Source organism: Wyeomyia smithii, chromosome 2 (assembly GCF_029784165.1).
Source record: "Wyeomyia smithii strain HCP4-BCI-WySm-NY-G18 chromosome 2, ASM2978416v1, whole genome shotgun sequence".
Taxonomy (NCBI): Eukaryota; Metazoa; Arthropoda; class Insecta; order Diptera; family Culicidae; genus Wyeomyia; species Wyeomyia smithii.
Window position 1 is genome coordinate 11,173,772 of NC_073695.1, and position 119,035 is coordinate 11,292,806.

General features: G+C 37.9%; 4 protein-coding genes across 6 annotated transcripts; 1 reads left to right on the plus strand and 3 right to left on the minus strand.

The window, feature by feature from the left end:
* Positions 1 to 2,964: 2,964 nt before the first annotated feature.
* LOC129725290 (protein rogdi) lies at positions 2,965 to 93,675 on the minus strand. Of its 3 annotated transcripts, none has more exons than XM_055680910.1 (6): positions 93,650 to 93,675; positions 8,159 to 8,522; positions 5,997 to 6,200; positions 5,449 to 5,937; positions 4,832 to 5,387; positions 2,965 to 4,766 (listed from the first exon to the last, which is right to left on the minus strand). In XM_055680910.1, exons 1-5 carry the CDS (start codon positions 93,658 to 93,660, stop codon positions 5,319 to 5,321), a joined length of 1,137 nt encoding a protein of 378 aa, XP_055536885.1. In that variant the 5' UTR covers positions 93,661 to 93,675; the 3' UTR covers positions 2,965 to 4,766; positions 4,832 to 5,318. The 3 variants fall into 3 exon arrangements, with proteins under 3 accessions (XP_055536885.1, XP_055536884.1, XP_055536883.1); XM_055680909.1 differs by lacking the exon at positions 93,650 to 93,675 and adding an exon at positions 16,306 to 16,577; XM_055680908.1 differs by lacking the exon at positions 93,650 to 93,675 and adding an exon at positions 16,306 to 16,577 and having other exon boundaries at positions 8,159 to 8,525.
* LOC129725291 (troponin C) lies at positions 72,461 to 101,220 on the plus strand. Its single transcript, XM_055680911.1, has 5 exons — positions 72,461 to 73,157; positions 73,628 to 73,655; positions 92,002 to 92,145; positions 92,208 to 92,459; positions 100,600 to 101,220. Exons 1-5 carry the CDS (start codon positions 73,155 to 73,157, stop codon positions 100,623 to 100,625), a joined length of 453 nt encoding a protein of 150 aa, XP_055536886.1. The 5' UTR covers positions 72,461 to 73,154; the 3' UTR covers positions 100,626 to 101,220.
* On the minus strand, positions 100,850 to 111,010 carry LOC129725289 (probable peroxisomal acyl-coenzyme A oxidase 1). Its single transcript, XM_055680907.1, has 8 exons — positions 110,500 to 111,010; positions 103,347 to 103,509; positions 102,999 to 103,291; positions 102,532 to 102,937; positions 102,118 to 102,471; positions 101,641 to 102,055; positions 101,381 to 101,581; positions 100,850 to 101,318 (listed from the first exon to the last, which is right to left on the minus strand). Exons 1-8 carry the CDS (start codon positions 110,621 to 110,623, stop codon positions 101,259 to 101,261), a joined length of 2,016 nt encoding a protein of 671 aa, XP_055536882.1. The 5' UTR covers positions 110,624 to 111,010; the 3' UTR covers positions 100,850 to 101,258.
* A 91-nt stretch (positions 111,011 to 111,101) lies between these two features.
* Positions 111,102 to 118,799, minus strand: LOC129725288 (probable peroxisomal acyl-coenzyme A oxidase 1). The gene is made up of 8 exons (XM_055680905.1): positions 118,473 to 118,799; positions 113,430 to 113,592; positions 112,915 to 113,207; positions 112,450 to 112,855; positions 112,041 to 112,394; positions 111,570 to 111,984; positions 111,309 to 111,509; positions 111,102 to 111,247 (listed from the first exon to the last, which is right to left on the minus strand). Exons 1-8 carry the CDS (start codon positions 118,594 to 118,596, stop codon positions 111,188 to 111,190), a joined length of 2,016 nt encoding a protein of 671 aa, XP_055536880.1. The 5' UTR covers positions 118,597 to 118,799; the 3' UTR covers positions 111,102 to 111,187.
* Positions 118,800 to 119,035: the final 236 nt, after the last annotated feature.

Here is a 119,035-nt window from a genome sequence, read left to right on the forward strand (position 1 = left end):
AGTTTTCAGCTTTCAATTTTTAGCTTTTACCCTTTAGCTTTTAGTATCTAGCTTTCGGTTCCTAGCTTTAAGCTTTTTGTTTTAAGCTTTTAACTTTTAACTTCTAATTTTTAGCTTTTAGTTTTCAACCTTCAGTTTTTAGCTTTAAGCTTTTAGCATTTATCTTTTAGCTTTTGACCTTTAGTTATAAGCTTTTAGCTTTTAAGTTTTGGCTTTTAGCTGTTAGCTTTATGCTCTTAACTTTTAGCTTATAGCTTAAGGCTCTTAACTTTTAGCTTCTAGCATTAAGCTTTTAGCTTTCAGCTTTTAGCTTTTAGCTTTTGACTTTTAGTTCTTAGCCTTCAATTTTTAGCTATTAGCTTTGAGCTTTAGTTTTTACCTCTTTGCTTATAGTTTTTGGGTTTCGGCTTTAAGCTTCTACCTTTTTGCGTTTGGTTTTAAAATTTTAGCTTTTAGCCTTTAATTTTTAGCTTTAGGATCTCAGATTTTAGCTTTTGGATTTTCAATTTCGGTTTTTAACTTATATCTTTGAGCTTTAAGCTTTTGGTTTTAAACTTTAAGCTTGAAGCTTTTAGCTCTTCGCTTTTGGCTTTTCGTTTTTAGTGTTTAACTTCTATTTTACAACTTTTAGCTTTACCTTTTAGCTTTTAGCTTGCAGCTTAAAAATTTTAGCTATTAAACCTTTAGCTTTCAGCTTTTAGCTAAAAGATTTTAGTTTTTAGCTTTCTATCTGTAGCTTTTAACTTTAAGCTTTTGTTTTTAGCTTTTAGGTTTTAACTTATAATTTTTAACTTTTGTCTTCTAGCTTTTAGTTTTTAGCTTACAACTTTTAGCTTTTACCTTTCAGCGTTTATTTTCTAGCTTTCAGCTTTAGGCGTTTAGCTTTTAGCTTTTTATCTATTAGCTTTTGGCTTTTAGCTTTAAGTTTAAAGTTTCAGTTTGTAGCTTTTTGCTTTTAGCTTTAGCTTTTAGTTCTTAGTTTTAGGCTTTATCTTCAATATTTTGGCTTATAGCTCTTAGCTTTTAGCTTAAGGCTCTTAGCTTTTAGCTTTTAGCATTAAGCTTTTAGCTTCTATTTTTTAACTTTTAGCTCACAAATTTTAGCTTTAACCTTTTAGCTTTCAAATTTTTGATTATAGATTTGAGAACTTTACGTTCATCGTTCAGAGTTTAGAGTTTAGAGTTTGGAGTTTAGAGTTTAGAGTTTAGAGTTTAGAATTTAGAATTTAGAGTTTAGAGTTTAGAGTTTAGAGTTTAGAGTTAAGAATTTAGAGTTTAGAGTTTAGAGTTTAGAGTTTAGAGTTTAGAGTTTAGAGTTCAGAGTTTAGAGTTTAGAGTTTAGAGTTTAGAGTTTAGAGTTTAGAGTTTAGAGTTTAGAGTTTAGAGTTTAGAGTTTAGAGTTTAAAGTTTAGAGTTTAGAGTTTAGAAATTAGAGTTTAGAGTTTAGAGTTTCGATTAGAGTTCAGAATTTAAAGCCTAATGTTTAGATTTTAGAGTTTAAAAATTAGATAAGATAAGAGTTTAGGGATTAGAGTTTGGAGTTCAGATATTATATTTTACATTTTGAATTTCACATTTTACATTTTAGATTTTGGATTTTATATTTTAGATTTAAGCTTCGTATTTAAGACTTTTTTACCCGTCGTTCTTATTAATAGTACGTTGAGGCGCCCTAATTCCGTACACTTCGTTTCGAGCGTTTTAAAGTGTTTTTCTGTTTACAGAAAATCATCTTCAAACATATTTTTTGAAAAATCTTCTTATATATTTTTTCACATTTTGATACGAAGTGCACGGAATAAGAGCGCCTCACGGCAATGTGTAACACATTATAGGGGTCTTCACATCAAGCTCGTATACGAATGCCCAACCGTAAACTGTGTATCTTCCATTACTCGTCAATGGAGGTGAGTATTTTTACGGCTGGGTAATTGCTTACGAGCTCGACATGAATACCCATTATGTGTTTCCGGAGCCTATCAATTCAAGGTTCGAGCACTACAGCAAAGACTTTCCAGCCTTCATTAAAACATTCGTATTACCTTTGTTGTGGTTCGCGTTTGAGAAATGTGAATATTTGCATTTTATCACGAAATAAAAACAGATACTTTGTACCTCGCTAATAGAAACAATAAAAATTCGCTGCCTCCAATTTTACACCATTAAATCAAGCTTTACCGGACAAGACGTGTCAATACGCCGGCATATGTAATCGGAAACCAATTTGAGAACATGAAAATTTCGATCAACATAATCCAGGACCGAATTAAAAATGCATGAATGTGTCTGTAAACTGAACGAGTGCCAACTACACCCAATTAAATTGATTTTTCCGCTTTCATGCGTTTCCAAAGCCACCAGCCGACTGCTCATTTTGTCCACTCGAAATGTTACCATTAATCCCACTCATTAACTGTGCCCACGAAATAGACTTTCGGGGGGCTTTATTTTTGCGCCAGGGTAAAAAAAATACTATCCCACTACACTGTGCCTCGAAGTTTATAATTGTCGTGGTTACAAATACAAGGGTTCCAGTTTTGATACCTAAGATCAAAGTGTCAAAGATATTTCATATTGTAATAGTTAGTCAATTTAAAAACGGCTTTTTCGGATTTTTTGTTGGACGGTGTAATACACAAAAACTTCACTTCTTTTTATATTGCATTTCCTGATTCTGGATTATCGTGATCCGATTTACAGCGGCCAAACGAATTAACGGGTTATGTTCTCCAAACTACTGCCGCTGTTTCCGGACGCACGAGGCATCGAATTGAAACCCTCGTCTCGTTTTATACCAAATATAATTATAACCATGGATGCGGCAATTGTTCACTAAAAATATAATTTATTTTTTATCCCACAACAAGACACCTACACGCAATCAGCAAGCAGTGGACCGTATGCCACGCTTTGGAAGAACGTAAGCCAATCGCGGACTCTCCAAGGATTATAAAACGGCAACAATTTGTCTGTGGTTGAACGGATTTTATTTGCTCACTTTCATTAACTCATATCGGTTCAAATGTCAGTTTATAACTTGAATATCTGTATAGGTTTTTCGAACGTTTAATTTTGTTCCAGTTTAGGAACCTGGTTAGGATAGTTTTAGTTAGTACAGTAAACTTGCTTGTTTTTTGGCTATTTTACATACTATCTACGACACATTCGGTTTGTTCTGCGGTGTATCTCGACATTGTACTGGTATTAGAGATGATGTGATTTCATTTTTTATAGTTTGAGGTTATGAGTACATTTCGAAATTCATTTCCACTGTAATTTGTTAAAAGTTTCTCAGTTTGCGTTTAAAGGTAGTTATTGTCGTTACTTTCATCAAGCGCGAAACAAAGAGTTTGAATAGAATATGTTCAATTGATGGAATGTAATGTCGGACCATAATTTCTAATTGGTCAAAAGACCCAATTTTTGCGTGAACTATTTGTACAAGCGTTAATGCAACTTTTCAATCAAGATAATTTGAAGGAATAACGATTCGTTACTACGTTACTTTGAGAGAATCAATATCAATATTATACTTCGCGTAGATTAAAACTTCACTTTTCATTCTAGTAACCTGGCTAGCAATAATAGATAGTGTAGATGGCCGCAAACTGTCACACATTAAAATAGGTTCATAGTAATCCGAACAACGGGTTGAACGCCTAATGTAAAAAGTTATCAATTTCTTATCAACTAGCTAAAACCAAATTGACACACATGCGATACACGTTTATTTGATTTTGTTTTTTTTTTACAACACTCTACGGCCGAATGTTTTGCTTGTCTACATAAGAATGGTGCGTTCACATCACATTTTCATTGTTACGTTCGTCAATAGTTTGATGGGTTTTGGCAGATTAGTGGGAAATGGAACGAGTAGTAGAAAAAAAACAATAACCTTGAAATACAAGTCATAAAAGAAATTCTTTGAAAATATGTTTAATAAATTCGATTGTTTTGGTCACCCAATCTACTGTATTCTATATCAAACGTTTAACTAAGTCGTACACCGCCTTGAAATCTTCAACCGAATGAGTCTACAAGTTATACTCTCGATGCTTTTAAACATTCTGTTAATTACGAAAATAAAATGAAATACCAAGAGCTGGAAGGACACTTCTTCATTATACAAAAAACCCCTCCATCATGCCAGAAATAGCATTAAATTCTGTTAATGTTTCGTTACTAACAATGCAACGAATATTAAAATATTCAAAAGAGATCGTATAAACGTCATAAATTCATCTGCGTCAAATTAGTACAGCGACTTTTGATACACATGAATCAGAATAATCAACTGTAAAATCACAAAGACAAAAAACTAACAACTTAAATAAGAAAATAAAACATAAAAGTTAGCCTGACTGGCCTTCTATATTACCCACATAGTTTAAAACTTATTCGACAAACACTTTTCAACAAACTTAAGCTAACCTGCCTAACCCTATCATCTTGGAGGAGGATTTACAATATACACACAAACACTCCTGACGCTAACGCGAGATTCCTGCACTGATCCGTACTGCTTATTCCTAGCAAAATTTACCAAATGCAAATCGCTGAGCTGCTTCGTTCTCTCACTCTCTCCAACCCAGTCGCAAACGCAACACGTCGAAGGGGGATGGGTGGGGAACTTATCTTCTAGCGCGCAGAGCCAATATATGTGTCGAATTTGTTTACTTACGTTTCGTTAAGTACTTTTTACGCTTATCTAAATGAGTTTGCTACTTGCATGCTGTCTGCCGATTTCCGAATTGCACAGTCTTCAACTGAAAAAAATTTAAAAAAAAAAAGCTTGATCACTTGATAAGAACTAGCTAGTAAGTTAACTCACAATCAGCTGTTAGGGAGACTTCTGCAGTAGTTTTGGCTTTCGACGGTGGCGACTGCTGGAGAGGTTAGCGACCCCATCAAAATCGGCTTTCTATAACCTTATCGCTCTAACCATTATAGTGATAACAACACAAGTAATTACTAGTAACAAACATTAATATTTTCAACAACGGGCGGTCGCGTCCAGTTTGCCCATCTGGAACTAGTCCCCGGCGGCTAAATCCGTTGCGAGTAACGTACGCTTGGAACTATGCACGCATAATGTGGATAGGTCAGGTATTGATTACTAGTTTTCTAGGTTTTTGGGGGGAAAACGGGGGGTCACAGCTTCACAATACACTACTTTTACTATAGAGGGGCAACTACGCTAGGGTTCATTTAGTAGTGGTGAAGGAGTACGACACGACGAAGGAAAATTCACCACTGTTGGGTGTACTCTCCTATGCCAGACACGGCAGAAGTGCTTCTGGTGCCGGCGAACGATCCAATCAGTATGACAATGCAGAAGCCGATCGAGAGCCAACGGTGAAATCCTTATACTGAGAGAATACTGAAATCTAAAATGCAAAAAAAATCGTTAAAAATAATAAACTTTAAAACCATGCCGAAAACACTAACCTTATCCTTCAATTGCTGGCACAGCTGAAGCGCCACCGTAAACAGTACCAATACTTCGTTCAACCACGGTACCGAACACTCGGCCTGGCAGGAGTCGAACTTCATCGTGCCCTGAAAATTCGTCAACTGGTAGGCTACAAAAATTAGCTTATGACTTTGAATGTAGAAACTAATGGCCAAATCTTCCGGCAGATTTGGCGACAAGGCTTTCATGTTTCGGCTCTTCATCAGCTCGTCTATCGGTTTTTTACGAGGTAGCACCAGCGAGGTTCGTCCTCGCTGCAAAGCTCCCAGGATGTTCCCCAAGACATGCAGCACCTCGTCAGAGGTCTTAAAATTGTACGAACTATCCACATTGTCGATGTGGTTTATTGCTTGCTGAAGATGATTGGCGGCGTCCTGCACCTGCTGGATCTTCCAGGGATAATCCTGGGTAATAGTGGTCCGCTGCGTTTGCTGCTGTTGCCTCTGGACCTTGAATTTGATGTCCTGAAAAGACGGGTACATTAAAAAGTAACTATTTTATGGATCAGACCTTCTATATCTACCGCATGTGTGATGCTATCGCCAGTTAGCGTTACGACACACTTGAGCTGCTCTGGCGCAGCGGTTAACACAAACTTGTCCTGTTTTTTCCCTTCGTTCCCGTAGAGGGGCACCGGAAAACGATGTGCGCACTCCACCAAGATGGCATGGAGCTGCTTAAGCACCGAGTGGACCTCTTCGTGCAGCACCCATTCGAACTCAACTTGCTGTAAAGGATTTAAAATCTTTATCAATAAGTTATAAGCAACAATATGTAACATTATGTATTTTTGCAGTTCCTCTTAATTACACATTAGGCACACATCAGCGGCTTCCCCCACACCAGAAGGATCTTTGGTCTCACTGAAGTGGCACTGATTCGAGTAATCGGTGAGTAAATAATAAATAATTCATATCTTGCGTCCCGCTGGCAAACAAGCACAAGGCTCCCACAGTGATAACAAGAACGCTTATAGCTAAACAATAATAAAAAAATAACAGGAGGGTTGTGTGCAAAGCCACGACCGCAAGGATGAAGTAGAATACTTTTACAAGAAAGATAACTCGGCTGCTTGCGTATCAGTCATTTTTTCATTTGGTGTTCAATATCGAATAAGATACCGATCATATCTTGGCGTTATCACTGACAGTGCGAATAAAATATTCTTTGTGATAAAATAAACAGTGAAAAGCATGGTGTGTTGTCAAAATGAGTCAACTTTTCATTGACGGTATTTACGCCCGCTGGACTGCTGTTGTCACTGTCTAGAACTATTATAAGCGGCTTCGACTGAAACAGGCTCTTATATATGGATGAAAAAGCTATCGATAGCGGTAGGAAATCATTGATAACTATCGATAGCCATTTTAATCGATATTTCCTATCCTTACTCCTATACAGACAAACAGCACATTCAAATTGCAAGGTCTATGTTTCTGTCGACTGTGCTTGGGAAGCAATCATATTAACGGCCAATCAGATCAATCGAATTTTGCGCTTCAACAAGGATTGATTATTTTCAATATAGTAAGTTGCTTGTCATGATTTGGACTTGATAATTTTTAAATTTTGGTTATGTGAAAAATTAATTTTTATGCTGATAATAAAAGCTTTCCGGATGTCGTGCTCATGACTGAAGGAAAAGATAATTCAGTACGTTCTGATACACGGAGATGAAGCCAAATATATATCTGCTCCAAATTTCACCAGGTATCCAGAACGTTCTGCTCAAAATTTCGCTAGGTTTCCAGAACGTTCTTTTCATTGGATGCATTACTAGTGTGCCCGCTATCACTCAGAGACAGCATTTCATTAAAATGCCTCACTGCATCAGCTGGCCCTGGTGCTATCGATGGTGATATCCGTTGCCGCAGCTGTGGTCGCTATTCGCTGCCATTTGTATCTACTGCCCTGCATCAGCTGGCCCTACTAAGATTGATGCTGAGACCAACTGCAACCGCTGCGCTATCCCCGTTGCCATTGGTATCCGCTGCCCTGCATCAGCTGGCCCTGCTATCGATGCCGAGACGCGCTGCACTATTGGTTGCCATACCAGAGCTGTGACCGCTATCCGCTGCTAGCGATGCTGGTACTGCTGCTGTATCCACTGCACTGCTACTGCTGCTGCTAAGGGAGGACTGGTTGCAGTCTAGAATTATAATGAGCGGCTTCGGGTGAAGCAGGCTCTTTTATAAGCCAAATTGTTCATTTCAAATGGCAAGGTCTATGATTCTGTCGACCGTGCTTGGGAAGCAATCATATAACGATCAATCAGAGGCCGAATTTTTCGTTTTGACAAGGCTTGACTATTTTCAATAGTACAATAGTTTGAATAATAAAATTACAATTATCTGCATTTGGGAAGAATCTTAGAAGATTTTCCAATCTATTGCTGCCAGAACGAAGGAAATCCATCGAATACTAATCTATTTATTAGCATTTGAAATTGGACATATTTTTCACTTTTTTCGGTTTTGGATTTTCATTTCACATCCCTATGTATCCGAACTTACTGAGAGAAGTATTCTACTTCAAAAAAGTGACAAGGCCATATCAACCAAAACTTCATGCCTTAAAAACGATCCAACTAGTAACGATAAGGTGACCATACCAAAATAAATCCTATAACTAGTCCTATTGGTCACCCTTTAACCCTACCACGTAACAGTTGCACAGGGAACTCACCAAGTTAAGCGCTTCGTCCTTCTCGGTTTCGGTCATGACTCTCCTAGCTGGTCGTCTTGGTGGCGGTGGCCTCCTGCTGGCACTGCTACCGTAACTACTAGCACTTTGCCGGATGCTGTTTTGTCTGGAAAAAATGCTTTCCTCACCACTGCTGCTGGGTTGACTGCTGTCGCCACTCGACCACGAGACCTGCTGCTGCAAAACTTGTTCGACCGGACGGAGACAGCTTTTCTTTTTTCTTGACGTTTTTTGCGGAGCTGGCGGCTGCTGCCCCTGTGGCTGCTGATCCCAGAATGTCACCGACGGCCGATGGTGAGGCTTCGATTTTTTCCGCGACTGCGGCCGGGAGAACCAGTTGGGACCGCTACTGGGTTGAAGTAAAATACGGAAAAGTTGGAAAATGGAATTAATCAAAGTGATTGTACAACACAAGAAAACTATTTCCGATTCTATTTAACTCGATCTACACGCACAGCACAGCACGAAGGAGAACTGCAAAGGCAAACTGCAAGAGAAGGAATGTTTTGATGTTTCACACCAGTTTTGCGTTCGCCTTGCACTGAGTTGACACTTGACGGTGCGCAAGCGTTCGCGAGCAAACGCTTCACGGTGCAAAGTGAACGGAGGAACACGTTCACAGTTGGGTTATATTTGATCTCGCCGTTGCAAACAGAGAATTGACGGTGCGTTAAGCAGAATTAAATACCCATCATCGGGTATGTTTTATCAAATGTTTCAGCGCTTTATTCTTGGCTAATTATACTATAGTTCAGCTTCTATTAAACTGGATCCAGCGCACTGAATTATTCAGAAACCTTACTTAGATTCCTGTATGAAGAAAACTGTTTCCCGTTGTATTTCTCGTTTATAAATCTAGTTAAAAGATTACTTGTGTATTTTTCATGAATTGCTCTGATAAATTTACATAAAATTCGCAACCTTTCAATTCAACAAATGTGGTATTCGGTATCATGCAAAATAACTGAAAAAGTCTAAAACCGTTCGAATTCAATAGACGTAGGAATTTCCAAGCGATTGCCAAAAAACAGTTTACAAACAAAAAATACAAAAGCCTAATAAAGTTGAAAAAGCACTTCAACAACGAAAATAGTAACTAAGCGCTTTAAAGCGAATTTTTGTTCTTCATTTAAGAATCAAACGATAATGATAAAAAGCTTTAAAAAATCACGTTTTGCCCAGAAAATTATACTCTTTCAGATAATATATTAAAATCTCTATTCAGCTGTACCTGTACTAGCAAAACCAGGAGAAGCCGTCAATATTCCACGTGGATAGAAAAATTATCATTTTAAAAACAACATGTCAGCAAAAGAATAACAATGATAATTATAGATTCAGCCCAAAACCACCTAGATCAAAAAAGCCACGAATGAAAATTCAACCTGAGGGCTGAGAACAGATGACAACATTATAGAAGGAAAAAGAAAAAAAATTGATTCTAAATTTTGCCGAAAATAGGGGTGACTCGTTCATATGTGCAACCTGTATATATAAAAAATATATTTCACTTTCGAATAGTAACAAATAGAATGACTTGACTTTTACTTCACAAACTGCGATTTTCAGAATTTGTAGTTGAACAGGCAAGATCTGAGGAACCAAAAACAAAATTAGTTGCGTTAAGCAGAATTTCTTTTAATATTAAGAACCCATAATCTGCTTTATCAAATATATCAAAGCTCTATTCTTGGCTATTCATGCTATAAATCAGTTTCTAATAACTTGGCTTTAATAATCTTGAACCCTTAAATAAATTCCTGGATTACCTTGTGTTTATACATCCAATTAGAAAACTACTTATCTATTTTTTTTTTTTTTCAATTTAATCAATTCAACTTTTCAGTGAGAAGTATTTTCTACGGATTTATTTTTGAATGATACTGAAACAAACGTGGTATTCAGTATCTTCGTACATGCATGCAGTTGGCAAAAAATAGAGAAATCATTCGAATTCAATAGACTTAAGAATTGCTAAACCAACTAGAATTCCCTTCATTCTTACAGCAATCGATTGGAAAATTAGCTGTCCAGTTATTGTACTATTATTGCCTTGCCGAACGCATGATTCGACCAATTAGAGCAAACAAGGCATCGTTCTCCAGCACAGCCGACGCTAAAGTTTACAAACGACTCGACTTTATAATCGATTTGTTGTTGTTGTTGTTGTTGTTGTGGTTTTACTCGCTCTAGATCACAAAGACACGCCTACCGGAGTTCAACTCTCAGTAGTCACGTATAAAATATAATAGCGTAGCTCTGTGGTTAGCAACGTCCGTCGACTAGCTCTCCCACACGGTTGTGATATCGGGTTCGATTCCCAATCGAGTCGAGGATCTTTTCGAGCAGGAAATTTTCTCGACTCAGCACTGGGGCACGGTGTATCGTTGTACTTATCCTGTACATGCAAAATGTGCCAAAAAAACAATATCGATAACGAATTCTCTCAACTAATCTAGTTGGTCGAGACCGCTATTAGCCCCCAGGCTAAGCGTGCGGTATTGTTGTTGTATAAAAGATGCAGAAATTCAGTCTTTATTGTATAACCGAACGCAGCAACAAGACGGTTGACTTTTACTGGAAACTGGCTCGACCCGCAGCTAGCAGGGCAGCAGCTGATTTTAACACAGCACAGCTGAAGGGCGACTAATTAGATCACAGCGTTCCAGTGGACTGCTCAGCATTGCTGAAAATGTCCGGACATGTTAGTAATTTTGTCCGGATCTATCCGTCTTGTTTGTTTTCAACCATTTGGCCACTGCTAATAGATGTCAGTGTTCCGGTAGCATGTATTCCCAAAGCTATTGCAAGAAATACATCGACTAAAGACAAGGATGGAAATACATTGATCTTGATTATCAAAAACTTTATTCTTCTGGCTCAGTAATTTCAATTGAATTCTGGAATTGAGAGTTTGGAAATAAAAGTTCAATAATAGCTCAAAGTTTTACTTGCCACGGCTGCCTTAACGTTTGCATTAAAAAAATGGACAAAAATCGTCGATTTTTCATTGGTTTACCTTCACACGCACTGACGAAACTACCCATGTAGCATCAATCATAGTAACCCATGAATCAGCAGATAACATTTGACAGCTCTATCAATCGAACTCTAACCGTGAGAGCGAAAACGGTGAACCTACTCCGTTCAGAAGTGTGCGCGACATCGTGCGGCTCTTTGTGAACGCTGGACACGCCCGTTCCAGCACCGCAATCAGAACATCGAGAGAAAGAACGGTTCCAGAGGGCCAATGACCCTGAGCAACAAGAAACTCCAAAGGATGTTGAAGAGAGTGCCCGAGAGAAAAGTGACTGCATCGTTGCGTTCACTTAGTCGGGAAGTTGTTATAACCGACCAAATAGTGAAAAAGTACCTGATGAACCAGAACATAAATGTCAGCGAGCGACAATCACATCCATTGATCTCAGAGCTACAGGAAATGGCGCATCGGCAGCAGCTAAATAAGATGGTCAAGTCGATTTCCCATCGATGGCGGTGGATGTTAACGACTGGCAGGGCACTTCGTGTTTTACTTCCTCCTTGATGGAAGTGAGCTCCGAGACGATACATATATTGGTGAGGTATAAATGGGGACATAGAAAAATTTGTCGCTAGTTGTGATGCATGCAACGGTATGGCGATAGTTCCCAAATCAAAAGTACAGTCCCAATGGATCCCTACTACAAGACCCTTTAGTCGAATACATATAGATTTCTTTTATTTCCAACACCACACTTTTTTAATTATCGTCGATAGTTTCTCAAAGTTGGTAGAAATAGAATGAATGAAGAAGGGAACAGACACAGGTAACACTTTGAGAAAACTAGTAGCATATTTTGCTCGATATGGTTTGCCTGATGTTCTGGTTTCAGACGGTGGACCTCCGTTCAACTCGCAGGCTTTTACAAATTTTCTTGAAAGACAAGGCATTCATGTTTTCAAGAGTCCTCCATATAATCCTGCCAGCAATGGTCAGACGGAGCGACTTGTAAGGACGGTTAAAGAGGTATTAAAGAAGTTTTTGCTTGAGCCGGAAGTTGCCGAGTTGAATTAAGAGGACCAGATTAATTTATTCTTATTTAACTATCGTAATTGTTCGACGGTTGATGGACAATTTCCATCAGAAAGGATTTTTTCTTTCACACCTAAAACACTAATAGATCTAATCAATCCAAAAAAAAACTACAAACAATACTTAACACAACTAACAAAGCATGAACCACTTGAACCACCAGATGATGAATTTAGCACTAAGAATAATAATGCTATAGATGTAGCGGATTCTTTAAATAATCTGATGGCTGGTGATGTGGTGTGGTATAAAAACCATAGCCCATAAAACCATGCCAGATGGATAAAAGCAACTTTTCTAAGACAACTTTCTAAAAACGTCTTCCAGGTGGAAATTGGAAGCGTTCCAATAAGCGCCCACAGGAATCAGCTTAGGATGGTGGAGTCGGACCGGTTAGTTCGTCCAAATGTAGCTTTTCCAGCCAGAATGACTGGGATCACGAAACAACCTGGAGAGAGCAGTCGAAAGAGAAAGCTCATCGATATATTATCTCCCGTCAGGAGATCAGAAAGAAGAAAAATTCCGAAGCGAGATCAAAACTTTGTATATGATATTGAGTAATGATTTGTACATTTTCGAATTTTGTTATCTAGTTTGTAAAATTATAAATATCATTTGTACAATCAAATATTGTTATATCTTAAGGAGGAAGAGCTGTAATATCCCTATTACGTAATTTAAATCTACCTTTCAGGGTTGATTAAGAGAATATAAAAACATGAGTATTGTTTACTCATTATCACGTAGACTGAATAAGCGTGCACTTTCTGAAGTGTCACTCTAATAAATAGGCTGTCGATCTGATAGAGTTTGTCAGTATTGATACGCCAAGTGAACGAGCACCAACTTAACATCTTTACATTTATCTATTGAAGACATCCCGTTTGGCTCTGCCTTTACTTTGTCCGCTGCCAGTTTCTCCGGTCTGGAAGTTATAATAGAGAGGAGAAAAAATTCACCGCGCACTTCCCTTCTAGTATGTGCCTGCGTGTAGCAAATACTTTCACCACACTGCTTCTTTCTCCACTTCAAAGTGTCTCAACCAGCTTACAGAGAGACAAACACACTTCCAGCTCGCTCCACATCTAATAGAAACAAGAGGGGTGAATCACTCTACAGAGAAAACGCAGAAGTACACAACAGTGTCCACTGGCGAGTAGTCCGGAAGGTGAAAAAAAATCTACCGGGCAAAACTGTAGTCCTCGTGTAGCTACACTGCGAAAACGAATTCCACCAGAGTAAATTCGACCGGCACGAGCGGCACGAGTAACGCAGACTATTTTTTTCTCCCAATCTCTTTCCTCTTCTGCCATGCTCAAGAAACCAACTGTGAAACACACCGCAGATAGCTCTGCAGTGTAATTATTGTGTGTGATGTCCACACGTGTGAGAAAGTACACCATAGTTCATTGTCTCGCAGGAGAGAGATTGCAGATTTCACCGCAGTGCTTTCAGGAAGCTCAGCAGATAGAAATCGTTTTTCGCTCTCTTCTAGCATGAGTGTTGATTTGCTCTTTAGTGTGAGAGCAGTTGTTTTCACAGAGCAAGATGTTCTCCTGCACTCTAGAGGTATTCTGAGGAGAAAAGACAAGTATGCAGCGCACTACTTCCGACGTTAAGTATAATGTACGGTATGAGAGCAATGCATCAACTTAATGCATAATATCATAAGGGGACAGACGTGGTGTTCTGGCCGGATCAAAAACGTGCCTACACGCATGTTTTCGTCCGACATGGCGAATGTCACGGTTAACTCCCGGAAGGTCGCTCGCAAGGGCGTAAAACTTTTTTGCAAGTAAGCTAATATAATTACGGCAACTGTTTGCTAACTGGGAGAATTTTCACTTAAGAAGACAACAAACATCAAATATCAAAGCGAACGCATGTGGGTTGAGAACTATAATAAAACCACAGGGGCTTTTTAATCCAACATATTTAAAATGCAAAGAAAAAACTATAATGTACCTTTTAAATGTACTCGCTGTATAAAAACAAATTTTAAAATCTTTTTCTAAGAGATAAATTTGTGATCAACTTGAAAACCGAAAATCTTTAATGAAATTGTCGTGTTATTCATCGAAATACCCCAATAACTGGAAAGTACTAGTCGCCCAGTTAGCGAACAATTACTGTACCTTACATGGTAAATTCGTGTTCTAGTTTTTTATCACTATCTGAAAAAAAATCGAATTTAATAATAATAAATAAGGAAAAATATATTACCCTGAGGTTTGTATCCGCAATAATCCAGACACCCCCAAATCAGCGTAACTCTCGCAACGTTGAACAGGTTTCTTAAAACGTTTGAGTGTCGAAAGAAAACCAAGAAGTGACAAAAATATTGGTCGTGCGGAATTCTACGGACAGAAAGGTGGAGAAAATGTTGGAGAGGAATCCGAACCCCTCTATCTGAACTGAAGCTCGAACAGTAGGAATGTCACCAAGATTCGTTCAGAAATCATAAAAGGGTTCAAGTTTGAAGTCATACAAAGTCAAACAAACGCGCTCGAAAATTGTATGTATTGCGATTTGTTTTTTTTTTGCAACATTTTCATGCGTTGTAATGAACAATGAAAAATACGTCATGGAAGATTTCAAAAAAACTTACAGGACTGGCTTGTTTCTCTGCAATGGCCAGAACATATGCTGAAGAGTATTTCAGGACACAAAAAATGGCGGAATTCCCTAAAAAAATCTTGTTTTGTAAGCAGTTTTGGTTTGCGGCGGAAAGAGCTCATCTTTTATCAGGCACAATATACAACAAAATTCACCAGAAGTAGTGTCTACAAGAACGATTGCCGCCTTTCTTGAAGAACCATGATGTTAACCCCTTGTTTTGGCCGAATTTGGCATCATGTCACTATGCTTATACCGTGATGGAGTGGTACAAACCCAAGAATGTCAACATTCTATCAAAAATCAACATTCTATCAAGCTGCCAACAAAATCACCGAGGAGACTGCACAGAACCTAATGGATGGAGTGAGGCGCAAAGTACGAAAATTTGCATCAATGGAGAATAATGATGCTTTGAACCCGTTAATTTGTGAACCATATCCCATAGTCACGAAATAAACAGTCATGTAAGAAGAATGCTTTGTGAGTGTTTTATTGCATTTTTTGGGTGTCCGAATTATTGCGGATACAAGCTCTGAGTACACAGAGCAAGTGCTTTAATAAATGCATATTGCGCCAAAATATTTGTCTGGTGTTCCTTTCTGTCTTTTGGTGAGTGTTCGATAGCTTTTCACGAACTCACATCACTTCTCTCGTGAGAACACATAATAACGATTTGATGTTTTATGATAGTTTTCTGGAACAACCACAAAACTATCTCTTTTCCAATTGACCCATTGTGATTTACTGAAAATCCCACCGTTCTTATATTGTTAAACGGGTAAATCACAAAACGTTGAAGAATGTAGATAAAAACTCACTCGAAAATGTGAACTGCGTGATTGTGTTGAAAGGTATAACAAGTTGCAATGAAATCATTTCTCCAGAGACGCGATCTATCAATTGCGTGACAGCTAACTACCCAATTTAAGCAATCAATCATATACCATTCTAGATATGTATAAACGAATTACCTTGGAATGATTGAAAATTTGGTCGAATTAAAAATTCACATTTCTCACGATTGAATTACTACAAAAGTGTTGTCGAAACTTCAAGAAAAAACAAACAAAGGCCTTTATACTCCGTTGGTAGTAGTAAATCCATTGTATAGCAATAGCAGATAAGGTGACACGAGATAGCCTAACAAACGATGTACGTCTATAAGTGTTATTCCCGCTCATATACAAACTAAGCAATTCTTTCGACTCCGTTGACCTGCGCTAACAAACCGGCGGCGACGCGCTGCGATGACGGCATATCAGTAAATCACGTGCTGCCCCTTCAATCAAGTTGAAAGTCATACCAGCAGCGCGCTCTGATTGCAGCGGAGAGAACATTGCAAACATCAGCTTAAGGCCTCGGCTTTTCCTGTGCTGATTTCACGCACTGTAACACTTGTATTTCGGTTATTACCTAATCAAACCGGTCTTTCACTTACAATTTCAGCATATTGACCGATCTTCCAAATCGAACCGTTCCACTCGAGTCGTTAATTCAAACCTCTTGAAGCTAGTCGATGGGTGTTTACTTAGCTGTTCCTCGGCAACTCACTCCAGCTCTCTAGGCTTCACCGCAGATAATAAGAACTTATGAAATGGATCAACATTAGCGCAACAGTTAGATCGCCTGACAATAAAGGTTGTCAACCGCGCAATGAACTGACAATGCAACACACATCTATTTAAACCGACGACAAGCACTGGACTGACAACCGAAAAATAACTTAGACTATTGAGACTGTCAATTTCTTTCCATGTATTCGACTAATAGGAAAAAATATGGCGCTTATCGGTATAAGCGCCGGAATCGTCGACACCTTCTCACACGCTTGCAAAGAAGCTCCTCCGTCTGACGAACATGCATCTGGAGTTTTTTTTTTATTCGTTCTTACCGGTACATGCAAGGTTGTTTTAATTGTTTTGCCCTGTTATCGGTCGTCTTTTATTTATTTGTGCTTTTTTTCTTTTAATTCTATTCAAATGATTACCGGATGTTAGCAAATTTATATATCATACATTGTAGAGAGAAGTGGGGTAAAATTCGCAAAATGGGTCATATAGTGTACTTCATCGTTAGGATATTTGAAACATTTTCCATTGTATCCTCTCGAGTCGAAATTTGATCAACAGCTTATTCATTCAATTATGTCGATTTGCTTAGTACCGCTCTGACCCCATTCCACGAATGGTCAGCGTGCAAGCAGATGTACAGAATACCTTTACACACAGGTGGTATTATGTCGATTCAAAAAATTAGCGACCAAGCACATGGTTTGTTGGGTAACCCTAAGTTCGTTGGCTCAAATTTTACGATAGTCAAATATCTTATCGACGACGTCACGTCGAACAAAGATTTTTTTATTTAATTTTTTCGTTCAATATTTGTTGATTACTAAATAACGAATAGAAAAGCAGTTTCATGACGAAATTTGACGAGGGGGAAGGTGGGGGGTCAAGCCAAGCTACGTAGCAAATATGGAACTTAGAATTCTTGCTGATACTGCATTAGAATTATTCTAGTTGTTTTTTTATTATTGTTTTGTCTGTTTTGGGTCATTTTGATTACTTTCTTGGCTTTTCTAGTTATATGACATGTTTTTGACAGCCAAAAAATTGTTCTGGGAGGTTGTTATAAAGCTACGTTAGTATCTGAAGGAGGATGGGGCTGGAGGGGGTCAACAATACTTCAAAAAAGCTACGTCATTTATGCATGCTACCTCAATCTGTAGACTGTCCCAGAGAGAAGGGCACACTTTTCCAACGCTGTCATTTGAACAGACATTTTTGTTCGGATAGTCTGTCTGCTCCATCTTAATATTAATACTAACCGAACACAACTCACAGCAAAGATTCATACGCATACCGAAAGATGGGAAAGATTCCCGTAGAAAAACGACGTGCCATCGTGCAAGGATGATTTAAGGAAGTTGACGAGACTGTAGAACGTTAGGGGCCATCCACATTCCACGTGGACAAATTTTTAACATTTTTTTCTAGTGCTTCAGTTCGCGTTGACGTCAAAAAGCTGAACATCTCTAAGTACAACGTTCAACGAGCCAAAGGAAGATTGGAGCTAAAGAAGTACAAGAAACAGAAGCAGCCAGTAAGAAGACCTATGCAGGTAGCCAGCGTGAAACCGAGGGCGCGAAAGCTCTACGACACAATTTTCGGCAATAGCGAGTACTGCATTACGATGGACGACGATGTTGACAAGGCGAATATCTAATTTCCCACTGAAAAATAAAAAAAGGTGATGGTGTGGCAGGCAATTTGCTTTTGCGATAAGTTTACAAAGCCTTTCATCTTAAATGGATTTATGAATGCAGACATTTATGTCAATCATTGCTTGAAAAAATATTTGTTGCCACTGATTCGCCGAAATAACACTTCTATAATATTTTTCCCCGACCTTGCTTAGTGTAATTATGCTAACTTGGCTATGGACTGGTACAAATTGGAAAAAGGAATAATTATTCCCAAAAACCTGAGTCCCCAAATTGTCCTTAATTTCATCCCATTGAATGATTTTGAGTTCTGGTCAAGAGGTATCTTCTCCAATATGTTCAGCCAGCCGATACCGTGGGAAAATTCAAACGAGATTGGACATGAGCGTCTAAAATCATTGCCAATCAGTATAGAACCTTATGAGGGACGTTAGAGGACAGATTCGAGAACTTGCTTATATCAAAAATCAAAAATCTTTCACGAACTGTTAAGGAACTATATGTAAGAGGAAAAATTGATATAGAAAAATACTCATTTTTGACGTTGACTAACGTCTATATCGAAGTTAGGCCCCTGAATTTGAAAATCTAGTAATTCAACCAGGGAAAACCAGAGAAAAGTGGTCAGGTTTTGAGCGCTTATTTTGCAGTCATCTATAATCAGGTTTTCGAGGTTTTGGCATCTATCGATCAGAAATTATTTTACGGTTAAATTTATGCAACAAAAACAAACTATTGTTTGAGATACACTATTGAAAAATTGGTAATTAATATCGATTGTCTAAATCATACCGCGCAGCCAATCACTACCTCTCTTCCCAAGCACAGTCGACACTAACGGATACAATCGATCTGACTTTGTTGTTATTGTTGTTGTCACTTTCTGTTTCCGATGTTTATGCTGCTGCTAGCGGAAAAAACCTTGCAAATATGCATCTTTTTGTTGGTGTTAATTTTACGACAGCGGCCGGTGCCCCATCATTCTGATTCCAAAACCGCACCAGTGACATGCGGACGCTAGGTGATAGCAGCTGAAAGGAGGAAATACAAAATAGTACCGGTCATCTCGTGCCGGTTTCACCCGTTATGCTGGTGGCTTTTAGTAGTAAATCGCTACTGAAAAACACTTGAATGGCTGGAATTCTGGACGGACTAACCAAAAAACAACAATATAATCGGCAACTGGCACTATTTGGTGCCTCGAAATTTTGGTACAGAAGCGGCTAATTGAATTTTCTGTTTTACCAAATGCTGCTGCTAGCGGAAAAAACCTTGTAAAAATGCATGTTTGTGTTGATGTTAATATTACGACAGCGGCCGGCGCAGCTTTCAAGAAACATTTGTCTCTACCATTCCATTATCTATGTAGCCCCTCCTTCTTTCTAATTATCTGACGAAGCCTTGGTATAAAACGTATTGTTCGAACATTTCACCCCATCAGTTTCATTATTAAACCGTACCGGATACATACGGACGCTCGGTGTTAGCAGCTAAAAGAAGGAAAAACAAAATAGTACCGGTCATCTCGTGCCGGTTTCACCCGTGATGCTGGTGGCTGTTAGTAATAAATAGCTACTGCAAAATACTAAAATGGCTGGAATTCTGGACGGACTACCAGTAAACGAGAATAATCGGCAACTGGTACCTTTTGGTGCCTCGCAGTTTTATAATAGAAGCGGTTAGGTGAATTTTCTATTTTACAAAATGCTGCTGCTAGCGGAAAAAACCTTGCAAAAATGCATGTTTGTGTTGATGTTAATTTCACGACAGCGCTAGGTGTTAGCAGCTGAAAGGAGGAAAGACAAAATAGTACCGGTCATCTCGTGCCGGTTTCACCCGTTATGCTGGTGGCTCTTAGTAATAAATGGCTACTGCAAAATACTAAAATGGCTGGAATTCTGGACGGACTAACCAGTAAACGAGAATAATCGGCAACTGGTACCTTTTGGTGCCTCGAAATTTTGTTACAGAAGTTTTGTAAAAGAAGCGTTGCAATTCCCTCTACTATTTGCTTCAATGGAATATTTTTTTTATAGAATACGGTAGTCAACGTCATGCGGTCGTGTCTTGAATACCAACCTCCTACTTTTTAACGAACTGATGGTGTGCTCTTTCGTTCTGGTACGGTCTATATAAACAAAACTATGCCAAATGATCTGAAGTACGTAAATATTAAATGAAAATTTATCTGACTCAGTAAACTGAATATTTTCCGCGGGTGGAAATTTTTACTAGACTCAAAAATAAATTTTCAAAAGAACAGAGATTTCATGCTCTTAATCAATAGCGTCTCACATTTGATTTTGGTGATATATTTTATTTGGAAAAGTTTATGTGCCGTCAATTCGAAAAGTGCCGGTAGGTTCACGAAAATATTTGAAGCACACAATGAAGAAGACAACGAAGGATAAAAATAACTAACCAATTGTTGACTCAATTTAGATGACGTCATGTGTTAACCTTCGACCAAGAATCTACATATTTCATTATATATTTTCCTATGATTTTTTACTTTAATCTATCCTTCTACAAAATTTTGCGATTTTCATGGGCTCATATTTTCGCTGAAGTTTGTTAAACGCTATCTTCAGAAATTGCAAAGTTATTTAACTTATATTTTTGGTTTGAGTTATTTACAAATTCTCATACAAAAAAAAATTTCATTAGAATACGCTGGGGTCTTTTTTTACGCGGGTTATTTTTATGAATTTTATTTAACGCGATTTTTTTACAATAAATCGGATTATTTTCACGCGACTCGCAAGATTATTTGTACGCGGTTTCAAATAAGTTTAGTATAAGTGAATCTAATCTAATCTTTTGAACGCGGTACAACCAACCGCGTAAAAAATTAATGATCTCATTTTCTTTTGCAAGTAGAAGAGATCTGTTCGTGTTGTTGCACCCTTTTGAGTAATTGAAATTCCTTTTAACCCTTGAAAAACCGATTATGGGTAAATAACTTTTTCAATTTGACCTATAACGGGGTAAAATGTTCGTCAAAAGTATATATTTCGGTATGGCTAATAACTTCGTAGCAGATATAAAATATGCAGGAAATCTTAGAAAAAAGGAATGTTGAAAGTTGTGATTTGAGTAAACTTTTGAAAAAAAAGCCATTTTTATCTTATTTAATAAAAGAGATAAAAGTATGACACCTTCGACAATGCTACTAGCAAAAGCATCTGCTACAACTTTCTCGAAAACACTCGCTGTCTATCTCACGGTTCCACACTGTTTCTAAAGCTGTACAAACGCGTACGAATTTATTTTGAACCAAAACATTTTTAGAGCCATAGCGTGTATTTAGTAAAATTGTTCCATAAATTATTTTCTATTTTATAGAGGTTGTAATTTTGTGATTAATCCACCAAAAGATAAAAATGAATTTTACTATTTTTGTAAGAAAAAACTTTATTGAAAAAACTATTCTTTCTATCTGTCTCTCAAATTTATTTTTACTTAAAAAAATTTTCAATTTTTACATTTTTGAAGATAACCAATTTCCAATTAGATTTTAATGACTAGGTTGTAATAGCAATTTCAAATCTTAAAGCTGTCGATAAAGAACTTTCTAAATGTATACTGTTTTGAGAAATTTAAGATATATTTTGAAAAATTTCAGTTTTTAATGAAAATGCACTTTTCGGTGAATTGTGTTCGGTGGCATCTCGCCTGGTAGTTATAAATCACCTTCCGCATCTACGCACCTTCTTACTGCAATATTGACATGTTACTTTTTGCCTAGTATAGGAAACCCGACTAAGAAAAGGCTCCTTAAAAGCATTGGAATCGAAGCTAACGTAGCTAGGATTTGATCAGTGCTAACGCATTTACAAAATACGTTTTTTGGAAACTCTGAGAAACTTTCGTATTACGGAGTCCGTGACAGTTGTAAATCATTAGGTTGGGCAACGAAATGGAAAATAAGGTTCTATGCTGCCAGGAGTTTGTCAATGCTTGCATTACAAATGGACACAAATTGCCGATTTTTCATGGGTTTACCTTAACACAGTCAATGTGCAGTAACAATCATAGTAACCTATGAATCAACAGAAAAAAATGACAGCTCTGTCATTCGAACTCTAACCGTCATGGTGAAAACAGCTTAGGGGCCATCCACATACCACGTACGTGAGCAATATCACAACCCTAGTAACAATATTTGTTTTATCAAAGGTTTATAGCGCCTAATACAGCCAAAACAGCGCTATAAAACTTCGATAAAACCAATTTTGTTACTTGGGAATAGATCAAATAACTCTGGTCGCTGGGGTGAGTCGATCGGATGAGGCCGTCGACCCTGAGCGACAAGAAGTTCCAAAAGATGCCAAAAAGGATCGGTGCAATCGACCGAACAGTGAAAAAGTACCTGGCGAACATGAACACACATGTCAGGAAACAGTAATCCCGTCCACTGGTCTCGAAGCTGCAGGCAATGACGCAATGACAGCAGCTGAGACCCAAGTAACACACAAAACATGTTAGAAAATAAGTAACAACGAAAGTAGTCATATAAGTGTACTACAAGCGCAATTGAAAACTTGCGTTATTATATTGTGTTTGAAGTTGTTTTTCATCAGTAATACAACCGCATTTCGAAAACAAGCTCGTTTTTTCTGGTTTTGGAGATGTTTTTAATAACAGGATTTCAAGAATGACAATCACTATCACTTGGTCTTTTCGTAAGACATTACACCATCTAATAACAACACTACGTACCTGTAAAATGCTTTTCCTTAGTACAATAGTCGTAGCATTCAGCACCCAACTTAAAATTACTTGGTCAAAATCATATTTAAATTATATGAACGATTTCTATATTTATTCGAAGCGCGTCAAAACGCGCCATCAAAAGATAAACAAAACGCTTGCAGTGTAACCAATATCACTTCAGTTTTTTGTTATTGAATATCTTACAACGTTTTCTAGTTTTGTTAGATTTTATATCCAGATAACGTTGAAACTCTTTTTGAAAGGTTGAATATTATTTTTTGTCATCATTTTATAATCAATTAAAACTGCCACTGATAAAAGCAATTGTCGATCTAGTTGCACTGCGCAGACACAACACATTTGCGCATGCGCTGGTTAACAGTTGTCATAGCAACAGGTTTGCGCATTGCCGTATTAGTACTCGAGATGTATTTTGCCACTTAATTATATCAAGTTGGCTTGCTCTCATGCAGTAATCGGTACTTGTTCTACTAGCCTTCATATTTTGCGCTTTTCTGGTGATATTGATGTCATGGAATAGGTAACGTCAACTATTCTATACCAACGTGTGTTACTTGAGGAGAGAAGATGGTCAAGTTGATTTTCCTGTAAAATCGAGATGTGGCGGCGGTGATAGACGACGAGACCTATCTTACTCCGGAAGGCAACGACTGACAGGGCATTTCGTATTTTACTTCCCCACGAAGGAATTTTTATTAAAAAACTGTCTTCTAAAGTGTTCCGTTTTTGAGCTCATTTGTCTCGTTTCCCTTCCGAGAAAACCTGATCAGCAAAGTCCTAGAATTAAAAAAGATAAAAAGATTAAAGCAAGTTGGAAAAAATGCAAGAAAAATCCAAAAACAAAATTCATCAAATTTGAATACAAAATGGTTTTTGATTGTAAATCACCGGTCAAATTGTTTTACATCATTTGAATACAGCTGTTTTTAAAAACTCAGATATAAAAGAAGCGCTGCAACCTAACCTTCAAAAAAATTCTCGCATTACTCCATCCTGAACTTTTTACCAAGAAAAAAAAAACAAAAAAAATTCAAGTTTAAAAAAAAACAAACAAAAGCACAAATTCTCATTAAATTAAAATTTAGTGTTTATTTGAAAAGGTTTAGTGATAAAATTCATTTACATTGTCTATTTTTCAGCATCATCAGTTCCCCACAATATATTCTCAGACAGTTTCTCTGTACAACCAACAATTTCTGAGCTACAGTATTTAAATTAAAGCCTATACAAAAATTCATACGCACTTTTTGACAATTAATTTTTAGTCTACAAAGGTCGTTCAAATCAAAATGGTCGAAATTGGAATGTATTTGCTCGTATATAGATCCCCAGAGCCTGTATTTTTTTTTTTTTTCTAATATTAAGGTTCTGATTACTGTTTATGAGCAATTCTCGCTTAAACCGTCCCACATGAGGTTTTTAAAAAAGGATATTTTTGTGTCTAAATGATTGAAAGTAGTGAAAAAATGAAAAAAAAACACTTTGGTTAGTTTGTATTGATGGACCCCTTAGACACGCAGCGGTTGAACGGTTTTAGGGAAAGTTGAATTTTGAGCAATTTTTGTTTTTTTTATTGATTCATTTCTCTTGAATGTGTCATTGAACTCCCTACAACCAGCAAGTCGTAGGCATAGAGCTTTCGTTTTTGAGCAAGTTCGCAAACACCGGCTTCAAATTTGGCACCACCATTGGAAAGTTGAGAAGAAATGCCTTAAGATACATTCAAAAAATTAGATGAGCATTGAGCTTACCTTCACATTCAGAACACTTCTCGCAATCGAGCTTCGAACAGGCCAACGCAGAACACGCGGCCAATATCAAATCAACGCGCTTTTATATAATTTTATACCATTGTCTCTTATGAGATGGGACAATAGTTTTTGATATTCTCCTCGAAGTTTTGCACAACATAGTTGTTGAGTTCATCTTTTGTTAGGAAACTATCCATCTACGTTTAAAAACTCAATTGTGGAAAAAGGCAAATGGGACGGAAAGAACAAAGAAAGCAAAATTTTATCGCTATTTTTTTGTTTTTCCTAGCGGAAGGAAGGTGTCTAGTATCAGCATTTTATTCCGTTGAAGGAATGTGGGAAAAATATCCTATTTCACACTATGCATCGAAAGTGTGTCTGTTTTTGGAAGTAGAATTTTATGAGTGCACCAAACCACTGTTTTTCTAATACCATTTTACTGAATGATTATCATTGATTTAGATTACTCTATCTAAGCCTGCCTCTCTCGTCAATATTTTTTTTGTTTTTTTGTTTGTACATATAACGATTTTATTTGTCAGGTCGTTTATGCACATAAAATTTTTTTTTAGCTTGACTAACTAGATTCAGAAGAAACTCTAATTCTGTAGAATTATTTCTACCATTACATTGATTAATAAAACAGATGTATTAATTGAAAAGCTTTAGTATTTTCAGTCTTCGTTGTTCATTTATGCCTGTAAAGGCAGGTTTGACTAGGTCCACAAAACTTAGCTGTCTCCATCCACCTAGAATGGCTGTTATCCTTTGTTGTAAGAATTTATGTTTTACAGTTTCTGCAGTTCGGTTGCCACAGTGTCGACGTCCGCCCGCTGAATGACAAATAACAGTTTCCGATGTTCAATTTTTTCAATTGTGTTCGCTGTTCTGATGTTAGTCGTCTTGTTGCTATGTTCCGCCAGGCGCGTGTCCAGCCACTCCCAGGATATTTTTGTTCTACCCTTGGTAAATCTGTTTGGTTGATGACCTAAATCTAAAATGTAAAATGCAGTGCCTTCAACGACTTTGCTGAAACTTACAGATCGAATAAATAGAGTTATTTTTAAGTAAATCTAAAGAGCAAAAAGCAAAGCAAAACTAAACTCAATCACTAACATTTCGCTGTCCAAACTTGACCTTGCTGTTTTTGGATGTATACACCTTTGCAGCCAAATATTAATATATAGGGCAATTGCGTGTCTAGCGCTTCGATCATATTCATACTAACAGTCTATCCCGGGCTGAGATTCGAACGAACCCCGACTGACTTGTTAGGTTAGCATCGTATCTCGAGAAGAGTCTGAACAGCACGTTTCTTAGTTTCACTTTATTAAGAGAGCGCATTCCCATCAAAATTTGTTGTCCACGCTCCCCAACTTTGTAACAAATTTTAAGCTAATACTTAAAATTAAACATAAAATGTCTGTCAAACTGTGTCACGTAGGCGCATTTTTTGCTTCCGTCTCCCAAATTCACCAAACTTGACACAGAATATTAATTTCGACTCGCCGTTTAATAGCTCCTCATAAAATCCAGTTCTATCGGAACCGCCTGCGCTGATATACGTTCGAACCAATTGGCTACCATGTTAGGTGAATGCTAACAAAATAAACACATCGTAAAAATTTCACTCGCCAAAAGTTACTGTCGACAAACAGATGTCCCCCTAACAACTGCAATATCGCAATCTGCAGAAAACGGAAACGCGGATTTTTTTAGCTCGTCTGCGAAATTGAGGACCAGCGAAGTTAAAACTAAAATTGTGCAACTAATCTGATTTATTTAATTATTACTTTTCCTGTCTTGACAGAAAAATCCTTTTTCTTTCATTGCGTCAAATTCACTGCTGAAGCATGTCGAAAATTGTCCCACGCAACGGTCTATAATTGTTTCCCGTCCAAGGGTAATTCAGTTTCAAACGTTAATTTTACCGCTTTGTTTTGAACTAACAAACTGATGCTTTTTGGTAGCATTAGAAAATAATGAGAGAAATTTGAAATAATAAAATATAAAACCGAATACATATAAATCAAATAGAAGATGGTAAACAAATTTTTACGCGATACAAGGGATTTGGCATCAGCCTTTCTCGGAACAAGCAAGCTGTCCCGAATTATCTCTGTTCTCCGCTAAACTCAATCTGCCACCACAAATTATCCATTCTTCCGCGTAATCCCAGTTTGTCAGCTGTTGTTAAACACACCATGGCTTAACCGACATCATTATCGTTCACAGCAATGGGCGATCTTCGAAAAAAAATCGATTCTCCTGCATCGATTAATCAAAATTAATAAAATCGATTCATAAAAAAATCGAGCCCGAAAAATCGATTTAACAAAAAATCGATTTTTGTTTGGTATAAGCTTTTTACGACCTTTTTTGGCTATATTTGTGGAGATTTTGTTTTGTTCTGGTTTATCCATCATGTTTTCTGGTTTATCAATCATGTTCAACGAGTTTTCGTTCACAACATCTACTAACGATACGGCTTTTTTAGTTTATTGCCATCTTCTTTTACCGCGTGTACTCTTTTGGCGGTTTTTTTCTACTAAGAGTTTTCGTTGTCGCTCATCCCATAGACCATTTCACGAGACGTTTGTGAACTTGATTCATGAACGAAATTTTGACAAAAAGTTTGGAACCGCTGTCATAATGCACGTGGAAGCATCATCAACATCAGCAGGATCCGTGACACCTATCAGTTCGTGAAATGGTCTATTGTTTAGGATGCACTAAGAGCAATCCAAACCTGTATAATTGGGTTGTTTAGCTAGTTCAAATCGTGATTTAAAAGCGAAGGACAATGATAGAATTTTTTTTTAAATCACGTTTTACTTAGAGAATTCAGATCTTTCAGATGATAGAAAAAACTGATATAGCTGAACAACCCAATTAATAAAAAAATCGGAACATCCGCAGCACAAACTCAAATAAACAAAATGCCGAGCGCAACACCATGCTGAACAGAATGCAGCACGGCATATACACGAACATTTAATTCAACTTTTGCAATATATGTGTTAACGAGTACCCCGCTACTCATAGTTGAAAAATAGTTTGAGGTAGCAAATGTGAAATAATGTTGGCTAATATCCAAAACGGTAAATTCAATATCCAATGCAATGCAAAATTTCAGCTCAATCGGAATTCAGGAGTATTTGGTCTAAATTTCACTTTCTCGACCTCTGAAGAAAAGCACAGTTTGTAATAGTTTTTTTTTGTGCCAAATGTCTTATGCCTTTTTCACGCTATAGCAGATATCACGTGATATCGCGTATCTTGAAACATACATACATCTAGTTTTCACGGAAAGTTTGGAGTATGGGATTTGAAATCAAGATGAGCAATATTACATCATGTGAACGGGTAATTAAAAATGTATAAAACGTCGAAGTCGGGTGTTATCCGAAAAATCGAAATTTTGCTAACTGTTCGTGAGGGCTAAACATTGAACACTACTTCTAAATTAAACTGTCAAAGTCCATTGCCACCCCAATATACACCAATCAGTTAGTAATGATTGTATACAATACATATATGTCAAACTTTCGAGGCGGTCTTGTGGTCGGCAATTTATATTCAGTTCGAGGTGCAAACTTGTCTCGTCGTTCTTTCATCCTTGCTAGGGATATGAACCGGTTCTTAGAAAAGAGCGAAAGAACGAACGGCTCACGAAAAAGAACCACGGTTCTTTGGGCGCAGCAGAACTGTTTGGTTCGCGCGAACCCGAAGTTTACCGAGACAACACGAACTGTCAATGCTCGTGAATCATTGTGAACCATGAGCAGCGTTGCCAGGTATCCAGATTTAGCTGGATTATCCAGATTTTTGAACATGTATCCAGGTAGACAGCTTTGATGTCCAATTATCCAGATTTTTCATGGATGATCCAGGTTTTATCCAGATTTTATTTTCTCTGTTCCGCAAAAAGGTCATCACTTCAATTTTGGCGCGAAATTTTGCAATTTTGTCACCTCAAATTTTGCGTACCCCAAGACTTTTATTCGAAAAATTAACCTTTCACCCCACGAAATGACTGCCAGATTTTTTCCAGATTTTTATTTTGTCTTTTCCAGATTTTTGATAAAATGACCTGGCAACGCTGACCATGAGTCAGTTCAGAACCGCTCTTGCAAAAGAGCCGTTTCACCCACCCCTAATCCTTGATATATTTCACAACGCATGCGTATTAGCCAAATTTCATACGGGTTTGTCTATTGATGTCGCGTTTAAAAAGGCAAAAAAATGGTTACTGCGTTAAAAATACTGGAGGGACTTAATTTGGCTGCGGATTGTTCTTTTTCAACTCGACGACAAGGTTATCCAGCTTCCCTGACCTACAAGAAACGTCAAAATGGGCAGCGTGCCATTACCGTTCGTGGAAAGCTGGATATTCTGGAACCTTGTGGGGGTGGTGACATACTCATGAAAAAAGTTGTCATGGACGTTGACAATTGTTTGAACCAACAAAAACATTTGAAATGCGTTTTTCTCGGTTTCATGTCTACTGAACTTTAGTCCCTTTTTAAACTATGGTCATCCCGGTAAAAAATTTACACCTTTTTCAGATTAGTGTCCGAGTTCCGAGCACACACTTCTTTGGAGATAAGAAAAAATTTTGTATACTATCAATAAAGAAATTTTCTTCTCTTCAAAAAACAGTGTTCTCGGAATTCGGCCGCAGATTACGTTAGCAACAATAAATGCAATCACTATTGTCTTGAATCCGTTTTGCACACATTTATTTTTTAGGCGAAAAAAAAACGATCTTGCCATCCAAAGGATCGAATCAGTAGAAGATCGCGCGCAAAGAAATCGATTCAAAAAATCGATGAATCGACCTAAAAAGATCGATTTTGCAAAAATTGGATCGATCTTGCCCATTGCTAGTTCACACACCCGTGAGTCAATCAACAAAGGAAGAGGTTCTGTAGGGTAATTACCAACCCGTCTGTAATGCATCGCGCGATCGATGTTTTTCAGAAAACCTCCACACCTCGTGGGCGTAAAGTCTCGCCCTGATGAATTGCACGCTGCTTTTTCCGAGTGCACTGGCCACTTAAATTATCCTCAATGTAGAAGCAATTTTCTGCCACCCGACACCCGGCCGCAACTCCCAATTCACCGGTGTCGGATTCTCAAAGTAGGCCGCCACTGGCTACCGCGGTGAGCACGTGTTGACTTTGAGTCCTACGGTGACGCAGGTACAGTTCCATTCATCATCACAGCGGTCCCAGAAATGGTGTCCAAATGTCTGCCAGTTGAAGGGATATTCGTTGCGCTCGATCGCCGCAGTTGTTTTTCCTCACAGCGTACGATGTTTACACCGTCCGTCTGCGTGGTTGGTTGATTCATGATCAAGCTGCCACAGCCGCACGCTGTGAAAAACGCAGTGCGGGGGTTGTTTCTAAGCTACGTGATCGTGAGAATGTGTGCACATACGAGGTGGTGGTTTGTCACAAAACTACGAAAAACCTCATAAGGGCATGGCAAAGCAAACTACGGCTTCTTCATTTTTCTGACATCTTATTATAAAAATATTTATATAATTGACTAAATTTAAATCATAAAATAAAGATTCACTTAAAACAATTACCTCTCAACTCCTTTTTATGGCTGTTAGCAAAAAAAATTTTCAAAATCTGTGTAATGAACACGCTTTTTTCATTTTTCAATATTTGATATTATAATCATATGAAATCTTTTAATAAGCATTTCCTGGTTTTTTGATACTAATTTGTTCCTGAAGACAAAAATATAGATTAACTCAAAGATACACAAAATATGAACACTTAATTTAGGAACGAACCTTTTGCAGTTATGCTGTAGGATGAGGCTAAAAGATATTAAATTACGTGCAATAACCAACCATTTCTAAATTGCACAACTTTTCACTGCTTTTTATATTATCATTATTTGCATCAAACCATCATTTCACAATTGACCAATAATGCTATCTTTTGCGCTTTTTCTTTCTCAATGGAACCGTCGCGGCCGGCATCGTAAACAAACAATCGGCTAGCTCTAAACTCGGCCCATTTGTTGGTTTTTCTTCGACAAGCCGAGTGTGACCTGCCGAAAGACACGAGTTTTCACAAATTATACCCACGCCAAAGCCGTTGCTGATTACCATCAGCGTAAAATCCCACTGGCAAGCGGAACAGGTCTTCAACAGACGGGATTATTGCCATCCGGGATGAACCAGATGGAATGGAAAAGTCGGTCGCTATTCTTAGTATCAGCGTGGCGTGGTGGGAGCGTGGAAAAATTGTAGCTGATGCGTGACCCGAACGGCGAACGCCGGTATTAATGTTTCAGGCGAAAAAAAACTGAACTCTCTTGGTGAAAAGAAACCAATTTTATTTAAGTTTTTTTTTTCTCGTCAAGCGATTGCGGACTGGTTTTTTTGGAAAATCGACACCAATCCTAAAAGCAAATCCTAAAAATGACAGAGTTTCTGGTACAATAAAGTTTTACTACTTTCTACACTGCTTTGAAAATAGATGTTTGCTTATTTTCAGTAAAAAATAATATCTTTGATTGAGAAAAATTGTTTGGATACAGGAATTTAACAGCTGAAAACCAGAATATTAATAACAATGTGTTGTATTAAAAAAGTTCCTGCAGTGTCATGTGGTAACAATGAAATCATGTTCTAACATGATCAACCTTGAATGTTGACATAAAATAATTTTGTTTGTTGTTGCTTTGCTGAGCGTCTCGCTGCCTTGAAAACGGAGATTGGTAAACATATTCGTATTTTTTTTTATTGCAAAAATTTCAAAATCGACTATAATCAGTTTATTTTTACCCAGTCGCTGCCGCAGATCGCAAATAACCGCTCGAATCATCGAGATGAAAATTGCGGATAAGACAATTGCAGCGGTTAGAAATCGCAACGGGGAAAAAAACCTACGGTCACAACACCCACTTTGATCGGACAGTAAACAACAACACACTGTTATTTCAGGACACCCCCTCTATAACTTCCGCTTTGGACGAGCCCCACGATCTTGGGCGTAGCAGATTGTTGCGCGAGGACCCAGACTATGAAATATTTTACGATTTGCAACAAAACACGTCCCTCCGTTTGCTAATGATCGTCTACATGGCACAGAGAAATTCACACATCACTTGAAAATGAGATTTAACAAATTTGAGATTTGTTAGTGTTCTTTCGCATGCTGCCTATTTTTCTAATTTAATCTCAAAGTGCTTTTCATTATGCATTAATTGACGGGTAATCAAATTACTACAATAAAAGCCAGCAAAAGACAGAATGATTTTAACTCTTATCTGTGCAAATTTCATCAGATGCGCGATAAGGAGTTACAATATCAGCTGAACTTCCGAATATAGAAAATCATATACAAAAGCACGCAAAGAAAAATCGCAGCAACTTATCAAAGGAGTGAATAGTCGAAAAAGCACGACAGACAAAAATCTAATTCAATAACATTTTTAAGCTCAAGAGATTTTTCAATAACTTAAGCTGAATTGTTCCCCAGTAGTCGATCCCTGTCACAGCGAAGGGTCGAGTGGTGATGGGTCTCGAGGAAGGAAGTCCAGACATAAATTGTTCCATCGCTCTTGAACGCGCTCGAAAGCAGATGATGCTGCTGTGGACCAAACGCCTGGACAAGTTTCTGGCCCATATGATCCAGTACGATTGTCAGAAAAGGGTTAGAAGTAGTTGAGGTGCTTAATGAAGGTGGAGTTCATGGCAGTTCTAAATTAGAAGCGTCGGGAGTCTGTGCGAAGAGAGTAGGAGAAATTGATGCTTGTTGCCATACGGTTGATTCGAGATTTCTAGTCTACTGCCGATCCGAATTAGTTGCTCTGGACTCCAGGCAGAGTCTGGAGAGAGGACAGAGGCGGGATTTCGGTGACACGGGTTGTGATTGTTCAAGTTGTTTCCAATCTTCGTTAAACGCTTGTTGTTGCACCAACTTGATTGGCAGATTTAACACAAATGTATAAAGGGTGATGATCGGAACAAATGACGCATTGCCGGACATTGACTTGCTTGGTTCCGTGACTCGAAACGGAACGCTGACAAGGTTTCTTCGCCGCTGAATGAATGCGATCGCTGTTTTGGTCTAACAGTATTCCACTAAATCTTGAATTGTTGTCGGATACAGTCTACATGTGTCTACATACGACTACTTCAGACGATTAGTATTTTGGTAGCGGTTCATAAGAAGATTCCAAGCCACTGGATAGTTGGTTGCGCTGATTGGGATTGACTGAAATAGAAGAAGAGCTGCATTTTGAATACTCGAACGACTAGTCGATGAGTGGACACAAATAAATCATGAAAATTCATCCAGTTCTCTATCTTGCCATCGAAGACGGGAAGTTTAACATCGGGCAAACGCACTTGCGATTCCGAGGAAAGGGGTAGCGCCGTAAATGAGTTGGAGAAGGAAAGGTGTAATAGGAATTCATTTCGGGCCAGCTAAAAGCCCTTAAAGGAGTAATAGGCAGATTCAAGGGCTGCCCGATTTTTCAATTGAGCATCGATCGCAGTTTCGTCAAGGGTCTCCAGGTCACTCTGGACCGTACTGTAATCCGACCACAGCTGGATCAGATTCTCTAACCTAACAGGTATCTCATCAGCATGCGTTTCCTCATCGTATCTGCCGACAAACGATTTGACGTGATTCAACGATATCACCAGACTTTTGAGCCACAGCTACAAGAACTTAATAGGTGCTCGGTCGACAATTCAGCAATCCTGTGCACAATGGAGTGGAGCAGCGTAAAAACACAAGAAATAAAGTAAAGAATTTAGAAAGTTAATCACCTGCTAGTGATGGGAAACTTGTCGATGCGTATTGATAATATCGCTAAATTCCACACATCGATATTATGGTTAATATTTTAACGTTAACTATAATTATCTATATTACAGGGTAGAGCAAGTCAGTGCAGCTGGTTACTGGAGGAGACCTCACCTACCCTACCCCAGAAGTTTTGCCCCATCTCATGAAAAGCAATGATACGAAATTGTAACAAAATGCTTTTTTTGGATTTGCATAGCGGTAGTCTATTGATAATTCCTGGTAATTGTTTAGTTTAACTTGGAACTGTTTACGTTTAAAGTTTGAAACTAAAACCCGCTCAATTGTAGCTTCAAATTGTCAAAACTGTTGCGCCGAAAAAAAATGTCCTGATTTATACAGGGGTAGACAAATGAATGAGATAGGGAATATTTTGTCAATTTTCAAATGGCCAGAACTTTACAAAAAATGAATGAATTTTGATGACCGGTTTCATTTCACTGGAAAACTATCCTAGTTTCTTAGTATTACTTGTGACCTTGGCGTGACCAACCTACACCGGAAATGTTTTGGATATCAGGAGTATGTGTCAAAGTGCACATTTTTGCAACACCTAGAACGTTTTAGGCAACTAAATTATCTATCTAAAATACTTCATTTGAAAAAAATCTGAGATCACCGATATTTTCGAAAATCATCTTTGCAAAGTTGCTTGGTTTAATAGGACTTACACACCCACAATGTTTTATTGAGTTCTGCTGGGGTGCTGCAAGCTCAAAGAAAATTTGTACCGAACAGGAAAAAAACCCGCCAAATTCAACACCCCTGCTCAATTAATTCATACCTCGATGATTCTTTGGCAAATTTTCAATCTTTGGGTACCAATGAACTCGAAATAAATTCTAGTTTATTGGTAACATATAAAGCTAACGTTTGCGCTAAAATAAATGGACTTTTTTTAGATGGTGATGAAAAAAACTAAGACAGATAATAGAGTTGGATACATTTCTCATTAATGGTAATTATATTATCTTATTTGCCAAAAAGTTCTACGCACTTGCGAACGGACTTTCGGCAGTTAACTGACACATTCGCCATGGCGGACAAAAACATGCATGTAGGCATGTTTTTAAGCTCTTTCTTCGTTTTTTTTATTAATGCCATTTCTGTTTTCGCGACAAAATTATTGGAATAGATCTTGCGCTTCAAGTTTGCCCAGAAATTCTCGATGGGACGCAGCTGGGGGACGTTGGGTGGATTCGCCGACTTCGATACCACATCGATATTCAGCCGCTCCATCTCCTCCAACGATCGCTTCGAGTAGTGGGCCGACGCCAAATCTTGGCAGAAGACCGTGTCTGCGCCCTTATGGTATTTCTTGATGAACGACGCAACTTCTGGCAGGCACTATAAATTTCCCCGTTCACGGCTAGCCCGGAGCGAAAGAAGAGCGGCTTTGACATCCCCTTCTCGCTGGTTGTCAGCCACAGCAGCACCTTCTTGGGGAACTTGGTGTGTGAAATAAATTTCACCTCGGAGCTCACTTGCTTCGTGGGAGAAGTGAAATACGAAGTACCCTGCCAGTCGTTGCAATCCAGGGTAAGATGGGTCTCGTCATCCAATCACTCCCACGTCGCGATTCGCCGGGAAAATCGAATTGACCATCTTTTTCAACCGCTTTCGCTGCGTCATTGCCTGCAGCTCCGAGACCAGTGGACGGGACTGCCCCGTTCTGACATGTATGTCCATGTTCTCCACATACTCTTTCACTATTTTACCGCATGCACCAACCTCCCGGCCAAGTGCACGCAGCGATGTAGCCACTTTTCCCTCGGTCTTCCTCTTCAGCATCCCCTCGCTCAGGGTCGTTGGCCGTTCGGAACCGGGCTTTCTTTCGATGCTCTGATCGTTATCCAATAGTGTCAAGATGTTGTAGATGCCGGAACGGGCATACCCGGCGTCCACAAAGGGCCGCACGATGGCCGTTTTTGACCGGAGTACCGTTCTTTGAACGCGCACACACTTTGAACGGAGTAGCTTCACTTTTTTCGCCATCACAGTTAAGGCTGGATTACACTCTTTGACCAAGCGTCAAATATTTGTCACTTTTTGACAGATAAAAATTTGGTCAAAGATAATTGTTTGTCACTCTCTAATTTTTACATGTGGCAAACACGGGCAAACAACAATCATGATGTCAAATAAATTTTACCATTATGTCAGAAGGTCCGTGGTCTCCGTGACTCTGTGGTTAGCGATGTCGGTCGGCTAGCTCTCCCACACTGTTGTGATATCGGGTTCGATACCCTATCAGGTCAAGGATCTTTTCGAGCTGGAAATTTTCTCGACTCAGCATCAGCCCCCCACAGGCTAGCGTGCGATAATGATATTGCAAAAGCTCAAATATTTGACCATTGGTCAAAGAGTGTAATACAGGCTTTAGAGTTTGACTGATAGAGCTGTAAATTTTTTTTTGCTAACTGAGGGGTTACTATGATTGATGATGCATAAGGAGTTTCGTCAGTGCGAATAAAGGTATAGGGGAAAGTAGGTAAAGACGGGCACTGCGGGTAAGATGGACACTTTTAATATTTCACAAACTAGAATGTATTATGATAGTTTAGTGATGCGAATACCTTCTTTATAGTGTGTCAATGCTTTTGAGTTGCGTTATCGGTTTTCAGCAAGCAAACTGTCAAATTTGTAAGTAAAACAAAGAATATTTTCGTGAACGCGCAATTTGATGTAATTTTTATTCCACGGAAAATAGTGAAAAACTCGTGAAATTTACGTGTTTTCATTTGTTCACAATAGTAAAGTGATTAATTAATCTTTCCTCGGTTTTCTAGTGAAAATCCAGCAGATTTTTGATGTTCCGATGAAGAGCTACGATCGTTTGAAAAATTTACAACCAGGTCGGGCAAGACGGACACACTAAGGTAGGGAAAGATGGACACACGGATTTTACAAGAATTTTCACATGTAGCATCTGTTGTGTACTACAGATGTTCACAAAGTACACTCGCGAGAGAAACCAGCAGATAATAATCACTTAGCAGTTGGAACAGGCCATATAGGCGAAGAATTTTCGCCTTCATCGAAACCCATCCTCTCAAACTGTTCACGTGATGTATAGATGGACTCTAATAACGTAGAGTAATGTATGACCATCACTTAACACATAAATCAAAAGAATACTGAACGTACTACATCTTTTTTGTGAGTGTCCACCGTTACCTTCGTAGTGTCCATCTTACCCACCCCAAGTGTCCGTCTTTCCCAACCATGTAAAAAAACAGCAATTTGTAGTCTCATTTTTGAAGACCCAAAATACATAAAACTTGGAGGAAGTTCACTAATACCAAAAATGATTATGGAAACAAATGACCTTAAGTTACGATTTTTATGACTACTGCGATCTTAATTGCAATACCTAAGTAATTATTTAGATTAAACCTTAGGGTGTCCGTCTTTACCTACTTTCCCCTACCCATAAGAGAAACAAGATGTCAGAAAAAGTTCTACGCGTTGCAAAAATGTACACTTTGACACACACTCCGAAAATCCGAAACATTTCCATTGCCCCTTGGTCCAGTTCTCAAGTATTACTAGGAAACTAGGATAGTTTTTCAGTAGAATGAAACCTGTTTCGTCAAAATCGATTCATTTTTCGTGAAGTTTTGCCCATTTCAAAAATTGACAAAATTTTGCCTGCTTCAATTATTTTGTCTACTCCCCAGATGATATTCCTAATTATACAACCTTCAAAATAAACTTTGGCCTAAAACTACTCCGTTGAAAGCATTCCCGGCGTAAAACCCGAAGGCTTTCCAAAACTATTTAACTCTGATATGTCTCTGATTTTCACATATTTACATAGCAAAATTTCATTTGTCGAATAGCTGTCAAATTATCGTTGCTTATTGATAATATCGATAAAAACACCGCAATTATTGATTGTTATCGATATTTGTTTTGGGCCATATTTCCCATCACTATCACCTGCTCGAGGCAATTGCTTTGACTTGTATCCATTATCTAAGCAGAAACGAAGCCCGTGGGCGATGCAAATTAAATCGAATGGGGCAGTAAATTTGTCTTGAATCGATTACCGGTGGTTTACCGGTAGAACAAAAACCGGTAAAACCGATATTTTTGCATCGAACAGCATAAAGAAGTATTTACCTTCGATTCATTCGGATTCGTAAAGAGTAAATTCTAGTCTGATCGTGATTTTTTTTTTACTTCATTCATATTCTCTTCTCAACAATTTCAAATATTGTTTTCTACGAATTTTAAAGTTATTCACTAATTTGAAACTAAGCTTTGCGAAGTGAAAGAAAATTTCAAAAAAAATCTGCATGTTTTTTTTTTCGTAATAACATGAGTTTGAAATTATGTTCTTCATAATCATGTCACTAGATTCATTCATTGGAGTTTTTCAAACACTGTTATCCAGTGTTATATCTGGATCGTATACCACAGATCAAAACAATGGTCGCAGAGGTCCTAATCCTACAAAAAAATCACAGGAAGGTTGTGTGCAAAGCCACGACCGCAAGGATGAAGTAGAATACTTTTACAAGAAAACCCAGCTGCTTGCGTGTCAGTCATTTTTTAATTTGTTGTTCAATTCAATATCGGATAAGATACCGATCACATCTTGGCTTTATCACTGACAGTGCGAATAGAGTATTTCTTGTGATAAAACAAACAGTGAAAAGCTGATTTAACACTCAAACTCGACGGCTCATGTGTTGTAAAGATGAGTCAACTTTTTATTGAATGCATTTACCAGTGCCCGCTATCGCACAGAGACTGCATTTCACTAAAGTGCCTTACTGCATCAGCTGCTATCGATGCTAAACCCGCTGTAACTGCTACGCTATCCGTAGCCATGCTAATATATAACCTATCGATAGTTACCGATAGTAGAAGAAAATCATCGATAACTATCGATAGCCATTTCAGTCGATATTTCCCATCCTTACTCTTATACAGACAAATAGCAAATTTAAAATGGCAAAGTCTATGATTCTGTCGACCGTGCTTGGGAAGCAATCATATTAACGACTAATCAGATCAGTCAAATTTCGCGCTTCAACAAGGATTGACCATTCTAAATAATATAGTTGCTTGTCATGATTTGGACTTGATAATTTTTGAATTTTGATTATGCGAAAAATTAATTTCTATGCTGATAATGAAAACTTTTCGGATGTTGTGCTCATGACTGAAGGAAAAGATAATTCAGTACGTTCTGAGATACGGAGATGAAACCAAATACATATATATCTGTTCCAAATTTCTTGAATGTGTAAATTGATTTAAGATAAAATATTAACTCTTCAATTAGGTTTTTATTTCATCCTGAAAAGGACAATTCGTTTTTTGATTCAATGTTTGATAAGATGCCGATCACATCTTTGCGTTATCACTGGCAGTGCGAATAAAGTATTCCTTGGGGGAAATAAACACTGAAAAGCTTTCCAGAACATTCTTTTCATTGGGTGCATTTGCTAGTGTGCCTGCTATCGCTCAGAGACAGCATTTTACTAAAATGCCACACTGCATCAGCTGACCCTGCTTATATAGATGCTGAGACCAACGTTAACCGCTGCGCTATCCCCGTTGCCACAGTAGTGGACGCTTCCGTTGCCATTGGTATCCGCTGCCCTGCATCACGTGGTCCTGCTATCGATGCTGAGACGCGCTTTGATATCCGTTGCCATACCACAGCTGTGGTCGTTATCCGCTGCACTGCTACTGCTGTTGTATCCACTGCTGCTGCTAAGGGAGGACTGCTGCTGTTGCAGTCTAGAATTATAATGAGCGGCTTCGTTGTTGTTGTTTAAGTTTATCTGTATTTTTATGCTTTTGTAGGGTATAATACATGTTTTTAAAGTATAAGTGATTCACATTACTGTTTTCATCTTTGATGTGCGAGTTTTGATTTTTGTTTTACTAAGCTTTCTAATTGTAGAGATTTTGAATTTTGGATTGTCCACTTTGGTGGCGCTTGTTTGAAAGAAAACTACTTACAACTACTATTTACAGCTTAAAATTACTATTTACAGCTTAGAACTAACTTAACCTACTATGTACAAACCCATTATTAAAGCGTATTCTGAATGCTGACATTTATGTACAAATTTGGTTTTGGTTTCTGTTATTCTGGCATCTACTTTTGGAGTAACTGCTTCTTGGTGGAGATCTGTGATCCTGGTGTCATAGGGACAATCGAGGATCATCCGTAAGATTCGGTTTTGCGCAATCTGTATTTTGTTCCTGTGAGTTTGTGCACATGACTCCCACACCGGAGCTGCGTAAAAAACCGCGGGGGCAATTATTTGTTTGTAGACTGCCAGTTTGTTTGTTCTTGAGAGGCGAGATCTGCGACAAATTAGCGGGTATAGTGACCGAACCAAAGCTGAGCACTTAACCAGTGTCCTCTCCACATGCGATCGGAAAAGAAGTTTCTCGTCGAATAGCAGTCCAAGATAGGTAACTTCGGAAGACCACTCAACCCCTGTACCGTTCATAACCACAACGCATGATGGAGGGGGCTTCAGTTTGGGGATGAGCGGCTTCGGCTGAAACAGGCTCTTATATAGGTCAAATAGCATATTTTAAATTGCAAGGTATATGATTCTGTCGACCGTGCTTGGGAAGTAATCATACAACGACCATCAGAGGTCGAATTTTTCATTCGACAAGGCTTGACTATTTTCAATAGTACAATAGTTTGAATAATAAATTTACAATTATCTTCATTTGGGAAGAATCTTAGAAGATTTTCCAATCTATTGCTGCAAGAACGAAGGAAAACCATCGAATACTAACCGATTTATTAGCATTTGAAATTGGACATATTTTTTACTTTTTTCGGTTTTAGATTTTCATTTCACATCCCTATGTAGCCGAACTTCCTGAGAGAAGTATTCTACTTCAAAAATCTGGATCGTAATGAAGCACAGATACTCATAAATGCAAAAACATAATCATGCAGCGACACGTCCATACATAGATGCAACCTGAGACACTAAGCAAAAAATAAATTTCGAATACAAATTTATGTAGGTAACGTCTTCGGCAGTGGCTTACTTCGGCAGGTGTTTGCATAAGACTGCGGCAGAAAACCGGCCGAAGAAAACCACTACCGGAGACGTTCGACACCCTTTAATTATTTTTCAGTTTTATTTTTAAATAGTACAGAGAGAGTGACATGCGTTTTTTTTTTTCGCGGACAATCATCACTACTTCTCCAAATCCAAACTATGATTTCAAGAATTTCGTAGTTGAAAAAATAGGTTTGAAGACCACGAGTCACCCCTGGTTTGTATTGATCCGAAAAAAATAAAAATACCTGTTTTTTACCGGTTTTACCGGTTTTTATTTTTATAAATACCGAAGTACCGGTTTTCGAAAAGTCGGTAATACCGACCACCCTATTCCAGACACAACAGAAAACGGGACAATGGCGTTTAAAAGCAGCAATGATGGCGTATGTTTTCTCATAAGCATCGCGTAAAGTTGTTGTTCCAAGCGTAACGCGCGATTGGCATCAGTGTCACAGATTATCGATGTTCAGTCACGAGTAGATGAATTGATTTTTTCTCTGTGTCAGCACATTTATTTCCTGATGCAACACCAAAGCTCATTGTGATTGTGCATGAATTTCGTTTACCTTATTCAATGACAGAACAGTGGAACGAATATCAAAGGCTTCGAAATGATATTCAGAGAAGTTTCGGTGATTATCAATTCAAGTAATGAAAGTCTGCTCAGACGATGTACACCGTACGGTATAGTACAAATTGTCGAATGAGAAAGTTTTGATTTGCAGTATTTTGAACAAAATTTCATTTTTGACGATCAAAATATGAACACAAATGTTAATACTTATCCGGCCAATGTTCAGTGGTTGTTTGGTATTATGAATATCAGCGTTCCAATGGGTAGTAAATGACACTGGTAAACACAGGTTTTGCCCTAGAACTTGAACTAGAAAAAGAAAGATTATAGCTACCTATTCCTGAAAAATTTTGGTGCCTTTAATGAAGATAACATTTTCAGAAACCTAAGCGAGTTTTCGAATAAGCCAACGTAGAAGTGACGTACCCAGTGAGCAATTACTCTGCCGTACTTTGACGCACTTCTGCATACACTGAATGCACCAAAATTCACAGGAATGGTCAAAAAGTTGTAATATTTTTAAAAATTAAACCCTAAAGATCAAAATTGTTGCCATTTTGATCTTTAGAGTATAATTTTGTTTCGCTTTCGTCCACCAGTATTATTAATATAAAGAAGAGTGAATATCGCTGCTTTTGAATATCATGATTAATTCAATTCATGGCTTCAACCGCATAAAGCAGCACAATTACCACTATTCAAAGCAAAGCAAAGCCTTGGTATTACATTCCGATTCGGAATTTGACCTTCTGTTTTATTATACACAGACTTCGCAGCCGACTGTTTAGTGTACAGGACAAATGCGGGGCTAGCGCTACGATCCTACTAACACTAACAGTCTCTCCCAGACCGAGACTCGAATCTACGACGACTGGCTTGTTAGGCCAGCATCGTACCTTGAGACCATCTTGGAGATTTTTACTATTTTACTATGTAGTAAATTTGTAACAGGCACTTACCATACAGTTCTCGTATTCTTTTTATTTTTTTTGCATATCATACATTAAAAATTAAAAATTCCAGTTAGGAGGGTCAACTGAGATCCTCTTTATATCTACTTTTTCTAACTCATGGTGGCAGAAATTCATTGAGAGTTAGAAAAAGTTTACGGAAACACACGACTGATCGCGTGTAAGAAGGCCAAAAACATTCGAGGATGCTGAATTGGAGGAACTGCTCTAAAGGGATCCTTGCCAAACAGCTAGTTTCGGTATTAGGAGTTACCCGCCAAGCCATTTCGGAGCGATTGTATATACTGGAAATGATTCAAGGGTTCCTCACGATTTGAATCCAAGGAACGTTGAACTTTGTATTTTCACCTATGAACAACTGTTCCAGCGGCAAAAAGGAAGGGTTTTCTTCATTATATCGTGGCAGGTAATGACATGCTTCTAAGTCGCCGGCTCGACCGAATATACACGCAAAAGTTCAAGTCTTGTACAATCATTGTACTTCCCGATTCGCACAAATTTTGCACTAAAATCGCACAATAAATGTGTGAAAAGGATAACGCAGCAGTTGTACTGCGAATACATTGACATAGATTGAAATCAGAATATGTATCATATACCGACACTTTATTCCTCACACCGAGTGTATTAGTGACTGCTCTTTCTCTTTTGCTCGTAGATTTTCCATATACGTGCGACGAGACTAGATACTTCACATATAATTTGCAGGTTGCTCTTTCGCTTCTTTTTCGGTTCGGATTGCGACGCGCAAGAGACGTCTCGTCGCTTTACGAAATGAGCGAGACACCCGTGCTGTACATACTTGGTGCCAGTGTTGTTAGTCTCACTCATACTGTCGGTGTGTGCTTGCTGCTACTCAGGGGAAAGCGTGTGTGCAGAAGACTTGAGAAGCGTAGCATATGTCTCGTTCTCAAGCAGAAAGGAGGAGAAAGGTTTTGCTTCCCGCTCGCTTTGCAATGCTGCTTGATATCAGCTGAAACTGTTTAGGTGTAGTAGTTTGGAGCTGACAAATACATTGAAAAAACGCTAGAGCATTAATTGCGTTATGTCCAACACGCAATCATTGTACTGGTTCCAAACCACATCAACAATTGCGCTAAAAACGCACAATTTTGTACTGGTTTCGCACCATCCAACTTTTGCGTGTACACGCTGCGAAAGATATCCTGTGTATTCAATGGGATAAAGTCGGTGTTATTTATTATGAGCTACTGAAACCGAACGAAACCATCACTGAGAAACGGTATCGACTTCAATCGGTGCAATAAAGCTGAGAGCTGTGCGAAAAACAGCTACAATACAAGCCAATACACGGAAAAGTGTTTCTACTGTATGACAACGCTTGGCCTCATACTGCCAAAGTCGTTCAAATCGATATAACAACGCCCTAAGGGGAAGTCCTATCTCACCCGCCATATTCCTCAGATATTGCGAATTCGATTAATAATAGTTACGTTCGATGATATGGTCTGACTGATCAGCAGTTCTGCCCATATGAAAACATCAAAAAATGGTTTGGTTCGTGAACAGCTTCAATGTCGAATATTTTTATTGTAACGGTATTCGAGCTCTGCCAGAAAGATTAGACAACGTTTTAGCTAGCGAAGGGTAACACTTTGAATGATTTATAGGTAATTGATTTTCAAAAATGAACTTGGAAAATGAAAAAAAGTTAAGATAAATAAAATTTGTCAAAAAACAAAAAAAAAATTTGTGACAAATTTTTTTTTTTTCAAATTTTTTACAGTGCATATTCATTTTAAGAAGAACAAAATTCCTATTCCCCACTTTGCCAAAAATACTAAAAATCTTTTTATCATCATTAGGCATTGAATTTTTCGTGCCTTTGAATTTATTTCAAAAATGGATAGTTTCTGCAAGTCAAAATGACCAGTCCCTGCAGCTACTTTCTTGCTGAACCCCCCAAGACCAACGGGACAACATTGTGTTGGCATCGTAATTAATAGGCGCCATTGAAAGATTTTCTTAAAATTATGCACTGGCTCTTTCTGTGATGGCAGTAGAAAGCTAAATTTACACACATATTTGTAAGGGAAAAAACGACGAAAAATAAACAAAAATATGTTATTATTTGCACCCACGGTGAAAAAAATTCCCGAAACACTTCTGTTGTGTTCTTGCGTCGCACTTACAGTCGACAAATTGACAATATCAGATTTTTATTGCATTGTTTCTGGATTTTTTTTAAGGAAATTATCTATAAAAGCTTTTTGAAACATCGTTTGGAACATTATAACATCTGCTGGGAAAACCTTTCCATTCGAAATAAAAATATCACTCAAGATCAAATATATATTTGCAAACTTCTAGCGGTCTCTAACACTCCGAGGGCGTACAAACTATCACTTTCCATTAATCACCACGCGTGGAAATCTGACTATTTTGTCAACCCACCCCGTATGCCCGATGCAAGTTCGGTGATCGTACGATCCGGTAGCGGCGGGGGCGCTGCAATTAATTTCCAAAACCCACCAGCCGACAGCTGAACGCAAAAACAATAGTTCCCCCCCTGACTCCCTGTTCTTGATTTTGACAATATGTATGTGCTCGCGAAATCGTATGGCCGCTTGTGAAACCCCTCCTGGAGGGTACCACGAAAACAAACATGCCAAACGCTAAGCTAGCGGCGTGCGGCACCCGGCTTAATCGGTGGCAATAAAAGCAGACACAGCTCGCAAGCCATAAACAATAAGCACGATTAAAGCGCGGCCAGGCCACCACCAGTTGCGTTTACATTACATGACTCAAGATTATAATAGCTTCTACATTGCACATTTGTTCCTATCTCACAGCCAGGAAAAAAACTTCTAGAACATTGTATTAGATTTCGTTTTTTCTGGTAATGCGCAGAAAATACTCCTCCCAGTTTAAATTTGGTGAGGTCATGCTCTCGCTTTCGATTTGGTAGCACGTCCCCCAGACCGCCAAAAAAACACGACATGTTGGAAAAAACAATAAAGCGGACATTGTGGTGAGCCGCAGGCGTTTATTTTCGGCGAACGAGTTGTACAACACAATACGATAATTTTCGACTAATGTTTGTGACAGTTTTTATTTTTGATAGAGGGGCAAAATAAAACATTTCTTTTCCTTAGCGTAAAATTGTTGTTGTTTCTTGGTGATTGTACGAATGCCCTTAAACGTTTACGTTACAGGATTTTTTCCTTTGAAGATGGAACATTTGACATAATTAAACTAAATTTCACGTATCATAAATCCTACTAACAATATTTCTACTTAGATAATGGCTTCTAATTATCCCCTTACAGCCATTCTTCTGTGTAATAACAACACGTTCAAATTTTAAAAACTTTGACAGCGTTGGTAATTAATGGCGTCCTTTGCGATTTCACTTGTTGCATTGGGGTAAAAATTACACTAATTGGATATTACATCCGCCCTGGTGTCACCATGCTAAACCTACCGAGTTACTTAAGAGACGAGGAATTATGATGCGATTTGACAGATTATTACTGCAACTGTTGTGTGTTGCCCCCGTTTGAAACTATCGGACAGCATTCGCAAGTCGCAATTTATCCCAAGAAAAATAATTACAGAAAAACAAACGCGCTTCCAAGCCGGCTATGCAGACAACAACAGAGCCGTGTGGCGCGCAACTTCCCCGAAATCGCAAGACCTTTTCACTCAAGCATCTCACTCACGCTGCTTTTTAACTGTCCACACACTGCGTGCAACCAGACAAGACCCTGCTGGCCATCAATCTCTCCCAGAACGTCGCAGTCGCATTTCGTGTTTACATCCTCGTCTTGACCCGTAAGCTGTAGCTCTACCCCGGAGCGGATCCACCTGCCAGGGTGGTAACATCCTTGGTCAGTTACTCCAACGATCTTTACTGAGTGTAGCGTAAATCGACGTCAATATTTACAACAATACACCAATTTTTCAGAAGGAATGACAAATAGTTTTTCGGTAAAGAGCTTAGGCCGTGTCAAGTAAACAAATAAAGAAAGAATCTAAGAGTCAACATCGGTTGAATCGTTTTTCTTAAAAATAGACTCGTACGCTGTCCTAAAGAAAGATAAACAAACAATTTACTATGATATTTACGCTTCCATCCAAAACACTCGAAGGTTGCACGTTTCACCAGTGGTTAGGATTGTACTGTTTTAGACTATCAGCTCCTGAGCTTGCAATTTTTTTTATTATATTCTATCCGGTACGCTCAACATCTCCTTTAGGAAACAATTTTAAACAAAAATCTAACCTTTAAAGTTTTATTTGTTTTAAGTCTCATTCTTTCTAAAGCATTTTGTCAACCCTGACCTTTCTTCGATTCCCATAGAAGCGAATAACTCTGATAGTTTTCAGGTATTACTTAACTTATGGCACCAGTATCTGGCTTTTCGATTGCAAGTATCTTCAATAATACAGGAATATCAAAGAACAATGTAGAAAAGTTTGATTTTTTATGTATTCAAAAATGTATTGTGATTATATTTAGTTCAAAGGCTGTCCAGGCTCCTTTTCCCTTAGACTATAGTCCCTGCAAATTTCAAGCATAAATATTCACCTGACCCACTCTCTTCATAATAGTAAAGAGGAAGGAGGAGATAAGTAAGTAGGTACTTCAGTGTTTCGGAAACCATATTGGAAAACAGTCATACCTCGATATAAGGCAACCTCGACATAAGGCAACCTCGATATAACGTAACTCGATATAACGTAACTTTTACCTCGATATAACGTAACTTTTTAAAATGTATTGACGGATTTCGTGCCAAATGAACCCGCGGTTGGCAGCACCCTCTCCGAATTTGTTGAAACTTTTTGGGTGTGAATACATCACCTAATTAAGCATCTCTGCATACTTACACTTTCCAAAATTAGTCTAGACTGTCTTCTGAAAAGAGCGACACTTTTTTGCCGATTTTTTGTAAATCAATATAATTCAAAAACGGTAAATTCCACAAAAAAGTGTTCTATAAGTAACTTTTAGGAAATTGTCTGAATTTTTATAAAAAAATATGGGAAAAATTATATATCAAGTCCTACACCGAAAAAAATGCAATTTAAACACAAAACATCGATTTAAAAAAAATAGTCATCTCCGAATTGGCTAAAAATTTTTTTGGTGAAAGACAACATTGTTGGCTACATTTTGTTCATACATTGTGACTTGAGCATATTTTAGGAAAAAAAGTTATTCTCTAAAATAAAAACCTAAATTAATCCACCTAGCGGTCAGACTCAGCCTTTCTCATTCAAACTTATTATTAGTAAAAATAAATTTACATGAATGCTTAAATTCAATCAAGGTATATTCACTCTTTGGGTTCTAAAATATTGATGTTGTAATTGTTGTATGAAATGTTGTTGTAATGTTGTATAACATTTAAAATTTGACGTAATGTTAGTGCTTAAGAAATAGCGAAATAAAAGAAATGACTCTTAAATTCGAACAATGTAATCACGAGCGATACCAGGAGCGTTCAAATAGTACGATATCACATTTAAATCATGTTGAAGCCATATAAAGCAGGTATAGTTTTAAATAGTCTTTAATTTTCTTTTCTTTCCATAACTTTTGAGCCACATATCAAATTGTTATGAAGTTTGTTATTTGTAAGTTTGAGAGATGACTCGTTCGCATGACACTAGTTATGTTCAAATAAATCGTGTAATCTTTGTGATATTAGACTTTCGTTGTTTTAACAATTTAATACATAACGGTTGCTTAAGTTTTATTATAAACAAATGAAAAGGGAAGGTAGCCAAACATTGAAACCACGAGTTCAATCATAATTCATCAGTTAACCATTCACTAGCCCGTTCATCTGATATCAATATTGTTCAAATCGGTTGTGTAGTTTCTAAGATAATGAAGTTTCGTGATTTTCATATTTCGATACATTACAGACGAAGTTACAGTACGATTACAGCAAAATTCGATAGGGTGTTATGAGGCAGCTAGACCTTTCAGTTGACACTAATTTTGTGGAAATCGGCTCAACCATCTCTTAGAAAAGTAAGTGAGTCCAAGTAGTCTTCGGAATATGTTTCTTTTCATAGCTGGATTTCACATTTTTAAACATAACAGGCAAAGTAATAATCCGTTTGCAAAAAAATCGATAGGGTCTTGGGGGTATCAAGACCTTCCATTTGACACTGATTTTATGAAAATCGGTCCAACCATCTCTGAGAAACATGAGTGAGATTAAATAGTCTCCAGAACACGTTTCTTTCCATAACTTTTGAACCACAAGTTCAATCTTTATGAAATTCAAAAGTTAAAGGTGTTTTAGGTAGCCCGTTCATTTGAAAGTAATTTTGTTCAAATCGGTTATGTATTTTCTGAGATATTGGTGTTTCGTATTTTTTACTTTTTGATACATAACCTCTAAACTAAAAATCCGATTACAATAAAATTAAATAGGGTCTTATGGGGCGACTAGACCTTCCATTTGCAATTAAATTCATTGAAATCGGTCCAGCCATCTCTGAGAAAATCGAGTGAGATTGGGAGAGCGTTACACACACACATACACACACATACAGAAAATGCTCAGCTGAGTCGAACTGAGTCGAGTGATATACGACATTCGGCCCTTTTGAGCACTTTAATTCTTTTAGTTTTTGCAGTGATTGTTATACCTTTCTAGGAGAAAGGCAAAAAGGTATACACACGTACACACCCACACACACATGTACACCTCTACATGCATACGTGTAGAAAATGCTCGGTTCATCGAACTGGATCGAAATTTGGATCACTTTTCTACCTTTTAATTAGCCAGTGATCGTTAGGAGAAAATCAATATGTTTACTTTCATTATGTGATTTCACATTTTTATTAACAACGGACAAAGTTACTATCCGATTACGATGAAATTCAATAGCAACCTATGGGGCAGCTAGTCCTTTCATTTGACACTAACTTTGTGAAAATCGGTTCAGCCATCTCTGAGAAAATTGAGTGAGTTTAAACAACCTCAGGATAACTTTTCTTTACATAACTTTTGAACCCAATCATTACAAAATCATCATTACAATCATTAATCATCATTATCAATCAATCATTACGAAATTTAAAAGTTAAGAGTTTGGGAGACAGCCCGATCATTTGCAACCAGTTTTATTGAAATCGGTTGTGTGGTTTCTGAGATATTGATGTTTCGTGATTTTTACATTTTGATACATAACCTCTAAACTGAAAATCCGATTACAATGAAATTCAATAGCAACCTATGGCACAACTAGACCTTCCATTTGCAATTGATTTCATGAAAATCGGTCCAGCCATCTCTGTGAAAAGTGAGTGAGAAAAAAAAGTTGCACATACACACACACACACATACACACATACATACATACATACAGAAAATGCTCAGTTCGTCGAACTAAGTCGAGTGGTATATGATATTCGGCCATTGGGACCACTTTCCTACCTTTGGTTTTTCCAGTGATTGCTATACCTTTCTAGGAGAAAGGCAAAAATGAAAATGCAAACTAAAACCAAAGTATATTATTTTTTTAGTGTAAAACAGGTTGATAGAATGAAATACTTGTTATGTTGTGTAAATGTGTAATGTCAATAAATTATAGACCGTTCCGATAATTATAAATACACCTACGATCAACCGTCATTTCAAATAACGTGCAGTATTCAACCAAACGTTGGCTGCGTCCTGTTGTTTATATCCAAAAGAAACAAATGCTGTCATTTTTTCTAACATTTAGTGCGAAATTTTGAAAATGCGTGGCCTTTCTCCCGAGCAAAGAAAGCGAATTGTGCGCAAATGGGGCACCGTGAGTGGTCTTTCTATGAGAAAATTAACCAGAGAAGAAGGTATAAGTGTCGGAGCAGTTCAAACCGCATTGCGGAAGTATTGTGAAGAGTGCACATTTACTGATGCCCCACGATGTGGTAGAAAACCCGGGCCTGTTGATCCCACAATGGACAAAAAGGTTAAGGAATATTACAAGCGGCATCCTTCAGTATCAGTACGAGATGTGGCGAGAAAGCTTGGAACCTCGGCGAGTAACGTTATGCGTGCCAAGGGAAGAATGGGTCTGCAGACCCGTCGGAAGCAGAAGCAGCCAAAACGAAATCCAAAAAAAACTGAATCTGTGAAACCGAGAGTTCGGAAGCTTTATGACAAACTTCTGACCAAAAAAATGGGGTGTGTTATCATGGATGACGAAACCTACATAAAACTGGACTATTAGACTCTGCCAGGACCGCAATTTTATACATCACCGAAGGGAAAGGATGTCCCTGGACCAGTGAAAGCCATTTACACCGAAAAATTCGGCAAGAAGGTAATGGTTTGGCAGGCCATTTGTGAATGTGGGAAAATATCTCGTCCATTCATTACGAATGACACAATGAATGGTAAAATTTACGTGAAGGAGTGTTTGCAGAAAAGGTTGTTACCCATGGTTGAGCAGCATAACAATCCTCCAATCTTTTGGCCCGATCTTGCTTCCTGCCATTACTCTGAGGATGCACTAGGGTGGTATAAAACACATAATGTCACATGTGTCCCAAAGGAGATGAATCCTCCTAACTGCCCTGAAATTCGCCCTATTGAAACTTTTTGGGCTTTGACCAAGACAAAGCTGAGGAAATATGTCAAACCAGCGGACAATGTTGAAAAATTTGAAAAAGATTGGCTCAAAGTGGTTAAAATGGTCGGAGAACACACTGTGCAAAAGCTTATGAGTAGTGTTAAGAGAAAAGTTAGAGAACTCGCGTATACTACGAAAAATAATCCCAACTTGAATTGAAACTGGAAAGAAAACACTTATTATCTATATTTCAAAATAAAATGACCCGAAAAATCCTGTATTTTTTGTTTTATTCAAGAAAGAAGATGTATTTATAATTTTCGGAACAGTCTATAGGTAATAGTGGAACCAGTGTTTGAGTGTTGTTTTTGACTCTGGAAGCAAAATCCTGCGTGAAACACGTGGCCGCTGCAGAACATAGGTTACCTAAACGCGATAGGTAATTTTCTTCCGAGAGGAGTGCTACTGCTGGTGTTTTGACTGCTGCAATACATGTTTATTCTACCTGCAGAATATATGTTTATTCTACGTACGTATTTTTTACCTATTGTATCTGTTGTGATATATATGCACGTTACGAACCTGTTTAAAAGCTTGATAAAATAACAACGCTACTCAATCAATTTATAGCAATTGTGAAGAGAAGTTCGACTAAGTTTTGTTATCATGGATCAAAAGGTATATCCTTCACGGTTGAAATATTCGAAATGCTGTGCAGCTGTTGGCAATAAGAAGTGCAGCCGTAAGGGTTCACGCAGTTTATCTTCAACGATAATAGAAAAAATACGGTTATGACCACCAACTAAATGAATCGATGCACATTTGTATTTCTTGTCAAGCTGTAATGTCGCATAGCAGAAGTGTTCCACAAAAAAGCGACGAAAGGATGAATACGAAGCAACGCAAGATTTCGAAGATCCACAACCATCAACAAGTAAAAGTCCGCAAGAATCAACATGTGAAAATCCGCAACCACCAACAATTGATGCTGAGCAGCCATTAACAAGTTGTCAAGAGATTTATGACATGCTAGGTAAGAACGTTATTACTTTTAAAGAAATAATAACAAATGCAAGATAATTTTTAAAGCACCATAATATGCACGTACATATTATTATATAAATATTTTTTAAACTTATTTTTTTCAGAAGCAGTACCGTCAGTTCCATCATTACAGTCAATCGCGTTAGTGGATCAGCTGCAGGGTTCGTACAATGTGGAAAAATTTAATAGCATCGTGTAAACACTGGAAGTTTCCCCAATTTCGACCAGGAGCATGAGAAGTACCGATTATCGTGTTAAAAAATCTACGGAGATCACGCAGGCAGTGCGACGAAACATATTCGGCATAGATTCAACGGACATGGCTAAACAGGAAGCATATGATGAAATGATTATGCAATTATTGGAGAAATTTAAAGCTTCTACTACAAGCAGGAATGACCAGGTAAAAATGTTGTCAGTACTACCAAAATCAAGGTGCTTCGCTGAAATAGTGAAGGAATTCCATGCGTCGCCATATATAGTGAAACAGATGAAAACACTTGTTAACGATCAGGGTATACTTTGTACCCCTAATTCGAAATGTGGGTGTGGAATCAGTGAAATGGATAAAAAAATCGGTAATAGATTTTTTTGACAATGGTGACATTAGTAGACCTATGCCAGGAACTAACGATTTTGTGTCTGAGCTTCGAAATGGCAAAAAGAGCATGTTCAAAAACGTCCTTTCATGATGTCTCTTAAAGAGGCGTACATGATTTTTCAAGAGACATGTAGTGGTATTAAAATTGGTTTTACTTTATTTACACAGATACGGCCCAAACATTGCATACTTCTTGATGGTACCGGGACTCATAACGTGTGTGTATGCACAATACACAAAAATGTTAAATTAATGTCTAACACTTTAAAAGTAGTATCACAGGCAGAAATAATGGAAAAAATGTTGTGTAATATTTCTATTAGGACATCAGATTGTTATTTGCGTTTTTGCAAGCAAGAGTGGCACTTTTTCGCAACATCACATGGGAAAGGTCCCTGTGACGCAATTGGAGGTACTCTCAAACGAATGGCAAAGAGAGCAAGTCTTACCCGAGATTACGGGAATACTATTAAAACTCCAAGAGAATTTTACGACTGGGCAGTTCAACAAACAGACAAATGTATAACTAAATTGAATTTCTGCTCCTAGAAGAACTATTCAGTCAAGTAAAACCTATACCTGGAACACAGAAAATTCATAGTTTTGTACCTTTAAGTAATAATCAAATAGCAGTTAAAAGATATCCTAGTTCAGAAGATGACCCAAAAATATTTACTGTATTTAGTAGTGGTAAGAAATAGTTGCTAAGTGATTATGTTTGAAAATAAAACATTTGAATTAGAAAGTAAAAAAAATCGATTTTTTCTTCCACATTATCACCATTTTCATAGGTAAATTTATCAGGTAGGTTCATACAGTACTGGACAAAAAAAATACGCACCTGTGATATGTTCAAACTTTCATATTTGGAAATTGTAATTTTTCTTGTGGACAAAATAAAGTACGCCTTATAGTTATTCAACGTTCAAACTGATTTTTCTTTATTTTAGTATTTAGTTTGGCCACCTTTAGCTTCAATCACGGATTGCAGGCGTCGAGGCATACTTTCAACGAGGTTTTTAATATGTTGGGAGTCGATATTTGTCCAAGCTTTTTACAAAGCTTCAAACAGTTTGTCGCGGTTGGTGACATCTCCCTTGTCGACATTTTGATCCAAAATCGACCACAAATTTTCTATCGGATTTAAGTCCGGGCTTTGTGATGGCCATTCCAATAGCTTGATACGTGAGTATGACGTAAGATGTGAGAAGCATTCACATCTGTAATACAATGAACTTTAGGTACATGCATACACATAGTATATTGAAATTAGGCATTGAGTTTTACTTGTTTTAAATTGTTTAAAACCAAAATAATCAAAACATAACAAGTATTTCATTCTATCAGGTTGTTTTACACTGAAAAAATAATATACCTTAGTTTTAGTTTGCATTTTAATTTTTTATTTTTGAGAATTTCTTTTTCCTTAAATATGCTCAAGTTGCGATGTATGAACGAAATGTATCCAACAAAGTTGTCTTCCACCAAATACATTTTTAGCCAATTCGGAGATGAATATTTTTTTCAATCGAGGTTTTGTGTTTAAATTGCATTTATTTTTCAGTGTAGGACTTGATATATAATTTTTTCCATATTTTTTATAAAAATTCAGACAATTTCCTGAAAGTTACTTATAGAACACTTTTTTGTAGAATTTACCGTTTTTGAATTATATTGATTTAAAAGAATCGACAAAAAAAGTTTCGCCCTTTTCAAAAGACAGTCTAGACTAGTTTTGAAAAAGTAAGTATGCAGAGATGCTTAATTATGTGATGTCTTCACACCCAAAAGGTTTCTACCAATTTGGAGAGGGTGCTGCCAATCCTTGAGACGATTTGGGATGAAATCCGTCTATTAGAGAATCGACATAACCTTCCACCGTTGCCTCGTTGCACTATTTGTTGTAACGCGCTTCAAAACTATTAATATCCTGGTAAAAACGCTCACCATGTCCTTCAGAATATGCTCCCAGATTATCATTGAACTCATCAAAATGAGTATCCAAAATATGAAACTGTAAAGACATGCTACAATTAAGTTTTAAGAAGTTGTGTACCAGCGTCTCTACCCGTTTTTTATAATCTAATGCATTATGATTGCCAAGAAAATTTTCGCTTACCGACTTAAGGAATTATATACCTTTTAAGTTTTCAAAATATCGAAAAAAAAAATTATTGCATTATCTTGAAGTACAACATCTTGAGAACATTTTTACAAACTTTCATAAAGGTCTGGCCAATAGGGAGAAAGTTAGAGCGATTTGCAGCACACCTCGCTACGGCCGCATAAGCTAAACTTGAAACTTTATACGCGTTTATCTCGGAATGGTGTTTCTATAAAAATGACTTTGCCGTGTTTACGATTGCGACGAAACTACTGAACCGATTTTCTTCAACAAGCGTTTCGGAGAAACGGCCATTACTCCTCAAGTAATTGGTATTTCTAATGAACAAACGTGTTTTGTTGTTGTTGAATAACTGAACTATCAGAAAATTACTACTTTTATGCATCAAATGGCGAGTTGACAACCTGGAGGGAGCGTAAAACATAACTTCGGCCCTCACAAGTTCCTATCTTACACCTCCACGAGTCATATGATTACACTAGACTGCCGGTTGAAACATAGATACAACTGGTTGGTGTTGCCTGGGCAATGTTGTCATCCGACAATAGCTAAGTGAGAAGGTGCGACGCGATCATTGGCGCGTAAACCATATTCCGGCGGTAGAGGAAATTCTTCGCCAACCCGAGCGTCTGTTCACCAAGATGGTGCGGCTCAAAACAGCGTCTGATCTTCATGTTAGGAACGGCTAATCAACGTCCTGGTGGCAGCGTGGGACTCTAAACAGAGCTGACACGCTGGTCCCCCGGCGACACGGGGATTTGGGGGAACCCAACGAGACGCCCCGAAAAACAACATGTTACAAACAACGTATGAGATAATACATATCGGAACAATCGGCATGGACCTAGGCACGAAATAAGGACTACGATTGGAAACTTGGGACATGGAACTGCAAATCGCTCTGCTTTCCAAGATGCCACAGGATAATCTACGACGAGCTACATTCACGAAACTTCGAAGTCGTAGCACTGCAGGAACTTTGTTAGACAGGACAGAAGGTATGGAAAAGCGGGAACCGGGCGGCTACTTTCTACCAGAGTTGTGGCACCACCAACGCTGCCAGTATGCCAGATGAATCTGGATTTTGCCAGATTTCTGTTTGCGCGCCAGACAAACAGATAAACCTCAGAATCTGCCAGATATTTGTCAGATTTCGTCCGCGTCGTCTCGCAAAAAGGTCATAACTACGAGATGGGCCTCGGCTGGTTTTAATCTACCTACAACACCCGACGAGAGCAACAAAAAAGTCATCACTTTCACTTCTGGTAGGAATTTTATCCAAAAATGAGTGCCAGACTTTTTATTTTCGTTTCACCAGATTTTATTTAAAACTTAGTGGTTACGCTGGGCACAATCAGCGAGCTGGAAACCGGTTTCATAGACTGGGCAATATGCGCCAACGCGTGATGGGGCGGCAGCCAATCAACGCAAGGATGTGCAGGTTGAGGATAAAGGGCCGGTTCTTCAACTACAGCACCCGACTACAAGAAGGAAGCGTTCTACGCGCAGCTGGTGCAGGTCTACCAAGATGGTCTAGGGTATAACTGTCTTTAATGGACCACTTAGTAGCGTAGCTGCAAATTTTGCATGAAAAAGTGTAAATATCTAAACTAAATTAAGAATTTCATTATGTATAAACATGAAGTAACATGTTTATCATCTTTTCTACATGGAAATCAACTATATAATACCTCTATTTTCTAGTAATAGAAGAAATAAATCATCGTGTTAATTTCCTTTAATGGGCCACCATTTCCTTATTTGGACCACAACAATTTCCTAATTTGGGCCAGGTCTAAAAAATACACTACTTCAACCGTAGCTGCCGCTGATGAAACTAACTCTGGCTTACGCACTGCGAGTTCTGGATCTGGATCAACTGTAGACTGCAGCCGTTCTTTCGTAATAGGAAATCCTTTACGTGCCATCCGAGTTATCTAGCGAACAATTGAATCCTCGTCCGCGGCAGTCAATGCAGTTGGTTTACCTTTTCGTGGTTTTCCTGACCACTTGCTGCTTGCACAGAATATGTCTGCAAGCTACTCTGCCGGTACCCGCATAACTGTCCCATACTGATTTTGGTCACTTTTGAGTTATCATCGGGAATCGACTTAATTGTTATCATATTTTCTGGAAAAAAAAATTTAAATTGATACTTTTGTATGGAAAAACATGGAAAAAACACCAAGTTGTTTTTGTCCCATATTGAAAGTACCCGCATTACAGTCCCACTGCATAGTGGTACAAACTGCAAACATATAATTTTGCTCCAGATTAGTGTATATCGGATTACTTTAGGCATATAGAAGTATGTCATTTAATTAACTAGACTAATGTTGTTTTTCTATAGTACAATCTACGTTGCCAATAATACTTCCGGTTGCTGGTTGAAGTTATATGTGATGGGACAAAATATGCAAGTACTTTTGAAATGTACCCGCATATTCTGTCCCATTTTGTCTTTTTTGCAGGTTATATAACGTAAAACCAATTCCAGCTATGGTTTATTGTTCTCAACGATAAATTTGTGGTGCCATGAAACTGTTATGGTCATTGGTTCTGGTTGTAATTGTTGGAAATCCGAAAATTCACGGATAATATTAAATCGCCGTTTTCTCAACATGTTGTTTTTCATTATGGGACAGTTATCCGGGTACCGGCAGTACTCTAGTCGAAACTCAGTAACAGCTGCTTCAGTATATTTTTTACCAATTTCCGGCGTTTTTCCCATTTTACCAGCAATTTTGTACAATAACACAATCATAACAAATTTTTGGTAACTATGGTAACTATGATTCGCGGCGTTATTTCGATGATAGCTCTTGTTCGAAATGAAGCATGCCGGAATAAGGAAAACAGTATTATTTCCACCCTTAATTAGGCCACTATTTTTTTCTATATTTTAAGTGTTTTTCTAATAAAATTTATTGCTTATCTTTTAAAGATACTATTATCCTACCCGTTCATCGAAAATCTGATTATTTTCGCTCGGAAAGTGTGATGTCAGTACAGTTTTTGGTAAAGCCATTTCCTATGAAACGTTAACGAACCATGACAAACCAGGTAGCTGTTATTAAAAGACATTTTTTGCAGCTTTGATGAAGAATATTATAATAAACGTCTGTAACAACATTTCTAATGAAGAACATTATTGAAGTTGTCAAAGCACAAATCAAAATAAGTATATTTATAATGTGTCATTTGGTGTAAGCAGTTCAGGTGGTCCACTAAAGGAAGTGGTCTATATTAAGCAGACCTACCCTACGATGCTAAGGTAGGACGGGGGACAATGTACAAACCGGTAATCGGACCAGATAGCCTGCATGCCGTGTCTAAAGAATAACGGCCATCGTCGCGTAAACTTTGCGGCATCCCGTGGTATAGTAGTCCGAAGCAGTGTGTCGAACCGTTAACATTTTTGCATGACACCGTATCGAAAAGTACTGTTGCCCCTCTTGCAGACTGCGACAGCAGCGTTTAACTGTACGTTCTCTATTTGAGAGAATCGAGTGACTAGAAACCAACACGGATGGTTAGCGATTCTCTTTTGTGCCGATCTCCGGCCGCTTCGATATCTCGGGGTTGATATTTGTTGACACTCTTGAGTGAAAGTGAAAAAAAGCATCCATAAACGTTGTTTTTGAAGTAGAATACTTCTCTCAGGAAGTTTGGCTACATAGGGATGTGAAATGAAAATCTAAAACCGAAAAAAGTGAAAAATATGTCCAATTTCAAATGCTAATAAATCGGTTAGTATTCGATGGATTTCCTTCGTTCTTACAGCAATAGATTGGAAAATCTTCTAAGATTCTTCCCAAAATAACATAATTGTAATTTTATTATTCACACTATTGTACTATTGAAAATAGTCAAGCCTTGTCAAAACGAAAAATTCGACCTCTGATTGGTCGTTATATGCTTGCTTCGTGCTTGGGTCGACAGGATCATATACCTTGCAATTGAAAACATGCTATTTGGCCTGTTTCAGCCGGAGCCGCTAATAATAGTTCTAGACAGCGACAACAGCAGTCGTTCTTCCTTAGCAGTAGCACTAGCTCTGTGGTTGGTCACCACGTCTCAGGAGCAGCGCGGTTTTTCTCAGCGTGTGTCGCCAGACAGCCATTATTCCCCCCGTGCTGGGGCAGCATGAAGATTGCCATCAGGAAACCAATTTTGGAAATCAAAATGCCTTTTTGAAGGCAAATAAACAAGTCATTGAAAGTTAATAATTTTTGTCAACGCAAGCAAGCATTCTGTGTAGCATCCTAACAATTTAAATTTGTCGCACCCGTCTAATATACTGAATGTGAAATAGCTTCCACAGTGCATGTTGTCCGTGTATCTTAATTCCCCCAATGTTAGGGCAGCTCAAAGGTTGTAATTAGCAACCGATTTTGAACCGCAAGATACTATTTTCAAGGCAAATAAAAAAATAATTGAAGGTTAATAATTTTCTGGCATCAACACAAGCAGACATTCTGTGCGGGATGCAATCAAATTCTGTTGTAGTTGTCTAATTTTCACTTTATTTAGTGAACCCCCCCCACTGTAGGGGCAGCGCAAAGGCTGCGATCAGGATAACCGACATTGAATAATAAACTGCCCTGTTAGTACGCATTCACAAAAGCAGTTAGTTCGACTATGCAGAGCTAATGTGAAGTCGATTCAATCAATCAGCATAAACAGAATTTCGTCGTCTCCCAGCTGCCAAGTTGCAACATGATGCAACACGCAACAGCGAGCAAACGAAATCGCTTGATGTTACAAACCGCAATAAGATACGGGTTAAAACCGTTGCGTGTGTGAGAGCACCATCGGTGTTTATTCGCTGGATACACTATCTACTGTCTACTGAACGCAATAATCTGCTTACATGCGACATGGGGACGGGAACATTTTCTTCAACCAAGCTGCACAACACGACACAAAACATGTTATTTTGTTGCTTCAGTGAGAGTGCTATCGGTCCGGCTTGACAGAATGTTCACAAGAAATCATTTTTGTGCATCCGTGCTACGAAACTGAGGAAAAACTTTAGAAACTGAAAAAAGAGGTGGAGCTTATCAAATGATCGCTCTGAACCAGAATGAAGTCACACATATTTTTCAAGTTATATCATTCCACCACGTACGTACAATAATTCATTCCTATTTTCATCCCTAAATAAGAGCCTGTTTTAGTCGAAGCCGCTCATAGTAGTTCTGAACAGCGACGACAGCAGTCCTCCCTTAGCAGCAGCGGGATCGATAGCGGATAGCGACCACTACTGTGGCATGGCTGCGAATAAGTGTAGCAGTTTCAGCGGATCTCACCATCGATAGCAGCAGGGCCAGCAGATGCAGGTACAGTGGATACCAATGGCGGCCACAACTGTGGCATAGCTACGGATAGCGTTGCAGGTGCTCAGCAGTTGGGCCAGCGTATAGCGGCCACAACTGTGGCATGGCTATGCATAGCGTAGCTGTTGCAGCGGGTATATCAGCATCGATAGTAGCAGGGTCAGCTGATGCAACGACACTCCCTTCACTAAAATGCTGTTTCAGTGTGGTAGCGGGAAGCATCAGCAGCAGGCTTGCATGAAGTGAATACATCAGCCAGCAACTTTCTCTAAGGCCTCTGCCATAGTAGACGCGAAAAGCGGCGCGAACCGATTCGCTCGGCCGTAGGTTGATGTACAGCTCTACTGATGGCTGTACATTAACCTACAGCTGAGCGAATCGGTTCGCGTCGCTTTTCGCGTCTATTATGGCAGAGGCCTAATGGGAAAGTTGTATCAGTTTGTTCAGAAGAATATCATTGTCGGTAATATTACAGAGAGGCGATTGCGTAAATCCGATTTTGAATTGAACAATTGTTCTTTTGAGAACAGCCTCAGCGGTAGATGCAGATGCAGCCGGTACTTCCCTGAGGCCAATGTAAAGGTAAATGGGAGCAGCACGGCGGAACAGTTCGGGATATGCTTAGACGCGCGTCATTTTTCGTTGTTGATATTGATATTGATAGCGGTGGTATTAGCGGTAGATGCATTTGCCAACACTTCCTCCAGTAAAGCCGTGTCTAGTTTTCAATGTGAAAACACCTTTCTCACTGTGTTGACCGTGCGCCTTAGTCCTCACTATCAACGTAACACAGAGATTTAAGATAAACACTACATCCTATGATAAATTGAACAATTGTCCTAATAAGGACAACATATGAATTAATGAAGATTTAATTTTGAATTAGAATACTTCTCTCAGGAAGTTCGGCTACATAGGGATGTAAAATGAAAATCTAAAACTGAAAAAAGTGAGAAAAATTTCAAATGCTAATAAATCGGTTAGTTTTCGATGAATTTCCTTCGTTTTTGCAGCAATCGATTAGAAAATCTTCTACCAGATACCTACCAAATGCATGAAATTGCAATTTTATCATTCGAACTATTGTACTATTGAAAACTCTTAAGCCTTGTCAAAACACAAAATTCGACCTCTGATTGGTCGTTATACCGCGCTTTCCCAAGCACGGTCGGCAGAGTTATGGACCTAGTAAATTGGGAATGCATCATTTGGCCTATATAAGAGCTTCATCAGATAATAAACATTTGAACAACTGAAATTTGAAGAACACAAATGATTATTTGAAGAGTTAATATTTTCTCGTTTTGCGCTATAATCCAAAGTTAATTATCTTCATCTACATGCATACTCTGACTATTATTACGTGTTTGCGTCGCTTAGTGTTTGGCTGCGGTCATGCAGAACGCAAATAACGGCACGATGCGATTCGGCAAGACGAAATCTGTTGAAATGTATAGCTCTACTTCGCCTTAAAAAGAGCTGTACATTTCACCACGGTAAGGCGAATCGCATCGCGCCGGCATTCGCGTTCTGCATAACCGTAGCCTTTGTTCCGTTCCCGTTTAATGATGTCGTATTAAATGTGCATATTACAATTCGGCAGCACTTCAACTTCTCATTTGCACAAAATTTTAAAAAATCCAATGAACTTCATTTAAAATATCAGACAAAAAGAAATTACAATACTGCCAATGAACGGTCTACGCTTATTTACTAGAAAAAATGACTGACACGCAAGCAGCCAGGTTATCTTTCTTGTAAAAGTATTCTACTTCAACCTTGCGGTCGTGGCTTTGCATACAACCTTCTTGTGATTTTTTTACAATCCTTTCAGAGTTCTCCTTTCCCGCTTTTTGCATGGAAGTGAACTGTCAATACACCTCATTATATTTCATGCGATGAAAGCAAGACAACAAAATCAGTTTATCAGTTAACGAAGATTGTCAAGGCATCGGTCAGTGTCAGTGAAAAAGTGTTTCGGTGAGGTTCATTTTGGTTGGGTGAACTGTTTGTTTTGCTTTTTCGCTTTGAAGTGAAGATCATTTGGTTGGATTTGTCGTCAAATTTTATTCCGTAACCGTGAACGTTGCCCGCGATCTATTTCATCTGAGTATAACAGCACGTTACTAGGACGAAAATCTAGTGTATCTGAAAGAGTGCTGCGATCATTGGAAGTGAAAATTGAAAATGATTGGCTGTAATTTTCGAAGAATCTTGCTGGGGAAAATGACTTTTATCAGCACTGATCTCGACTGTCGCATTGTGTGAATAACAATAATTAGCAATCATGCGACAGTTTATTACAGTAATAAGATGGAAGATAAATAATTTCTTTAAATGTACTGCCGTAAAATATCATCAATCGTACACCAGAAGATTTGAATCCCAATTTCTAAACTTTTTCATTCAAAAATACCTAGTTCACTGTAGCGAAAGTCTCATCCAAATTTAGCATATTTAAGCCAAAACTAGACAATAAAAGCATGAGTCTTACAAATTCAACTAACGTCCTCGGACACAAATGAAAATCGATGCTAAGTAAATTGATTCCACTTCAATTCGTAATAAATGCAATAAATAGCACAGATAGCTACAGTCAAAAACACACGAGCAGTGATTGTCTATACAATGACAACAATATAAAGAGATGTGAGCGAGAGAATTGTTGTTCATATTGAATTCGTGACAAAAAGCAAGAGATAAAGCAGATCGTATGAAACTTCGGTAGCGGCTACTGTCGCGTAGTGTTTAATTCCACAGTGGTAACTACAAAAATCTTGCTGCTGTCGTGTGAATACTGTAGCGTACTAGTACATTTTCCCACCCTGATCCGAGGTACCTTCTTCCCCCGCAAAGATATTCACAAATCCATCTGGAGATCACCCGACCAACAGACAGAGAACCAAATCGATCACGTTCTAATCGACGGCAGGTTCTTCTCCGACATCATCAACGTTCGCACCTACCGCAGTGGAATATAGATTCGGACCACTACCTAGTAGCTGTGTACATGCGCTCAAAACTATAGACGGTGCATAACACCCGTCGAAGTAGAACGCCACGACCAAATATCGAGCAACTGCGGGACGCTGAGGCTGCACAGGAATACGCGCAGCAGCTGGAGGCAGCGCTACCCACGGAAGAGCAGCTTGGCGCAGCTACCCTCGAAGATGGCTGGAGGAGCATCCGATTCGCCATAGGTAGCACTGTTGTAGCGCTACTAGGTACAAGGGCCCCGAATCATAGAAATGACTGGTTTAACGGCGAATGCAAACGGTTAGCACTTCGACGGTATGGCAACTGATCTTGGTGCACGAGCAGAAGACATCAGGATTCAAGCTTCCGATCTCGTGGAGATGGAGGAGGAGACTGGCCGGTTGAAAAACAATAAAGCTGCTGGAGTGGACAAACTTCCCAGCGAGCTATTGAATTACGGTGGAAAAACACTGGCTAGAGCCGTGCACTGGGTCATTGTCAAGGTTTGGGAGTTAGAACGAGTACCGGAGGAGTGGATGGAGGGTATTATGTGTCCCATTTATAGAAAGGGCGATAAGCTGGAGTACTGTAACTATCGGGTAACTCTGCTGCTGAACTCTGCTGAACCCCGCCTACAATATAGTCTCCCCAATACTCTGCCGTCGACTATCACCATTTGCGAAGCAGTTCGTGGGGCACTGCCTGGTAGGATTTATGGGTGCCCGCGCCACCACGAACCAGATATTCGCGGTTCGGCAGGTTATGCAGAAATGCCCCGAATATAACGTGCCCACACATCATTTGTTCATCGATTTTAAATTGGCGTACGACACAATCGATCGGGACCAGCTATGGCAAATTATGCACGCTTACGGATTTCCGGACAAACTGAGGCGTTTGATCAAAGCGACGATGAATCGAGTGATGTGTGTAGTTCGAGCATCGGTGGCACTCACGAGCCCCTGCGAAACCCGACAAGGTGCAAGGTGGAAGGTGTGAAGATGGCGGATACGTACATCTGACTAAAGGCTGAAGCCAAACGTATTAAACTGGTCATCAATGCATCGAAGACGAAGTACATGAAAGGAAGGGATTCACGAGAAGACAGTGCCAACCTCCCACCTCGAGTTCAAGTTGGTGGTGATGAAATCGAGGTGAGCGATGAGTTCGTGAATCTGGGGGCTCACCGGTAACTGCCGACAACGATACCAGCAGAGAAGTTCAACGGCGCATTATGACAGGAAATCGTGCATACTTTGGTCTCCGGAGGACGCTCCGATTGAGTAGAATTCGTCGCCGCACCAAGTTAACCATCTAACAAGACGCTGATCAGACCGATAGTCCTCTACTGGCATGAGACATGGACTATGTTTGTTGAGGACCAACGCGCCCTTGCGGTCTTTGAGCGAAAGGTGTTGCATACCATTTTCGGTGGACTGCAGATGGAAAACGGAGTGTGGGGAAGGCGAATGAACCACGAACTGCAGGAGCTGCTTGTTATACCAGCTATTACCAATATTGCTGCTGTTAATATACCAGCTATTACCAATCATGATGTCAACCTTGGAAACTAATCCTGTAAGTATTGCACCGCTGGAGATTCAGCCCCTCAAAATTCCACAAAGTGCTTCATTAAACCAAGTGTTAGTTGTAGAAGCGTCATCAATATTCTTTGTTAATCAACTGACGTCGTGTATTTGACGTTATGCTGCCCTTAGATAAACTCGTCACGTGAAGACCATTTTTTTTTGACAAAATGATTCTTTTCGTCTCTGCTATCCCTAAAACAGAGGAAACACGGAAATTTTTTAATAGGGGAACTGCTCCATTATTCATCTCAGCCCATATGTTCATTAGACTGGGACACGGTTATATGGGAAAAGAGCGATGGTGTTATTATTTCGCTCCCATGCACTTTTCGTGTTCCTTATGGGTCCTATAACGACTGTGTAACTTTTCAGATCGATCGATGAAACGTCCGATTTGCGCCCGATTTTTAAAGCTTCCATATGATTTTATATAAGAAAAACCACTTTTTCAAAACTTTTTCTATAGAGATGTCCAGTTGGCTCCTAAAAATATATCAATACATGATATTTATAGGAAATTTTCCTGGAAAAAACTCTTCTGAAGACCGCAAGGCGCTACCTTGCTTGTGAAAAAAGATATTCACCCCAGACTGATTGAATATCTGACGAATGGCTCACCATTGAATTTTACTAGCAATACTGCTGCAGCATGCTGCTGTTGCAAATTCGACCATGTGATGGGAAATGATATCGCTTAAATTTATCTTGGAGGCTTCCCCGAAGATACTTTGAGCAAAAATCACACTTTGAAAATTAGTTCTTCGCGAAATTATTTCTCATACCTAAGCAAGTTTGCAATAGCAGCATGCTGTAGCAGTGTTTCTGGAAAATTCCAATGGTGAGGCGTCCGTCAGACATTCAATCAGTTTGGAGTGAATAGCTGTTTCTACAAGCATCGTAGCGCCCTACGGTCTTCAGAAGAGTTTTTCCCAGGAAAATGTCCCACAAATATCATGTATCGATATATTTCTAGGAGCCAACTGGGAATTTCTAGAGAATAAGTTTTGAAAAAGTGGATTTTCCCACATAAAATAGTATGGAAACTTTAAAAATCGGGCGCAAATCGGGCGTTTCACCGATCGATCTGAAAAGCTACACAGTTGTTATGGGACCCATAAGGAAAACGAAAAGTGCATGGGAGCTAACATTTATTTTTTGTCCCACCCTAATGTTCATCTCATACAACATGAAAACACAATTGAAAACAGGAAAAAACGCAAATTTTCTTCTAAACTAATCTGCTAATCCATGGAATTGATTCTTCTTAGTTCACTTTAGATTTCTCATAAAGTAGAATCCTCAAAAACTCACTTAAAAGTTCTAAATTTGATATTATAGCCGGGCATCTGCACTCAAAAACTCATTTAATTCAATCACCCACCTCAGAAAACATAATCCGCTCATTGTTCTGTACGGCTACAACGGGACTCGTTCAGCAGCCAACCAAAGGTTTTTCATCACTAGCGGACTATTTTGAAGTAGAATACTTCTCTCAGGAAGCTCGGCTACATAGGGATGTGAAATGAAAATCTAAAACCGAAAAAAGTGAAAAATATGTCCAATTTCAAATGCTAATAAATCGGTTAGTATTCGATGGATTTCCTTCGTTCTTGCAGCAATAGATTGGAAAATCTTATAAGATTCTTCCAAAATGAAGATAATTGTAATTTTATTATTCAAACTATTGTACTATTGAAAATAATTAAGCCTTGTCAAAACGGAAAATTAGACTTCTGATTGGTCGTTATAAGATTGCTTCCCAAACACGGTCAACATAATCGTATACCTTGCAGTTCAAAATATGCTATTTGGCCTATATAAGAGCCTGTTTCAGCCGAAGCCGCTCATAAAAGTTCTAGAAAGCGACAACAGTAGTCGTCCTCCCTTAGCAGCAGCACTAGCAGTGCAGTGGATTAGCAATGGGCGATATTGTATCGGTATCGGAAATATCGATACTTTTGAGACGATATTTCGATTTTTTGGATCGATACACAAGCGTCCGATACTCGACCGTATCGATACTGAAAACCGCGATATTTGTATCGATATTCTTTTATGCATACCAGGGGGCTCTTGTGGCTGTCAAACTCCATACATTTTCTATCTACCACTCATTGATTCTGGTACCAGCGTTTCTGGTACCCACTTTTTGGTTGATTTGCCCTAAAACAAGTGTAAAAGAGTAAACGTCCCATTTTGTCGGTAGACTTATTTTCAAGTAAATGTCGTTTTAGATGGAAAATAACAAGAGCTCAACATTTGTTTTCAGTACAATGTGCACTTTCAATAAATAAAATAAGTTTTGTAAGCATTTGAAATAAAATATTACCGCCGTGATGAATTTATGATTGGTAGGCAAAATGTTGACGTTTATAGGCCCCTGATGCATACGGACCAGCTAGCTGACATGTTACAAGGGCTAACATCTCAATGTGTACACGAGATCACCGCCACTTTTGATACGCTATGTTATGCTGTCTGTCAGCGTCAGTGGAGCCCACACATCGTAGAACCGCTGCGATGTTGGCTGCGATAAAGCAAAGCAAATCGGATGGAGATGCAAGCTAGTTGATACGAGCTGGAACCACTGAAAAGCTGCCACTGTCAGTATAAGTATCGCACAAGTCTATTTGCACTAGCAAAATTTAAGCCTGTATTACACTCTTTGACCAAGCGTCAAATATTTGGCACTTTTTGACAGATAAAAATTTGGTCGAAGATAATTATTTGTCACTCTCCAATTTTAACATGAGGCAAACACGGGCAAACAACAACCATGATGTCAAATAAATTTGACCATTATGTCAGAAGGTCAAAAATTTGACCATTAGACAAAGAGTGTACTACAGGCTTTAAATGGAGAAATAGATAGAGAGAATGTTGTGAGCCAAACGAACTGTCAAAATCTGAGCCAAACGCAGCATAGGGCCAAATTCGAAATTTGTTTTACTTAAGCCACACATTTAAAGCCAAAAAGGAGTGCTCAATAATAACGTGTTCTCAAATACTTTCAAAAATAGGCATAGCTCTACGTTGCATTATTAAGGCACAAAACTTATATTGTTTCTCTGACAATTGATTAAAATATTGTTCGTTTACATTCATACTCAGCTTCATTTGTTTTGATTTCAATTAATTCTACTTTCTGCGTTAAAATGCATCCACAAACCCCTCAAACGAAATTCAACGTTATCAGAAATGATGTTTGGCTTCGATTTAGTTGGGCTATAACCCAACGAGCGGGAGCCCAACTAATACGTAGCCCAACTTAACATAGCCCAACGAGCGAAATTCGACTGTATTTTAAAAACAAATATAAGTTTTCTGGTTACACTTTTCAGATCGAATATTTGCAAGCGGAAACTAACTCATGCTTTCCGTCGACACAAGTTAGAGTACAAGTGAAAAAAAAAATCGCAATATTTATTAGTTAAAAAAATTCAGCGGTAGACTTCACTATCTTATTTTCGCTGACATATTTAACTTTTTTATATCATCAACCTCCTCATCAATTAATATGGAAGTGTGTCAATAATTTATACAAATACGACGGGAGCTTCACAACCCATTGGGCCAGTGAATACAAATCTTGAAGATATAAGTTGTTTAATTCATTTGTTTGCCAAAGCTCAGAATTTCTGCATTACCTGTATGTATTTGTTTGTGGAGTCATTTGATTCATGCTGCTCTAGAGAATGCGGATAGATACCAGAAAAACAACAAAAAGTCGGCACATCAAATTTTCATTGCTGGAAACCACCAAAATTTTGCTGTTTTTTGGTGTGCTGTGCTTCCAGCAATCTGTTCAGCAAAATGAAATTTGCTAATTATTCAGTAATGCTCAATTGCATAAAAGTGACAGGTCGTTTGCTGCATGTTTGGTAAAACAAAATACAACTTGCTGGTTGTCAGCTATGTCAATTTGCTGTTCATTCAGCAAAGCATAAATCAATTTGCTGGTTAACCAGTTAATTCAAGGGAACCATGTTTCCGTCAGGCACCAGATTCCATCCGCCCATCGGATCATAGGCAAATTACTGTTGAACTAGAGATGTATGATTATCATTTTAACTTTGAAGTTCATCTAGCCCAACAAGGACTTAGCTATGGTCCCATATTTGCTATCAGGAGCTTAGCGATGATCCCGTACCAGCTGCACAGCGATTTGGCGCGTTTTACTAATGACAGCTTGACGTAAATTTTTTGACATATCAATTCTTTTGCTGGATTCCAGCAACCATTCATTTACTGTTTTCTGTTCAGCAAATAGTTTTGCTATATTTTTGCGAATCACTGAATCGAATACTGGTTTTCAGTAAATTCAGGGTGGCCACGCAATATCAATTTTCAATTTCCCGGTTTTTTCCCGGTCTTCCCGATGATATTTAGTGAAATTTCCCGGTGTTTTATTTTTGAAACATATGAGAAAAAAATCAACTTTCACATGCTTATTTGTGCCTTGCGAAGTGTTACAAAACTATGAAAAACATTCCTCCTTCATCGTGTTTAGCTGTTTGTCGACTTTAGCAAGTACCTTCATGGTGATCTGCTGCACATTTTTCGCCCCCTTTTTCTCCAAATCGTTGACAATCTTTGCCTTCTCGCGCTTTTTTGCTTTTTTCTGCATCTTTCTCTGTCAACCTTCTCTCGAGCTTGCAGTGCTTCTGTATCAGGATGCCAATGAAATGCGTGGGATAAATTCAAGAGCTGGGGCATAGAGTTTTTGTCTTCTAGAAAAATGTCCTCAGGCAAAACTTCAAGCGGTCTTTGAGAAGAAGAGCCTCAGAGTGACCAATGAAAAAAATGCACATGAAACTGTCAAGATGCATTTTTCAAAATGCATGAAACGTTGAGATCTGTTATTTCAAAAAAAAATTTTTTTTCGAAAAACTTCGATCCTGGGACTTTAAAATTTTCGAGCTGGGGTCAATGTAATGTATAAGAAATTTTCTCATGGTCCGTAAAATAAATTCAACTGACACTCTGAATAAACAATTTGAAAAAAAAAATAATTTAGCTACTGTTTGTTTTTGATATAGAAAAAATCTGAGAAATCTTTAACAAATAGCTCTTCAAGGTGGCGTCTTTCCCCAACAAAATCAATTAGTCAAAAGGTCCAACACAGAATGAAAAATTTTTTTTTGCTGCTTTTTGCTGCTTGTGGTTAAAATCATACCAAAAATCGGGAAGTACAAACCGGATAGCTCCGTTCCGGTCCGGTTCGAAATAAAATCGAGACTCGAAGTTTCCAGTCCTATTTGACTTTTGACCGGATTCTCCCCGATGCGATGTCGAACACTATTTACAAGAAGTTTCAATACGCCTCCCGCGACGCTGATAACTTTTTAACTTCTTTAAAATCTGACAATATATGTTACGGAACAGTAAATTTATCCACCTGATCAAGCCTGATTTTATTTGACGCAGATCTTGCTGCGAAGCCGCTATCGACTTTAACTGAAACCAACAACCAGCTTTCCCCTATCCGGCAGAATCATGCCAGTTAGGTAAACATAAAAAACAGGGTCTCATGTTGACATTTCCTCGGAAACTGTTGAACAAATAAAGCGGCAGACATGAAGGAGGATGATTTTCCCGGCGTGAAGCCTAATTTCCCGGTTTTCCCGTATTTTTTTCCCGGTGATTTAAAATTTCCGGCTTTTTCCCGCTTTTCCCGTTTGTCCGGTAGAGTGGCCACCCTGAGTAAATGTATTTATCAAAAATTAAAAAAATTATCTCAGCTATAGTATCGATACTTCTGGTATCGATACTTTTCGACCGATATTTTGAGTATCTCGATACTTTTGGTTCTCCGGGTATCGATACTGAAGTATCGATACTCTCCGTCGTATCGCCCAATGCTACAGTGGATACCAGCGATAGTGGATAGCGGCCACAGCTGTGGCATAGCAATGGATAGCGCACCAGTTGCAGCGGATCGATAGCAGCTAGGCCAGCTGATGCAGGGGCAGCGGATACCAATGGTAGCGTATAGCGGCCACAACTGTGGCATGGCTATGGATAGCGTAGTAGTTGCAGCGGGTATATCTGACCATGAAGCATTTATGCAATAGTTGAATGAAAGTTGCAATTGCAGCAATCGCCCTTTTTCAAGGCTACTAAATGTATTTGGAACAGCATAATGAATGGTTATTATTAAACTGCAACTGAGGTTTGATGCTGCTGCAAATGCACAGCAGTATGATATTAATTACGATTTGTTGATACTGTGCTTAACAAGCGGTATATACGAAACAAATCCGATTTAGAAATGACTGACACGCAAGCAGCCGGATTATCTTTCTTGTAAAAGTATTCTACTTCAACCTTGCAGTCGTGGCTTAGCACACAACCCTCCTGTGATTTTTTATTTTAATCACTGAACAAAAACACTCACTATACTAAGAATAATTTAATCTTTGAAACGTTCACCTCAAATTTCCAAAAACAAGCTTGAATTAGCAGAAATACATGAGATGAATTTCTACAGTTCTTAAATTTCAACTGTGTGTATTTTCATCTGTTTTCACTGCCTTGAAGAAAATCAAAAGTTGCCAAATCAGTTTATGTTAATACGGAAATAATATACTGAAAATGTTGAATTATTCCGACATAATTGACATAAATGGACAGTACTGCAGTGCTTACCTAGGTTACCATATTTGCTCATAAACGACTACAGCGGATATCTAGGTAACGACGGGCTGCGGCTCCGTTCATTCATGATAATGTGATTCATTCATGATTAGCAGTGTGATGAATTTGGGGGCGTCGTGAGATGAATAATTGAGCAGTGATTTTAGTTTTGAGATGGATATGGCAGCGTTGTGAAAAATGGTTTGTTTTACAAAATTCAGGATGAATCTAGATTGGTTTACTAAATATACAATGCTGAACGATTCCATAAGAGCACGTAAGCGTATTTTGTTTATTTGTTCAATGATTTCGTGAAAATTTGGTCTTTAATCTGTGCATTCTTCGTGAATAACGACTTAATGAGATGAATAATGGAGCAGTTCCCCTAACAACAATTTTAAGATCTCCAATGACATATTCATTGTATTTTAGCGAATCTTACAGCAATTTTGTACTGAGTTAGTTCTTTTTGAGTAGCTTAGAATGCGCAACAGGGATTGAAGGCAATTTGTTCCCATTATCAACAGGACACTCTTTAAACTCTTCGAAGAGCTGTCAATGAAAAGACGCCATTCATCTGCATTATCATAGCAATTGCACAGACCATTTTCATAATGCGGAAAACTTTTCATGGTCATTGCAGATTTTATCGTCATCACCCACCAGCTTCCACTGCTATAGAGCCCCGAAATTAAAAGCTCTCTCTTATCTCTCGAAAGACCGAGATCTTTGATTAAATTATCGATTTCTCCTTGATTTGGGTAGTGTAGTCCTAGAGCAAGATAATCCTCATTCGGTAGGCTAGGCATACTTTCAGACGCTAGTTTAATGGTGCTCAAAGTTTCCTCCGGTAATTTATTAACTGGTCCAGCTTCCCCGGGATAACCGTCGTTGTGGAGCGCTCGACCTGGTCGGAATCCCTAAGGAGGTTTTACTAGACAGAAAAAGTAATCATTCGGTGATCCGAGAGTTGTTAGGTAGAAAAGGCAGCAACATCTATTATTTTGTTAAATCCTCGTTGTATATTCTAAAACTATGCTAAAATCCAAAACCAGAAGCTCGCGTATTTGTGTTTTTAGAAGGATTTGGAAACCATATCAAGGCTGCAGATGCCATTCAACAAAACATATTCTATCAATCCATAACAAGGAAATGTTCAGCGAATGATACCAAGTACAAGTAGCCCAATAAAAAATGATGCGAGAGCTTATGATTATACTTATTAAGAGTCCAATGTCTTTTCTTATTTGCACCTGTAAATCATAACCGAACGCTGCTGCACTACTCGCGTCTGCGCGAACGTCAACCGCAGCAAACCATCGCCCTCGAATCCCCTATAAAATGTTAGCAAACAGCTACATAAGCACGAATCTGCTGCTCATTCTTACAGCAACATTTTAGAACATCCACCATATCTAGCGATCATTACTGATCGTTGTAATAAACATATTCCCACATACAATCGCCCCAAACACAGATGCGCATCCAAGATACTCCAACCAGCGCGGCAAGCAACGCATCATCAGAACGCATCGTAAAAGTTTCCCGTCCCGCAAGTGTTCAACTTTTCCTCTCGGCTGTGCTGTCCTGTCCTACAGCAGCCAAGAACCAACCGCTAGAAAAAGATACGGCAAAATCTACAACTGTTTTTCATATAACCTCCGGGGATCGGACACACTGAACACCAACACCCAGACCGGACCCCATAGGGGCCGTGTCCCGTTCGACACTAACACCAACACTCAACGACGCAGGCACCTAGAGCAAAGCCGGAATAACGGGGTTTAATAAAAGGCAGTAGCACTCTGATCACCGCCCGCAGAATATATCGTGGAAAATCATCAACATCATCGTCGTCGCCACCGATCCAGGTTCTGAAACAAGTTGGAAAATTCCCTCGCTCCAAATAGAAATTTAAACCCGGGGACGGTTTACTTTCTTTTATTGTGTGTTGGAGAACGCAAGAAAAACTCGTTGCGTCAGTCAGTGCTGCGATCATCGGAAAACGACAGTATAGTGCGTTTATAGTTGTTGCACCCCACGGCAGAGCAGTGCACGGAATCGCCGTTCCACCCAGTCAGTCGGTGTTTGTAGGTCGTACCGTTAACAAGGTTCGCGGCCTCTAGAACCGGATCGTTTGAAACGAAAAAAAAAAACCGTACAGTACAGTGCGGTGCATTTGGGATTTTAGTGAAATTTTGCATTTAGCTTAAGTGAAAGTTGCTTTTTTTACCGTTTGAACCGTTAATAAAAAAGAAGAATACACAATGGTTAGTATTTTACTCCAGCGGCAGCAGTTCATGGAAACGCGTGGTGATTTGTGAAAATAATGGAGGAGCGCACTCAAGTCAGAAATCAGAACTCAAATAGTGAAGAAAAGGAATTTCAATTAAAAAAATTACAGGATTGCGCTTAGATGCGCACAGAAGTAGATAAATACTGAAGGCTATCTAGTTGAGGATAAGCCTCTTTGACACTTGAACTCAAAGATGACTAATTCAATCATTTCAGTGGAACAAAAAAATCAATTTTAAAAATTACTCTGTTAAACAACAAGACTGAAATTGAACAGTCTAGGTGATTAATCATTTCAAGTGTTTTGTGCTGTTTTGTTTAGTGCTCTTTATTAGCAAGCGCACTTTTTTTCTATCCAATAAACCATGCGTCTCCATTCAGCACAAAAAAAACTTTCTCAAATGAACAAATCCAAAATTGATATGACCCCATTCGTTTATTTCAGGATGATCTCACCCCGGAACAGATTGCAAGTGAGTACAAAATGATGTTTCCGCCGATGTTCGCCCGAAAAGCAAACCGCTTCACTCGTAGAAACATACCATCTGTTGTGGGTGAAATTTAGTACGGGGTCACTCGACACAACTTTCCCCTGTTGAGAACGCAACTCGACACGACAATATTGAAACACTGTTCCGTGACCGACGTAGAACCATAAATAATAGCCGTCGCGCGCGGGTTGATCACTCGGACCGGAGACTAAAAATACTGGACCAATAAAGATTTCGGTTTTCTTTTGAAATGTGCCGGTTTCAAGTTCACAAGGCGGTCCCATCTGTCTTTCTGTCAATAGACCGTGCGTGCGGCAGAACAGCGCTGGATTTGCATCTGCGAGCCGTGACGGTACGCGAAAAGTGGAACGCAGAAAAAAACAACTCGAAGCTAATCCTCGCGAAAAAGTGTTTACATCCGGTGATGTCTATGTGCCAATTTGACTGGCGCGTCTCATCAGCGGGCGGTTCGAAGTCCATCAACGTAGCACAAATTATTGGCATCCCGACAGCCACCTGCCACAACAAGCAGCAGTGATCTATATTTTTCATTTCTTTTTTGTGTTTTTTCACGCCAACCCGTCTGCGAAAATTCTCCCAGCCAAAGTTGCCGCGCCCTTTCACGGCGGGAAAGTGCTGCGTACACACGTACCGTGTTTTCTTAATTACCTGTTTTTCTAATTTATTATAGGACTCCTCCTTCACATTGCCACCGCCATGTGGCGGGGCGAAATTGAAAATACGTGTATTCAAGCGATTCCCGCATTTTTTACGCACTTGCGAAATATTTTCCTCTGCCTTCGTCTGTGAATGTTTATTTTCACTGATCGCATCATGGTTCTCGCATATATTTTTGGTAGCCCGCATCAAAAATCGTTCCTAAAAATACATCGCCAACCGTTGGAAAGAGAATTTTGTAAAAGGTTGTCACTCGCCACGGCGCCACACTCCATTTTTGTCAGTTTCTCAACCAGAAACGGTTACTGACCCCCTGCTGTTGAAACCGCTAGAATACGATTGCACTGATCGACACAGCAAAATGCGAGCGATTAGCTAGATGAGCACTTTCACCAGCCGCACCTCGCCTGTTGTCGTTAGGATAGGCGAAATCTACAATGCCTAGGTATTACACAAAGTAGACACAGGGAAAATAAATTGAAAACATAATCATGGGACTGCCAAAAACTACACGAGACCCGAGCGAGCGTACGGAGCATGACCGGGGCAATTAATCTTCTGTACACGGAAGCCGTTCTAAGCGAGTAACTACTGCTTAAGCGTGGCTTCAGACGGAGAATTTAGACCGGCTTGAGAACGTGTATTATTTTGCAGGTTGTTTTGTCGAAAAATAATGCAGTTACTGGATCATCATAGTCACTGAACCCGGTGACGTATACTAAACACGGTGTTGTAATAATTACACGTGTAGAAAAAGTATGTTTCGGCAATAGTAAACGGCACTGAAAAAAAAAATAAAGTCATATTATTATAAAACGAGCATTCAACTATATCGCCTCGTAAGAGCAAAGTTGGAGAATGTCTTATATGGAAAACTTAGTAAAGTTGTTGTTAAGTTACTTAGTAAAGTTTACGTGCTTTGCCAAGTCTATTCAAAAGTAGGTCAAGAATTTTCGTATACAAAAATGCGATAGGTCATCGGTTTTTGCTTACTGCATGAAGACGCCAAACTTCATAAAAATGTTAATCACTGAATTGTTAGGAAGATATAAAGAGTCTTGTTTTCTAATTTTACAATTTGGATTTTATTTCTCTGGGGACAGGAACATATCTCAAACATGAGAATGAACACAGTTAGAACGAGCCGTTTGCTGCTGTGAAGTCGATAAATAAACCGTCTTCATCAAAACGGTTGAATCTGTACATATAAAAATGCAGCTCTGTCTGTCTGTCTGTCTGTCTGTCTATCTGTCCAGTGTTTTTCAGAGGATCGCAAGTTGACTGTTAAAACACGAATGCGAACGCCTTCCGCAGTCAACTTGACTGCTCGATATAGTCAAGCGATCGCCCAGAGCAAAAACAGTCAAAGTAAAGTTGATCGTTTGTTTAGTTTCTAGGTGGCGGTCATTCGCTATGGCAGCGCTGGTTTTTTTTTTTTTTTTTTTTTTTTTTGAGGGGGGATTTGTTAGTAGCTTAAGTATTTATGATAAATATTAGTAAATAATGAGTATGTGTGTCCAATCACAAATGGTGACTTCTCAACACTGTTAGAAATTTGTAATTTTAATTGTTAGGATTTGTTTGCTTTCGCAATTAGGACTTATCATTCGTAGGGATTTAAACCTACTTGTCAGAAAAGGGGAAGTAAACTTACAACTGACTTAATTGCTAACTTATTGGCTATAAAGAGAGCTTATCGTAGCAATTGAGGATTGCAACGATTTTTGTCGAAAATTGTTAATAATTTTATTTGACATAGCTTCTAATGGTTCAACACCAGTAAGTCTATGTAATTCGAGTGTACCAAACCAAGGAGGACGCTTCAAAATCATTTTCAGAATTTTATTCTGAATCCTTTGGAGCGTTTTCTTCCTTGTTGAACAGCAACTTGACCAGATCGGTACAGCATAAAGCATTGCTGGTCTAAAAATTTGTTTGTAAATCAAAAGTTTGTTCTTTAAACAAAGTTTAGAATTCCTGTTAATGAGAGGATATAAACATTTCGTATATTTGATGCACTTGGCTTGTATACTCTCAATGTGCTCTTTGAAAATAAGTTTTTTATCATAAATTAGTCCCAAGTACTTAACCTTGTCGGACCAACTTAAAATAACCCCATTCATCTTGACAACGTGATTGTTGTTTGGCTTAAGGAAAGAAGCCCTAGGCTTATGCGGAAAAATTATCATTTGAATTTTAGAAGCATTGGGAGAGATTTTCCACTTTTGCAAGTAGGAAGAAAAAATATCTAAACTGCATATGACACGAAGACTTTTTCCTTTTACGGAAATGCTTGTGTCATCGCAGAACAATGACTTTGTGCATCCTGGAGGCAAATCAGGAAGATCTGAAGTGAATATGTTGTACAGGACTGGACCCAAGACTGAACCTTGAGGTACACCTCCTCTGACAGGAAATCTATCAGATTTTGAATTCTGATAGACAACCTGCAGAGTTCGATCAGTAAGATAATTTTTTAAAATTTTGATTAGGAAAATTGGAAAATTAAAAGTTTGCAATTTCGCAATCAAACCTTTATGCCAAACACTGTCGAATGCTTTTTCTATGTCTAAAAGAGCAGCTCCAGTGGAATAACCTTCAGATTTGTTAGCTCGTATCATATTAGTAACTCTGAGCAATTGATGAGTTGTGGAATGCCCATGGCGAAATCCAAACTGTTCATTTGCAAAAATTGAATTTTCGTTGATGTGTGACATCATTCTGTTAAGAATAACTCTCTCAAACAGTTTACTTATTGAAGAAAGCAAACTGATTGGTCGATAACTTGAAACTTCAGCTGGGTTCTTATCCGGTTTTAAAATGGGAGTAATTTTTGCATTTTTCCATAATTTGGGAAAATATGCAATTTTGAAGCAGCAATTGAAAATTTTCACTAAAAAATCCATTGTGCTCTCAGGGAGATGTTTGATTAGTATATTAAAGATTCCATCGTCACCAGGTGCTTTCATATTTTTGAAATTTTTAATAATTGATTTAATCTCATTCAAGTTAGTTTCAATTATTTCTGCAGGTAAAAAATTCTGGGAAGAAATTAAATCAAATTGACGTGTGACTTCATTTTCAATTGGACTCACAAAATTCAAATTTGAGTTATGAACACTCTCAAACTGCTGAGCAAGTCTTTGAGCCTTTTGTTCATTGGATACAAGAAAACGTTCACCATCTTTTAAAACTGGAATAGGCTTTGAAGGTTTCTTAAGAATCTTCGACAGCTTCCAAAATGGTTTTGAATATGGTTTCAATTTTTCAACTTTAGTCTCAAAATTTTGATTTCTCAGAAGAGTAAATCTATGTTTAATCTCTTTCTGTAAATCTTTATAAATAGTTTTAAAAACAGGGTCACGAGAACGTTGATATTGACGTCTGCGGACATTTTTCAAACGAATTAGAAGTTGAAGATTTTCGTCAATTATTGGTGAGTCAAATTTCACTTGAGCCTTTGGAACAGAATAATGTTTAGCGTTAAAATCGCCGATTATGAAAAATTTCGAACGATTTCTGGTGAGTTTTTGTAAATCACCTTTAAAATAATTTTTGAGCTCGCGTGTGCATTGAAATGGTAAACATGCTGCGGCAATAAATAAAATCCCAAGTTCAGTTTGAACTTCAATTCCCAAAGTTTCAATAACTTTCGTCTCAAGATGGGGAAGAGCACGATGTTTGATTCGGCGATGAATAACAATTGCAACTCCACCGCCGGAACCCTGAATCCTATCATATCTATGAACCACGTAATTGGGATCATATTTTAATTTTATGTTAGGTTTCAAAAATGTTTCAGTAATAATTGCAATATGCACATTATTTACTGTTAAAAAATTAAAAAGCTCATTCTCATTGGCCTTCAATGAGCGAGCATTCCAATTTAATATTTTAATTGTTTTATTTAAAATCATTGCTAAATTTTAAATTAGAAACAATTTTAATAGTAAAATTTGTGCCTATTTGAATGGCTTCAAACATTGATTTTGCCTGCAACATGGCGTTCATAAGATCGAACATTGCCTGTTGCAAAAAAGAAAGTTTACCTGCCGTAATAGGCCCCAGGCAGTTGACATTAGAAAAAATATTTTCGGCAGCAATATTAGCTGGAGTAATAGGTGTACAATTATTTTCTAGCGTGTTTTGCTTACCCATATTAACGGTCATTTTCGAACTACCAACACTAGGCGGTATAATGTTTGAACTACCTGTAACCTGTGCATAAGTTAAACGGGTATGCAAAGGAGTAAGTAAACTATGCGTCACTGGTACGCTTGGAGAATTTTGTTTTGAAGTTGGTTTTAATTGAGAAATTGAATTTTGTTTACCTTGCCTTGCCTTAACAATTGCTAAACGGACTGGGCATTGATAAAAATTTGACATATGGTTGCCGTTACAATTCGCACAGCGAAAATTTTTTACTCTCTTTCACAGGACATGTGTCCTTTTTGTGAAAAGAGTCTCCACAATTAAGACATTTTTGGTCCATGTTACAGAATTTGGAACCATGGCCATAACGTTGGCAAGTACGGCATTGGGTGATATGCTTTTCACCTCCGCCATACTTCCTATAAGTTTCCCACTTTACACGCACATTATACTAAGCATGTGCTTTTTCAAAAAATTTTAAGTTGTTAACCTCATTGCGGTTAAAATGAATTAAATAATTAACAAGGGAAATTCCAGTTCTCTGACTGTTTTCGCCTCGTGATTTTTGTTTCATTAGAATTACTTGGGTAGGAGCTATGCCAAGTAATTCTATTAAAGTAAGTTTGATCTCATCAACGGTTTGATCGTTGGTGAGACCTTTCAAGACAACCTTGAACGGCTTGGCGTTCTTGGTGTCATATGTAAAAAATTTGTACATCTTGTCAGTTAAATACTGAACAAGACGATCACGACCCTTTACTGAGTCGGCTAATAAGCGGCATTCACCTCTACGGCAGATTTGATAGGTAACTTTAACGTCAGAAACAAACGTTGAAAGTTCCTTTTTGAATATATTAAATCCAGAAGAAATAGTTACCACAGTAGGTGGAACTTTCTCCTTTTTTAAAGATTTTATATTTTGTATAGTTTCATTATTGGTAACTTCCATTTCACCAGCTTCTTGCTCAGGCAAAATATCAAAAGGATTGTCACTACAGACACTCGATGTGTCAGAAAGAGATGCCTCTCTTTTCCTCCCCGCAGCGATGCGAGGTTTCTTTTTCCGTCCAGCCATTTCAGGTGATACGAAAAAAGTTAAAACAAATGTTAAATTCAAAAGTAGGTAGTCTTGAGAAAGACTGATGGGAAATAACTTTCAGGTAGTCTTTAAGAGACACACTGACAAAACACAAACTTTGAAGCTATAGGCAGTCGAAGACCAGTCCACAAGCAACCGAAAAAACGTCTGATCTGTAGGACAGTTCAAGACGCACTGATGGCAGCGCTCGTTTATTACGTTCACTCTTCGATTATGTGTACGTGCAAGACACGAAGTGAATGAGGGCGGTTGGTATCATTCTTACTGTTTCGTTTTGCTTTTGTTTTCGTATTTGTTTTTGTATGTCGGATTGGATTGGAATAGAACTTTGAAATTTGTGTAACATATGACTAATGCATAAATCGGTACTTAGGGTAGAGCGGGAAAAGTTGGTCATTTTTGGTAAAAATGTTCCATTACTTTATACCTGTAATACATTCATACCTCGATATAAGGCAACTTTATTTTCATTACCGCTACGTTATATCGAAGCAAAATTTTTTTTTTTAAATTCATGCAAGAATGTTAATGATTACTCAAAGACGCGCGAAAACCTATTTTCCATGACCTATCAGTAATTTTAGACCATTCTTAAGCCCATTTAGGACAATTTTTCAACAAGCAAAAAAAAAAGTTTTTTAATTGATGCAAGACTGTTGAAATGCAAAAATGCGCGGGAACCTATCTCCCATCATCTACCAGTAATTTGAAACCTTTCTTATGCTTTTCTTTAGAGAAAATTTCAACAAACAAAAAAAAATAGTTGATGCAAGACTGTGAATTGTTACTGAAGGATGCGTGGAAACCTAATCCCATCACCAATTAGTATTTCAAAACCTTTCTTATGCCCATTCGGGACTTTCGCATTGGTTTCATCGGTTTCAAAACTTACTACATATTTTCGAAGCAATTTATACCCCAAAAACAGTTGCTATATCATTTATATTCAATATCAATACATCTTAAAAAGTTACGTTATATCGAGGTAAAAGTTACGTTATACCGAGTTACGTTGAATTGAGGTTGCCTTCTACCGAGGTATGGCTGTATTATGCGAAAATTTGAACTACATTAAACAGCTCGCAATTTTGCGGATACACTAAAGTTTTTTTTTTACGAGCAGACACGTAGTGCGGAAAAAATCCGCGTGAAAAACGCGTAAGTTCCAAAATCCGGGTAAAAAATGGCGTTAATTGTAAGATCTGCGTAAAACTTCACGTGAATTCCGAAGTCTGAGTAAATAAACTGGTGATTTCCAAAATTCGCGTAAAAACGAGAAATCTCTGAAAACCGCGTAAATTCCGAAATCCGAGTAAAAAACCGCGTGGATTAATACCGAAATTCGGGTAAAAAAACCGTGAAAACTCTGAAATCGTAAATTGGGGTAAAAAAACGTGTAAATTCCGAAGCCCGCGTTAAAAACGCGTAAATTCTGAAATTTGCATAAAAACAGCGTAAGTTCTGAAATCTGCGTAAATTCCGTAATACGCGTTAAAAGGCTTCAGTGTATTTTATCTTTTTTGAGCGGTTGACAGATTGGCCAATCAGCTCCTCAGGTAGGGTAGAAGTTGATCAGCCAGTGGGGTAAAGTGACAACTTTTATTTCGAAAGGACAATTCAGTTTTCCTCCACCAATGCATTAACGGCAGTCTGTAGCATTTAGGCGGAAGTCAAATCGTTTTCAGTTTTTCGCTTAGACGTTCGCAAAAGTTACTCATTATTGGATTAAAAAGTGTTACTCTCCCTTGCTTGACGAAAAGTTCACTAAGGTCGCCTTTTTTTACAGTTTTTTACGCAGGTTTTTTTTATGTGGTCATTTTCACGCGGATTCCGGAAATTACGCGGTTTTCAACGCAGATTCCGGAGTTTACACGATGTTTTTTCTTACGCGGATTCCGTGGTTTTTCATTTCGGAATCCGGAATTTACGCGTTTTTTCACGTAGATTCAGGAATTTACGCGATTATTTTTTACGCGGTTTCCTTTTACGCGGCACGTATCTCCCGCGTAAAAAGCGACTTTGGTGTATACGTTGAAATAACATTGATGGTTTGAATGGACACTTGATCAAAGAAAACACGTGTTAAATTGAAAACTCGAACCGAATTCCGCAATTCTAGAGTTTTTATGGTTTTCTTATTGTTATAGATCAGCTGAAAGAGAGTAATTTTCTGAGCAAAACGTGGTTTTTTAGAAATTTTTATCGTTGTCCTTCGTATTTTTAATTGAATTCTTGCTCAAACCTGCTCAAAATCTGTTAATGAGCGAATTGTCATTTGAAAACGGGTGTTTATTATTCTTTATTTAAAAACCGACGGACAACGATAAACATTTTTTTAAATCACAATTTGCACAACTGCACTTTGTTTTGTCATTTAGTTTCTTTGCTTATCTGATTATATCACCCATATAACACAATTTTTTACATATAAATGATATGTGAAAATAAAACACAGTTTTTTCGATGCGTTGGTTTGATGTAATCCTCATTGACCAACTAACCCCGTAACCAACTAGCCCTGTTCTACCCTATCTTCTTCCCCGCCGATGTTGTGAGAAAAACTATCTTACTCATAAAGTCATTACCACGTGGCTTGAATGATGACTATATTGAATATCACTCACAAACTCTACTGCTAAGCGATATTCGACGCAGATGATTGAAGTAAGCGTTGGTTAATTCATTACGAATGAGGTCCCGGTTAGTAAAAATTGGCACTGTAGGTGCAACAGTATACCACCAGCACATGAGCCTCAAACGTAAGAATGCTTCAAACTGATTGACTGTTTTTTCGGTCGATCATGAACGCAAACGAAAAATGGTACGTGACTGCCGACAGAAGATTGGACGGCGGACTTGAACGCCGAAGCGGCGGTCCTTTTGCGGAAAGCAACGTTGCACGCAGCTCGTTTCTTATTCGCTCTGCTTACAACCGTTCGTTGAAATTGAACGTGCTGCAGGTACAAGTTGAAATTGAGCGAAGGATCGCACAAAAAGGAAAGCTTGTAACTGACCCAAGCGTCTTTATAGAAAAGGATTTTTCAAAGCCCTGTATCTGTCTGTCTGTTCCAAATAGGCTTGGAAACTACTGAACCGATCGGCGTGAAATTTTGTATATAGGGGTTTTAGGGGCCGAGAAAGGCGACTAAGGTAATTCGAGACCCCTCCCTCTTCTGAAAGGGAGGGGTCCCATACAAATGAAACACAAATTCATGCACATCTCGAAAACTAACCAAGTAAATGAAACCAAATTTGGCAGGTGGATGTTTTTAGATGTAAAAAATATATCCATAATAGTTTGCTACCCCTCCCTTTACTAAAAGGGAGGGGTTCCATACAAATGAAACACAAATTCATGCACATCTCGAAAACTAACCAAGTAAATGGAACCAAATTGGGCAGGAGGATGTTTTTAGGGCTATCAAATATATCCATAACAAATTGACACCCCTCTACCTTTTAAAAGGGTCCTAAACAAAAGAAACACAAATGCATGCACAGCTCGAGAACCAATCCACCAAATAGAACCAAATTTGGCATGTAAATGTTTTTAGAAGTAACAAATATGTTCATAAACTTTCGACACCCCTCCTTCTTCTGAAAGGAGGGGTTCCACACAAATTTCTGCACATCTCGAGAAATAATCAAGCAAATAGAACCAAATTTGATATGTTGAGGTTTCTGAGAGCAAGAAAAATTTTTGACTCCAGACGCCATTGTTAAATTTAGGATGGAAACTTCCGGTTTCTATCCGTAAAATGTCTTCAAATATTGGAAGATGGCGACTTCCGCTCTCTGAAAAAAAAAGCCAAAAATGGCCGATTTCCATCCAATATGAGATGCTTCGTTACCAGAATGATACACAGGAGCTAGAATCGACCACAAACACCATTTTGAATTCTAAGATGGTGACTTCCGGTTTCTAAAAAACAGACGAATATCACTAAATAATACCTATTATGGGTGTTTCTTGAACCAGTATGACGCTCAGGGGCCAGAAATTGTCTCCAAATGCCATTTTTAAATCCAGGATGGTGACTTCCGGTTTCTGAAAAGTAGCCTAAAGTGAGCAATTACAACCCAATATGAGCGTTTCTTTAACCAGAATGATGCATAAAGCTAAAAATTGACCTCAGGCACCATTTTAAATTGTAAGATGGCAACTTCTGGAAAACAGCCGAATACTACTACACATGAATATTTCCGTAATCGAAATGATGTATAGAAGCCAAGCATTGACCCTGGACACCATCTTGAATTCAAAGATGACCACTTTCAGTTTTTGAAAAACAACGAAAATAACTGAATACCACCCAACATGAGTATTTCCGGAGAGGTAATGTACTAAAGGCAGAAAACGAGGATGTTGTCATTCCGATAAAATCAATAATTTCAAACGATATAAACAAATCGCAAGAAATCAATGAATTTGGAATGTTATGGAAAATTTGGAAAGTTATTAAATTAAACACAAAAATAGGCGGGACGAAGTTTGCCGGGTCAGCTAGTATTGAATAAAGCTCAATGATTTTTCTAAAATTCTGCGTTCTCTGCAGAGTACGCTAATTTCAATTGGAGTCGAATTAAAATCCCATATCTTTGCTGTACATGTATAGTGGGTTCGAATCACAGTCTCAATTTGTGTAGTGAGTCACTCCGCCCACAAACAATACCAGACCATTTTTAATATGAATAAAACTTTGTGCACGTTACGAATTTAGCAAACTGAATAATCTCAGGTCTTTTTATTATGAGAGGGATACATTCCAAATTTGCATGAAACCACGTAAAAAGACTAAATTAAATTGAAAAAATAACGTTTAAATACCGTCTTAAAATGATGGTTAGTCTGAAGGCCCGAGTGCAATGTTTTAAATTTTCACCAGTATTTACACCAACAATTAGGATTTTTTTCTAGAAGGATTCTTGGCCCTACACGGAAATCGTGATTAAAATTAGATCGATATCTGGTACCGCTTTTAAGTAATGGATGAAAGCAACCATAGTGAAAAGCAAGCGTAAAAGCGACTTCAATGAATTTTTCGCGAGTGGAATATTTTTTAAGACTCAAGAGTAATTTTCTAAAAGAGTGCATAGAAAATTACTCTTTAGCTATTTTCAATCACGACTAATTTTTGAAAAGGGCTTGTGTGAAAGTGCTATCGATGATTAAAAAAGTTTTTAGAGGTGTGACGTTTTCGACGGCAATTTTGCCGAAAGTTGTTTTGTGCTTCATAAACCTTTAATTTAATCAGTCAAAAAAAGTGGGCCTAAAATCTTAAATTTTGAAAAATATCAGCAATTTCAATGACGATAACGAAAATACTGATTAACTAAATATCTTACGAATACATAAAATACCGTGCATCACATATAAATCTTTGAATAAACATCAATCGAAAAAAATCAACCTAAATTATCGCCATTCAGGTGCCCTTTGAGTGCTGGAGGAAATCCCCTACAAAACAGATGCAAACTTCTTTAAATAAATTCGGGGTGGTTGAAATAGTGTCCCACGATGAATATAGGTTCCCTACCCTATGCACAATCCAAAAAAATTGAAAAAAAGTATCAAAGGAAGAATAGAAAAACAAGTAACTTAAGCTGTTTAGCTCATTTTTAAACGTTTTTTTTTTTTGAAAAATTAAAAAAAGTTAAAACATAATTTTAAATTAAAAGCTTTACGTTTTGAAGTCCAATTTTTTTGACTAGACCTAACAAATGTTTGCCAAATATCGATGGTTGTTCGAATTTCGAGAAGCATAAAGAAAAAAAATTGAAATTATCTGGAAAAAAATGGTTCAAAGTATTTTCTAGGTCGTTTTTAGTTTCGAAGGGCGTTTTTTTACATTTCTTTCCAAATATTTCTCACGAATTTGTGACACATTTCGAATACGACTTTATCACATTTCAAATATGACTCATTGTTTATTGTTTTTTTTTTTGTACTGTTTTAACCCTTGTTTACAGAATTTGAACACAGTTTGATACGTTTTTGATACAGACATGAGCAGTTTTTTCCTGTATGAACTCATCACTGCGACCAGAAACTTTTGATCTTATGTGATGTCGCCCGGGTGTTTTCTGTAGTCCGCATTTCTGTTATAAGCATTATCACTATTAACAGCTAGTGACATGATTTTAACAATTCGTCCTTGGTATATGTTTTTTCACCCATCTTTTTTTACGCTTACTACCCCTAGTCTCGCTACCAGAGATGCCAGATGTTTTTAAAAACTGCTTGAAAACCCGGAAAAATCTGCTTAAAATCTGAAAAAAATCTATCTGTGATTCGAAAAAATTTCGCTCGCCTCTGCAAAAATCTACACACATTTTAAGAAAATCTGCGCAAATATAAGAAGACTTTGACAAAAATCTGCAGAAGCTAAGGAAAATCTGCGAATCAAAAAAATCTGTACACTGACTCTAATAATCTGCGTTTTGCAGACAAATCTGCATATCTAATATCCCTGCTCGCTGCATCCTGCCAATATTATCGCTAATTACAATTCCCTGGAGAGGTTTCAATTGAATGTCCCTCTGGCCAGGTTTATTGTAGTAGGGATTTATTTTTGTCAATAGGTATTTGTCGAGGTTTTGCAGAGTTCAACGTAAACTAAGGGTTAGTGGGGACCCTGAGAACAAACCCATGCTTAAGTCCGTTAATATCGAATGGCCTGAATTCAACTGAGATTCGAACCAATGACTACCCGCGTGTCACAGCGGACTCTGTAACCTTGCGGCTATGGAGCACCTCCATATATACGCATTATTGACTTGATCTCGTTTTTAATCTATTCTGATGTATGTCACTTTTTCTATGCATTTTGCTACATGATAAGATATAGTCTTATAACTTTGAAAAATTTTTTTGTACAATTCTGTACAATTCGTTTTCAAGACACTTTTTTCATCATGAAATGACACTTTTTTCATCACAGTTTTTATACATTCACGACTCACACGACCTATTAATATATTTTAATTGTAGTTTTGACATTTATCGCATTTTTAATATATTTTTGACACATTCCTGACACGTTTTTGTCGCATTTCAGATTTGACTCATTATTACTCCACTTTTGTATCACTTTTTTAACTTTTTCAACTACACATTTTTAACATAATTTGACTTTTTTGATGCATACAAGGCTTTTTTTATATTGAAATAATGTTTTTGTGTTCTTTCTTCGTTTTGTTTATCGATTCCTCTTCAATTTTCGTGACAACATTGTAGGTGTAGAGCTTACGCTTCAGGTTTGCCCTAAAATTCTCGATGGAACGCAGCTGGGGGACGTTGGGCGGGTTCGCCGACTTTGGTACGCTATTCAGTCGGTTCGGGTAGTGGGCCGACGCCAGATAGAACACCGCGTCTTCGTCCCTATGGTATTTCTTGATGAACGAATTTCCTTGTTCACGGCCAGTCAGGAGTGAAAGAAAAGTGACTTTGACATCCCCTTCTCGCTGATTTTCAGCCACAGCAGCACCTTCTTAGAGAACTAGGGGTGTGACATGAGTTTCACCAGGAAGCTCACTTCCTTCGTGGGAGAAGTAAAATACGAAGTGCCTTGCCAGTAGTTGCCATCCATGGTAAGCTTCGCCGGGAAAACGGACTTGACCATCCTATTCTGCCGCTGCCGCTGGATCATCGCCTGCAGCTCTAAGACCAGTGGACGAAAGTTCCGCTTCCTGGCGTGTATGTCCATATTCGCTAGGCATGCGCCCGGCAAAGCGCACGCAGCGATATAGCCGCTGTTTCGCGATCTGCCTCTTCAGCTTCAGGGTCTTCGGCCGTCCGGAACCGGGCTTTCTTTCGATGCTCTGATTGTTGTCCAATAGTGCCAAGATGTTGTAGACGCTTGAATGGGCGTATCCGGTGTCCACAAAATGCAGCACGATGTCCGTTTTCGACGCGGTGGGGTACCATTCTTTGAGCGCACACAATTCTGAACGGGGTAGCTTCATTGTTTTCGCCATCACAGCTAGAGCTGTCAAATTGTTTCTGCTGACTCGTGGGTTACTTCTATTGATGCTGCATGGGGAGTTTCCTTAGAGCATGTGAGGGTAAACCCCTGGAAATCCGGCAATTTTTGACACACATTTGACATGTGTTTTTCACATTTCTGATACTTTTTTGGTATGTTTTTCGGCACTTTTTGTAACAATTTAGATTCTGTTCGACACATCTTCACTCAATTTGTGACATCTTAGATTTGACATATTTTACATCTAATTTTTTTTAACACATTTTTGACACAGTTTAACACGTTTTCAGTACGTTATGAGACTTTTTAACATATTCTCGACCCGTTGGTGCGTGTTTGGGACTTTCAGTTACATTATAGATTTATTTTGACACCCTTTCCTAATTTGGATGCAATTTTTCTATTTTAACATATTTTAAAAATTATTGACACCCTTGATACACATAATTTTATCACTTTTCCAACCCGTTTTTGATTCATATTTTACACACTTTTCACACATTTCTGAAATTTCGCAACATTTTAGACGTGTGTTTTCGGTTGAGCAGTCTTTAAGAAATAAAGAACGACTCGTTGTTCATACTGTCTGACGTTTCGTCACTGATCAGTGACATCTTCAGGGAAAAATATATCTTATTTCTTACCTGTTAAGCTCTTTTATGTTTATTATTGACACCAATTAGGGTGATTTGGGGTACATTAAATCTATTAGCTGGGGAGCTACATAATAACATAACGTTGTTGACGATATGCACAAAAAGCATCTTGGCAAAGAGCAAACAAGATATACTTTCTCCTAATGATGTCAGTGATAAGTGGACTTTTTTGAGACTGTTAAGCCGAAAATACACCATACGCAGAGCATATTTGACTATTTTTTTTTTCAAAATACATGTTTTTAAACTTTTGCACATTCTGAGTTTTGATTTTTTATGAAATTGTTTTGATACGTTTTTGTCTCATAACAAACCTTTTTTGGTACAATTTTGTCAAATTATTGGGCATTTTTACTTAATACATTTCTTTGACACATTATTGACACCTTTTTCTCACACTTCTTATGCGGTTTGACACATATTTCAAATATTTTCGGCGCTATTTTTCCATTATTCGACATATTTCTGTCACATTTTCAACATATTTTTGAAATTTTTAACACATCACTGACATGATTTTGTTATGTTTTCGACACATATTAATGCATTTTTATTAATTTTGCAGTATAGCTTTATTTTGACCCTTTTTTCTTAACTTTTGTGCATTTCCAGTTTCAACACATCATAACACATTTATAGACACTTTTTTGATACATTTTGACAAAGGGGTTTACCATATGTATTTAATTTTTTAAATATTTCTGACCATAATTTGAAACATTTTTTAAGTACCTATAGTCAGGTTTTCTTACGCGAATTTTCGAATAACGGCGGTTTTTAACGCGAATTTTTCTATTACCGCGGTTTTTTCACGCGAAACCAAAAACATTAAATTGTTTATTGAGTAAAAGACTAAGTCAGCTTCCGGCCTCCGAAGGATCTCAAATGACCGTGAAAGAGGACTATTTTAAATTCTGGTCGTACAGCATCTCGAGTATTTTTTTAATCTTTTCTTAGTGGTTTACTTTAAGAAGATTTTTTACTATCACCAATTTTCGAATTAACCAGATTTTTCATGCGATTTTCATGAGGTACGTAACCCCCGCTTAAAAAGAACCTGACTTTTTGTATTTGTCACAGTTCTTGCATATTTTTGGACCATTTAGTAATTTTCCGAAATTCCTTTTTGAATTTTTTTTTTTTTGACGTTTTGCGGATATGATAATAGCATAGTTTCAGCGTATTTTTGCCACGATGTGGTCATGTTCTAGATTTTGACACATTTTTATTGATTTTTTTATTTCTTTGACACATTGTTGGCACATTTTCAACACCTTTTCAACGTGTTTTTGGTACATATTTTACACATTGTCCATTGTCAAAAAGCTTAAAAGGCCCCAAATAAATATGAACAAACAAACAAAAACATTGTTCACAACAATCTCGGCATATTTTAACTCATTTTCGAGTTTTTATGATATGGTTTAGAGTGTATCGGTATCGGTACATTTTTCACATTTTTAACACATTTCAAAACATTATAATTAGAATTCTACCGAATACCAAAATTTACCTAATAACTCGCCGCTCGCCTCGTCTCCTGCAATAGGGGCCTATGACTTGAATCATTCCTTCACACATAGTTAGCCCCAATAAGTCAATGAAAACAACAACAAAATTTGCTGAATGTTTTTTTTTGCTACTCGCTCGAAATTGTTGCGTGAAACTTGCAAACTGTTGCAAATCAGTTCATGAACAATTTATGAATGTATTTTGTAATATTTTTTCTCAGCTTTAAAATGGTGGTATCAAATTACAAATCGGTGGTTGTGCACTAGTTTAAAAACACGCTTTTCTGATAAAATTCAAGATGGCTATCAATTTTTTCTGCTTCAAATGAAAGCTCTTTTATTCCTCTTTTATACGCTGTGTTTTTCTTTAGAAAACAACACGACGCTTAAAAATTAAATATAAAACAAACGGTTAAGACCTCATATCACCTAGTGACCTAGTTTCAGCGAGAATTACTCATTGTAAGTAAAGTTCTAGATAATCTAGAATAACTCAATACTCAAAACTCAATACAATTGTTTCTAACAGCAAAAGAACTCCCTTCCTCAAACTGCCTTTCCCCACTTAACCCTCTAGTGCCCAGTGCCGCCATTAGACGGTCTTCAGTTAAACCTCTTAAAAGCTTCAATCAATACTTGAAAAATGTTTATAAAGTTTTAAAGTGATTTTTTCGAAGTCCGTCTGAAAATTAAGTTGAGCTGACATAAGTATTCAGAGAATTTTCCCATCGCAGAGGTAGGTTTCCATCAAATCACAAACTGCACATAATTGTTTCTTGTATTATTCATGTATTTTTGAGTTTCTGATTGTGAATGTTTCAATTTGATACGTATTTTTTAACTTCTCAAATAAAGTGTTAGGATCACTGGACACCGAACGCATAATGGGGTGGGAACGGCTTAAGCAGTGGCGCCTATTTTAATCAGTCGAAGAAAGCAGTCCTTAAACTCCTGAATTTTGATCAATATCGACAATTTCAATGAACGAAAACTAGATTGTCTAGCTGTCTTACCAATATCAGAAATACCGTTCACAAAGAAATCTGTGAACAATCACCATTCGAAACAAATTGACCTATATTGCAGCCATTCAAAAGCCACTTCGAGTGCTGAAAAAAAATGCCTGCACAACACATGGAAACTGCTTAAAAAAGGATCGGGGTGATTGGAATAGTGCCCCTCGATTGGTAACTTTAATTGATTATTGTTAAAGTTTGCTAATTTAGTTTTAGAATCTGACAACAAGTTATGACAGAGAAAGCGATAAAGAACAGATTAATATACTACTGTTTGAATTTCACCCAACACGTTTCAAGTATTTCGTCTGAATACACAGGCGGTTCCTAAAGCTGCTTAGAATATGTTCCCTACCCTATGTAATACTAGGAAGTAAATATTGTGGCAGGGGTATGGTCGAACTTTTCAAAGTGGAACAAACTTTTACACCGAAATTATACGGCCTTCACAAAGGCGAATATTCTCAATTTCTATTGTTTGTAACAAAGGCTTATCACGCTTGCAGTGACAGTAGACTGTCCTTTCCTTATTTCCTCGAGATTACTTGAAATTTAGATGAAAACAGTGCGTGAGGCATTATTTCGCTTTAGAACAAATTTAAAAATAAATATACTGAAGGTAATGTTTTGAAGAAGAAAAAAAACTTGTCTGTTCTTAGTAACTTTATCGTTAGTTGTTGAACGTTTCAGAATCTCATATTTCTTTTTTTATTAAGTTGCTTGATGCAGGAAAAAATACGCCAGTCATTGAACGAGACTTTCGTGTACACTCACACACATACCCGTGGGTTGATATCTATTACACAGCCTAAATTCAACTTGGCTAATCTCATACGAGTCAAAGAGCCGTTTTCTTCGCCACATTTGCGGCTCCATTTCGACTGAAATCATCCTGAACATCAGTGTTTCGAAACGCTATCCGCTGACAACCGGTTCAGTCGCACATTGGTTCATATACTGCCGGCCGCTGCAGTGTCGGGGTTTGGTTGGCCCTCACCCAAATTCGGCGTTGTAACAAACAGGAACATGCGATGATAATTGGCTGACATACTCTAAACGAGCTGACACCGTGTCCATCACATACTCTACTTTTTTCTTTTAATTTTCTCCGCTCGAGCCAGAGAACTCTGACGAACTTCCCGCCTGCACTAATCAACCGTGTTTTCTTTTGCTATTTTTTCCATTTCACCATTTTTACGCTCGCCCGTCCTCGTGCTTTGCCGTGACACAGTTCTGCAGAAGGCCTTCAACAGCTTCGACCGCGAGAAGACTGGCAGCATCTCGTCCGAAACGGTCGGCGAAATCCTGCGGCTGATGGGACAGCCCTTCAACAGCAAGATCCTCGAGGAGATGATTGAGGAGGTCGACGAGGACAGTGAGTTTCCGCTTACCAATGTTCACTTCATTTTTCACACATTTTTCCAACACTCTCTATAGAATCCGGTCAGATTGAGTTCTCCGAGTTTATCACACTAGCGGCCAAGTTCATCGTTGAGGAAGACGAGGAAGCGCTACAGAAGGAGCTGCGAGAAGCGTTCCGTTTGTATGACAAAGAAGGCAATGGCTTCATCCCAACCTCCTGCCTGCGGGAAATCCTCCGAGAGCTGGATGACCAGCTATCCGAGGAAGATTTGGACATGATGATCGAGGAAATCGACTCCGATGGCTCGGGAACGGTTGATTTCGATGGTAAGTTGAATAGTTTCCAAAGAAGGGATTTACCAACCCAATAACGAAAGTCTTATCGGGAAACGTCAATCATGCGGGGCGGTCTATTTATAAGTGTATCATCTTGTTTACGTTTGCAATACTCCTTCGGCCTACAAACAAATTGGAACGATGAATTCTATCTTCTAAGACGCGGCTTTTTATTGGCGCAAGTTGGCCGCCGACCAAATCGGCTTTTAAACGGATTAAAATCGACCAAATCAAGCGGTATAAAGTGGGGTTTTCCCCGGAACCGAAGGAAAGCGCGATTCAGTAAACAACAACTCATTTTCTCGAGTTCGCTCCCAATTAAACTGAACAGAGTTCGTATGTGTTTTTTTTTAAGGGGGTGGCTGGTACTGTGGACTCAATTTGCAATGCCGCCGGCTGGTCGAGACGACCAGCGGGAGTGGAAATAATTTAAAATTGGCCCGACTGGAAATCAAACCGCGCGCGCGATCTGTTCTAATGAGTTGTTGTGATTGCGAATAGCTGGTGTGTTTAGTAAATAAACGAACGAATGAATAATTGCGTTAGAGCATTAAATTGGCCAGTCATTGGGAGAATTAAGCTTGAACTCTTAAGATGAGTAATACGAGGAAAGGTAGCTGTGCATATAAACGTCTTGGGTTTTCCGCGAAAAACAAGATTCTTTTGTGTTGATGCTTTTTCACTAGTGCAAAGTTGGCAGTCGTGAATTTTATGGTTCTGGTATGAAAATAGTTTCCATCAACATCAGTTATATTACGATTCAACGTATTTTGAATTAACTAAAAGCTTAAACCAGAATCAAACGTGCATCAAAATTGCGGAAAACTCGTGTAACTGTCTTGGTCATTACGAAATTTTACAGCTGCAGGTTTCTTAGCGAACCATAAATTTCCGAAGGAAAATGTAGGTGGAGAACAAATGTATTTTTATTGCAGAAAGCTGCTCTGTATCGCTTCGATGCAGCCTAGCACCTGTCCCTGCCTTGACATCAACCGGAATGTCCTCTACACAAAACATTTTCCATATAGTTAAGTGCAGTAGGATTGGATTCTTGGCGGTAATAAACTACGAAAATATTTTAGAATTCGAACGTCAGCGAATTGCACTGACTCATTGTTTTCGATTTGAAAAAAAAATTGAACTAACATTTAATCCTAAAATATGCAATATTTGTTCCTCACCGTCTTTCCATTGTAGCATGGTCAGTGTTTTGCGAATTCTATCATTCCATTTCACTTAGTTTGACTGTTCAACATTTCGGAAGAAAGAAGGAAATAAATTCATTCACGCTCAGGCCACAAATGATCGTGTCGAAGTTGTTCATTTCTTCCGATCACGGGAACCGAATACCGCACAATTTAATTTAGTGCTGGCACCACAATATTTCGAATTGCAATTGAAGTCTATTTTTTAAGAGTCCGAATTCGCAATCGTTTTGTTTGTTTGAACTTTTTATTTGGGAGGCTCTAGGCCAAAAATGATCTAATAAAACACGTCGATGTCAAATTGATTATTGCTTATATTTTCCCCCGATGAAAAAATTTTGTAGACTCAAGAACAATTTTCTGAAAGGGCGTATGTATTTTAGCATTCATACAAAATATTACTGTTCAAAAACCTTCGGTTGTAGAGCAAAACTGTCTAAAAACGAGTTGTGGGGAATTGTAAATGCTTTGAGAAATGTTTACAATGAAGCCAAGAGTTTTTAGTCCAAAAACTTTAAATTTTCATCAGATTCCAATTTTGAAATATCTCGAAAAAGGATAGATTTTGAAAGTTGATCACCACGAACTTTTCCAATTTTGTACTTTTCATTGAAAGTTTTGTAATGAATCCATACCTCTGCATTAGGATAACATTAAAAAAATCAACTGTTGTTTTATTTTGAAACTTAGAGCTTGTTTTGAATTTCGATTATCAAAAGTATATGTGTTTTCAGTGTAATGAAGCATAGTTCTATAGTTCTATAGATTATCCAGAGTGTCGATTTTTTTTCACTCCGTATAATCGAATTTTCCGGGTAATCGAATTCCCAATTTTTTTTATAAATTTTTCTTTCTCGAAGGTGAAATAATTATTTTCTTATGTTATGTTACGAGGAGCAGAAAAATGATTTTACACTGATTGGTTTAACTCGGACATTTCTTAAACAGAGCAGAAAGGGCAGAAAAGGTAACAACAGTACATTTGGGCTATTTCAAAGTAAATGTTAAAAACAAACAGTAAAATGAAATTCCAGATAATCGAATCACGGATAATCATGTAACTGGATAATCGAGTCCGACTTGCATCAGTTAATTTCGGATCAGAGTGGTTGCATCTAAATTCAGTTTCAGTTTTCTTCAGATCCAAATTCCGTTTATTTGAAGTTAAGCTTCATCTCAGCTTGAGTTCAGTTCCAGTTTAGTTTAGGCTCAGTTTTGGTTTAGTTTCAAATTCAATTCAATTCCGTATTAGTTTAGTTTCAGTGTGGTTTGGTTCCAGTTCAGTTTCAACTAAGTTTCAGTTCAGCTCTGTGTAATCATAATTTAGTTTCAATTAAGTTTTGGTTGTTTCACTTCATATTCAGTCAGGTTAGTATCCAGATTACGTTGAAATTAAACTCAGTTTCAGGGCAGTTTCAATTGGATTTCAGTTCAGTTTCAGTTAGGTTCCAGTTTTAGTTAAGTTCCAGTGTAGTTTAAGTTCAGATTCAGATGAGTTTTATGGCAGTTCAATTTCAGTTCAGATTCAGTTTATTTTATGTTTAATGTCCATTGAATTTCAGGTCAATTATAATTCAACTCAATTTCATCTCAGCATTAGGTTAGTTTCAGTTCAGTTTTAGTTTCACTTAAGTGTAATTTCAGTTTATTGTCGATCAAGTGTCTCTTCAGTTTCAATTAACTTTCAGTTCAGTTTCAGTTCAGATTCAGCTGAGTTTTAGTTCAATTCTATTACACCTAAGCTTTATATTAGTTTGAGTTCAGCTTTAGTTAAGTTTTAAAGTAATTTTAGTCCAGTGCCAGTATAATTTCTGTTCAGTTTAAATAAGGTTTCAATTTAGATTTCATTAAGTTCCGCTCAGTTTCAGTTAGGCTTAAGTTCAGCTTTAATTCAGCTTCAGTTCAGTTTTAGTTCAGTTCAAGTTTAGTTTAAGTTCAATTCTGTTACACCACAACTTTACGCTAATATCCATTCAGTTTGTTTTTAGTTTCAGTTCAGTTTCAACTCAGTGTCAGTTCAGTTTCAGTTTTGGTTCAGTTCACGTTCAGTTTCAGTTCAGTTTCAGTTTGGTTTCCGGTCAGTTCCAGTCCAGTTTTCAGTTCAGTATCAGTTCAGTTTTAGTTCAGTTTCAGTTCAGTTTAAGTTTAGTTTCAGTTCAGTCTCAGTTCAGTTTGAGTTTAGCTTCAGTTCAGTCTCAGTTCAGTTTCAGTCCAGTTTTAGTTTAGTTCCAGTTCAGTTTCAGTGCAGTATCATTTCAGTTTCAGTTTAGTTGCATTAAATTTTAATTCAGTTTCAGTGAGGTTTTAATTCAGTTCCAGATTAATTTTAGTTCAGTTTCGGTTTAGTTGCTATTAACAATTAGTTCAGTTATGGTAAGGTTTCAAATCAGTTTTAGATTAGTTTATGTTCGAGTTAATTTCAGTTTCAACTTAGGTTTAGTTTGGATTCAGTTCAGTTCCGTTTTAAATATAGATCCAGTTGAGTTTTAGTTCAGTTTAAGTTCTGTTTCAGTTTAGTTTAAGTTCAATTTCAGTCCAGTTTTAGTTCAGCATCATTTCAGTTTCAGTTCAGCATTATTTCACTTTCAGTTTAGTTGCAATTAAATTTCAGTTCAGTTTCGGCGAGGTTTCAATTCAGTTTCTGAATAGTTTCAGTTCGGGTTCATTTCAGTTTAGGCTAAGGTAAAGGTTTTGTGTGGTTAAGTTTAGTTTCAGTTCAGTTTCGGTTTAGTTTTAATCAAATTTCAGTTCAGTTTCAGTTTAATTTGAGTTCAGTTTCAGTTCAGTTTCTATTAAGTTTCAGTTCAATTTCAGTTCTGATAAATTTTAGTCGGTTTTAAGTTTAGTTTCAGTTCAGTTTCAGTTCAGTATCATTTCAGTTTCAGTTCAATTTCAGTTTGGCATCATTTCAGTTTCAGTTTAGTTGCAATTTAATTTCAGTTCAATTTCAGTGAGGTTTCAATTTGGTTTAGGTTCAGTTTAAGTTCAGAGTCAGTTGAGTTTCAGTTCAGTTTGGTTCAGTTTTAGTTCAGTTTCAGTTCAGTTTCAGTTCAGTTTCAGTTCAGTTACAGTTCAGTTTCAGTTCAGTTTCAGTTCAGTTTCAGTCAGTCTTATTCCAGTTTTAGTTCAGTTTTCAGTTCAGTTTAGTTTCAGTTCCGTTTTACTTCACTTTCAGTTCAGTTTCAGTTTAGTTTCAGTTTAGTTTCAGTTCAGTTTCAATTTAGCTCTAGTTCAGCTTTAGTTCAGTATCTGTTTAATTTCAAATTAGTTCCAGTTCAGTTTCAGTTTAGTTTCAGGTCAGTTTCAATCCAGTTTTCGGTTCAGTTTCAGTTCAATTTCAGTTCAGCTTCAGTTCAGTTTCAGTTCAGTTTCAGTTCAGTTCAGTTTCAGTTCAGTTTCAGTTCTGTTTCAGTTCTGTTTCAGTTCAGTTTTAGTCCAGTTTCAGTTCAGTTTCAGTTCAGTTTCAGTTCAGTTTCAGCTCAGTTTCAATTCAGTTTCAGTTTAGTTTTAACTCAGTTTTAGCTCTGTTTCAGTTCAGTTTTAGTTCAGTTTCAGATCAGTTTTCAGTTCAGTTACAGTTAAGTTTCAATTTACTTCGAGTTCAGTTTCAGTTTAGTTTTCAGTTCAGCTTCATTTCAGTTTAGTTTCAGTTTAGTTTCAGTTCAGTTTCAGATCAGTTTCAGTTCAGTTTTGAGTTCAGTTTTAGTTCATTTTTAGTTCAGTTTTAGTTCATTTTTAGTTCAGTTCCAGTTCAGTTTAAGTTCAGTTTCAGTTCAGTTTCAGGCCAGTTTCAGTTCAGTTTTAGTTTAGCTTCATTTCAGTTTAGTTTCAGATCAGTTGCAGTTCAGTTTCAGTTTAGTTTCAACTCAGTTTTAGTTCTGTTTCAGTTCAGTTTAAGTTCAGTTTCAGATCAGTTTCAGTTTAGTTTTCAGTTCAGCTTCAGTTCAGTTTCAGTTCAGTTTCAGTTCCATTTCGGTTAAATTTCGGTTCATTTTCAGTTCAGTTCCAGTTTAGTTTTAGATTAGTTTCAGATCTGTTTCAGTTTAGTTTCAACTAAGTTTCAGTTCAGTTTCAGTTCAGTTTTAGTTAAGTTTCTGTTCAGTTTCAGTTTAGTTTCAGGTCCGTTCTAGTCCAGTTTTCAGTTCAGTTTAAGGTTTTTTTCAGTTTAGTTTCAGTTCAGTTTCAGTTCAGTTTTAGATTTAGTTTCAGTTTAGTTTCAGTTCAGTTTCAGTTCAGATTCCGTTCAGTTCCAGTTCAGTTTCAGTTCAGGTTCAATTCAGTTTCAGGTCAGTTTAAGTCCAGTTTTCAGTTCAACTTCAGTTTATTTTCAGTTCAGTTTCAGTTCAGTTTCAGTTCAGTTTTAGTTCAGTTTCAGTTCAGTTTTAGTTCAGTTTCAGTTTAGTTTCAGTTCAGTTACAGATCAGTTTCAGTTCAATTTTCAGTTCAGTTTTAGTGCAGTCTCAGTTCAGTTTTAGTTCAGTTACAGTTCAGTTTAATTTCAGTTTCAGTTTAGTTTCAGTTCAGTTTCAGTTCAATTTCAGTTCAGTTTGAGTGCGGATTCAGTTCAGTTTCAGGTCAGTTTTAGTCCAGTTTTCAATTTCAGTTTAGTTTCAGTTTAGCTTCAGTTCAGTTTCAGTTCAGTTTCAGTTCAGATTCAGTTCAGTTATAGTTCAGTTTATGTTTAGTTCAAGTTCGGTTTCAGTTTAGATTCAAATTAGTTTCAGTTCAGTTTTAGTTCAATTTCAAATTAGTTCCAGTTCAGTTTCAGCTCAGTTTAAGTTTAGTTTCAGATCAGTTTTAGTTCAGTTTAAGCTCAATTCCATTTCAGTTTTAGTTTAGTATCAGTTCAGTTGCAATTAAATTTCACTTCAGTTTAAGTGAGGTTTCAATTCAGTTTCAGATTAGTTTTATTTCAGTTTTGGTTTACTTGCTATTGAATTTTAGTTCAGTTTTAGTGTGGTTTCAAATCAGTTTTAGATTACTTTCTGTTAGGGTTAATGTCAGTTTCAGCTAAGATTTAGTTTGATTTCAGTTCAGTTTGAATTTAGTCTCAGTTAAGTTTTAGTTCAGTTTCAGTTCAGTTTAAGTTCTATTTCAGTTCATTTTAAGTTCAGTTTCAGTTCAGTTTTAGTTCAGCATCATTTCAGTTTTAGTTCAGCATCGTTTCAAATTTCAGTTTAGGTTACAATTCGGTTTCAGAATAATTTCAGTTCAGGTTTATTTCAGTTTTAGCTCAGGTTTTGTTTGCTTTCAGTTAAGCTTCAATTCAGTTCCGGTTTAGTTTCAATTAAATTTCAGTTCAGTTTAATTTCGATTTCAGTTTGATTATAGTTCAGTTCAGTTTCTTTAAGCTTCAGTTCAATTTCAGTTCTGATCAATTTGAGTCAGTTTCACTTCAGTTTCAGTTCAGTATTATTTCAGTTTCAGTTCAGCATCATTTCAGTTTCAATTGAGCTGCAATTAAATTTCAGTTCAGTCTCAGTGAGGTTTCAATTCAGTTTCGGTTTAGTTTCAGTTCAGTTTCTGTTCAGTTTAAGCTCAGCTTCAGTTTTGATTAATTTTCTATTCAAGTTCAGTTCAATCTAAGATTAGTTTCAATTCAGTTTTAGTAAATTTTAGTTGAGTTTCAGTTTGATTCCAGTGTGGTTTTAGTTCAGTTTCAGTAAAGTTTAGATTCTTTCTAGTTTTAATTAGGTTTTATTTCAGTTTTAGTTCAGCTTCAGTTCAATGGTAGTTTAGATTCAATTCAGTTTCAGTTAGTTTTCAATTCAGTTTCATTTGAGTTTAGTTTCAATTTTATTTTGGTTCAATTTTAGTTTAACACTATTTTAGTTTCGTTTCAGATTTAGTCAGGTTTCAATTCAGTTTCAAGTTCAAATCCAAATTTCGTTCTTTTTAAGCTTATATTAAATTTAGTTTTATTTCATTTTCAACTCAGTTTTTGTTCAATATCAGTTTAGTTTTATTTCAGTTTCAGTTAAGTTGTAGTTCAGTTTTTACTTAATTTAAACAGTGCGGTTTCATATCAGTTCAAGTTAAGTTCAATATAGTTTCGGTTTAGTATTCGTTCAGAGGCAGACTGTAGAGGGCCAGTAATGCAGTGAATACGGCTTAGCAGTCATGAAAATGTTTTACAACGACAAGGTTTTAATTTGTCCCGACGTTTCGACGTCTGGTTTAGATCCAGAATCCATCCAGTTCAAGCTCAGATTAAATTCAATTTTAGTTAATTTATAATTCAGTATCAGTTCAGGTTCAGTTTGGTTTTAATTCAGTTTCAGTTAAGTTGCAGTTAAGTTTTAGTTTAGTTAGAGTGCGGTTGTCAATTTAAGCTATGTTTCAGTTAATTTCAGTACAGTTTCGGGTTTGTGTTTGCCCAGAAGTCGACTGTGGAGAGCCTAAAATGCAGTGATTACAGTTTACCAGTCATGAAACTGTCTAAGGACGAAAAGGTTTCAATTTATCCCAATGTTTCGACGCTTGATTTGGGTCTTTAAGCTTGAGAACAAACCATTTGTTCTAGTTAGATCAAAGCTATTGTTAGAATACAGTTTTAGTTTAATTTCAGTTTTAATTTAATTTTAGCAAAGTTTTAGCCACAAACTCCTTATCGCTCGTGAATATTTTGTTCGGTAGATGGTTATTTGAATATTTTTACATTTTCTTTAAATTTACTTTGTTTTGAAAGAGCTAAAAAGTTTTGTTCTCTTAATCAACAGAGTGCAACTAACAGCGTTACAAACATACATTTGTTCATAAATTATCAGAGAGGCAGTTGCTATACTACCAAATTCAGGTTTCTTTTATCAATTTCCACTTGATTACTTAACAGCATCGCCAGAGACCTTTCTCTTTTACTTTTTTTACATTTTGTTTAAATTTTTACTCCTGTCAATCAACCTATCACTACTTTCATTTCGTTACAGAATTCATGGAAATGATGACCGGTTAAATGGAGCCCCAACAGCAACGCAATGTCCTCTCGTAGACGTTCAACAGCCCTCTCCTTTTTTTGGTATATACCACGCAAATAATCTGATTAAGTTATCATTTACTGTATTACAAACATGACGACACACATATATATTTCACCCTTATTATTCGAAGAGTGCAGAAGGAGCAGCATAAGTTTGTGAACGTGTTGTTATTCAACGAAAAAGTTTCATTTTTCTAGCGTTAGTGTTTTTGTATTATGTCTGTAAAACAAAAAAAAATGATTATTTTAAATGATAAGCCACGACCACTTTTTGGTTTATATAGTTTGGGAATTCGTTTGTTTACTCCGTTACGTGTGCCAAACGCGCTAGTCGTATTCTGTAGAGATTAGTTTCTAAAACAAAACAAAGCAATAACAGGAATGGCACTTCTGGAGCAAGGAAAACCTACGGCCAATTTATTTTACAACGGCAATTGATAATCTCATAAAGGTTTTTATTTATAACTTTAATGTAGTATTGTTTCATTGTGGTAAAACCTATGATCATAATGTTATCTGCTGAATTCCCATGTTTAATAGTAAATATATCAAGTTCGACTCAAAACTATCATCCGTAAAGTTTTTTTCTTCCACCCAAAGGCCCTCGATTTACAGTTTACCCTGCATGAATGGTTTAAGGTACAGTTCAAACGTTTTATTCACCGGTTCCTTGAAATATCAGAAAACAAAACTGTGGAATCCAAATTAAAATTTATTTTACCATCACTCACCTGATTAAGTGGACTTTTCTTAGCATCCTCGAGTAACCGTTCATAGACATTACCGTCGTACGCTCCAAGAGCAGAACCAAGCACGTAATCCGGATAGTCGAATCCATCCACAATTCCGACGGCGTTCGGTCGGATGGTAGCCAGGCAGTCTTCATATAGCTGCTGCAGTCTTACGAAATCGCTCTCAGATATTGTAGTAAACTACCGAATCAAATAGCAAAATTAAAATTAAAAGATTATGCTGTAGAACGTAAACTCACTCTCATCAAATCTCCGGCAACTTTGAGGGCCTCGTCATAGAACACCAGTTTACACAAATCACGCAACACGGCCGCTAGCTGAGGAGAAGCAGTCTGGCAGTAGTTCTCAACCATTTCGTAAACGGACTGCAGAACAAACGCGCGTCCATGAAGTTCCGCTACACGCACCAGCTCCAATCCAGTCTGGTTGGTAGCTTCCTCTGGAGTGCAACCCTCTCGTCTTCGTTGCTCGATATGTGCATTTGCCTGACCCAGTCTGTTGGCAGCAATCCCTTGGAATACAGTAATGATGACCGGGATGGAATCACTCCAAGCAATTCGCTTGTTCGGTTTACCGACATACGCTGCAAGATACTGAACCGTCGGCGTAAGTTTACGACCTTTAAGGGCTTCATTCCACATCTTGATCAAGTACCTAAAACAAAATTTAAATAGCAACACGAACACGTTTCATCACCAAGTTCAGCATTTTTTTACCTAGCAGTTTGCAGCAACAGCACAGTATTTTCGCCTTCATATGTTGAAGCGGCCGTAGCGACTGTGTAGAAGGTCATAAAATTAGCAGAGGACAAATATCCATGACCCCCACAAGACAGACGGCACACCTCGATTCCCTGAGCGGCATCGGATGTCGAAACGAATTTCAAACAACACGCGATGGCATGCAGCTCCGGTAGGCGGTCCAGCTTGCCAGTGTTTAAATCGGAAGTCGTCTCTTGGTACATCCGCCACAGATTTTCGGCGGTCAGCTTCAATGCAACTGCCTTGGCAATTTGGGGTAGTAGTTTATCTTGCTGCGTTAAATGGTCCATTACTTGAACCTCTGGTTGCCTGAAACAAAAAAATAATGTTATTGCTTAAAATAACAAACTTAGAACTTTCCTTACGTACTCTGGATTGATTACACTCTGCCGACGCACGCAGGAATATCGCACGGCTATGGTGGCAGCTCTGGCCAAATTCTGGGCCATTTGACTAACGATGATCACCCGCACGAAAACCATCGTGCCGTAAGTCAAAACGGGAGTCACCGGCTTCACGTATGTTCCATCCGGTAGTAATTTAGCGTTCTTCATGAGCATATTGCTGCGAGGAATCCGGTAGTTTTTGAACCCCAGAAACCCATTGTTAACTCCTTTGAAGCCCATTTTATGACCAATGTCACCAATCTCTATCCCCGCAAGAGGCATGTGAGTTTCCTCATCGCGGACCTGAACCAAAAATGCGTGTACTCCGTGTCGTTTCCCCTTGGAGTACAACTGTGCCATCACGATGCAGTAATTGACGGTTTGAGCCACTGCAATAGAAAATCAATTTAGTGATTCCATGATTGATAATTTTTACTGCGCGGCCATTACAAGCACCCGGCCACCATTTGTATGCCGTCAGCGTCGGGCTGTTGAGTACAATTTCGTCCGTGCGTTCATCGAATGTTGCGGTGGTTTCCAAGCCACGTAGAAATGTGCCATGGCCAAGTTCCGTCTGAGCGTACGTTCCGATTATTTCGCAGTTGAGAGCTCGCCCTAACCACTTCTCTTGCTGTTCCACAGTACCTTGACCAATAATCGCCGGTATGAACATGACAAAGTGCAACCTCAGTGGGCTACCTTCTTTGATAACTCCAGCTCCGAGCAGTGCGTCGAGCAGGGGTCTAAATGGAGTTCGTTTATTGCATGAAAACTTTCTCAAAACATGAACAAACTTACACATAATTTTTGGGATCATATTTTCCTTGCTCTTGGAGTAGCTTTTTGACCTTGGTGTAGATGACCACCGCCTTTCGGACCGTTTCTTCGTACGTTTCCTGGTGGGACACGTAGTGCAGTGGAATCTTATCGTGGAATTCGGGTTGGCTCTTGTAATAGTTTTCTGTTGAAATATAAAGAACATTGATTTTTTCAGATCTCTATTTTAAAAGTATTAGAGACTGTTCCGATAATTATAAATACACTAACGATTAACCGCCATTTCAAATGTGCAGTATTCAGTTGAACTTAGGCTGCGTCCTGTTGTTTACACTCAAATGAAACAGATATATTTATAATATTTTGCGTGGAAGTATGAAAATGTCTGGTTTTTCACCCGACCAGAGAAAAAAAAGGTGTGAGTATCGGAGTAGTTCAAACTGCAATACAGAAATATGGTGAAGAGTATACGTTTACAGTTTCAAATTGGAGAAAATATAATCTTATTCAGCGTACTCAAGAAGACAAAGATAAAAAAAAACTCCTAAATATTTTGTTTTATGCAGGAATGATTTGCAGAAAAGTCTGTATTGTTTTAACACAAGCCATGTCAAAATTGTCAAAAATTTATAATTATAACTTTCACTGTACTACACAAGGTGAAAAGGCTATGAAATACAGGCCCGGATTTAAGGGGGGCAAAGCGGGCAAATGCCCCGGGCCACCTGATTTCGTAGAAGAAAAAAGCGATTCACAGTGAAAAGTGATATTTCGAAAACGTTTGAAAACTGTGTGAATTCAAGGTAAACTTTGTGAAAACTAAGGCGTTTCTCAGAAATCCACGGCATAGTAAGAAAAAATATAGAGTAATAAATCAATGTGTGAGACTGTCTTGCTAAAAGTGCTCACATTTTTTTTACCTAATTGAAATTATAAAAACTGCGGTTTTGGAAATGTTTTGTTAAGATGGCATACGTGATAGAAAAAGCAAGACATCGAGCCGACAATGTTCTGGCGATGGCGTGATATGTCGCCATATTGCGGAAAATAGAAGAAAGTCTTGCAAGTAATTGTTGAAACGAAGAGATATAGCGATGACGCCGCCTTATTGCGCAAAATAGAAGAAAGTGTTAAGAGTGATTGTTGAAACAAAGACATTCGAAGCGGAGTGGGTGTTAGTGTGTGTGATAGAACCTACGATAGCCGGAGCTGACCTTCAACTTTTTGGAGGGTTGTGTGCTGTTTCGAAACTGCTCTGTTCCCGTTATATGAGGTCAGCGTCGATTTTACTCGATGTGCTGATTTCTCTTTGTAACCTACATACTCATAGCTAGGAACATACCGCTTCTCTCTTTCAGCTTGGGGGTTCAGATAAAGTACACGCGTAATTTTATGTGAAATCTGAGGTTAAGAATAGGCTGCCGAGGAACTTTTTCCGAACTTTCGAGTTCAGAAAAAGTACACGCGGAACGAAATGTGAACTTACGTCTGACAGTTCACTAGTTTGTTTTGATTTTGATGCAGTTTGTTGGTGATATAAATGAAATAAGTTGTGTAGGCAATATTTTCGGTTCAAGCGTTTATTAAAAATTATTCTGGTAAGCAATATATACAAAATATGCTAAATTTTCAAAATCGATTAATTTTTTTTTCGGTCATCAGATATGCCGTTAGCCGTAGTCAAAACGACCAACGCCTTGGAACATAAAGAACTCTCACTTTGCTCTCGCTCTCGTGCATGGAAAATGGATTTGGACCTCCCCAAACCGGCCACATCATGCTGTAACCGAGCGTAAAGAGAACTTAAAATTTAGATGAATGCTCAGGGATGAGAACATCACGTCCTAACAAGTGTATATCTTCTTCTAACGGGAATTCACAGCTTACTTTCGGTTCAATTTCCTTTTTGAGCTGCCCATTCTTGGATACCAGAGTGCATGATTGATTTACTGAGGTAACAAATAACAATGTTTATATAGCGAAAGCCTTTATGCACGCTGATATTACCTATTGGAGTAATAGCTTTGTTTTCCTTTTCCCATCTCGATAAAAGTTTTATCCGATGATGATAAAATAAAATAAATAAATCACTTTTCATTATAGTTTTTGAAAAACTCGTTTTTGTTATTAATCCTGAAGCACGAATTTAAACTTTACATCTGAAAACTTCACTCTCGCCAAATGCAAGCAAAGCGTCAGTCAGAACTTAAGATGAACTTTAAAGTGGGAATGAAGTACGACATAGACTTCTACTGAACTTTCGTCCTGATAAAAAGTACGGATAAAATGCTAACCGAACTTCAATTCTAGTGGTTATAAAGTTTGCGTGTAAACTATATGTGAAGTTGAAGGTTCCAAAGAAGAGGAGCATGCAGCTTCTCATGAACTTTCGTGATGATTAAAAGTACGGATAAAATGCTAACCGAACTTCAATTTCAAGGGGTTTTGAAGTCCACGTGTGAACTTTATGTGAACTTTCAGGTTCCAAAAAAGAGGAGCAAGCAGCTTCTTATGAACTTTCAAGTTGCTTTCTAGTACTGACGGAACTTTATTTAGAATGAAGTTCGGTTTGTAAGTAATGTGTCCTGTTGTTCAGCTAGAAAGTTCCGCGGAACTAAATCTGAACCTTATGTGAACTTCTAAGTTCGTTTGTTAAGTGAAATTCGAACTTCTGGTTGCTTGGGATAACTTGGAGATGAGTTAACACTATCCCGGCGGAGAGAATAGGTACTTAAACTCTTTTTACTCATTAACTATACACTAGAGTGCCAATCAAAATCGATTTTTCGGATATCGTTCAGCGGTAGGGCTCAAATGTTTCGTCTTCTCGAAAAAAATCCCACGTGCCTCAAAGCGGTCAAAGTTTCACGAAAAATATCGATGAAAAAAAGCACAGGTACAAAAAATTTTAAGTACAACAGAGCAAGTCCACGCTACATCGCAAATCGATTCTGATTGACCATTTCCGATTTCGCTGAAACTTTGCACAGTTGTTTCCAGTTGATAAAGAGGGCATTCTATACTATCAGTTCTTCATGTAGACACACGACTGCTGTTTTAAAAAGGGGCCCATCCAACAATGTGACTGATGAATGAAATATTTTGTATCAGAAACACGACTAGCATTTGATTGAAATGGTGTCTTCAGCAAAGTTGTAGGTAACAGAATTGCGATTCTGAAAAAATATATACACTGTAAAAAATATTTTTTTTCGAGCCACATATCCCAAATTGTCACAAAATCTAAAATATTTCAAAAAGTACCTTTTTGCCTTTCTCCTAGAAAGGTATAGCAATCACTTGAAAAACCAAAGGTATAAAAGTGCTCCAAAGGGTCGAATCTCATATATCAATCGACTTAGTTTGACGAGCTGAGCATTTTCTGTATGTGTGTGTATGTGTGTGTATGTAATGCTCTCCCAATCTCACTCGATTTTCTCAGAGATGGCTGGACCGATTTTAATGAAATTATATGCAAATGAAAGTTCTAGTTGCCCCATAAGACCCCATTAAATTTCATTGTAATTGGATTTTTATTTTAGAGGTTACGTTCAAAAATGTAAAAATCACGAAACATCAATATCTCAGAAACCACACAATCGATTTCAATAAAATTGGTATCAAATCAACGAGCTATTTTAAAAACCCTTAACTTTTGAATTTTATATAGATTGAAAATGTGGTTCAAAAGTTATGAAAAGAAACGTCTTCTGAAGACTGTTTAATTTCACTAATGTTTCTCAGAGATGGCTGGACCGATTTTCACAAAATCAGTGTCATATGAAAGGTCCAGGTTTTGCTGTAATCGAACTGTAACTTCGTCTGTAATGTACCGAATTGCGAAAATCACAAAACTTCATTATCTCAGAAAGTACACAACCGATTTGATCAATAGTATTATCAGATGAACAGGCTAGTTTAGGGTTGAATGATGAATTATGATTTAACACGCCCTATACGTTCCCATTCCATTTGATTATAATCGAACTAAGCAACCGTTATGTATTAAATTGTTGATAAAACAACGAAATTCTATTATCTCAAAGATTACACGACTTATTTGAACATTACTAGTGTCATACGAACGAGTCATCTCTCAAACTTACAAGTAACAAACTTCATAACAATTGGTTCAAAAGTTATGGAAAGAAAAGAAATTCAAAGGCTATTTAAAACTATACTTGCTTTGATCAATATATGTGACCACAATATAATTCAAATGTGGTATCGTACCATTTGAATATTCCCGATAACGCTCGTGATTGAATTGTTCGAAATTAAGAGTCATTTCTTTTATTTCGCTATTTATTCAGCATTTACATTACGTCGAATTTCATATTTTATACTTCTGTTACAACATCATTATTTTAGAACCCAAAAAGTGAATACACATTTATTGGATTGAAGCGTTCGAGTAAATCTATTTTTACAAATAATAAGTTTGAATGAGAAAGGCTGGGTCTGACCGCTAGGTGGATTAATTTAGGTTTTTTAAAATCTATTTACACATTGAAGACGACAATATTTATTACTATCTTTGGCTTTTAAATTTGGTGATGGTAAAATGAAAAACAAAAATGTTATGGACGCTTGAATATTTTGTCACTTTCACTCAAATTTTTTTTTTGTTTTTTCTGTAATTGTTATAAATTATCGCTAAGAGCTTGATACGGTTTCTATGCAGACTAACAGACGGTTTTAAAAATAAGACGCGCAAGATTGAGTTCTCTGGCCAAATAAGAAGTGCAATGAAAATTCATGGTTTTCTTTGTTCTATATCAGCGGTTCTCAACCTGGGGTACTCGAAAGCCTTCAGGGGGTACGCGAAAGAAAAATCAGTAATGGCGGACAAAGCAATTTTTCTCTAAAATACAACATTTGGTTTTCAATATTGCTCTCAAAACATTACTGTAGCAATCAAACAAACCATAGTTCAATTTGAAACTTAAACAAGACTATCACAACATGATCTACCGCTACTCTCTTCCACTCTGCGAAATCATTCCAAGCCAGGGGGCACAATCGATATGAAAAATATCGCTAAAGGGTACGCGAACGAAAAAAGTTGAGAACCCCTGTTCTATATTACAATTATTTTTTCCACAAACTGAAAAATAAGATAAGACATATACACCACTCTAAGAACTATGCGATATATATATTTCCATATCTCTAAATTTACATCAATTTTTTAAAATATCTAATATTTGAGCATCATCACAGTTTGAATTCAATTTTACTTTAATTTTACTTTCTGATACAGGAATGAATGAATGAAATTTTTGATTCCCTTTAATTGCTTTTGCACTACTATAGAGTTCATTGAGCTGTGAAGCCATAGCTTCATAGTCATCGATAAAATGAATGAAACGAAACTAAAATCTAATTTGGTTAACTCTTGTTCTTTTCGGGTATTGAAAAGCTCCTTGGAATTCTTTATTGGTTACTCACGTTGTTCTTCCAAACTTGCTCTACTAGCCATACATATTATTGTACCTCCAATAGCGTCGCTAGGACCTTTACCATGCGATGTCGGGAAAAAATGCCATTCGGCTTCAATCCCATAATTTGAATTAAATTTACACAGGCTTGCAAATTTTTTTCTGTTTTTTGTACTGTGACGCAGCACCATCAGACATAAAATATATCTTATTCAGGGGCGACTCGTCCATAGGTGCAACCTGTGCATTGCACACGGGGACGCCAGGCAAAAAATATATTTCAGACGCAAATTTATATCAATATTTTATTGGTTTTTAGTTAAACTTTCAAATAGTAATGACTAGAATGACTTGCGTCATTGCGGACATGATTGTGATTACTTCCTCAATTTTTTTTTCAATATTTGTAGTTGAACAGGCAGATTCAAAAGCCACGAGTCGCCCCTGATCTTATTGAGGTGTGGGTCCAAGTAATAAGTTAAACTTTTGCGTGTAGTTACAGCAGCCATTTGGCTGGTAAATAATATACGTAGGTATGATAGCATAACAGGTATAATCGATTAGATAGTTAATTATACCACAAAAACATCGCATTGGATTTGTATCATGCTCTTAGCGATAATTTATAACAACAGAAAAAAATCCTCAAAAATAAGTTCTGAGTGAAAATGATAAAATATACGAACGTTCATAACTTTTTTGTTTTTCATTTACCATAACCAAATTTTGACAGATAATAAGAAATATTGCCGTCTTCAATGCGTAAAATATTAGATTTTTAAAAAAGGTATTTTAGTCGTAATATTTTGTTGTTGTTGAAAGAGTTTACAACCGTGTCTGAGGGCTATATTTGAAATTGGCCAATCAGTTTTCAGTTTCGTGACATCATATCATTGCCGAAGGCACTAATATTGGAGAGTATTCAAGCATTCTCTTCAATTACATCCAAAATTCCAGGAATAGGTAGTAAGTCGTCATCTTCGATTAAAAAATAGCGTCGAATATCAATATTTGATCCCTGAGCTACATATCGATTCCAAAAATATCCATATTTCCATATTCTGTCGTTTTTGCACGAAATTCCAAAATGTCGGACACCGATTTCGAATCATCCTGTTTTCGGAAATACCAACATTGTGGTGAGGTTTTGTACTTTTTCTTATAGAGCTTAACAGAAACCAGAAATTGACATCTTGGACTCGAACAAGGCGTTCAACTCCAAGTCCAGGTGTCTAGATGTCAACATCCGGCCTCGAAACATGGTCGAGAACTTGAAAGTATGCTTATCGATTGCTTAAAAAAATTCCCCAGATTACACGAACAACCTTGGCTTTCTCTCCCCATTTTCCAATATGCATATGACCAGGTATGCCGAATTTGATGTAAATTAGATCTGGCATTCTTACGTTCTGCTGGAATGCTTTTCCTCTGTAAGAAAAGATCAAAGATCATATTTCAAACCAATAAATCAAATCAAAACATTGTCCACAAGTTAATAGGATTACGTATGATAATTGTATTTAAAAATACTAAATATAACCTGTTATCATATTTTATGATAAGAGTAACATTCGCGACGTGATTGCGCGATTACATTACTGCTAAATTATACCGGCAAATTGTTTACGTTCAGCCGAATGATAACGTTCATACCCCACCGAGTCTTACCACAGGTTTATCATGTTTCTTGATCATCGATGACTTCGCTCTCAATATTCATCACAAGTACTTACCTATAAATCTCTTCTCGTTCAATTTCTCGATTCCTCCCACCCACCACAGAGTGAACTCCTCTAGATTGAATGTGCATTTGTCGCGTTCACGCTGCAAATCTTTATTTACTCCTTCAGCCGGCATGATTTACTACCACCTTCACCACTACACATACAAAGTCTGAGAGTTCACTGAAACTAAACAAACCAATCTCTCTAGTGCAAAATCGAACTACGCTGTAAGGTGAACAAAAACCGGTCCGGTTTTGCGAATGAACAACTTTCCTGGTAAATGTCAATGGTTTCTTTAACTAAAGTTTTTCGTTCAAGTTTTTTTGCATCCACTTATCACGGCACCACAAAGCGTACTGGAGGTTTAACAACACGTTCTGGCCAATTTCTATAACAATCTAGTGATAAAGTCGCGATTTTAACCTCTGTATTACGAACAGCAAATTCACGTACTGACCAACACGAGCGAAAGAGAGAACACGTTAAGTCACTTTGCGTAGCAAAACAAAGATACCGAAAAAAGCTTTGCGTGTTATGATAAGGTTGAAGCATAATTAAAGGCGACTTGGGCCACGGACAGTTAATGTCTTCAAATAAGTTTGTGCTGGAACTTTTCTTTATGAAGTATTTTTTACCCATCCAGTACCCTTTTATTGATCCCCAAATATCCTTAGTCAGCTTGTATAAGCACCATAGTTTATAGCATAGATCTCATGAGCGGTTTTAAATACATCTCGAATGTTTTATTGACTGGTTCCTGCGAAAACCAAAAAAAATGTTATTTTCGCAATCGGTTATAAGTTTACTAGGTTTCATACCTGATTCAACGGACTCTTCATAGCTTCTTCAAAGAGTCGTTCATACACATTACCGTCATAGGCACCAAGTGCAGAACCCAGCGCATAATCAGGATAGTCGAAGGCATCCACAACACCGATAGCATTGGGACGCAACGCTGCCAACATTGCTTCGTACTTGTGCTGTAGCTTCACTATATCGCCCTCAGACACGGTTGTAAACTATTCCAACATCAACAAAATATTATTACGACTAAAATACCTCATATTTTACTAACTTACGCGTAACAAATCACCAGCAAACTGTAGCGCTTCACCGTAAACTACCAAAGCACACAGTTGACGGAGAACCACCGCGAACTGGACAGACGCCGTTTGGCAGGCCTTTTCTATCAATTCATACGCCGATAGCAAAATGAATCCACGACCGTGCAACTCTGCCACTTTGGTCAGTTCCAGCGCGGTCATATTTGTGGACTCCTCCGGAGTGTATCCAGCCTTCTTTCGTCGCTCGATATGTTCGTTGGCGAGTTTAAGTTTGTTGGCTACAATTGCCTGGAAAGCAGAAATAATTACCGGTAAGGAATCGCTCCAGGGTAGTCGTCTGAAGGTTTTGCCACAGTATTCGCTCAGGTACTGAACGGTCGATGGCAGCTTCTGGCCCTTAAGAGCTTGATTCCATGATTTTACTAGGAACCTGTTTCAAAAATCGATTATTGATACATGGTCAAAAAACTTTCAACGGAGAAGTACCGAGCAGTTTGTAGTAGCATGACAGTATTCTCGCCTTCATAAGTGGAAGCCGCCGTGGCCACGCTGTAGAAAGTCATAAAATTGGCACTCGACAAATAGCCATGTCCCCCGCAAGCTAGACGGCAAACCTCCATTCCCTGAGCGGCATCGGCTGTCGACACGGCTTTCAAGCAGCATGAAATCGCATGCAGTTCCGGTAAACGATGCAACTTTCCAGAGTCCATTTCAGAGGCTGTCTCCTGATACAGTTGCCACAGATAGTCCGAGGCCAACTTAAGAGCAATGGCTTTCGAGACCTGAGGTAGCAGCTTGTTCTGCTGTGTTAAATGATCCATTACTTGAACTTCAGGTTGGCTGAAAAAATAGGTTTAAATCAAGAGCATTGGTTTGGGCACAAACCTCCACTCACTTTGGATTGATGCAACTCTGGCGACGCACGCAGGAATACCTCACAGCGATTGTAGCTGCTTTCGATAGGTCGTACGCCATGCCTTTTACAATGATGACTCGAACGAATACCATGGTTCCGTAGGCCAACACAGACGAGGCCGGTTTTACATACGTTCCATCCCTCAAAAGCTGCGCATTCTTCATTAGCATGTTTGTCCGTGGAATCCGATAGTTATCGAAACCCAAATAACCATTATTAACGCCTTTGTAGCCAATTTTATCGCCGATTTCACCGATGTCAATACCCGGCAATGGCATGTGGCTCTCCTCATCCCGAAGTTGTACCATGAAGGGTTGAACCCCGTAACACTTTCCTTTGGAGTAGAGTTGAGCCATTACAACGGCGTAGTTTGCGGTGTGGCCAACTGAAAACAAAAATTTCAATTTCAAATCTGATTTATAAGTAATTTTATCTATTCTTTACGAGCTCCTGGCCACCACTTGTACGCAGTAAGGGTCGGACTGTGTAGCACAAACTCATCCGTCCTTTCATCGAACGTGGCAGTAGTTTCCAGCCCACGAAGAAACGTTCCATGGCCCAGCTCGGTTTGGGCATATGTGCCCAGGATTTGCCACTTCAGAGCTCTGTCCAACCATTTACTTTGCTGTTCGGGATTCGCATGACCTACCAACGCCGGGATGAACATGTCGTACTGCAGCCGGAAAGGGTTGCCCTCCTTAATGAGACCGGTTCCGAGCAGGAAGTCCCATGTTTCGCTGGAAGAAAGTTTATGGTAATAAATTGATAGGAAACCTAAAATGTTAAAAAAATATCAATTGAAAGCAGATTTTCAAAAATAATGTTTGAAAGTGAATTCCTATATATCAACTGTAAACTTTCTGCTTATGTTTCCTTTTTTACTAAACAGCATCAACATTTTGATACTAAGTGCGCAGAATTAAGAGCCGCGCAGAATTAGGGCGCCTCACGGTACTTACAAATAATTTCTAGCATCGTATTTTCCTTGCTCCTGGAGAAACTTTCGAGTTTTTGAGAATATGACCGTTGCTTTGCGGATGGTTTCTTCATATTTCTCTTTGTGCGAGGCGTAAGCTAGCGGCACTTTGTCGTGGAACTCAGGCTGATTCTTGAAAAAAATTTCTAGAAAAAGCGAAAAATAAGTAAGGAAAAATCAAAAAAAAAATTAAAATTGTTAAAAGTTTACGTGACATTAGTTCATCCTCTTAGAATAAAGTTGCATTCTGGATGTTGTTTCAGAGATAAAATTTAATAACACTTGTCACTTTTTTAAATTATTGCTTATCGTTTTGGCAGACTGTCATAACCCAGTTGAAATTTGTGAGAGATAAGATTGCCAGTGAATTGCACATTTTCTACGTTTTGCCTTTCTCCTAGAAAGGTATAGCAATCACTGGAAAAACCGAAGGTATAAAAGTGGTCCCAATGGCCGAATGTCATATACCACTCGACTTCTTTCGACGAACTGAGCATTTTCTGTATGTATGTATGTATGTGTGTATGTGTGTGTGTGTGTGTGTGTGTGTATGTGCAACTTTTTTTTCTCACTCACTTTTCTCAGAGATGGCTGAACCGATTTTCATAAAATTAATTGCAAATGAAAGGTCTAGTTGCGCCATAGGTTGCTATTGAATTTCATTGTAATCGGATTTATAGTTTAGAGGTTATGTATCAAAATGTAAAAATCACGAAACATCAATATCTCAGAAACCACACAACCGATTTCAATAAACTGGTTTCCAATGATTGGGCTGTCCCCAGAACTCTTAACTTTTGAATTTCGTTATGATTGAACGTATGGTTCAAAAGTTATGTAAAGAAAAGTTATCCTGAGGTTGTTTAAACTCACTCATTTTTCTCAGAGATGGCTGAACCGATTTTCACAAAATTAGTGTCAAATGAAAGGTCTAGTTGACCCATAGGTTGCTATTGAATTTCATTGTAATCGGATTGTAACTTTGTCCGTTGTTTATAAAAATGTGCAATCACATAATGTAAGTAAACATATCGACTTTCTCTCAACGATCACTGGCTAATTAAAAGGTAAAAAAGTGATCCAAATGGCCAAATGTCATATACTACTCGACTCAGTTTAACGAATCGAGCATTTTCTGCATGTATGCATGTATAGGTGAATATGTTTGTGTGTGGGTGTGTACGTGTGTATGTGCACCTTTTTTCGCACTCACTTTTCTTAGAGATGGTCTGACCGATTCTTTCTATCTTGGTGTCAAATGAAGGGTCTATTTGCCGCAAAGTTTGCTATTAAATTTTATTGTAATCAAACTTTTAGTTTTGGCGCTGCGTCAGAATGTGAAAATCGCTCTTATATCTCAGATGCTATGAACATAGTTGAATTCAAATTAATGGGCATTTAAACCCTTAAACATAATATTTAAACATGTGGTTTGAAAGTTATAGAAAGAAACGTAACGCGCAGACTGTTTAAAACTATAGCTACGACCAAAATATGTGACCTCAACATCATTAAAATTTGATGTTGTACTATTTCAATGTTTGCGGCCTTGCTCAGGATTGAAGTTGAAATAAAAATACATTTCTATCATTTCACTTTTTGCCTTTCTCCTAGAAAGGTATAGCAATCACTGCAAAAACCAAAGGTATAAAGGTGCTCAAAAGGGCCGAATGTCGTGTATCAAAAGCAGTGGCGTAGCTATGGTTTGGTGGGCCTGGTGCGGTAACAAAAATGTGGGCCCCCAATGGAAATAACTGGGCAGTTTTTTCTTCCATAAAAGGAATTGAGACAAACAAAAAACTTAGATTTTTTACTTATTTATTCCGTTGTCCGCAAAATCAATAATTAGGTATTTAGATACTCACTTCCGAGCCGTTTGGTTGACAAAATCAGAAATTACAGATTCAAAATCAATGGAATCAGTGATTTCACGTTCGATTGATAAAATGGCAAGGTTTGTTAATCTCAAGCTACTCATCGTTGACCTCAAATAGTTCTTGATCAACTTTAACTTAGAGAAACTTGATCAACTTTAACTTAGAGCCAACTGTTTTCGAGTGCATATAGTCTCGCGTGAACGCAGATTATTTCTGTCGCTCTGGTTCATGTTTTCGTTAGCCACACAGCAACACAGATAGACAGCGTTTTCCAGACTTGGTAAGAGCACCGCTCCGAGCCGCTCGGTGACATCGCCAAATTATAGACACCAAGCACCACGAGCGTATTATCTGACATTCGTCTTATGTGACATTTGTAGCAAGCACCAGCTCGGCGCAAGAGCTAAAAAAGCTACGAATGTAGTGCGATAATCTTGTGTTCGTCACCTGTAGGCACGTTGAGCGTTTTTTTTTTTCGTTTTGTTTTGATCCGTGAAGAGATATTTGCTGTGTGATGCGTTTCTTAGTTTGTTGCGCACCAAGCTGGAGACCAAAGCACCTAGCCCGAGTGCGTGTGGGTTATAGAGCTAGAGCTACAATCAAGCTCTGCTTGAGATGCTGTGCGTACTTTACCAAGTTTGATTAGGAATTTTGTAATATTTTTTAAATATAAACTCGTTTTTTTAATTAGGATTGATGATTATGCTTCCTGAAACGACGGAAAGTATCAAAATAGTGTTTTGATTGTATTTCACTGTATTTTCTGGCTGAAGGCTCAAAAATATAAAGCAATTTAAACCTCATATCACAAGAAAATATTTACCGAAACGCATGCTTTTTTAAACGAAGCAAACAAATCCAAGTAATTGCAACTGCTGCAGGTAAAAAATTTTCACGGCATGCTCTTTTGAAACTATTAAACAGAACATTGTTTTGCTGCTTTATTACATTAAATTTCATTTCATTGAATTCACGACATTCAATTTTAAAAACAACACAAACATATAGTCTCACAAACATATAGCCCACTCACCCGCATACGTCGTCAGCGCTCACCCTCTGCACTAGCTGTAATGTGTATTATACATAGCAAAGAGAATCAAAGTACAAGAAGACGGAGATCCCACGAAGCAAAAAAGTAAGCAAAATGATTTGGGGCTACACCATGCGCTCTATGTAACTTTAGAAAAGCACCAACGAAGAGATATCCGCTCTGTGGTACTGGTGGTATTCTTCATTCTTCGCGTGCCGAATCATCGACCGAAGCACCCAGCTCAAGTGCGTGATACCTAGCAAGCAAGAGTTCAATTTTGGTTCCACTTCTAGTGCGGTGCGTGCTTTACTAAGTCTGGTTTTCAGGATTGCAGAAAATCGCTCCTTCGTTGCGTGTTTCCACGTTGCATCGAATGTTTTCCGCGATCGTAAAACATTCAACTTCGGCATCAGTTGAATCACGAATCATGGTAACAATGAACACCGGTATCACGTATACTTTGTTCGTGTGGATCACGAGAGCAGAGTGGCGAGTACAAATACATGAGGTTAAGTTCAGATGGGCAGTTAGACCGGTTCGGTGTTCGCAAGATTTTGGGGCCCCCTTGAGTGGCGGGCCTGGTGCGGACCGCACCAACCGCACCGCCCTAGCTACGCTACTGATCAAAAGGGCCGAATGTCGTGATTTCAATGAAATTAATTGTGAAAATAAAAGGTTTAGTTGCCCTATTAGACTCTATTGAATTTTATTGTAATCTGATTTATAGTTTAGAAGTTATGTATCAAAATGTAAAAATTATGAAACATCAATATCTCAGAAACTACACAACCGATTTGAACAAAATTGGTTTCAAATGAACGGGCTACCTAAAAAACCATTAACTTTTGAATATTTTGAAGATTGAACGTGTGGTTCAGAAGTTATGGAAAGAAACGTGTTCTGGAGACTATCTAATCTCACTCATGTTTCTCAGAGATGGCTGGACCGATTTTCATAAAATCAGTGTCATATGGAAGGTCTTATTATCCCATAAGAACCTATCGATTTTTTTTGCAAACGGATAACTAATTTGCCTGTTATGTTTAAAAATGTGAAATCCAGCTATGAAAAGAAACATATTCCGAAGACTACTTGGACTCACTCACTTTTCTCAGAGATGGTTGATCCGATTTCCACAAAATTAGTGTCAAATGAAAGGTCTAGTTGCCTCATAACACCCTATTGAATTTTGCTGTAATCGGACCGTAATTTCGTCTGTAATGTATCGAAATGTGAAAATCACGAAACTTCATTATCTTAGAATAATATTGATATCAGATGAACGGGCTAGTGAAGGGTTAACTGATGAATTATGATTGAACACGTGGTTTCAAAGTTTGGCTGCCCTATACGTTCCCTTTTCATTTGATTGTAATCAAACTTAAGCAACCGTTATGTATTAAATTGTTAAAACAACGAAAGTCTATTATCTCAAGTATTACACGACTCATTTGAACTTAACTAGTGTCATACAAACGAGTCATATCTCAAACTTATACCACAAAAGATCAAAATAATGGTCGCAGTGGTCCAAATCTTACAAAAAAAAATCACAAACCTTCAAATAACATACTTCATAAGAATTTGATATGCTGTTGAAAAGTTTTGGGAAAGAAAAATTCAAAGACTATTCATCACTATACCTGCTTTGATCAATATATATGGGCTCAGCGTTCCCGGTATCGCTCGTGATTAAATTGTTCGAAATTAAGAGCAATTTCTTTAATTTCTCTATTTCTTAAGCACTAACATTACGTCAAATTTCATGTTTTATACTTCAATTACAACATCAATACTTTAGAACCCAATGAGTGAATATAAATACCTTTATTGGATCTAAGCGTTCATGTAAATCTATTTTACAAATAATAAGTTTGAATGAGAAAGGCTGAGTCTGACCGCTAGGTGGATTAATTTAGGTTTTTCAATAAGATAACAAATCTTTTCCTTCACTATAGTAAATTTGTTTTGCGAAAATTTTACATAACAAATAAATTTTGTATACAAATAATAACAATGTAAAAAGTTTAATAATACAAACAAAATGAACCCGTTAAACTATTTACTATTCCCTTACCTTTGATTTCTTTCACTTCATTAAGCTAAAATCACTCACCGATCAACCGTTTGTCCGCTAGCTTCTGCTTGCCTCCTACCCACCAGACGGTGAACTCCTCCAGGTTGAAAGTACATTTACTGCGTTCATGCTGCAAATCTTTATTCACTACTTCAGACGGCATGGTTATAACTTTACGTGCGAGGTTCACAATGTTTTTTGTCACGCTTCAACACTTGCAATTTTCGAGTTAATTTCAATTACTTCCAACGTACAACCGGTCCTTCGATTACGCAAATCATTCGGCGCTTATAACTTCCTACAGCGACGCACTCGAGCCGACTGAAGGTGCACGCAAAAACAAATCCGTCCCGTGCGCTGCAAAGAATCGCTATGGACTGATAGTAGCAATGCTGACCTCCTCAGCCTCTGCCAATCCCTTCACAAGAGTGAGACCACACTATGTACATATTTATCACTCAAGCGAGCTTAGTGTGAAAGCTTAACAAGCGCACATCGCCGATCTAAAATAAGGCGTTTTTAAAGTGAACAATTAGTATTTTTGTAATTCATTCGCGAATCTTATACCATTTCATTGTGTGATTCACTAGAAATATGTATAT

Coding starts and splice junctions, on each gene's coding strand:
- LOC129725290 (XM_055680908.1), bottom strand. Junction 6,201..8,158: donor AGGACGAAGCGCTTAACTTG/GTGAGTTCCCTG, acceptor AATCCTTTACAG/CAAGTTGAGTTCGAATGGGT. Junction 5,388..5,448: donor GCCAGCAATTGAAGGATAAG/GTTAGTGTTTTC, acceptor TTTGCATTTTAG/ATTTCAGTATTCTCTCAGTA.
- LOC129725291 (XM_055680911.1), top strand. Junction 92,146..92,207: donor TGAGGAGGTCGACGAGGACA/GTGAGTTTCCGC, acceptor CACTCTCTATAG/AATCCGGTCAGATTGAGTTC. Junction 92,460..100,599: donor GGGAACGGTTGATTTCGATG/GTAAGTTGAATA, acceptor ATTTCGTTACAG/AATTCATGGAAATGATGACC.
- LOC129725289 (XM_055680907.1), bottom strand. CDS start 110,623: ATGCCGGCTGAAGGAGTAAATAAAGATTTGCAGCGTGAACGCGACAAA. Junction 103,510..110,499: donor GAACGAGAAGAGATTTATAG/GTAAGTACTTGT, acceptor ATATTTCAACAG/AAAACTATTACAAGAGCCAA. Junction 101,582..101,640: donor TTGCCGGAGATTTGATGAGA/GTGAGTTTACGT, acceptor TTGATTCGGTAG/TTTACTACAATATCTGAGAG.
- LOC129725288 (XM_055680905.1), bottom strand. CDS start 118,596: ATGCCGTCTGAAGTAGTGAATAAAGATTTGCAGCATGAACGCAGTAAA. Junction 112,395..112,449: donor CAGAGTTGCATCAATCCAAA/GTGAGTGGAGGT, acceptor CTATTTTTTCAG/CCAACCTGAAGTTCAAGTAA. Junction 111,510..111,569: donor TTGCTGGTGATTTGTTACGC/GTAAGTTAGTAA, acceptor ATGTTGGAATAG/TTTACAACCGTGTCTGAGGG.